The 143,450-nt window shown below is 48.7% G+C and overlaps 3 protein-coding genes across 7 annotated transcripts; 2 read left to right on the forward strand and 1 right to left on the reverse strand.

The window, feature by feature from the left end:
* Positions 1 to 1,592: 1,592 nt before the first annotated feature.
* Positions 1,593 to 52,558, forward strand: ncaph2 (non-SMC condensin II complex, subunit H2). 2 transcript variants are annotated; one of them, XM_086010509.1, is made up of 21 exons: positions 1,593 to 2,011; positions 8,684 to 8,839; positions 9,817 to 9,918; positions 10,616 to 10,671; positions 12,295 to 12,376; positions 12,918 to 12,989; positions 13,963 to 14,042; positions 21,565 to 21,719; positions 24,332 to 24,421; positions 26,168 to 26,268; positions 26,389 to 26,460; positions 29,927 to 29,993; positions 33,458 to 33,562; positions 33,831 to 33,884; positions 35,891 to 35,961; positions 37,669 to 37,786; positions 43,441 to 43,509; positions 43,677 to 43,732; positions 44,493 to 44,594; positions 49,695 to 49,844; positions 50,895 to 52,558. In XM_086010509.1, the coding sequence occupies exons 2-21, from the start codon at positions 8,732 to 8,734 to the stop codon at positions 51,033 to 51,035; spliced, it is 1,851 nt and encodes a 616-aa protein (XP_085866635.1). In that variant the 5' UTR covers positions 1,593 to 2,011; positions 8,684 to 8,731; the 3' UTR covers positions 51,036 to 52,558. The 2 variants fall into 2 exon arrangements, with proteins under 2 accessions (XP_085866635.1, XP_085866634.1); XM_086010508.1 differs by lacking the exon at positions 1,593 to 2,011 and adding an exon at positions 2,302 to 2,559.
* Positions 52,559 to 57,385: 4,827 nt separating this feature from the next.
* sco2 (synthesis of cytochrome C oxidase 2) lies at positions 57,386 to 60,579 on the reverse strand. Of its 4 annotated transcripts, none has more exons than XM_086010514.1 (2): positions 60,334 to 60,579; positions 57,386 to 60,054 (listed from the first exon to the last, which is right to left on the reverse strand). In XM_086010514.1, exon 2 carries the CDS (start codon positions 60,042 to 60,044, stop codon positions 58,812 to 58,814), a length of 1,233 nt encoding a protein of 410 aa, XP_085866640.1. In that variant the 5' UTR covers positions 60,045 to 60,054; positions 60,334 to 60,579; the 3' UTR covers positions 57,386 to 58,811. The 4 variants fall into 4 exon arrangements, with proteins under 4 accessions (XP_085866640.1, XP_085866637.1, XP_085866641.1 ...); XM_086010511.1 differs by having other exon boundaries at positions 60,420 to 60,504; XM_086010515.1 differs by having other exon boundaries at positions 60,345 to 60,451.
* A 3,463-nt stretch (positions 60,580 to 64,042) lies between these two features.
* On the forward strand, positions 64,043 to 117,139 carry LOC147105771 (uncharacterized). Its single transcript, XM_086010516.1, has 16 exons — positions 64,043 to 64,171; positions 65,723 to 65,821; positions 75,597 to 75,701; positions 77,912 to 78,010; positions 79,342 to 79,440; positions 80,195 to 80,293; positions 83,235 to 83,354; positions 85,791 to 85,871; positions 88,141 to 88,260; positions 88,556 to 88,649; positions 92,744 to 92,907; positions 94,207 to 94,324; positions 95,426 to 95,580; positions 112,396 to 112,467; positions 112,797 to 112,910; positions 113,811 to 117,139. The coding sequence occupies exons 1-16, from the start codon at positions 64,073 to 64,075 to the stop codon at positions 115,020 to 115,022; spliced, it is 2,850 nt and encodes a 949-aa protein (XP_085866642.1). The 5' UTR covers positions 64,043 to 64,072; the 3' UTR covers positions 115,023 to 117,139.
* Positions 117,140 to 143,450: the final 26,311 nt, after the last annotated feature.

Here is a 143,450-nt window from a genome sequence, read left to right on the forward strand (position 1 = left end):
CTATCCCGCGTTCACACCAGTCCCGTGCACTATCCCGCGTTCACACCAGTCCCGTGCACTATCCCGCGTTCACACCAGTCCCGTGCACTATCCCGCGTTCACACCAGTCCCGTGCCCCATGCCGCGTTCACACCAGTCCCGTGCTCTATCCCGCGTTCACACCAGTCCCGTGCACTATCCCGCTTTCACACCAGTCCCGTGCACTATCCCGCTTTCACACCAGTCCCGTGCACTATCCCGCTTTCACACCAGTCCCGTGCTCTATCCCGCGTTCACACCAGTCCCGTGCACTATCCCGCTTTCACACCAGTCCCGTGCTCTATCCCGCGTTCACACCAGTCCCGTGCACTATCCCGCGTTCACACCAGTCCCGTGCACTATCCCGCGTTCACACCAGTCCCGTGCACTATCCCGCGTTCACACCAGTCCCGTGCACTATCCCGCGTTCACACCAGTCCCGTGCACTATCCCGCGTTCACACCAGTCCCGTGCACTATCCCGCGTTCACACCAGTCCCGTGCACTATCCCGCGTTCACACCAGTCCCGTGCCCCATGCCGCGTTCACACCAGTCCCGTGCTCTATCCCGCGTTCACACCAGTCCCGTGCACTATCCCGCTTTCACACCAGTCCCGTGCACTATCCCGCTTTCACACCAGTCCCGTGCACTATCCCGCTTTCACACCAGTCCCGTGCTCTATCCCGCGTTCACACCAGTCCCGTGCACTATCCCGCTTTCACACCAGTCCCGTGCTCTATCCCGCGTTCACACCAGTCCCGTGCACTATCCCGCGTTCACACCAGTCCCGTGCACTATCCCGCGTTCACACCAGTCCCGTGCACTATCCCGCGTTCACACCAGTCCCGTGCACTATCCCGCGTTCACACCTGTCCCGTGCCCCATGCCGCGTTCACACCAGTCCCGTGCACTATCCCGCGTTCACACCAGTCCCGTGCACTATCCCGCGTTCACACCAGTCCCGTGCACTATCCCGCGTTCACACCAGTCCCGTGCACTATCCCGCGTTCACACCTGTCCCGTGCCCCATGCCGCGTTCACACCAGTCCCGTGCTCTATCCCGCGTTCACACCAGTCCCGTGCACTATCCCGCGTTCACACCAGTCCCGTGCTCTATCCCGCGTTCACACCAGTCCCGTGCTCTATCCCGCGTTCACACCAGTCCCGTGCACTATCCCGCTTTCACACCAGTCCCGTGCACTATCCCGCTTTCACACCAGTCCCGTGCTCTATCCCGCGTTCACACCAGTCCCGTGCACTATCCCGCGTTCACACCAGTCCCGTGCACTATCCCGCGTTCACACCAGTCCCGTGCACTATCCCGCGTTCACACCAGTCCCGTGCATTATCCCGCGTTCACACCAGTCCCGTGCCCCATGCCGCGTTCACACCAGTCCCGTGCCCCATGCCGCGTTCACACCAGTCCCGTGCCCCATGCCGCGTTCACACCAGTCCCGTGCCCCATGCCGCGTTCACACCAGTCCCGTGCCCCATGCCGCGTTCACACCAGTCCCGTGCCCCATGCCGCGTTCACACCAGTCCCGTGCACCATCCCGCGTTCACACCAGTCCCGTGCACCATCCCGCGTTCACACCAGTCCCGTGCACCATCCCGCGTTCACACCAGTCCCCTGCACTATCCCACATTCACACCAGTTCATTGCACTACCCCACATATTCTCTGCACCCTATCCCGATCTGAGCCTTCAGCCCCACAGACTACCAGGTCGCTGCTGTTACCTGGGATCTGAACATAAAGCGAGGTGAATGCACACAGGTAGATGGCGGCGATGCCCCAGAGGAAGGCGCAGCGCGACAGCCTGATTTCCCCCATGCTAGAGCTGCAAGGTATCCGGCGGCAGGCCCCGGTGACACTGTATCCAGTGGCAGGCCCCGGTGACACTGTATCCAGTGGACCAAGCCTCGACTCAACCACGACCGCTCGGCGGGGGGAGTTAATGGGAGGAATCCAAACCACTTCAATATAGTCGACTGTGAGTTACTAATTAATACTGCCATTAGTATTGATGATATATGAAACAAATAACCATCTTAACAATGGACTTCAACTTTTTTGTCTTTTTAGAAAGGTTTCTGAAGTTTTTGCCCCCTATTCTCGAAATGAACTGCTCTAGAACCCTACGTCTCCCCTTTACTTGAAGCCTGTACCATAAGGGCGAGAGGGGAGCTTTTCTCTAGGCATTTTTCATTAACTTACTGAAGCAATTCAGTTGTTTGAGCAAACGATTTATTCGATAACAAAGATTCTAACTTAGATATTTCATCTTGTGAGAAATTCTCTCTAAATGTGTTTTGTCTCAGTTGGGAGCCCTGTCCTCCCCCATTATCGGGTGGTTGAGTCTGGGCCGCCCACATGCGCAGTCTGAGGTGGGTCCTGCGCGGGAAAAACAAAAAATGGCGCCGGCCTCAAAACAGGAAAAGTAACAGAACTGGAGGCAAAACCCGGACAGTTAGGCAGCTGGACTCCGGACACTCGGACTCCGGGAGAGGGGAGCGCGGGTCGATCAGGGTCCTCCGTGGGGTGAGTGTTGTCCCGACAACTGAGCCGAGCGGTCAGTGTCTTCCCCGACCGCCCCCTGCACCTACCTCTCTGCCCGTCAATTTCTCTCTGTCTTTGGGTTTGTCTGTTGTTAAATATGTTTCCTCTTCTCCCTACCTTTCTGATGAAATGTCATCGATAGATGCTGCCTGACCTGCTGAGTATTTCCAGCATTTTCTGTTTTTATTCCCTATTTTTCTGGTTGTATTAATATGTTCGGCAGCCTCTTGCGTTCTAGTTCTGAAGGAGGGTCCACCCCAAACATTAACTTCTCTGTATATAATAGCAAAATACTGCAGATGCTGGAAATCTGAAATAACAACAGAAAATGCTGGAAATACTCAGCAGACCAGGCAGCATCCGTGGAGAGAGAAACAGGGTTAACGTTTCAGGTCTGGGACCCTTCATCAGGACTGGAAAAAGCTGGAAATGTAACAGATATTAAGCAGGTGCAGAGACAGGGAGGGGTTTAGGAGGGGAGGAAGGAATTGAAAGAATATGCTGTGAAAATGTTGCAAATGGGAATGGCAAAATCATACTGCATGAAAAATGGGGGCAGGGATTATTATCTGAAATTGTTGAGTCCGGCAGGCTGTAAAGTGCCCAATCGAAAGATGAGGTGCTGTTCCTCAAGCTTACATTGAGCTTCATTAGAACAATGTATTAGGCCGAGATCAGAGTGGGAGTGAAGTGGAGAATTAAAGTGACAGGCGACCGGAAGCTCAAGATCACCCGTATGGACTGAACAGAGGTGTTCCGCAAAGCCCAATTTGCGTTTGGTCTCCCTAATGTAGAGGAGACTGCATCGTGAGCAGCGAATACAGTATATTAAATTGCAAGAAGTACAAGTAAATCGCTGTTTCACCTGGAAGGGGTGTTTGGGGCCCCGGACAGTGGGAAGGAGGAGGTAAAAGGGCATGTGTTGCATCTCTTGCGCTTGCATGGGGAGATGCCAGGTGAAGGAGAAGGGCTGTTGGGGGTGATTGAGGAGTGGACCAGGGTGTCGCAGAGGGAGCGGTCCCTTCGGAATGCTGAAAGGGGAGGTGAGGGGAAGATGTGTTTGGTGGTGGGATCACGTTGGAAATGGCGGAGGATGATCCGTTGAATGTGGAGGCTGGTGGGGTGAAAGGTGAGGGCAAGGGGAACCCTATCATGGTTCTGGGAGGGAGGGGAAGGGGTGAGAGCAGAAGTGCGGGAAATAGAACGGATACTGTCAAGGGCCGTGTCAACCACAGTAGAGGGGAATCCTCGGTTGAGGAAAAAGGAAGACATGTCGGAAGCACTGGTATGGAAGGTGGCATCGTCAGAACAGACGCGACGGAGAAACTGGGAGAATGGAGTAGAGTCCTTACAGGAAGCGGGGTGGGAGGAAGTGTAGTCCAGGGTAGCTGTGGGAGTCGGTGGGCTTGTAGTGGATGTTAGTCGAAAGCCGATCGCCAGAAATGGAGACGGAGAAGTCAAGGAAGAGAAGGGAAGAGTCGGAGATGGACCATGTGAAGGTGAGGGAAGGGTGGAAATTGGAAGTAAAGTGAATGAACTTATCTAGTTCAGGGCGAGAGCAGGAAACGGCACCAATATAGTCATCGATGTACTGGAAAAAGAGGTGGGGAGGGGACCTGAGTAGAACTGGAACAAAGAATGTTCCACATATCCCATGAACAGGCAGGCATAGCTAGGCCCATGCAGGTCCCCATAGCAACACCTTTAATTTGGAGGAAGTGAGTGGAGTCAAAGAAGTTGTTCAATGTGAGAACAAGTTCAGCCAGGCGGAGGAGGGTGGTGGTGGATGGGGACTGGTTGGGCCTCTGTTCAAGGAAGAAACGGAGTGCCCGAAGGCCGTCCTGGTGGGGGATGGAGGTGTAGAATGATTGGACATCCATAGTGAAAAGGAGACGGTTGGGGCAGGAAACTGTTTAAGGTGACGGAGGCGTCGGAAGAGTCGCGAATGTAGGTGGAAGAGACTGGACAAGGGGAGAAAAAATGGAGTCGAGATAGAAGAGATAAGTCCCGTGGGGCAAGAACAGGCTGAAACGATGGGTCTACCAGGGCAGTCCTGTTTGTGGATCTTGGGAAGGAGATAGAAGCGGGGGTTGGGGGACTATGAGGTTGGCGGCCATGGGGGGAAGATCTCCAGAGGAGATGAGGTCAGTGACACACTTGGAAACAATGGCTTGATGTTTGCTAGTGGGGTCACGGTCCAGGCGGAGGTAGGAGGAGGTGTTGGAGAGTTGGCGTTCAGCTTCCGCAAGGTAGAGGTCGGTTCGCCAAACAACAACAGCACCACCCTTATCAGCAGGTTTAATGATAATGTTAGGGTTGGATCGGAGAGAACGGAGTGCTGCAAGTTCAGAGGGAGTTAGGTTGGAGTGAGAGAGGGGAGCAGAGAAATGGAGACGTCGGCAGTTAGCAATGTAAAGATCTAGAGAGGGTAAGAGGCCAGAGGGAGGGGTCCAAGTAGAATGAGAATTTAGAAAGCGGGGGAAGACTCCTGGCCAGAGAAGTGGGCACGGAGACGAAGGCGACGGAAGAAGAGCTCGGCATCGTGCCGAGCTCGAAATTCATTCAGATGGGGACGTAAGGGGATGAAGCTCAGGCCTTTGGCTGGGGATGAAGCTCAGGCCTTTGCTGAGGACTGATCGTTTGGGGTCAGAGGGATAGTGAAAACACGGCAGGGGGTGAGATTGGAAGAAGGGATGGGATCAGAGGAAAGGAAACGGGGAAGAAGGTTCTGGAGGGATGTTAGTGTCCAAGAGTTGATGAAGCTTGTGATCCTTGACATCAGAAAGGAAGAAAAACATTTTTTTTGTTGTAAGCGTCGGATGAGTCGAAGGATGAAATGGAACTGTGGACCCGGACAGCTTTGAAATAGAGTGCGTCGGTGCTGCTGAAGAGAGAGGTCGAGGTTGTTCATGTGGCGGTGCATGCGTTGAGCGTGGATCTCGATGCGGCGAGAGCAGTAGTTTGAGGAACGATTATTATCGAAGAGATATTTGTAATCCTGGGTGGATCCGAAACATGAAGGGTGAAGTTCAGTTGGAACGAAACATTAACTTCTCTGTTCCCTGCAGAGACTGACTGACCCGCTTGTGTTTCCTGCAGTTCTGGTTTTCTTTCAGCTTCCAGCATCTGCAGTATTATGCTTTTTTCCCCCTTGTTTAGTTTTGTAGTGAATGTTGGTTATGGTGGATACATGGGATTAGGATATTGCTTGTGTGAAGGATAAACACTAACGCGGACTGGTTGGGTAGAACGGCCTGTTTGTGTTGTAATTCTATTGTATGCTATAGTCTTTAGGGATTACAAGTATTTTCCAGTCCTGTACTTTGCTATGTTCCTGTAGGAAAGATCAATCAATATCAATACAATAAATTTACAACAACTTGTATTTATATAGCGCCTTTAACGTAGTAAAACATCCCATAGTGCTTCACATTGCAGCAAGGAAGATCTTGAAGAGCGTTGGTGCGATGACACAGCCTTGTTTGACCCTGGTTCGTACGTGAATTGGGTCTGTGGTGGAACCGTTGGTCAGGATCACGGCTTGCATGTCGTCGCGAAGCAGGTGGAGGATGGTGACAAACTTTTGAGGGCAGCCGAATTTGAGGAGGACACTCCATGATCCCTCACAGTTGACAGTGTTGAAGGCCTTTGTGAGATCAAAGAAGGCCATGTACAGCGGTTGGTGCTGTTCCCTGCATTTCTCTTGTAATTGACGTGCGGTGAAGATCATGTCCATTGTGCCCCTTAGTGGGCGGGATCCGCATTGCGACTTGAGTGGAGTTAATTTACTGTTCAACCTCCGTCGCCTCCAGTCCAGATCCAAGGTCGTCCCATCCTCTGTTGTCGAATTACAGTATGCAGACGACGCTTGCATCTGCGCTCACTCGGTGGTCGAAGTCCAAACCATCGTCAACACCTTCACCGAAGTGTACGAGAGCATGGGCCTTACACTAAACATCCGTAAGACAAAGGTCCTCTACCAACCTGCCCCTGCCACACAGTACTGCCCCCCCCCCCACCGATTATCAAAATCCACGACAAGGCCTTGGACAACGTGGACCATTTTCCATACCTCGGGAGCCTACTGTCAACAAGGGCAGACGTCGACAACAAAGTCCAACACCGCCTTCAGTGTGCCAGTGCAGCCTTCGGTCGCCGCCTGAGGAAGAGAGTGTTTGAAGACCAGGACCTCAAACCCGGCACTAAACTCATGGTCTACAGAGCAGCAGTGATACCCGCCCTGTTGTATGCCTCAGAGACATGGACCATGTACAGCAGGCACCTCAAAGCACTGGAGAGGTACCACCAATGCTGCCTCTGCAAGATCCTGCAAATCCATTGGCAGGATAGGTGCACCAATGTCCGTGTTCTTGCTCAGGCCAACATCCCCAGCATCTGAGTGTGGTCAAAGCTTCATCAGCTCCGATGGACGGGTCACATTGTCCACATGCACGATACGAGACTCCCAAAACAAGTGTTCTACTTGGAGCTCCGGCACGGCAAGAGAACCCCAGGTGGGCAGAGGAAACGCTTCAAGGACACCCTCAAAGCCTCCTTGAAAAAGTGTAACATCCCCACTGACACCTGGGAATCCCTGACCCAAGACCCCACAAAGTGGAGGAGAAGCATCTGGGAAGGCGCCAAACACCTCTAGTCGCTTCGCCGGGAGCAAGCGGAAGCCAAGCGCAAGGAGCGCACGCCAACCCAAGCACCCCACCCACCCGCCCCTTCAACCACCGTCTGCCCCACCTGTGACAGAGACTGTCGGTCCCGCATTGGACTCATCAGTCACCTGCAAACTCATTTTTAATGTGGAAGCAAGTCATCCTCGGTTCCGAGAGACTGCCCAAGAAGAAGAAGAGTGCTAAACAGTATATTATAATAAGACACAAAATTTGACACCAAGTCACATAAGGAGAAATTAGGGTTGATGACCAAAAGCTTGGTCAACGAGGTAGGTTTTAAGGAGTGTCTTAAAGGAGGAAAGAGAGTTAGAGAGGCGGAAAGGTTTAGGCAGGGAATTCCAGAACTTAGGGCCCAGGTAACAGAAGGCACGGCCCCCAATGGTTGAGTGATTATAATCAGGGATGCTCAAGAGGGCAGATTTAGAGGAGCGCAGATATCTGGGAGGTGGGGTGGTTGTTGGGCTAGAGGAGATTAGAGATGGGGGGTGGTTTTGGGGCTGGAGGAGATTACAGAGTTGGAGGGGGGTTGTGGTGCTGGAGTAGATTAGAGATAGGGAGGGGCGAGGCCATGGAGGGATTTGTAAACAAGGATGAGAATTTTGAAATCGAGGCATTGCTTAACCAGGAGCCAATGTAGGTCAGCGAGCACAGGGGTAATGGGAGAACGGGACTTGGTGTGAGTTAGGACACGGGCAGCCGAGTTTTGGATGAGCTGAAGTTTACGTAGGGTAGAACGTAGGAGGCCAGCCAGGAGTGCGGTCTTAGTTATGCCACGGATATGTGGTCGGAAGCTCATTTCAGTGTCAAATATGACACCAAGGTTGCGAACAGTGTGGTTCAGCCTCAAAGATAAATGTTAGGGAGAGGGATGGAGTCATGTCCGGAACAGAGTTTGTGGTGGGGACCAAAAACAATGGCTTCGGTCTTCCCAATATTTAATTGGAGAAAATTTCTGCTCATCCAGAATTGGATGTCAAGCAGTCTGACAATTTAGAGACCGTGGAGTGGGGTCAAGAGAAGTGGTGGTGAGGTAGAGCTGGGTGTCGTCCGCGTACATGTGGCAACTGATGCTGTGTTTTCGGATGAGGTCGCCAAGGGGCAGCATATAGATGAGAAATAGGAGGGGGCCAAGGATAATGAGATGTGACTGTTGTGTGTTCCTCTTAGTTGATTTCCTCCTAAACTGAAGTAATATTTGTTTCATTTCATGTCAGGAGAGGGACCGACCAAAATTGAATGTGTGTGTGTTTATGTAGATGGGGCCTTCAGTAAATCTCAATGGGTTATATTCTAATAACACCGCCCCCTCTTTCCCCCCCCCCCCCCCCGTTCCCTGTGCCACAGTTACAGATGTCCCCTTGTCTCCAGTTTTCTGATGAAAGGTCATCGACCTGAAACGTTAACTCTGTTTCTCCCTCCAGATGCTGCATTTTAATTCCTCGTCTCCAGGGTTCTGTGCTGAGTAGAAGATGGAGGATGTTGAGTCACGATTCACACATCTCCTTCAGCCCATCAGAGAGCTGACGAAGAACTGGGAGATTGACGTGGCAGCTCAGCTGGGGGAGTATCTGGAAGAGGTGAGGTTTGGGTGTTGCTGAAGATTACTTGTTTTCCTATGGCATGATTCACTGCCCTTTGTTTATCTCCCTCTCCCCAATTCTTTCTGTCTTTCTGTTGCTGTGAAATGTAGATTTTTATGCCTTTATTTTGTTGCAAACTTTATTTTGAACCGTGGCAATTTCAGTTAGTGATCAACTCCCCTTGCTGTTGGCCAAACCCCTCACTTTTGTGTCATCTTTGAAATTGTGCTGCCTCTACCCAAATCCTAATCGTCTATATCGCTGCCCCCTGGAGCGGGCCCGTGGGATATGTCAGTTCCAATCTCTGCCCCGTGGAGCGGGCCCTTGGGGTACCGCAGTTCCAATCTCTGCCCTGTGGAGCGGGCCCCTAGGTTACCCCAGTTCCAATCTCTGTCCCGTGGAGCGGGCCCCTGGGGTACCCCAGTTCCAATCTCTGCCCCGTGGAGCGGGTCCTTGGGGTACCCCAGTTCCAATCTCTGCCCCGTGGAGCGGGTCCTTTGGGCACCCCAGTTCCAATCTCTGTCCCGTGGAGCGGGCCCCTGGGGTACCCCAGTTCCAATCTTTGCCCTGTGAAGCAGGCCCCTGGGGTATGTCAGTGCCAACCCTTATCCAATCTGAGAAAGGATCATTTAACCCACGTACGATAGCAAAATACTGCAGATGCTGGAAATCCGAAATAACAACAGAAAATGCTGGAAAAACTCAGCAGGCTAGGCAACATCTGTGGAGAGAAAATAGAGTCGACGTTTCGGGTCTAACCCTTTTTCCAGTTTTGAAAAAGGGTTAGACCTGAAACGTCGATACTCTTTTCTCTCCACGGATGTTGCCTGGCCTGCTGAGTTTTTCCAGCATTTTCTGTTGTTTTTTCATTTAACCCACCTCTGCTTCCTGTCTGCCAGCCAGCTTTCTGACCCTGTGGCTACAGCTGCGGTATGTAATCCTCAGGGCAATCTCTCTCTCTCTCTCTCTCCCAGTTGGACCAGATCTGCATTTCCTTCGATGATGGGAAAACGACAATGAACTTTGCAGAAGCTGCTCTGCTGATCCAGGGCTCGGCGTGTATTTACAGCAGGAAGGTCAGTTCATCCTGTCTTACTGCGGTGGAGGGGGCGGGGTGGGATTTGGGATGTGCAGGGCGGGCTGGGTGGAGGGAGCGGTGTGCGAGTCGGGGGAGGGGCTGGGCTGGTGGGGGAGGGGCATGCGGGTGCTGGGAGAGACTGGCCAGGAATGGGGAGGGGCATTGGAGTTGGTACAGACCCCGGTTTTGGGGGGGGGGGGGGTGTGTGGGTGGGTGGGTTGGAGGAGGGTTGATGGGCTGGGGGGCGGGGGGTGGGTTGGAGGAGGGTTGATGGGCTGGGGAGGGGCATGCAGGTACTGGGACAGACTGGCCAGGAGAAGGGAGGGGCACGGGGGTTGGTACAGGCCGGGAGGGGGGTGTAGGTTGGAGTTGGGGTGGCGGGCTGGGGAGGGACTGGCCAGGTTTTGCTGGGGTGGGGGGTGTAGACAGGCTAGGTGGGGTGATAGGGATTGGTTTGGGGAGCTGATTGCCCACTCATTTTTGGTATAGGAATATTTACTAAGGCAGAGAAATATGCTTAGCAAAGCTCAAAGATGGTTAAAAACTTTCAATATGAAGGCATTTAATGCAAGGTTTGGAAAGCTACCCGGTCTAGTGACGCTGTAGGTGTCGGTCTGATGGCAGCTTAGGAATTCTGTGTTGCTGCAGACTGGCCTGTTGGGATTGATGTGAAGATGATTTTCCTTTCTCCACAGGTGGAATACCTGTATTCTCTCGTGCACCAGGCGCTGGACTTCATCTCCAATAAAAAGTAAAGAATCCTTGTAATAATTAACCAGTACTGGCCATAAATTAATGTCTGCAGGAAGGTTATGCCAAGTGCCCTATACACACAATGGTACTATACTCCGTAATGCATAGTGTATATGCAGGGTTATATTAATGCAAGAGTATTACACTCAGTAGAACAGTGTTCAGTAATATTTCTGAGTGTTATATATATACACACACATACTATACCCAGGAGTACAGTGTTATGTACAGGAAACTTTGTTATATCCGGGACCGAGCTGTTGCCGATCTATCAAAACTGCTGGACATACAAAGTTAATGTTGAAGCATACGGAGGTTTTCATCTCCGTATCTGACAACAAACACTGTTGCTTAGCAACAGCTTGTAAACAGTCGGCCCGTACCTTGGAAGCGTCTCTGTAGCTTAGCAACAGCTTCAGAGAGACTTTCCAGAGCCCGACTGTTGAAAACAAAGCCACGAGAAGAAAAACAACCTAACAAAACGGCTCCTGATTTCTGCCGGTAGATCGAGGTTTCCGGATATACAACCTCCGGATAAACCAAAGTTTCCTGTAGCAGTATTATACAACTAAACATTAAGTTACTACAGGAGCATCACACCCAGTAGCATGCTATTATTACAGAAACATTACACTCCAGTAATGGAACTACAGGAGAGTTACACTCAGTAAGAGGCTGTGTTATTATAGGAGCATTACATGCGGTAACATGCTGTTACAGGAGCATTACATGTGGTAACATGCTGTTACAGGAGCATTACATGTGGTAACAGGCTCTGTGTTGTTATGGGATTGTTACACCCAGTAACAGGCTGTGTTGTTATAGGATTGTTACACCCAGTAACAGGCTGTGTTGTTATAGGATTGTTACACCCAGTAACAGGTTGTGTGTTACAGGATTGTTACACCCTGTAACCGGCTGTGTTGTTATGGGATTGTTACACCCAGTAACAGGTTGTGTGTTATAGGATTGTTACACCCAGTAACAGGCTGTGTGTTATAGGATTGTTACACCCAGTAACAGGTTGTGTGTTATAGGATTGTTACACCCAGTAACAGGTTGTGTGTTATAGGATTGTTACACCCAGTAACAGGTTGTGTGTTATAGGATTGTTACACCCAGTAACAGGCTGTGTGTTATTATGGGACTGTTACACTCAGTACAGGAAACTTTGTGATATCCGGCACCGACGGGACCGAGCTGTTGCCGTCCCATCAAAACTGCCGGACAAACCAGCGCTAATGTTAAAACATACGGAAGCTTTTGAGCTCCGTATCTAGCAACAAACCCTGTTGCTAACCGCTTCTAAACAGTCGGCTGTAGCTAAGCAACAGCTTTAGCTAGACCTTGCAGAGCCTGACTGGTGGGGAAAAAAAAGCAACGAAAAGAAAAAAACTTACTGAACCGACTCCTGAATTTTGCCGGTGGCTCGAGCATTCCGGACAGTTAACCTCCGGATAAACCAAAGTTTCCTGTAATGTGCTGCGTTAACATTAGATGTAGAAGGTTGTTAAATAGGAGAGGATCGCTGTCCATATTTTCTGTAAATGTAAATATTTTTACGGTGATGTTCTGGCTGTAGAAGCTGCTTGAAATGTCATTTTTATGTTTGCTATTTCAGGCGGAATCAAAAGGCTACATCTATTGGGGATGATGGTACAGATAATGACGTGTCCTTGGCTAATCAGAAGGCTGATCAGGAAGTAAGGAGCTTTGAGTCAGGATTTACTGTTCATTAACTCTGTGAAATTAATTAGATGTAAATGACTGAAGCAAAATAATAAAAAAAACAACTTGCATATCTCCAGCAATTTGGAATATCTAAGTGCTGTGACTGTTATGTTGACAATCTGTTCCATGCAATGGAAGCAGTGATTCAGATAGTGAACACTGGTGTGGGGGCACTCGAGTTACATAAGGAGACGTGTAAACTGAACCTGAAACAGTGGGATTAATTACTTTGTGGGGTTGAAATGAACGAATAATATTCTCCTGAAGTAAAAATGGGATTGTAAGTTTAACTGCTCGGGGGCTGCGTTGGACTCTGCTCTGCTCAGCATACAGTTCGGGCTTGGCGCCCCTTCAGGTTCGGGCTTGGCGCCCCTTCAGGTTCCAGCACCGGAGCAGTCACTGCTCTGGTGTGCGATACTGCTCCTATAATCTGATGCAAAAGTAACTGGGCAGTTGTGATCTTGTGTCTTTCTACGTCTGATGTCACTAACTGCTGAAATCCTTGCTTTCCAGTTTCTGTCCCTTGATGATATTGAGTGTTCAGCAAAAACCAGCATTGATTTGCAGAAGGAGCACAATTCGCCCGTACGTAATCCTTATTTGTGATTCCCCAGACTCTCAATGATGCAAAGTGGTACCCAGTTAGCATAATGGGTCTTCTTTTTTCCCCCCCCACCACCCCAAAACCCCCAGCTTCCCCACCTAGCACAGCTCACAGCAACCTTCATGACACGGAGTGAGGGCTGGAGCTCGACACTAGGCTTCACCACAGGGAGACTATAGGCTGTTTGGGAGGGGGGGGGGGGGGGGGGGGGGGTTGCACCATAAGAGAGTGGGAATAAAAAAAATGACTGCAAGCAAAGCCAGGGAAGGGAGTGGGACCTGGAGCTATAGCAGGATGGACAATTTGCCTGTGATGAAGAGTGGAGCTTGGAAGAGGCCAAAGCTCTGGGACAAGGCCGGCAGCGAAGTGTAGCTGTGGGACTGGGAGAATCTGCAAAAGACAGCAGGCGTCTGCAAGAGGCGATCGAGGAATGGTCTGGGAAGAATAGTGGCGATTGGGAGCAGGAGCTGGAGGTCATGAGAGATGGAGCGAAGTGGATGATGGTCGGGCATTTGAAGAGCAGAGCAATATTGAAGTATGAATAACACTTGGAGGGGAGGGTGGCGGGGAGGGGTGGTCATGTTGGACTGGGGCATCACCTGAGGGGCTGCGGAAGGAGAGAGCCTGAGGTATGCGGGGGGGGGAGGGGGTGGTGTCTGAGGTAAGGGAGTGGGGGGCGATGGGTGCCCGAGTTAAAGAGGGGGCAGGCGGAGAGCCTAAGCTAAGGTGTGGGGGGGGGGGAGAGGGAGGGAGAGAGAGAAAGAGTGGGGCAGGTGGGGAGCCTGAGGTAAGACTTGTGATGTGGCAGAGGAAGAAAGTGGCGGTCGACCTGGGGACTTGAGCCACCAGTGGTGGGAGGCCTGCAACTGCATCGTGACAGGCAACTGTTTACATAGAAATTCCCATTATAAATGTTTACATTGTGACTGCCCTGTACTTCTCTCGATGCTGCAGGCTGTGAACATTATTCCACTAACGCCAATGGCACTGGTACCACCGGAGGAAATCGAGAAAAAGAACAACCCACTGCTCAGGTATGGAATGTGCTGTCACACACACGGATAGCAGATCAAGGCAGGCACCCAGTCAGTGCGTCCCAGACAGACGGTGTGAAAGTCTCTTTCTCTGCCAGCTGTAAGGGTTCTTTGAATTTCGAGCAGCTTTATTCCAGTTGCTGGTGGAGGTTAGTTCACCATACTAGGCTGTGTAATGTGCTGCTACTTGATACTCAGTTGGCTGGCTGGAGAAATGGAGATGTCACATTGCTACAGTGCAGATATGCTTCTGAGTCTGGGGTTAGTGATTTGGGACAATTTACAGGGAACTTTACCCTGTATCTAACCTGTGCTGTACATAACATAAGAACATAAGAAATAGGAGCAGGAGTAGGCCATTCGGCCTCTCAAGCCTGCTCCACCATTCAATAAGATCATGGCTGATCTGATCTTGGCCTCAACTCTACGTTTCTGCCTGTTCCCCATAACCCTCGATTCCCCTGTAGTTCAAAAATCTGTCCCTCTCAGCCTTGAATATATTCGCTGACTCAGCCTCCACAGCTCTCGGGGTAGAGAATTCCAAAGATTCACGACCCTCTGAGAGAAGAAATTCCTCCTCATCTCCGTCTTAAATGGGCAACCCCTTATTCTGAAACTATGCCCCCGAGTTCTAGATTCCCCCACGAGGAGAAACATCCTCTCAGCATCTACCCTGTCAAGCCTCCTCAAAATCTCTTCTGTTTCAATAAGATCACCTTTCATTCTTCTAAACTCCAATGAGTATAGGCCCAAGCTGCTCAACCTTTCCTCATAAGACAACCCCTTCATCCCAGGAATCAACCTAGTGAACCTTCTCTGAACTGCCTCCAATGCAAGTACATCTCTCCTTAAATAAGGAGACCAAAACTATACGCAGTACTCTAGGATATAATTGCAAAATACTGCGGATGCTGGAAATCTGAAATAACAACAGAAAATGCTGGAAATACTCAGCAGGCCAGGCAGCATCCGTGGAGAGAGAAACAGAGTTAACGTTTCAGGTCTGGGACCACTTCATCAACGCCAGGTGTGGCCTCCCACCAAAGTCCTGTTGTAGCAAGACTTCCCTACTCTTATACTCCATCCCCCTTGCAATAAAGGTCGACATTCTACTTGCCCGCCTTAATTACGTGCTGTACCTGCATCCTATCTTTTTATTTTTGTTTCATGTACGAGGACACCCAGATCCCTCTGTACTGCAGCATTCTGTAGAATCTTTCCATTAAAAGAATATTTTGCTTTTCTACTTACCCAAGTGGATAACCTCACATTTTCCCTCATTATACTCCATCTGTTAAATTTTGGCCCATTCACTTTATCTATCTATCCCTTTGCAGACTCTGTGTCCTCCTCAACTTGCTTTTACACCTATCTTTGTATCGTCAGCAAATTTGGCTACACTACACTTGGTCCCTTCGTCCAAGTAATGCAGAGGTTGGGGATGGCATTAAAAGGGAAATTAGAGAAGCGTGCAATAAGGCACAGCAGTCATCATGGGTGACTTTAATCTACATATAAATTGGCTAACCAAATTAGGAACAATATTGTGGAGGAGGAATTCCAGGAGTGTTTACAGGATGGTTTCCTGGACCAATATGTCCAAGGAACCAACCAGAGATCAGGCATCTTAGACTGGGTATTATGTAACGAGAAAGGATTAATTAACAATCTTGTTGTACGAGGCCCCTAGGGTCGGAGCGATCATATGATAGAATTCTTCATTAAGATGGAGAATGAAGTTGTTGGCTCAGAGACTAGGGTCCTGATTTAAACAAAGGAAACTACGATGGTCTGAGGCGCAAGTTGGGTAGGATTGATTTGGGGAATGTCACTCAAAGGGTTGTCGGTGGATAGCAATGGCAAACATTCAAAGACCGCATGGATGAACTACAGAATTTGTTCATCCCAGTTTGGCATAAAATAAAACAAAAAAGGTGACTCAACCGTGGCTAACAAGGGAAATTAGGGATAGCATAAGATCCAAGGAGAGGACATGTTGGATTGCAAAAATAGGCCTGTGAATCAAAGCCTGAATCCTCTAGTCTTTAAATATATTAACCAAAGCTGTAGGGAGGGCTGTAGTACTAGAAACCATTTAAAGGATGTTTAGCTCACGTATTAGGAAATATATATAAAATGAACATGTATCATTTAGGTGGCTGCGAAGCATGATGGGATACTTGACCATCATATTAACCAAGTACTGTAGGAATAACATACAGGAAACTTTGGTTTACCCGGAGGTTAACTGTCTGGAATGCTCGATCCACCGGCAAAATTCAGGAGTCGGTTCAGTAAGTTTTTTTTCTTTTCGTTGCTTTTTTTTCCCACCAGTCAGGCTCTGCTAGATCTAGCTAAAGCTGTTGCTTAGCTACAGAGACGCTTGCAAGCTACGGCCGACTGTTTCGAAGCAACAGGGTTTGTTGCTAGATACGGAGCTCAAAAGCTCCGTATGTTTTAACATTAGCGCTGGTTTGTCCGGCAGTTTTGATGGGACGGCAACAGCTCGGTCCCGTCGGTGCCGGATATCACAAAGTTTCCTGTATTTACTAGACTCTTAGTCTCTGTCTTTGTTGTTATCCGTGTTACAGAAGCAGTGTTTAATGCAGCTGGCCTTCTGAGAGATAAGGGGAACTGAACTTCATAGGGAGTCGGCCATTTTTATCTCTGCCTCAAACACCTTATCTTCCTTTGTAATGTCTGCTCGCAACCAAAAGCGGACATTGTTTATCATCTCAAGAATTAAGCGACCTTGCTCACAGAGACTAGAAAATGTTATGTTAAATGTCCACGAACACCTCAGGGCGGTTCCCAACATTGAGTGACTAACCATGCTAACCAATGAGGTGGGAATGATAATGACGCTGTCTGTACAGGCCCACCCACCTTTGTGGCTCAGGGGGCGGTGCCTATCAAAGTATATCTATGTTTGTATGCTGTATTTTCTTTGAGAGGAAAGGTTCGATTCTGGGGAGGTCAGCCTCTCTCCCTTGTGCACAAGCTTTTTAGCTATTTACTAATAAAACTTTTACTTTATTCTCAAATCCGTCTCAGTCTAGAGTTTCTCTGAATTCGAGTCTAACAGACATATAAATTGGCCAGAAAAAGCAGTAAACCTGAGGATTGGGAGCAGCAACAAAGGAGGACAAAGGGATTAATTAAGAAGGGGAAAATAGAATATGAGAGTAAGCTTGCAGGGAACATAAAAACTGACTGTAAAAGCTTTTATAGATATGTGAAGAGAAAAAGATTGGTGAAGTCAAGCGTAGGTCCCTTGCAGTCAGAATCAGGGGAATTTATAATGGGGAACAAAGAAATGGCAGACCAATTAAATACATATTTTGGTTCTGTCTTCACAAAGGAGGACACAAATAACCTCCCAGAGATGTCGGGGAACATAGGGTCTGATGAAAGGGAGGAACTGAAAGAAATCAGTATTTGTAGGGAAATGGTGTTAAGGAAATTGATGGGATTGAAGGCCGATAAATCCGCAGGGCCTGATAATCTACATCCTAGGGTACTTAAGGAAGTGGCCCTAGAAATAGTAGATGCATTGCTGATCATCTTCCAACGGTACCAATGGATTGGAGGGTAGCTAATGTTACCCCACTATTCAAAAAAGGTGGTAGAGAGAAAACGGGGAATTACAGACCGGTAAGCCTGACATCGGTAGTGGGGAAAATGCTAGAGTCCATTATAAAAGATGTAATAGCAGAGTACTTGGAAAACAGTGATAGGATCGGACAAAGTCAACATGGATTTACAAAAGGTAAATCATGCTTGACTAATCTACTGGAATTTTTTAAGGATGTAACTGGTAAAATAGATAAGGGAGAACCAGTGGATGTGGTGTATTTAGACTTTCAGAAGGCTTTCGATAAGGTCCCGCATAAGAGATTAGCGTGTAAAGTTAAGGCACATGGGATTGGGGGCAAGGTACTGACTTGGATAGAGAACTGGTTGGCAGACAGAAAGCAAAGAGTTGGAATAAACGGGTCTTTTTCCGAGTGGCAGGCAGTGACTAGTGGGGTACCGCAGGGATCGGTCCTTGGACCCCAACTATTCACAATATATATTAATGATCTGGACAAGGGAACTAGATGTAATATCTCCAAATTTGCAGACGACACAAAGCTGGGTGGGTGTGTGTGCTGTGAGGAGGATGCCGAGAAACTCCAGGATGATTTGGACAGGTTGGGTGATTGGGCAGAAGCATGGCAGATGCAATATAACGTGGATAAATGTGAGGTTATCCACTATGGTAGCAAAAACAGGAAGGTAGATTATTATCTGAATAGCAATAGATTGGGAGAAGGGGAAGTGCAACGAGACCTGGGTGTCCTTGTGCACCAGTCGCTGAAGGTAAGCATGCAGGTGCAGCAGGCGGTTAAGAAGGCAAATGGTATGTTGGCCTTCGTTGCGAGAGGGTTTGAGTACAGGAACAAGGATGTCTTGCTGCAGTTGTACAGGGCCTTGGTGAGACCACACCTTGAGTATTGTGTGCAGTTTTGGTCGCCTTAGCTGAGGAAGGATGTTCTTGCCATGGAAGGAGTTCAGCGAAGATTCACCAGGCTGATACCTGGGATGGCAGGAATGACGTATGAGGAGAGATTGGGTCGATTGGGCTTGCACTCGCTGGAGTTTAGAAGAATGAGAGGGGATCTCATTGAAACTTAAAATTCTGACAGGACTGGACAGACTAGATGCAGGAAGAATGTTCCCGATGGTCGGGGAGTCCAGAACCAGGGGTCACAGTCTAAGGATAAGGGGTAGGCCATTTAGGACAGAAATGAGGAATTTCTTCACCCAGAGAGTGGTGAACCTGTGGAATTCTCTACCACAGAAGGCAGTAGAGGCCAATTCATTAAATATATTCAAGAAGGAGTTGGATATATTTCTCACGGCTAAAGGAATCAAGGGGTATGGGGAGAAAGCAAGTACTGAATTTGGATGATCAGCCATGATCGCATTGAATGGCGGAGCAGGCTCAAGGGGGCCGAATGGCCTACTCCTGCTCCTATCTTCTATGTTTCTAAGTCATTAATAGAGATTGTAAATAGTTGAGGCCCCAGCACTGATCCCTGTGGCACCCCAGTAGTTACAGTTTGCCAACCTGAAAATGACCCATTTATCCCGACTCTGTTTTCTGTTAGTTAGCAAATCCTCTATTCATGCTAATATATTACCCCCAACACCATGAGCTCTTATCTTATGCAGTAACCTTTTATGTGGCACCTTCTCGAATGCCATTTGGAAATGCAAATACACTACATCTACTGGTTCCCCTTTATCCACCCTGCTTGTTACATCCTCAAAGAACTCTTAATAAATTTGTCAAACACGATTTCCCTTTCATACAATCAAGCAGAGTCAACATGGTTTTATTATGATTTTCTAAATGTCCTGCTACTACTTCCTTAATAATGGATTCCAGCATTTTCCCAATGACAGATGCTAGGCTAACTGATCTGTAGTTTCCTGCTTTCTGTCTTCCTTCTTTCTTGAATAGGGGCGTAACATTTGCAGTTTTCCAATCTGCTGGGACCTTTCCAGAATTGAGGGAATTTGGGAAGATCACAACCAATGCATCCACTATCTCTGCAGCCACTTCTTTTAAGACCCTAGGATGCAGACCATTAGGTCCAGGGGACTTGCCAGCCTTTAGTCCCATTAGTTTACCTAGTATGTTTTCACTAGTGATAGTGATTGTTTTAAGTTCCTCCCTCCCTTTTGCCCCCTTGATTTTCCACAACTATTCGGATGCTTTTTGTGTCGTCTACCATGAAGACAGATACAAAATATTTGTTCAATGTCTCTGCTATTTCCTTGTTTCCCATTATTAATTCCCCAATCTCATCTTCTAAGGGACCAACATTTACTTTAGCTACTCTCTTCCTTTTTATATACTTGTAGCAGCTCTTACTGTCTGTTTTTATATTTCTTGCTAGTTTACTCTCTCAATCTGTTTTTTCCCTCTTATTTTTTTCGTCATTCTTTGCAAGTTTCTAAAAATTTCCCAATTTTCTGGTCTACCACTAATCTTCGCAACATTGTATGCCTTTTCTTTCAATTTGATACCCTCCTTAACTTCCTTAGTAAGCCACGGATGGTTCATCTGTCTCGTAGAGTCTTCCTTTCTCACTGGAATATATCTTTGTTGAGAGTTATGAAATATCTCCTTAAAAGTTTGCCACTGCTTTACCGTCTTACCTTTTAATCTATTTTCACCAGTCCACTTTAGCCAACTCTCTTCATACCCTTGTAATTGCCTTTATTTAAGTTTAAGACACTAGTTTCAGACCCAAGTTTCTCACCCTCAAACTGAATGTGAAATTCTATCATGTTATGATCACTCTTTCCCAGAGGATCCTTTACTATGAGATCATTAATTAGTCCTGTCTCATTGCACATTACCAGATCTAAAATAGCCTGTCCCCCTGGTTGGTTCCACAATGTATTGCTTTAAGAAACTGTCCTGAATACACTCTATGAACTCATCCTCAAGGCTACCTTTGTCCAATCTATATGAAGATTAAAATCACCCACGATTATTGCAGTACCTTTCTTACAAGCCCCCATTATTTCTTGATTACCTGCCCTGGGATTGTTTGATGGGACAGTGGAGAGGGAGCTTTACCCTGTATCTAACCTGTGCTGTACATGCCCTGGGAGTGTTTGATGGGACAGTGTAGAGGGAGGTTTTTTCTGTATCTAAGCTGTGCTGTACCTGGCATGGGAGTGTTTGATGGGACAGTGTAGAGGGAGGTTTTTTCTGTATCTAAGCTGTGCTGTACCTGGCATGGGAGTGTTTGATGGGACAGTGTAGAGGGAGGTTTTTTCTGTATCTAAGCTGTGCTGTACATGCCCTGGGAGTGTTTGATGGGACAGTGTAGAGGGAGGTTTTTTCTGTATCTAAGCTGTGCTGTACCTGGCGTGGGAATGTTTGATGCTGATATTGGGTCCATGGTTGACGTTTACTTCGTTTACTAGCACTGACATCCTACACCTTGCTGAGAACAGTAAATTTCCCAGATTCTGGATATATTCACGTTGAATGTTCAGTATCCAGGTGAGGTGTAGTTGTCAGGGAGCTCTAAGGCTGAATTCCAGGAGTTAGAGGCAGGTGACCACCTGCTGACTGGTGTGATACTGAGTCACATGGAGCAGAAAGGTCCCAGGTTACTTTCTGTGCTGATCTGAGCCTGGCATGTCTCCAGGTTAATGAGAAGGAGCAAGTACCTGGTCACCTGTTGTGCAAGGTATTTGTGCGGATGTTGGGTGAGGCCAGGATTGGGATCTGGCTCGGAATCTGCTGTCATCCTTCCACGTTTGGTTATGGTGCTGACACAGTCTTGCCTCGCTCACTATGCTGGAAGGACAGTTGAGACTCATGGAGCCGGACCCCAGGAGGGAGGGTGGAAAAGGTGGTGGGGAGGAGAGGGGATAGCGGCAGGGAGGAATTGAAGAAAACACGAGTGTCCAATCCTCAGTTACCAACTTAACAGGTTTTCTTCTTCACTAGCCGGAGAGGAGAGATCCTGGGCAGCCGCAAGGATTTCCGAATGAACACTTGCACCCCTCACGCCACAGGTGCCTTCATGTTGGAGCTGGCCAATGTGTCACCGATGAACTATCTGAACAGGCAACAGCAGGAAAATGCAGAGCACAATAGGAATGGTAATTAACTGTGTGCCAGCGAGCTGATGACGCATTGTAGTGTCGCAGGCTCTCGCTGAGTGTGTCACCGATCCCCAGTACTGTTCGGATCTCTGTAGCTTGATTATTGTCTGATTGGACAACTCCCATTCCCTGAGAGTGTGGTTTGCTGCTGTGACTCGGGTGTCTGATGTTAGTTATTGTGCTTAGACACAATAATCCCATCCTTTTTTTAACTTATCACCTGGGATTTGAACCCTGCACAATGCTGAACACTGTCAAATCCTTTAATTTCAACATAGAGGGTTGTGGGAGCATGGAATGATTTGCCACAGGGTGTGGATGAAACGGAGACCATTGCATCTTTTTAAAGGAAAAATGGATATATACTTGGAATAGAGGATGATACAGTGCTATGGGGAGAGCACAGGGCAGTGGAATTAGTTTGGGATTGATGCAGGGCTATGGGGAGAGCGCAGGGCAGTGGGATTCGTTTGGGATTGATCTAGCAAAGATCCAGAACAGACATGATGGGCCGATTGGCCTTCTGTACTGTAAACGGTTCTCTGATCATTTAAAAAATGTTGTTAGATCATGTCAAGTCTCCTCTGCTGCAATGGAAGCCAGCCCAACTTGCTCAGAACTGAAATTCCTGACATCTGGGATCATCTTTGTTTCTCCTGACCCTCGACAGGGCCATCATTTCCTTCCTGTGGGTAGGTGCCCTGAACTGTACACTGTGCTTGAGATGGAGTCTGACTAGCAGCAGTAATTAAATACTCACTTCCCTCTGTCAGAGAATGATGGTATAATCAAAGTGTGGGATCGGCTGCATATTGCCATACCAACAAATCTGGAATATATGTGAAACTTTAGGTTAGTTAAACATGGACTGCCTTTCCTGAAAGGGCATCACTACCCCCTCTAGGTGTTGTTATACATTTTCAGAACTGTTGTGCCATGATTTTCAGATTGTCTGAGTGTGTTTTAAGTAAAAACCTATCTGAAGGTTAGGCCCCAGTTGTGTCCAATTCTGGGCACCACCACTCTTCCCATTCCTGCACCGTTGCCTCTGGAGTCTCCCAATGATTTATACTTGGCCCCCTTCTATTTCTTATCTACATGCTGCCCCTGGCGACATCATCCGAAAACACAATGTCAGGTTCCACATGTACGCTGACGACACTCTGCTCTATCTCGCCGCCACCACCTCTCTCGACCTGTCCACTGTGATTTGTTACTCTGCTTGTCCGACATCCAGTATTGGATGAGCAGAAATTTCCTCCAACTAAATGTTGGGAAGACTGAAGCCATTGTTTTTGGTCCCTGCCACAAAGTCTGTTCCCTGGCTACCATTTTCATCCCCCTCCCTGGCATTTTTCTGAAGCTGAGCCAGACCATTTGCAACCTTGGTGTTGTGTTTGACCCCGAGATGAGCTTCCAACTACATATCCAGTCCATCACTCAGATTGCCTACATCCACCTCTGTAACATCACCCGACTCTGACATTGCCTCCTCTCCTCTGCTGCTGAAACCCTCACCCATGCCTTTGTTACCTCTAGACTTCACTATTCCATTGATCTCTTGGCCAGCCTCCTAGCTTCCACCCTACATAAACTTGAGCTCATCCAAAACTTTGCTGCCCGTATCTTAACTCTCACCAAGTCCTGTTCACCCATCACCCCTATGCTCGCTGACCTACATTGGCTCCTGGTCCGGCAACACCTCCATTTTAAAATTCTTATCCTTGTTTTCAAATCCTTCTGTATCCTCACCCTTCCCTATCTCTCTAACCTCCTCCAGCCCTACAAGTCTTCGCGATCTCTGTGTTCCTCCAATTCTGGCATCTGGCATCTTGCACATCTCTGATTTTAATCACTCCACCATTTGACCTGTCTTGATATCTCCTTCTGTGGCTTGGTGCAAAATTTTGAATGATAACGCTCTTGTGAAGTGCCTTGGGACGTTTTGCTATGTTAATAAAGACACTATAAATGCAAGTTTTTTTTTCCGGAAGGATGTGAATGGAGTGGGTGCAGAGGAGATTTACTAGAATGTTACCAGGGATGAGGGACTTCAGTAATGTGGTGAGACTGGAAACGCTGAGTTTGTTCTTAGAGCAGGGAGGTTGAGGGGAGATTTAATAGAGGTGTTCAAAATTATAAAGGGTTTGGATAGAGTAGCTGAGGAGAAAGTGTTTCCAGTAGCAGTTGGATTGGTAACCAGAGGACACAGATTTAATGTAATTGGTAAAAGAACCACAGGAGAGATGAGAAGAATATTCTGATCTGGAATGCGCTGCTTGAAAGGGCGGTGGAAGCAGATTCAATAATAACTTTCAGAAGGGAATTGGATAAATACTTGGAAGAGGACAAATTTACAGGGCTATGGGGGAAAGAGCAGGGGAGTGGGACTAATTGTATGGCTCTACCCAAGAGCCAGCACAGGTACGATAGGCTGAATGGCCTCCAGTGCTGTATCATTTTATGAAGTTGGTGATTATAAGGAGGGCAGATGTCTCCTAAGATTGGTGCTGGTGCTTGCTGAGAACACAGACGGCGGTGTGGAGTGGGCACAGGTGGGTTACACAGCAGGATTCTGGTCGTTACACCGTGCCTTGCATTGTTTACAGGCCTGCAGGATGTTCCACAGGACGTGGGGATGGAGAGCAGCGACTGCCAGGCTCCAGTTCCAGTATTGCGCTTTTCAGATGAAGGGGGTGGTAAGTATTCTGCTCTGGAGAATCTGGTGCAGCTTCTTTTAAGTTTAAACAGAAGGGATTTAGGGGATGAGGAAAGCAGCAATTCCCTTGCGAGGGTTGTTGCTGCTTTGCCTGTTCTGTTGAGTATATTTCATCGCCACATGATATTGACAGACCAATCTGGTGTTTCACACTAATTCATGCAGAAAAAAAACAAGTGGTGCATTTCACCAGGTGCATGGTACTGAAATCTCAGTGGTTATTTTCACACTAATTTAGTTTGTCAATTGTGTGGCCCGGAAGGTGCTGCCTCTTGCTGTTCTGTAGGCGCAAGCCACCCGCTGGTCCCTCGCACAAGGGGCCAACATTCATGTCTGAACTGGGACAGTGGGTATCAGACTCTTGGCTTGCTGGGGGGAGAAGTGTGAGGGCCACAGCCAAGCCTCGTGTCCTTGCCCCACTTTCCAGGGGTCAGTGGACAGTGATCAGGAGCAGGAGCCTTGAATGATTCTACCTCTGCCCAACCTCCCCAGCTCGGGGATACAGAGCCCTGTTATAACATGCAGGATGGGCACAGTAACCAGATACCTGATTTCTCATTCGTACGCTCAGCGGGATAAGATTGATACTCTTCACTATTAATCATAGCTAACCCACTGAAACACCTGGTGCCGAAGGCCCTTCAATCAGAGCAGCTTCTCGCAGGTAACCAGCAGCTGCTCAGTTCCCCGATCTACAGCTCGCCAGCTGCGAGTCTGGTAAACGGGCCCGAATTACTGACCCGACTCCAATCGACTTGCACAATGCTCTGAGAATCAGATGGTTTGTCATCACCAGATGCCGCCTACAAGCAGTCTCCATTGTAGCCCATGATGGGATATGGATTTTCTCCCTACTACAGAGAGACAGGCAGACTAACTCTCCCAGTGTGCAGCTGCAGACGTCATTTTAAAGTTGCTGTAGCACAACCAAGTTACCCATTCCTATTCAATAAGTATACAGTAGACACTCTTGTCTGAAACCAGATGGACCCTTGGGTCCATGACATGCCTGTGTTCTTTTTATATCCAATTCCTCCCCCTCCTTTCCTGACGGTCTTACTGGGATTTGTTTTTTGGGAGCTGGCAAAACCTCAGCACCTCCTCCAAGTAACGGTTCTCTGAGTGTTGGAGGCCGTTTGCCTCCGCATCACGAGTGAGCCTCGTACTGGCATTGACACCCAGGCGCTGCAGCAGGAGGCACTGGATGGTGAGGGAGCAGGATCCCAGACTTAATTTCCCCTTTCTAGCTCGATGCCACTGAAGCCAGTTGTCGCGGCCTGACTGCAGCCAGCTCACTCCGCACAGGCCGGGAATCCCGCCTGGGACCTTGTCCTCTGTCTGTCTAAGTACCACACTGAGCTTTATTCTGCCATCGGGAGCTCTTGGGGAGGGTACTTCCAATACCAAGCTCTCCCCAGTTATTGATTCTTACCGTTCCATGGAGACCGTTTGCTGAGAGCTGCCGGTCGATACCAGCATTGAGGACTATTGGAGGGCGAATCCGGGGTTTGATCGGGGCGGGTCCAGGAGCAGCCCCAGGTTGTGTGTAGTCCTGGAGACTGTTGTTGATGCTTGGAATAACTAGACGGGGATGGATTATAGTGAAAATCCCCCCCCCCCCCCCCCCCCCCAAACCCCATTCTCTTTGCCCTTTAGTTGTTACCGTGTGCAGGTCCCTGTGAGAATATTCTGGACTGAACACCCTTCCCATGTGCTCTTGTCTCAGGTCCCACAGGAAGTGATGACGATGGCGGCGATGTAGATGGCGGTTTTCTTCCACCGTTAGCGGAGGACGAGGTGGATCCAGAGCACGTTGAACAACAGCAGGTAGGAGCTTTGTTGGGGATGTCATCTGTGAGGAATGGTGAAGCATGTAGAGTAGGCTGTGACACTGGGGTGTGTCAGCTCTTGGTGTAAGTATAATATTCCCATTTCATGTCCCTGCAGGCTGTGCGTGAAGTTCGGGGTTACATGCTGCGTGAGAGGGGGCTGACAGCACCCGACATGGTGCACACCAAGGTAACGTTAGCAAATCCTGGAAAGTGTCCTGTGTTTCAATTTAAAAAAAATAATGGAATAATCAAGTCCAGAGGTAACAAAGGCATGGATGAGGGTATCAGCAGCAGATGAGCTGAGGCGGGGACGAAGTCGGGCGATGTTCGGGAGGTTGAATTAGGCAGTCTTGGTGATCGCGCGGATATGTGGTCGGAAGCTCATCTCGGGGTCACATATGACGCCAAGGTTGCGAACAGTTTGGTTCAGCCTCAGACATTTGCCACGGAGAGGGTTGGAGCCGATGGCTAGGAAACACAGTTTGTGGTGGGGACCAAATACAATGGCTTCGGTTTTCCCAATATTTAGTTGAAGGAAATTTCTGCTCCTCCAGTACTGGATGCCGGACAAGCAGTGTGTCAATTTAGATACAGTAGAAGGCTTCACCGATGCTGAGTTTGGGTTCCGCCAGGACCATTCGGCTTCAGACCTCATTACAGCCTTGATCCAAACATGGACAAAAGAGCGGAGTTCCAGAGGTGAGGGAAGAGTGACTGACCTTGACATCAAGGCAGCATTTGACAGAGTGGCACCAAGGAGCCCGAGTAAAATGGAACTCAGTGGGAAGTGGGGGTGGAAGGAGAAAGCTCGCCACTGGCTGGAGTCATACCTAGCACAAAGGAAAATGGTTGTGGTTATTGGAGGCCAATCAACTCAGCCCCAGGACATCGCTGCAGGAGTTCCTCAGGGCAGTGTCTTCGGCCCAACATTCTTCAGTTGTTACATCAATGATATTCCCTCCATCATAAGGTCAGAAGTGGGGATGTTCGCTGATGATTGCAGTGTTCAGTTCCATTCGTAATACCTCAGATAATGAAGCAGTCCATGCTCGCATGCAGCAAGACCTGGACAACATCTAGGCTTTGGCTGATAAGTGGCAAGTAACATTCGTGCCACACCAGTGCCAAACAATGACATAAGAACATAAGAAGTAGGAGCAGGTGTAGGCCATACGGCCCCTCGGGCCTGCTCCGCCATTCAATAGGATCATGGCTGATCCGAATCTAGACTCGCGTTCACTTCCCTGCCCGCTCCCTGTAACCCCTAATTCCCTTATCTGCTAGGAAACTGTCTATCTCCATTTTAAATTTATTTAATGTTGCAGCTTCCGCAGCTCTCTGGGGTAGCAAATTCCATAGATTTACAAGAGAGAGTCTAACCACCGCCCCATGACATTCAATGGCATTACCACAGTCGAATCCTCCACCATCAACAGCCTGGGCTCACCGTTGACCAGAAACTCAACTGGACCAGCAACATAAATACTGTGGCTACGAGCAGGTCAGAGGCTGGGTATTCTGTGGCGAGTGACTCCCCTCCTAACCAACGTTCCCCCTAAGCCGCGCAGCAATCGGGAGGTCCCGCGCAGGCTGCTTACAAACTGGAACAGATACCACAAGTGCGTGGCCGTGCAGCAAATTTAAAGGGGCCGCACACGAAAAAAGAAAATTAGAGGGAACGTCGTTGTTTCTGACTCTCCAAAGCTTTTCCACCACCTACAAGGCACAAGTCAGGAGTGTGACGGAATACTCTCCACTTGCCTGGATGAGTGCAGCTCCAACAACACTGCAGAAGCTCGACACCATCCAGGGCAAAGCAGCCCGCTTGATTGGCACCCCATCCATCACCTTAAACATTAACTCCCTCCACCACCGGCGTACCGTGGCTGCAGTGTGTACCATCTACAGGATGCGCTGCAGCAACTTCTCCCAAACCCGTGACCTCTTCCACCTAGAAGGACAAGGGCAACAGGCGCATGGGAACGCCACCACCTCCAAGTTCCCCATCCTGACTTGGAAATATATCGTCGTTCCTTCTGTGGGAGTACCTTCACCACACGACTGCAGCGGTTCAAGAAGGCCCACAACCACCGGCTCAAGGGCAACTATGGCCGGGCATAAATACCGGCCTTGCCTGTGAATGAACAAATAACAACAAATAAATCCGACCAGAGAGTGGGGCCTCTCAGTGTAACTCAGGCTGCAGGGGCCCCTTTTTATAAGCACATGCTCAAGCACACCTAGAGCAGAAGAGGTTCCCTGTCTAGCCCTGCTATCGTGCCTGGAATGCTGGGGCTGAGTTTAGGCACCACCCTCCTGATGGTCAGCTTCATGGGTCTATCATGGTAACATTATGCTCCCGTGGGGGGGGTGTGTGTGTGAGGTCGTTGGGTGTTGACATTAATCGCTCGGTGTGTGGGAGTCAGGTGCACCTCGGTAACGTTAATCATGGTATCAGAGAATGATGCAGCACAGAAAGAGACCATTCGGTCCATCGAGTCTGCGCCGGCTCTTTCGAAGAGCAATCCAGTTAGTCCCACTCCCCCGCTCTTTCCCCATATTCCTTCAAGTATTTATCCAATTCCCTTTTGAAAGCTACTATTCAATCTGTTTCCACCTCCCTATCAGGCAGTGCAATTTCAAATCCTAACCACTTGTTTCCTCGTGTCCCCTCTGATTCTTTTGCCAATCACCTTAAGTCTGTGCCCTCTGGTTATCGACCCTTCAGCCATTGTAAACAGTTTCTCTTTAAAATCATGAAGGGTTTAGGCAAGAGTAAATAAACAGCTCTATCAAATCTCCTCTTGGTCTTCTCTGCTTTAAGGAGAACAATCGCAGTTTCTCCAGTCTATCCACATAACTGTAATCCTCCTCCCTGGAACCATTCTCGTGAATCTCTTCTGCACCCTCTCCAAAGCCTTAATGTCCTTCCTAAAGTGTGGCGCCCAGAATTGGACACAATACTCCAGCTGGGGCTGAACCAGTGTTTTATAAAGGTTTAGCATAACTTCCTGGCTTTTGTACTCTGTGCCTCTGTTTATAAAGCCCAGGATCCCATAAACTGTATTAACTGCTTTGTTAACCTGTCCTGCCACCTTCAAAGATTTGTGCACAAACGCCCCCAGGTCTCTCTGTCATTGCCCTTTTAAGTCGCCCGCTGTGTGGGGTGGGGTGGGGAGTTGGGTGTTGATGTTAAATCGCCTGTCCTTTGACATGAGGCTCCCTGTCAGGAGCTCGATTTCAGAAAGTACAACCAATATGGACAGTGTTTGAGAATTCACTTCTGCTTTCTCTTTGGGAGAGGAAGGCAGTTGCAGAAGTTAACCTGAGTAGGATGCTGGGTGAGATGGTCGGAGAGTGGAGAATGTGGCATTTGGTGGTCTCGAGCCTCACTCCAGAGACTTGAGCACATAATCCACACTGACACTCCAGTGCAGTGCTGCACTGTCTGAAATACTGTCTTTATCCCGCAACCAACACCAAAAACCGATAATCTGGTCGTGTTTATACTGTTTATGGGATCCTGCTGTATGCAATTTAGCTGCTTTGCTAATATTACCACAATGTCTACACCTGAGGCTGTGAAAGGTGCTATATAAATGCATGTTCTCTCTCTCCCTCTCTTTTATGGATGGTTGTCTGTTGTGCTGCAGCAAGTACTCGACCCCTGGAGGTGCCTGGACCCTTTTGAAGCCACTCAAGACAAGCCGTTCAAGAAAGGTACCATATTGAATATGTCCCCCCCCCCCCCCGGGTCTCTGCTGTGCCACAGCTCTGCTGGGAGGGAGGGAGCCTGGGCATGGAGACTTGAACTCAAGGAGAACAGAAACATTTCTTAGCTTCAACAGGGAACGTTGGTGTCATCATCAAGGAGCTGGAGGGGTGGGAGCTGGAATGACAGTGGTCTGATTATCAAGGGTCTGAAAATCATGAGCTCCCCTCCGTACCTTCCCCACCCAACTACCTGTTGATCCATACTTCAAGGAACACCATGATGGTAAATTTCAACAGTGCTGTTGATATCCCTGCACCTCGATTCTCCTTTTCAGTAAATAGCAACAACTACCCACATTGGCAGGACGGTGTACTGGCAGCAGAGCGAGAGTCTCAGTTTGCAGTATAACTGGTGTGTAAGTGCAGCCGCATGGTACCCGAGATGTGGCTGAGGTGTTGGAGCTTAGAGTGCAGGAGGCTGAGAAAGATCAGATTGGGAGAGGGACAGTCTCTCCTGACTCTTCCTGCATTGGGATGCAGTTCCACCATCACTGGATGCTGTCTGCTGCCTCGCCTGGGAGACCAGCCTTCACGTGTGAACATAGGCTGAGAGTGATGGTCGTCCGTTGAACCAGGGAGGACACTACAGCTGAGTCTGATCCTGGCCTCACCGCAGGCACCTTCCCATGAAACGGTGATCGGGAGCTGGCCGCAGTATCAAAATTAGAGCCGGGCCGTTAAAGGGTGACGCCAGGAAGCACTAGTGGAAATCTGGAACTCTCTCAACAAAAGGCTGTGGATGCTGGGGAACAATTGTAGCTTCAAGACCGAGATTTATAGATATTAGCAAAGGATATTGAGGGATATGGAGCAAAGGCAGGTAAATGGAGTTGAGGTACAGATCAGCCATCAGTGTTTTTATGCCTTTCCTCTGCCTCTAGCCCATTGTATCAGGCCAATAGTAATTGCAACTGCTGCCTTGGCTGGGCTCAACTATCTCGGTGCAGGCTGGGGTTCTGACCTGGAACCCTGGTCTGTACAGCCCAGTGACTCACTGACCCTACCAACCCTGTACAGCCCAGTGACTCACTGACCCTACCAACCCTGTACAGCCCAGTGACTCACTGACCCTACCAACCCTGTACAGCCCAGTGACACACTGACCCTACCAACCCTGTACAGCCCAGTGACTCACTGACCCTACCAACCCTGTACAGCCCAGTGACTCACTGACCCTACCAACCCTGTACAGCCCAGTGACACACTGACCCTACCAACCCTGTACAGCCCAGTGACACACTGACCCTACCAACCCTGTACAGCCCAGTGACTCACTGACCCTACCAACCCTGTACAGCCCAGTGACTCACTGACCCTACCAACCCTGTACAGCCCAGTGACTCACTGACCCTACCAACCCTGTACAGCCCAGTGACACACTGACCCTACCAACCCTGTACAGCCCAGTGACTCACTGACCCCACCAACCTTGTACAGCCCAGTGACTCACTGACCCTACCAACCCTGTACAGCCCAGTGACTCACTGACCACCCTACCAACCCTGTACAGCCCAGTGACTCACTGACCCTACCAACCCTGTACAGCCCAGTGATACACTGACCACCCTACCAACCCTGTACAGCCCAGTGACTCACTGACCCTACCAACCCTGTACAGCCCAGTGACTCACTGACCCTACCAACCCTGTACAGCCCAGTGATACACTGACCACCCTACCAACCCTGTACAGCCCAGTGACTCACTGACCCTACCAACCCTGTACAGCCCAGTGACTCATTGACCCTACCAACCCTGTACAGCCCAGTGACTCACTGACCCTACCAACCCTGTACAGCCCAGTGACTCACTGACCCTACCAACCCTGTACAGCCCAGTGACTCACCGACCCTACCAACCCTGTACAGCCCAGTGACTCACCGACCCTACCAACCCTGTACAGCCCAGTGACTCACTAACCACCCTACCGACCCCATACAGTCCAGTGACTCACTGACCCTACCAACCCTGTACAGCCCAGTGACGCACTGACCCTACCAACCCTGTACAGCCCAGTGACTCACTGACCCTACCAACCCTGTACAGCCCAGTGATACACTGACCACCCTACCAACCCTGTACAGCCCAGTGACTCACTGACCCTACCAACCCTGTACAGCCCAGTGACGCACTGACCCTACCAACCCTGTACAGCCCAGTGATACACTGACCACCCTACCAACCCTGTACAGCCCAGTGACTCACTGACCCTACCAACCCTGTACAGCCCAGTGACGCACTGACCCTACCAACCCTGTACAGCCCAGTGACGCACTGACCCTACCAACCCTGTACAGCCCAGTGACTCACTAACCACTCCACCAACCCTGTACAGCCCAGTGACTCACTGACCCTACCAACCCTGTACAGCCCAGTGACTCACTGACCCTACCAACCCTGTACAGCCCAGTGACTCACTGACCACCCTACCGACCCCGTACAGTCCAGTGACGCACTGACCCTACCAACCCTGTACAGCCCAGTGACTCACTGACCCTACCAACCCTGTACAGCCCAGTGACTCACTGACCCTACCAACCCTGTACAGTCCAGTGACTCACTGACCCTACCAACCCTGTACAGCCCAGTGACTCACCGACCCTACCAACCCTGTACAGCCCAGTGACTCACTAACCACTCCACCAACCCTGTACAGCCTGTGGGAGCGAATGTTCACACTGCAGGACTACAGTCCTTTCTGGGCTGCTTGTTTGACCAGCACATGATGAGTTAAAACAGCTTTCAGCTGAGCATGGGATGAATTGTGCAAGGAGGCCTAATGCAATATCTCCACAGAAAAGGAGGATGGTGGAATGTGCAAGAGTCTCTCGACCATGTCTATGATGGTTTGGAATATTTTAGCTTGGTTAGTTGTGTTTATTGTAATAAAATGATCGGAAGAGTTTAAGGTAGTGCAATATAACATGGTAATAAAATAATTAGAAGAGATTGAGAAGAGTTAAGTGCATGTTTGTCAGGTTTGTTATTCTGTTGTCGTTTGTACGTGTCTATGATGTACTGGTGTACTATGATTTATTGGTGATATGCATGGAATGTAGGGATCAAAGGTAAAGTTGGTATAAGTGATGTGAGTGAACCACTGTATTACAGCTCATACTGGTTGTGGATAGTATGATGAAGCTCCCATACTGGATTTGTGATGTTTCAATAAAGACCTGATCCTGCATTGCTACAACTGAATATGTGTGGAATCTGGTGTTTAAAGTAACGAGACGAAAAGGAATATGAAAGCAGTCCAACATAGCCCAGTGCCACACTGACCATCCGACAGTCCATTGAGTCATCAAGGGGGCAACTGTCTGGTTGTGATGGGGAGTTGTTTGGGGTGATTGATTCCTCTCATTACTCTGTTCTGTTTTTAGACCTGGCGCTGTGACTTTGTGTTTTGCAGGAATACACTTTGTCATCCCGTCGTGTGTCGATGTCACAGGAAGCAAGCGGAAACGGAAAACCTTCATGAAGCTGAAAGAGTTTGGGAAGTGGTTCTCTGGGACGTGTGAGTAGCTACTGACTGGATCCTCCCCGTGTTCACTGAATCCATGGAATCTATGCTGTGCCCGCATGTGTCTGCGCTGAGTGTGGGTGACGCTATTGCTCTTGCACTCGTGTGTCACTCATTGTAGGTGCATTCTTGTACTGTGTGGCTCGCTGTTGGTGTACTCTATACAGTGACGTTCACTGCTGCTATAATTGTGTACCGTGTTCTCACCTACGTCGTGTGTCTCTCTCTGGATGCGCTCTTCCAATCTCTTTCTCTCCCTCAGATTACGGTGGATGGAATGAAGTGAAGAGCAGGAGAAGGGGCCCAACATTTGCAGGTGAGAGGCAGCGCTGCACTTCTGAGGCTGGTTGGGTTCCTGTGTTGATGGGAGGTTTTCTGTGACTTTAATGAATGGAAGAAGTGGAGCGAGTCGGCTGTAATGCGAATATCGTCCACATCCTTGACGGACTTCTGCTCCTTCACTGAGGAAACTATTGCTTCCTCGGGTTACCCATTTTCCCTTGCCTCACCCCTCACCTGGACTGTCTCCTTCCATGGGACACAACAGTCTGGTTCAGCCTGAGACAGTGACCAGGGGTGGGGTGGAATTGATGATTACGGTTAGAGTTTGTGGCGGGGACCAAAAGCAATGGCTTCAGTCTTCCCAGTATTAAGTTACAGGAAATTTCTGCCTATCCAATATTGGATGTTGAACAAGCAGTGTGACAGATCAGAGACAGTGGAAGGGTCGAGAGGTGGTGGTGAGGTAGAGCTGAGTGTTGTCAGCGTACACGTGAAAATTGACGTCGTGTTTTCAGATGATGTTGCCAAGGGGCACCATTTAGATGAGAAATAGGAGGGGGGCCATGGATAGATCCTTGAGGGACTCCAGAGGTAACGATTCGGGAGCGGGAAGAGAAGCCGTTGCATGAGATTCTCTGGCTACGATTGGATAGATGAGAATGGAACCAGGCAAGTGCAGTCCCACCCAGCTGGATGACGGTGGAGAGGCGTTGGAGGAGGATGACATGGTCAGCTATATCAAAGGCTGCAGAAGGATGAGAAGGGATAATTTAATACCGTCAGTCACATAGGATGTTATTTGTGACTGATAAAGGCCGTTTCGGTGCTGTGGCAGGGGCAGACTCCAGATTGCAGGGGTTCAAACATAGAATTGTGGGAAAGATGGGCATGGATTTGGGATGCGACAACATGTTCAAGGATTTTGGACAGGAAAGGGAGGTTGGAGATGGGGTGGTAGGGGTCAAGGGTGAGTATTTTGAGGAGAGGTGATGACAGCAGATTTGAAAGCGAGGGGGACACTACCTGAGGAGAGGGGGCCATCAACAATATAAAATATCAACTAACATGGGGGCCAGGAAGTGAAGTTGGGTGGTCAGGTGTTTGGTGGGAATAGGGTTGCAGGAGCAGGATGTGGGTCTCGTGGACAAGATGAGCTCGGAGAAGGCAGGATGGGAGGTAGGAGAGAAACTAGAGAAAGATGCGAGTTCAGGGCTAGGACAGGGGGGAACCTTTAGGGGAAGTTTGGTCTGGTGGGCTAGGGGGAGGGAGGGAAGCGGCAGAGGGATCTGAACGGATGTACTCAAACTGTGACAAAGAAATCCATGAGCTCCTTGTACTTGTAGTTGAAGGTGAGGGTGAATGGGCAGGGAGAGGGGTTTAAGGAGACGCTCTTCCAATCCCCTCCCCCATTATCATCTCTCCCGTGAGGGGGTCTCTAAATGGGCGGCTCATGGCGAGGGGCTCTCTAAACCGCGGGGGGGGGTGCTTGTGGTGAGGGGGCTCTCTAAACTGGTAGCTCATGGCGGGGCGGGGGGGCTCATGGCGAGGGGCTCTCTAAACTGGGAGCTTGTGGTCAGGGGGCTCTCTGTACATGGGGGGGCTTGTGGTCAGGGGGCTCTCTGTAAACGGGGAGGCTTGTGGTCAGGGGGCTCTCTATTGGGGGGGCTTGTGGTCAGGGGGCTCTCTGTACATGGGGAGGCTTGTGGTGAGGGGTTCTCTAAACGGCGGGGGGGTGGTCCTCTGTAAGGGGGGAGCTTGTGGTGAGGAGGGTCTCTGTAAACGCGGGGGCTTGTGGTGTGGGGGGGTCTCTGTAACCGGGGGGGCTTGTGAGCGGGCTCTCTGTAAACAGGGGGGCTTGTGGTCAGGGGGCTCTCTAAACGGGGAGGCTTGTGGTGAGGGGGGTCTCTGTAAGGGGGGTGCTTGTGGTGAAGTTGGGTCTCTCCATGTAACTAATTGATTTTATTGTAGGTGAAGTCTGGTGAGTTTGGTTTGTGTTGTGTGCTACTAACTGATTTTTAAAATGGTCTCTTTCCTTTGCAGATATGGAGATTCTGTTCTGGCACCACATGAAGGAGAGAGTCAGGGCACAAAGGAAACATCAGAAAAGGATGGTGAGTGTTTGGTGAGATCCGCAAGTTAGTGTCAGGAGAGAGAGGCCAGTGGATTATGGAAAACTCCGCGGGCAGTGTGGAGATCAACTCTCATCAAAAACAGTGCGTGTTGAAATCCAGGATCTGCAAGGATTCCCCCACTGGGTCAGGGTGGGAGCGAGTCGTATAGCCAGAATTCTTTGGTTAATTCCTGGTCTGGCACAGATTGAGGATTATCACTGGTCAGTGAATCAGTAATTAGGGGTACAGATTGAGGATTATCACTGGTCAGTGAATCAGTAACTAGGGGCACAGATTGAGGATTATCACTGGTCAGTGAATCAGTAATTAGGGGCACAGATTGAGGATTATCATGGGGAGAAAGAAGGGGGAGGTTAGGTTTTCACACAGTAGTTTAATACACAATGATTTACCACAAGGTTTTTGAGGGAGGGACTAGAACATTTGTGACTGGAAGGCTGTTTCCAGTGGGGATCTGCAGGGCTCAGTACTTGGCCCCTGGCTTTTTGTGGTACATATCAATGATTTAGTCTTCAATGTAGAGGGCATGATTAAGAAGTTTGCAGGTGATACAAAAATTGGCCGTGTGGTTGTTGGTGAGGAAGAAAGCTGTAGACTGCAGGAAGATATCAATGGACTGGTCAGGTGGTCAGAAAAGTGGCAAATGGAATTCAATCCAGAGAAGTGTGAGGTAATGCATTTGGGGAGGGCTAACAAGGCAAGGGAATATACATTAAATGGTAGGACACTTAAGAAATGTAGAGGAACAGCGGGACCTTGGAGTGCATGTCCACAGATTCCCGAAGGTAGTAGGACAGTTAGATAAGGTGGTTAAGAAGGCATGCGGGATACTTTCCTTTATTAGCCGAGGCACAGAATATAAGAGCTGGGAGGTTATGTCTGAACTGTATAAAACACTAGTTAGGCCACAGCTAGAGTACTGCATGCAGTTCTGGTCACCACATTACAGGAAAGATGTGATTGCACTAGGGAGGGTCCAGAGGAGATTTACGAGGATGTTGCCAGGACTGGAGAATTTTAGCTGTGGAAAGATTGGATGGGCTGGGGTTGTTTTCTTTGCAACAGAGGAGGCTGAGGGGAGACTTAATTGAGGCGTATGAAATGATGACCAGCGCAGCGCAGGCACGATGGGCAGAATGGCCTCCTATGCTGTAGATTCTGAATCTATTCTAAGTGGAGCATGAGGAATAGTGAATTTTGACTGTATCGTGGAAGAGGTGACTGTCCAAATCTGTGTGCGTGCAAGAGAGATGGGGAGGTGAAGCTTGCCCTCGACCCACGGATCTGAGAATGAGCTGTCTGTGGGGAGCTGTGGGATGGGATAAAGTAGTGAACGGGGAACAATGTGCCCTTTAATTTTTTTGGGGCTACGTGGCCCATTCAAAATTTGGCGCAAGCGTGGTTTTTCTTATTTGAAAGCTGGTGAGCTGGCTGTGCAAGAGTTGCAGAGCGCTGAATGGCCGTGCAACTTAAATGGAACATTGGCGGGCAACAGTGTGATTTGTGGGATATAAATGGCCAGTCGAAGTGGTTTGTACACGGAGAGTCTGAAGGGGAGTTGGTGAATATGGAGTCTGATTCAGGTGCTGCGGTGCGCTGTGACTTATGTTCGCTGATGTATTCTGGTTTGTCAGTGCTCCTGCTGTTTGTGTATATGATTATGTTAATGAAGTCTTTCCTCCGCAGATTGCTCTGCGTGGGCGGGTAATAGAGGAGTTAGAGACTGAAGCAGGAAATGTGGAAGAAGAATTAAACGACTTGCAGGAGCGAGCTGAAGACCATCTGGATTACGATGGAGTGGAAGGTAATGAAAGAGAAGGGATTTCACACATTTATAAACTTGCCACACTGACGGCCCCCAGAGATGGTTCCCCTCCTGCAACAAATGTAGGAACTCCTGGGAACTGACAATGGGTGGCAGTCTCCCACCCCTTGGAGTTGGGTCACTCCTGGACTCGGGCACTACTCTCCCTTTCTCACAGTCTCAGTATCTCTGGTACTCCGCTGCTGGGTATCTGTTCACTTGGAATGGAGTTCTAGTGTGGAACTCGGAGTGGAAGCTGTGCTCGGGGCAGGTGCCAGACTCCCATTCTGATGGTTTGAATGATGGGCAGCACGGTGGCATAGTGGTTAGCACTGTTGCCTCACAGCGCCAGGGACCCGGGTTCGAATCCGGCCTTGGGTGACTGTCTGTGTGGAGTTTGCACATTCTCCCCGTGTTTGCGTGGGTTTCCTCCGGGTGCTCCGGTTTCCTCCCACAGTCCAAAGATGTGCGGGTTAGGTTGATTGGCTATGATAAATTGACCCTTAGTGTTAGGGGGATTAAATACGTGGGGTTACGGGGATAGGGTGGGATATTTGTCGGTGCAGGCTCGATGGGCCGAAATGGCCTCTATCTGCACTGTGGGGTTTCTGTGATTTCTGTGATGGCATTGATTGCTGTTTAAGCACAACCAGCCTGTACAGGTGGGTTTTAGTCGTTTTACGGAATGAATGGTAATGGGGTGTGTGTTGGGTGTGTACCCTAATCCACTGGCACAGGTGCACCATTTATCACCTCCTGTACCTCGGTGAGGCCCTGTCACACTTGTCTCTCTTCCGGGCTGAGAAGGCTGTGTTTCTGATCTTTCCATAACTCAGACCTCCGCTCCCAGGGATCAGTCGATGGTCCCACTCCTTGGCTTGACTATCTTCCTTGTGCCTTGGTGACCAGAACAAGATGTGGTACGTGAGCCAAGAGTCAGACAAGCCCTGGGCAGTTGAAGCAAGACGTCCTCCAACTTGTAGTCTACTGTTTTGGCCAGATAGAATCTCGCAATGCTCCAGCACAGAAACGTGCCATTCAGCCTTGTGCATGAGAGGTTCATTCTATCCCCGTGCTCCCTCTACCTTTTTTAATATTCTACTTTTTCAAGCAACTATCTAATTCCTTTTAAACAGAATTATGGACTGGCAAACAATTCCACATGTGAACTGCCTGTAAAGAATTTTTTCCTTTTAATTTTTTTTTGTAATTATCTTCAATTTGTGCTCTCTCTTTACTATCTCGCGCAGCACTGCACAACTCTTCATAATCTCGATGAACCTTCTCAACTCTAGTGGGGGAGAAAGCCCTAACTTAAGTGTGTCAAGTAGCCCCTCATCTGTGGAAATATCCCAGTGAATCTATTACAAAGTATTTACAGCACAGAAACCGGCCATTCGGCCAACAGGTCCACGCCGGTGTCTACACTCCACACAAGCCTCCTCCCACCCTCCTTCATCTAACCCCATCAATATATCCCTCTATTTCTTTCTCCCTCGTGTGCTTATCTAGCTTCCACTTGAATGCATCTATGCTGTTCACCTCAACTACTCCCTGTGGTAGCAAGTTCCACATTCTAACCACTCACTGCACCTTTCCCATTGCTTGTATATCCTTCCTAGAACGGGGTGACCAAAACTGCCCAATACTCCAACTGTGGCCTCACCAAGGTCTGGTACCTTAAGTTTAACATCACCTCCCTGCCTCATGCCTGGGTCTGTTGTAGATTAATTGATACAGATTGATTGCCATGATTTGTCAACAACCCTAATATCGTCGTATCATGTGACTACCAGGATGGTTGTAGGTGAACTAGATGGACCTTTCTCCATCCAGAAATTCCACCTCCAGGCACAAAACCAAGGATTCGATTTCCCTTTTGAATGGCCCGCTCTCACTTCGCTGACCCCTTTAATGACCTATGTATCTGCACACCAAGGCCGCGCTCTGCTCTGCTCCATTCGAAATCTCACCATTTAAGGTGTATTTCTTGTTGTTTCCAAAATGTAATTCACATTTTCGACATTAAACTGTATCTGCCCCCTGCCCGTCCACCTCCTCGTCTCCAGGGCGGGGAGAACAGGATGTGTACACCGGAACATCGGAATTTTTAGACGGAAAAAGGTCCATCTAGTTCATCTTCTACCATCCTGGTAGTCACATGATACAATGCTAATGAAGTTGTTGACTAACCACAGCAATCAATCTCTATCAATTAGTCTATAACAGGCCCAGACATGAGACGAGGAAAACCATAGATCCAAAGTCACCTGTTCCTCCCTAGTGCCATGTCTCAAATTACTCATCTACTGTACCTCACAATGTTATTTTCTGAAAGAAATCTATCTAATTTGCATTTGAATTAATCAATACTAACTGCTTCCACCATCTCCCGAGGGAGCCTGTTCCATAGATTGACTACTCAGTCACTGAAATGTTGTTTCTGCAGATTAGTTTTGAATTTGCCCCCCCGTTCAAGCGCAGGCCGTCCTCTGGTTCTATTGTTCTGGACAAGGTGAAACAGCTTGTCATGGTCGACATTATCTAGTCCCTTTTTAGAATCCTGAAAACAGCAATCGTATCACCTCACAACCTTCTCACATCACAACCTTCTCTTTTCTAGTGAGGACATGCCCAATTTACATAATTGCTCCTCATTTAAAAAAGAAGTATTTGTTTTTATGGGATGTGGGCGTTGCTGGCAAGGCCAGCATTTATTGCCCATCCCTAATTGCCTTGAGAAGGTGGTGGTGAGCCGCCGCCTTGAACCGCTGCTGTCCGTGTGGTGAAGGTACTCCCACAGTGCTGTTAGGGAGGGAGTTCCAGGATTTTGACCCAGCGATGATGATCAGCGATATACTTCTAAGTCAGGATGATGTGTGACTTGGAGGGGAACTTGGAGGTGGTGGTGTTCCCATGCGTCTGCTGCCCTTGTCCTTCTAGGTGGAAGAGGTCGTGGGTTTGGGAGGTGCTGCTGAAGAAGCCTTGGTGAGTTGCTGCAGTGCATCTTATAGATGGTACACACTGCAGCCACGGAGGGAGTGAATGTTTAAGGTGGTGGATGGGGTGCCAATCAAGCGGGCTGCTTTTTCCTGGATGGTGTCAAGCTTCTTGAGTGTTGTTGAAGCTGCACTCATCCAGGCAAGTGGAGAGTATTCCATCACACTCCTGACTTGTGCCTTGTAGATGGTGGAAAGGCTTTGGGGAGTCAGGAGGTGAGACACTTGCTGCAGAATACCTAGCCTCTGACCCGCTCTTGTTGCCACAGTATTTATGTGGCTGGTCCAGTTAAGTTTCTGGTCAATGGTGACCCCCCAGGAAGTTGTTGGTGGGGGATTCGGCGATGGTAATGCCGTTGAATGTCAAGGGGTGGTGTTTAGACTCTCGCTTGTTGGCGATAGTCATTGCCCGGCACTTCTGTGGCGCGAATGTTACCTGCCACTTATCAGCTTAAGCCTGAACGTCGTCCAGATCTTGCTGCATATGGGCATGGACTGCTTCATTATCTGAGGAGTTGTGAATGGCACTGAACACTGTGCAGTCATCAGCGAACATCCCCACTTCTGATATTATGATGGAGGGAAGGTTATTGATGAAACAGCTGAATATGGTTGGGCCTAGGACACTGCCCTGAGGAACTCCTGCAGCGATGTCTTGGGGCTGTGATGATTGACCTTCAATCACCACAACCATCTTCCTTTGTGCTAGGTATGACTCCAGCCAGTGGAGAGTTTCCCCCCCCCGATTCCCATTGACTTCAGTTTTACTAGGGCTCCTTCATGCCACACCCAGTCAAATGCTGCCTTGAGGTCGAGGGCAGTCACTCTCGCCTCACCTCTGGAATTCAGCTCTTTTGTCCATTGTTTGGACCAAGGCTGTAATGAGGTCGGCAGCCGAGTGGTTCTGGCGGAACCCAAACTGAGCATCAGTGAGCAGGTTATTGGTGAGTAAGTGCCGCTCGATAGCACTGTCGACGACACCTTCCATCACTCTGCTGATAATTGAGAGTAGACTGATGGGGCGGTAATTGGCCAGATTGGTTTGGTCCTGCTTTTTGTGGACAGGACATACCATGTAAAGGGTTAATATACACCTGTATTGAACACGGGGAGAGTGTTATCCAGAGTAAAGGGGTAATATACCTTGGTCTCCGTGTTATTGAGTGTGAAGAGGTCGTACACTCTGCTTGTACTGGTGTGTGGGGGAGGAGGTGTCGGAAATGTGCTGTATCTGTTGCCTTTCACAGCAGGTCTCTGCTACAAACATAAATATTCAGAGAGTGCTGTCACTAACAAAGCATTTCAACAATGAATGAATGTTCTGCGTTTAATAAGAACATTAAAAATAGGAGCAGGAGTAAGCCATACGGCCCCTCAAGCGCAGATCCGTGTGTGTGTGGCTGTTTGTGTGTGTGGCTGTTTGTGTGCGGGTGTGGCTGTGTGTGTGTGGCTGTGTGTGTGTGTGGCTGTGTGGGTGGCTGTGTGTGTGTGTGGGTGGCTGTGTGTGTGTGTTTGGGTGTGTGTGTTTGGGTGTGTGTGTGTGTGTGTGTGTGTGTGAGAGACTGGGATCAGATCAGCGAATGTGTAAAGGCGGAGCCCAGAACAATACCTGCTGCTTCTGTTCGACCTGATATCCTGCAGATAATCCTCCAACTGCATCATTACTTGTTAATATTCTGCAGAGTGACACACAGCCCACTCATGGGGTTTTAGAGCAATCATTTCATATTCTGATGTTCACCATTTGTATCATTTACATAATTTATTTGTGTAGGAGGTGGGATTAATTTCCTCCCCTACTCTGCCTCAGATAGGCAGCAGAAACAGGTCTTCAATAATCTGCCAGGAGTCTGGTGCAAATCTGTGACTCGCTGGAATTGCAAATGCTAATTAATTGCAGCGTGGGAAGAAAGTAAAAATCAGAAACACTCTCCAGTTACCGTTGGTTAGTGGTGGTTACTGCTGGTTAGAGGTAGGTTGTGCCCTGAACTGGAACTGATCGGATTCTTTAACTATCTTGAGTACAAAAAAACCTGGGGAGTTAGAAATTTTAAACTCTATCTCTGAGGCTGCAGCTTCTACCGCAGCACCTCTGACACTGGGAACCCGGGACAGACAAGACACTTCCCTTAAAGGGATAGAGACGGCTATTCTGATTGGTCAAGTCTAGTCCATCACCAGGATACCCCTCCCAGTCCCGAAAATCTAGGAGCGAATCCAGGTGTAGCACAGAGATGCTCAGACCATATAAAAACCGCTGTGCGCCGATCCCTGTGAGAGTTGGTGCTTGCATTAGACGAGGTGATCACTGGGGGGGAAGTGGGTGTGTTCAATTACTAAAGCAAGGCTGAGATGTGAATGATGAGTACTAAAAGTTCCAATTCAAATAATTCTGGCTGCGCTCTTGTGCTAGAGAGCAGTGGATGGGAGATGTGGAACTTATCCCAGTGGCAATGTTTTTGTGTCCAAGTCAGGTTCATTGATCTCCCCTCATGTGACTGAGATCCAGAGGAGAGCTTGGGTCATGAACTGATTATGTGTGAGTGAGGATCAGGTTCACCTGCTCTCTGACAGCTGAAACTAGCGATGCTGAGTAAAACATTGTGAACAGCTGAAAAACCTTGGCATTTCTAACCTGTGTTTCTTTTATTTTAGATGATTATGACATCGCTTTGGATCAAGAGGCTGTTGCAGCTCAGGACAACCACATCCCCCCAAATCTAGGTAACTTCCCCCCACCACCCCTGAATCTGGGTAACCTTCACCCCCCCCCCCCCCCCCCAACTATGGGTAGCTCCTACTCCCTGTAACTGTGGGTAAGTCTCCCTCCCGTAAATCCAGACCCCTCCTGTTTTTCTGTCCATAATTCGATTTTCCATCTGTAATTGCAGACCCTCTCGGAGAAGCTGGCTGCGCGAGTTATGAGGAGCTCGTCAGACGGAATGTGGTGTGTAAAGCTGCTGTTAATGAAATATGTCTTGTTTTAGCATCCTTTTATTCAGTCGCTGTACAGAAAAGGTTTAATATCCAGCTGTATTTAAAATCTATGTCCCAGCCTAAATCAGTACAAATGTTTTGAGGATGGTCCAGTCTGGGTTCTGTTGTGTGATCACATGTCAATGTAGCCAAGAGTTCTAATCTAGGAAGCCCTGACTAGTGATTCTGAGGGACTTGAGCTGCATGGAGAGTGCTGGAATCTTCAGAAAGCAATGGGTTCCAGCAGTGATGCACAGGATAGATCCAGTAGCTAAGCATTTTAAAATGTATTCTTGGGATGAGGGCATTGCTGGCAAGGCCAGCATTTATTGTCCATCCCCAGTTGCCCTGCGAAGGTGGTGGTGGACCTTCCCCCCCCCACCCACCCACCCTGAACTGAAATTCATTGTAGCAGTTTGGTACAAGTGAGTGGCTGGCTAAGCCATTTTAGAAGGCAGTTAAGAGTCTCCTTACTCTGTGTACTATACAGGGGGAACAGTGTCATTGGGAGTAAAGGGGTAATATACTCCTTACTGTAATGTACAAGGACAGTGTTATCGGGAGTACAGGGCTGCTTTTGCTGTTGCAATTTGCTTGCGTGCTCTATAAGGCGAGCCTTGCGTTGTACACGAGGCCTGTGCTCGCTCCGATCCTGGATACATGGCAGTTCCACCTGGAGCGCTGGTTGTTGGATTAAGCTGTTCCAACATTGACCCATTCTTGTATTCCAGGAGCTGTTTATCGCTAACTCCCAGCAGTACGCCAAGGAGACAGCGCTCTCCCTCCGTGTGAGAGACTGGGAGGAGAAGATTGGCCCGAGACTGGAGGTACAGGTAAGAGTGATTCGATTGGGCCTAATGCAGTGAGCAACATTCTGGGAGTTGTGGCGATGATGGGAGATTGCTTAGTATTTCTGATGGGTCAGACTGGAAATATGAGCCCACCTTCAGTGTGCTGCTGCGTATTTGCGGTATTTTCAGCTTTTATTTCAGATTTCCACTTGGTGGAGGTTTTCCGCTCTTAAACCTTGTTCTCTTTTTCCATTGTGGCAGTTCTTCGAAGTGCTGGCTTGGTGGGGGGGGGGTCTGTAACTAATAAGATGGATCTACAAGAAATGTAACATGCCCAAATATGAACGAAACAGGAGTGCATAGGACAGATATTAAACTAAGGGAGGACATAAATGGGTAGGGAATAAAGAGTGATAGAACAGGAGTGTAAAAAGATTGTTAAAAATAAAGTGAGAGAAATTGCTGTTAAAAATGAGTTAAATTGTACAGCAATGCATAATAAACCGGGAACTGGAGGCAATACACTAATATGGTGCGAGGAACATAAGAATGTAAAAAATAGGAGCAGGGGTAGGCCATTCGGCCCCTCAAGCCTGCTCCGCCATTCAATAAGATCATGGCTGATCTGATCTTGGCCTCAACTCTACGTTTCTGCCTGTTCCCCATAACCCTTGACTCCCCTGTAGCTGAAATATCTGTCTATCTCAGCCTTGAATATATTCAATGTCTCCGCCTCCACAGCTCTCTGGGGTAGAGAATTCCAAAGATTCATGACCCTCTGAGAAAAGAAATTCCTCCTCATCTCCGTTTTAAATGGGCGACCCCTTATCCTGAAACTGTGCCCCCTAGTTCTAGAATCCCCCACGAGGGGAAACATCCTCCCTGCATCTACCCTGTCAAGCCCCCAGTAATCTTATGTTTCAATAGGATCACCTCTCATTCTTCTAAACTCCAATGAGTATAGGCCCAACCTATCTTCATAAGACAACCCCTTCATCTCAGGAATTAATCTAGTGAACCTTCTCTGAACTGCCTCCAATGCAAGTATATCCCTCCTTAAAAAAGGAGACCAAAACTGCACGCAGTACTCCAGGTGTGGTCTCAGCAGCAGCAAGACTTACCTACTTTTATACTCCATCCCCCATGCAATAAAGGCCAACTTTCCATGTGTCTTCCTAATTACTTGCTGTACCTGCATGCTAGCTTTTTGTGTTTCATGTACGAGGACTCCCAGCTCCCTCTGTACTGCAGCATTCTGTAGTCTCTTGCCATTTAAATAATAATTTGCTTTTTTATTTTTCCGACCAAACTGGATATTCTCTCATTTTCCCACATTATACTCCATCTGCCAAATTTTTGTCCACTCACTTAACCTATCTGTATCCCTTTGCAGACTCATTCTGTCCTCCTCACAACTTGCTTTCCCACCTATCTTTGTATCATCAGAAAATTTGGCTACAGTATACTCGGTCCCTTCATCCAAGTCATTAATATAGATTGTAAATAGTTGAGGCCCCAGCACTGATCCCTGTGGCACCCCACTAGTTACAGTTTGCCAATGACAAATGACCCATTTATCCCGATTCTTTGTTTCCTGTTAGTTAGCCGATCTTTTATCCATCCATGCTAATATATTACCCCCAACCCCATGAGCTCTTATCTTGTGCAGTAACCTTTTATGTGGCACCTTAACGAATGCCTTCTGGAAATGCAAATACATGACATCTACTGGTTCCCCTTTATCCACCCTGCTCATTACATCCTCAAAGAACTCTAGTAAATTTGTCAAACATGATTTCCCGTTCATAAAACCATGTTGACTCTGCTTGACTGTATTATGATTTTCTAAATGTCCTGCTACTACTTCCTTAATAATGGATTCCAGCATTTTCCCAATGACAGATGTTAGGCTAACTGGTCTATAGTTTCCTGCTTTGCCTCCCTCCTTTCTTGAATAGGGGCGTTACATTTGAGGTTTTCCAATCCGCTGGGACACCTCCAGAATCCAGGGAATTTTAGTAGATTACAGCCAATGCATCCACTATCTCTGTAGCCACTTCTTTTTAAGACCCTAGTATGTAGGCCATCAGGTCCAGGGGACTTGTCCACATTTAGTCCCATTAGTTTGCTTAGTACTTTTTCTCTAGTGATGGTCATTGTTTTAAGTTCCTCCCTCCCTATAGCCCCTTGATTATCAATTATTATTGGGATGCTTTTAGTGACTTCTACCGTGAAGACCGATACAAAATATTTGTTCAAAGTCTCTGCCATTTCCCTGTTTCCCATTATTAATTCCCCAGTCTCATCCTCTGAGGGAACCAATGTTTACTTTAGCTACTCTCTTCCCTTTTATATACCTGTAGAAGCTCTTACTGTCTTTTAAAATTTTTTGCTAGTTTACTTTCGTAATCTATCTATCTTCCTTTAAAAATTTTTTTTTTAAGTTGTCCTTTGCTGGTTTCTAAAAATTTCCCAATCCTCTGGCCTACCACTAATCTTCGACGAATCAGATATAGTAGGGATTACTGAGACATGGCTACAGAAAAATCAGGACTGGGAATTAAATATTGCTGGGTATAACATATTTAGAAAAATAAAGAGAGGGAGAAAGGGCAGGTGGAGTAGCTGTACTTATTAGAGATAGCATAATGACAGTAGAAAGAAGTGACGCAGCCATCAGTAAGACAGAAATAGAATCGATGTGGATACAGATAAAAGACAATAAAGGATCGATCACACTAATAGGCGTAGTCTACAGACCACCTAATAGTGGAAGGGAGGTGGAGGAAGAAATATGCAAACAAATTAGGGAAATGAGTAAAAAACAGATTAATAATCATGGAGGATTTCAGCTACCCTGAAATGAATTAGCCAGAAGAGTTAAGTAAAGCAGTTAAGGGAATGGAGTTCCTACATAGAGTGCAGGACTCCTTTCTAACCCAGTATGTAAGAAGCCCAACAAGGGAGGATTCGCTACTGGATCTAGTAATGGGGAATGAACCAGAGCAGATAAGAGAAATAAAAGTTGGGGAACATCTAGAAACAGTGAAGCTAATATAATACAGTTTAAGATAATAATTGAGAAGTGATCACTTTGGGCTCTCTAGGCTGCCTGAGTGGCTGTGGGCTTCCGACTGACCCTGAGAGTGCCCCGACCACCAAGAGAGCAACACAGCTCGGTTTCCCAGGCGTGAAGCGACCCGCTCCAGGCTGTCTACGTGGCTCCTAACCACCCCGAGAACACTCTTCCTTGGGGGAGGAAACGGGTTCTTCTCTTGTACTATAATACAACCTTGGCCTGTGCCTATGTAATGCGTAGTTGCATGTTTAGCTGTGGCCACACCTTAGCCTTTTCAGCCTTCGCCTTTGTTCTACAAGCTTTGTTTTTTTAATACTGTAAAGTGCATAGGCCAAATCCTTATCTTTTATTATGGCATGTGGTGTCTTGGCAACTAGTCTCAAAGCAGAGTATGAGTCTTTTCTTAATCTGTGTGTTTATCATTCTCTGCCGTTGCATTTCCAAACTGTCTGTTGTCATACATAGAGACACGATTAAGATTTACCCTTTCCTCTGCTATTGCTATAACACTAAAAACCTGAGCGAAAGGATGCTGGGATAGATTGACCATTTAAATCATCTTAAAGCATTCTAACAGACACCAAATTTGGTGGTGGGTGGTAGCGGTGATGGTCAATACTGAGGAAGTCCACAACAAATTACAAGACAGCACCTCCCAAACCCGCGCCTCTACCACCTAGAAGGACAAGGGCAGCAGGCGCATGGGAACACCACCACCTCCAAGTCACATACCACGTTGACTTGGAAATATATCGCCATTCCTTCATCGTCGCTGGGTTAAAATCCTGGAACTTCCTACCTAACCGCACTGTGGGAGTACCTTCACTTCATGGACTGCAGCGGTTCAAGAAGACAGCTCACCACCACCTTCTCGAAGGCAATTAGGGGTGGGCAATAAATGCTGGCCTAGCCAACGGCGCCCATATCCCATGAAGAAAAAAACTTGTAGAATGGGCATATAATTGGCAAATAGATAAGTGACGGGTATTACATTTTGGACAGAAAAATAAGGAGGTCACATATTACTTGGAAAATAAGAATCTAAATAGGGTAGAGGTGCAAAGGGATCTGGGCGTACAAATACACAAATCACTAAAATTTGTGGTGCAAGACAATAAAGCCATAATAAAAGCAAGCCAAGTACTAGTGTTTATTTGTAGAGCAATAGAATTGAAAAGTAGAGAAGTTATGCGAAACTTGTATCGAACCTTGGTTAGACCACACTTGGAGTACTGTGTACAGTTCTGGTCGCCATATTATAAAAAGGATAGAGGCACTGGATAGGGTGCAAAAAATATTTACAAGGATGATGCCGGAACTGCGAGGTTATACCCATCAGGAAAGGATGAATAGGCTGGGTCTCTTTTTCTCTTGAAAAGAGAAGGATGAGGTGTGTCCTAATAGAGGTCTTTAAAATTATGAAAGGTTTATAGAGTAGACAGAGTTTCCACTTGTGGGGAAGAGCAAAACTAGAGGACATCAATATAAGATAGCCACCAAGAAAATCAAATGGAGAATTCAGAGGAAACTTCTTTAGCCAGAGAGTGGTGATAATGTGGAACTCGCTACCACGGAGTGGTTGAGGCGAATAGTATCGGTGCATTTAAGGGGAGGCTAGATAAGCATATGAGGGAGAAGGGAATAGAGGGTTATGCTGATAGTTAGATGAGGAAGGATGGGAGAAGGCTCAAGTGGAGCATAAATGCTGGCATGGACTGGTTGGGAAGAATGGCCTGTTTCTGTTCTGTATATTCTGTGTAATTCTATTTAAGCAGAAAACACAGATTTAACTGTCAAAAAAGCCAGGGAGCAGATGAGATTTGTTTTTACGCAGCAAATTGTTACAATCTTGAATGCACTACCTGAAAAGGTCAGTTGTCACTTTCTAGAGCGAATTGGATAAATACTTGAAAGGGACCAATTGGAGAGCTCTTTCAAAGAGCTGGCACAGGCACGCTGGGCTGAATGGCCTCCTTTGCTGTATGATTCTATTCTGTGACTGCCTTTCCTTTCCACATTCCGACCAACTACAACGTGCCCATAATGTTTCTGATTTCCTGCAGGAGGAACGAGCTGCCTTCGACATCCACGATTACGGGGATAGAATTGTGGATGTGTTTGACTGCATCAGACAGAGGCGTTCGTTTGCGAGCATCGTGGCTGGGAAGGAGCCGTTTGAGGTGTGTCGATACATGCTGGCCGCACTACAGCTGGTGAGTGTGCTCTCCAAGGGGGTAATGGGATCAGATAAGAGTCCAGGGACTTCAAATACCCAGCAGCACAGCAACATCTTCAAGTGTTAATGTAATGATTGAAAGGAAACTCGGTGCAGGGGAGGTGGGGAACAGAGAATATCTCCTAAACCAGGCAGATGTGAGGTACAGACCCAGCTGTAGTAAATGGTTTAGGTAACTCTGTGAACAAAGACAGAAACATGTAGTGAATTGGCAATGGTTAGAAGTGGAGAGAATCTCCCATGAGTGACATTTCGGGTGAATTGTGGCACTGAATGGCTGGCTGGATTAGTCATAGCTCCGTACAAGTATTTTATTGGTTCCCTTGAGAGACAGTCTCCGTGCCAGCTTGGCTCAATGGTAACACTCCTGTCTCTGAGTCAGACGTTTGTGGGTTCGAGCCCCACACCAGGGACTTGAGCACGTAATGTCGGCTGACACTTCAGTGCAATACTGCGGGAGCATTGCACTGCCAGGGGGGCTGCAGTCCTGGAGGTGCAGTACTGAAGGAATACTGCACGGCCTGAGGGGCAGTACTGAGGGTAAGTTTCGAGCTTGAGATGGTTCAGGTGGATCTTACTCCACTCTGAAGATGATCAGAGTTTGCCTGTCAATCATCTCATTGCTGCTGTGGGATCTGATGGGATGGATCTGGCCCCTCAGTACGCCCTGTTACTGGGATGGGTTATTTTTTGCTTCAGGATCATCTTGGTTTGCCTGTTTTCTCCCCTCTGCTGAAACAATCTACATGCTGGGCTCTTGTGGAGGGTTGAGATCACCTGTGGTAACTCCTGCTTGTGAGCATCTCCGGAGTGCACCTGTACAGAGAGTGGACAGTGTATTCGGTGCTGCCCCCACAGTCCAAGCAGTCTCTCTCCAATTGCTGCCACATTGGACCGGAGCTACTTCAGCACCGACTCTGAATGGCTGTCCCGCACTGTGTCTAGTGGTGGGGTTTAGCTGCCGGGCTGGGATTATTTGCTGTTTTCTCACCTGCTGACAGTGAAATCTGTTCCTTTTCTTCCACAGGCCAATGACTACACTGTGGAGATATGGCAGAAAGATGGGCTGTATGAATCAGTTGACACGATGGAACTCACCCTGTTGAGCACAGTAAGAGCTCATGATCGGTTCCAGACGTACATGGCTCCATCCATCGCCAATAAATGAGAACACACTCGGACCTTCACTCGGCTTTCACAGCTCTGGAATTGCAAATTCGACCTCCCCCTCCATCACCCATGGCCATACTTGGAGAGGGCTGTGCCTATATCTCCTTGTTGTACAGCAGCAAGTGTCCAAGGCACTGACCAGTAAAGTGTATATTGCCGAGATTTTCACGTTTTGGTGGAACCCCCTCTCCTCTTCACCGCCCCCCCCCCCCCCCAAAAAAAATAGAATTCCTGGATTATGATTTGAATTACCCTGGATTCTTTCTATTTATGGTTATATATTCTGCTGTGTTCTGTGCAGCTCCTGTCCCAGACTGTCTTTGTATAATGTATGTGTTTCGGCACAGGGTGGGGTACAATTCAATTGGCTGCTCCCTGTACAGTGTTTATATACAAACTGGTTCCATTCACTCTCTCTCCACTTGCTCTTAACTTTTTCCTGAGAGCAGATTTTTAGCTTTTTGATAAAATTACCTTCCATCCAGTGGCTGAAGTGGTGTGTTTGGATTTGTCTCCTCCGTGCTACCCTGGAGTGTCAGCCTGGATCACGTGCTCACGTTATGGAGCGGGGCTTCAACCCACGATCTTCTGATTGAGGCAAAAATGTTCCCAAGTGAGCCAAGCTGACACTTATTCTGCTCGTTTAAGAGGTTTACCAGATTTGGGAAATCTCAAATTCCACATCTAACCTGGTGACTGGTGTAACTTTATAAAGCGAGGGGCTTGTCTGTTCCATTTGTTTCTGGGACCAGAGTTGTGGAATATTTCCCTCACTCCAGCCCAACTGCTTTAAGAAAAAAATCTTCAATTTTGTGTATAGAAAAAATGATTTGTAATTTTCTTTCAAGACCTGACTGGAAGGGTGGGGAGCCAGGAATGTACTGTGTTTTGGGGATCAGTGGGATGGCCTGACTGGTGCTGTGTGTTGGGATCACTAGGGTGGACTGTGTTGAGGTTCACTAGGATGGTCTGCATGGTGGTGTGTGTTGTGATCAATAGAATGGTCTGAATGGTGGTGTGTTGGGATCACCAGGATGGTCTGTATGGTGGTGTGTATTGTGATCACCAGGATGGTCTGACTGGTGCTGTGTGTTGGGGTTTACCAGGATGGTCTGACTGGTGCTGTGTTGGGATCACTACGATGGTCTGAATGGTGGTGTGTGTTGGGATCACCAGGATGGTTTGAATGGTGCTGTGTGTTGGGATCACCAGGATGGTCTGAATGGTGGTGTGTGTTGGGGTTTACCAGGATGGTCTGTATGGTGGTGTGTGTTGGGATCACCTGGATGGTTTGAATGGTGCTGTGTGTTGGGGTTCACTAGGATGGTCTGTATGGTGGTGTGTGTTGGGATCACCAGGATGGTCTGTATGGTGGTGTGTGTGTGATCCTACTAGGATGGCCAGGAATGGTGGTGTGTGCCATCAGGTACACACTTGTATTTGTATAAAGTGCAGGATTTTTAAAATGTACAAACATATATTTCTGTATAAGGACTGCAGTAAACTTGGAACTCACTCACACTGTCTGTGTTTGAAACTTTTTTATAGTCAATTTGGGATTGGAAGATCTGGGAAAATGGGCCATTTTCCAGGGAATTCCTACTGTGTACAGGATTCTGCTGACACTAATCAGTCACACACACTGAATGGGCCTCTGAGGGAGGATCCATTGGGTTCCTGGCCCAGAAAATAACAGCTGGGAGTTGGGGGGGCTGGAAATGTTAAAATAAATGAAGACACAGATCAAAATAAAAGGAGCTGGTTTTCCCCACTGGTGCAGTGCCAGTGAACCTTTCACCCTCTGGTCCAGTGTCCGGCTGGTAAAACTTTCTCCCTCTGGTGCAGTGCCAGTGAACCTTTTGCCCTCTGGTGCAGTGCCAGTGAACCTTTTGCCCTCTGGTGCAGTGCCCGTGAACCTTTCACCCTCTGGTCCAGTGTCCGGCTCGTAAAACTTTCTCCCTCTGGTGAAGTGCCAGTGAACCTTTTGCCCTCTGGTGCAGTGCCAGTGAACCTTTCACCCTCTGGTCCAGTGTCCGGCTCGTAAAACTTTCTCCCTCTGGTGCAGTGCCAGTGAACCTTTTGCCCTCTGGTGCAGTGCCAGTCACCTACACTTTCCAGGGGAGCAAACAAGGCAGCATCTTCCTTTCACACTGTAGCGGAGCTGTACACTGCTCAAATAAAATTTATTGAAATGAAGAGGTGTTGCTGATTTATCCATCACTGAAGAACTATTCACTGCAGTAGAGGTCATGGGATGACATAGTGAGAGGGTAAGTGATTGATGCAGTTCACTGAAGAGCATGGTGAGGAAACACATCATGGGGCAAAAACGAACTCCTAATAGTGGAGAGACGGAGCGATCGACTGAGTGTGGATACAGATCGTTAACGATGAGTGTGCGGATACAGATAGGTAAGTGAGTTTTTAAAATTCATTCTTGGGATGTGTGTGTCGTTGCCATCTTTACTCTTGTACTCGAATACTCTTGTAATAAAGGCCAATAATAAAGGGTCCAACCCGAAACGTCAACTCAAATTTCTCTCCACGGATGTTGCCTGACCTGCTGAGTTTTTCCAGCATTTTCTGTTGTTATTTCCAATATACCATTTGCTTTCTTAACTGCTTGCTGTACCTGCATGATTTGTGTACAACGACACCCAAGTCCCTCTGAACACCAACATTTCCCAATCTCCATTTAAAAAATACTCTGCTTTTCTATTTTTCCTACCACCGTGGATAACTTCACATTTCTCCACATTATATTCCATTTGCCATGCTCTTGCCCACTCACCTTAGCCTGTCTATATCTCCTTGAAGCCTCTTTGCATCCTCCTCACAACTTACATTCCCACCTAGCTTTGTATCATCAGCAAACTTGGATATATTACAGTTGGTCCCCTCATCCAAATCATTGATATAGATTGTGAATAGCTGAGGACCAAGCACTGATCCTTGCGGTATCCCACTAGTTACAGCCTGCCAACCAGAAATGAGCCGTTTATTCCTACTCTCTGTTTTCTGTCCGTTAACCAATCCTCAATCCATGCTAGTCTATTACCCCCAATCCCTTGAGCCCTAATTTTGTTTAATAACCTCTTGTGTGGCACCTTATCGAATGCCTTCTGAAAATCCAAATACACCACATCCACTGGTTTCCCCTTATCCTGTTACAACCTCAAAAAAATTCCCAACAGATTTGTCAAACGTGATTTCCCTTTCATAAATCTGTGTTGACTCTGCCCAATCCTATTATTATTTTCTAAGTGCCCTGTTACCATGTCCTTTAATAGATTCTAGCATTTTTTCTAATAATGTCAGGCTAACTGGTCTGTAGCTCCCTGCTTTCTCTCTCCCCTCCTTTCTTAAATAGTGGGGTTACATTTGCTACCTTCCAATCTGAGGGAACCATTCTAGAATCTATGGAATTTTGGAAGATGACAACCAATGCATCTGCTATCTTTATAGCCACCTCTTTCAAAACCCTCTGCAGTCCTGCCACATCCAGTCGTGACTGGTGGTGGCCAATTAAATAACTAACAGGAGGAGGATCCATGAATATGATGGCAGTGCCTAGCATGCGAGTGCAAAAGACAAAACACAAGTGTTTGCAACTACCTTCAGCCAGAAATGCCGAGTGGATGATTCATTGTGCCTCCTCCTGAGGTTCCCCACCATCACAGAAGCTAGTCTTTATGCAATTTGGCTGAGCGCACTGGATATGGCAAAAGCTATAGGCCCCCAACAACATCCCGGCTGTCGCGCTGAAGACTTGTGCTCCAGTAATAGCTGCATCTGTAGCCAAGCTGTTCCAGTACAGCTACAACACTACAAAGTGAAAAATTGCCCAGGTATGTATGTCCTGTACACACAATCCAATCTGGCCAATAACTGCCCCATCCGCCTACTCTCAATCATCAACAGAGTGATGGAAGGTGTCGTCGACAGTGCTATCAAGTGGCACCTGCTCACCGATGCTCAGTTTGGGTTCTGCCAGGATCACTCAGCTCCAGACCTCATTACAGCTTTGGTCCGAACAAGGACAAAAGAGCTGAATTCCAGAGGTGAGGTGAGATTGACTGCCCTTGACATCTAGGCAGCATTTGACAGTATGGCATCAAGGAACCCTAGTAAAATTGAAGTCAATGGGGATCGGGGGGAAACTCTTCACCAGCTGGAGTGATATCTAGCACAAAGGAAGATGGTTGTGGTTGGAGGCCAATCATCTCAGCCCCAGAATACTGCTGCAGGAATTCTTCAGGTCAGTGTCCTAGGCCCAGCTGCTTCATCAATGACCTTCCCTCTAGCAGGTGGTCAGAAGTGGGGATGTTCATTGATGATTGCAGTGTTTAGTTCCATTTGCAATTTCTCAGATAATGAAGCAGTCCGTGCCCACATGCAGCAAGACCTGGACAATATCCAAGCCTGGACTAGTAAGTGGCAAGTAATATTCGTGCTGCACAGGTGCCAGACAATGACCATCGCCAACAAGAGAGTGTCTAACCACTACCCCTTGATGTTCAATGGCATTACCATTGTTGAATCCCCCACAATCAACATTGGGGGTGGGGGGTCACCATTGACCAGAAACTTAACTGGACCAGCCACATAAATATTGTGGCAACAATAGCAGGTCAGCCACTGGATATTCTGCAGTGACTGACTCCCCTGACTTCCCAAAACCTTTCCACCACCTACAAGGCACAAGTCAGGAATGTGATAGAATACTCCATTTGCCTGGACGAGAGACTCCAATAACATTCAAGACACACCACCATCCAGGACAAAGCAGCCTGCTTCATTGGCACCCCATCCACCAGCTTAAACATTCGCTACCTCCACCGCCAGTGCAACATGGCTGCTGTGTGTACCATCTACAAGATGCGCTGCAGCAATTTGCCACGGCTTCCTCGACAGCACTTACTAACCCCGCGACCTCTACCACCTAGGACAAAGGCAGCACCATCTCCGAGTTCCCTTCCAAGTCACCAGCCTGACTTGGAAATATACAGCCGTTCCTTCATCATCGCTGGGTCAAAATCCTGGAATTCCATACCTAACAGCACTCTGGGAGTACTGTCACCACACGGACTGCAGCGGTTCAAGAAGGCGGCTCGCCACCACCTTCTCGAGGGCAATTCAGAATGGGCAATAAATGCTGGCCTTGCCAGCAATGCTCACATCCTGTGAATGAATAAAAAAAAGTTATTGAATTTGGACATGGGTTCTGTACCCCATTATAGAAACGGTATTCCAGCCAGGGAACAGGGACTGAAGATTTAGTAGAATGATATCATGTGAGAAAATTGTTATTTCTTTCACTGCATCATAAAGGTTTATGGGGAAAGGGATCTAATAAGAGGCTTTCAGAACTGGAAGCGTTTTAAGACTATTTCCACTGGTTTGTGAATCAGTAACAAGATTCATTGACAATCGTAGAATGATACAGCACAGAATGAGGTCATTTGGCCTCTTGCGCCTGTGCCTGCTCTTTTAAAGAGCTATCCAATTAGTCCCACTCCCCTGCTCTTTCCCCATAGCCCTGCAAATGTTTCCTTTTCAAGTATTTATCCAATTCCCTTTTGAATGTTACTATTGAATCTGCTTCCACCACCCAGTGCATGCCAGATCATAATCTGTAAAAAAATTCTGATGTCACCTCTTGTTCTTTTGCCTTTAACCTTAAATCTGTGTCATCTGGTTACCAACCTTTCTGGCATCGGATACAGTTTCATTCATGATTTTGAACACCTGTATCAAATCTCTTAACTTTCTCTACTCTAAGAACAACCCCAGCTTCTCCATTCTCTCCACAGAACTGAAGTCCCTCATCCCTGGTACCGTTCCAGTAAATTTCTTCCGCACCCACTCCAAGGCCTTGACATCCTTCCTAAAGTGTGGTGCCCAGAATTGAACACACAACTCCAGCTGGATAAGTATTTGAAAAACTATAAAAGAATGTGTGGAAAGAGCAGGAGAGCGGGATTGGAGTTGATGGCTCTGGTTGAAGTGAGAGGCTGGATGGTGCGCTCCTCTGCTGTCACTTTTGATTTTATGAAATTTCTTTGCTAACTTGGTTTAATTTAGAAATTTCAGCAGTGAGATGCAGCCCTACAGGCGGGTCAGAGTACAGAAATCCAGCAGCATTAGAACACAGGACCTATGTTTGCTTTAAACAGTACACCCAATTCCAACGAGGATTAATTCCTCTGACAGGAGATGTCTTGGATTTGTTCCCCGACCCCTCTGGGTGAGGATCAGGTGGTGGGAACTCTGCCACACTCCTGGCAATAGCAACTTTATCTGTTGCCTCAACTCCTGAGCTTTTACATAATTCACCATTTTACTTCATGTTATTTCATATCTGTGCTCAGTTTATTCTGTGTACAGAGTTTGGATGAAAACAACCATTATATAAATGTGTCACACACTGTTCTGGTCAAGTTCACATTGCTAATGTTGAATTCGGGGTTCTATTGAGATTTATTAAAATGACAAAAGATGTAGAGAGTGTTGGAACACTTGGACATCCCATCCCTTAGGGAACATACTCAAACCTGCATAAACCGTGCATCACACTACCTCGCGCGGAATTGTTCCATTTCGAATCCAGGGCTCTAACGCAGTGAGAGAGAGCTGGGTGGCAAACTACAGCCTTGGATTGTAATTCTGTGCCTCCTTGTGCTGGGTTTCACAGGCCTGCTCCACTCCCAGTTCTTCACATTCACCAACCAGTGATTTCATGTTAAAACACTGGGAAAATTACTTCTTTCGCCGTCATTCAGGCATTAGCTGATTTGGTCGAGACCTCCCATCTTGTTGCTGTTCCCATCGATCTTGTACTAAATAGCTATACGCAGGTAGTAATTGTGATTGGTTCCCATCTGCACTCAAGATTTGATTCAATAAGTTGAAAGCATTGCCAATTCTTATCTGACCAATAAGCTGCCTGTTTGTAAAAGTCCACTCTGTACAGGAGCTGTGATCTATTTATCGCTTCAAATCTCAGGTCCAGTTGAGTGCACTGTATCCCGATTGAGTGCACTGTATCCCGATTGGGTAGATATAAGGAGTGTGCTGTGAAATAATGACCCGTTCACATAATTAATAAACTAGCACTGACAACAGGAGTCACAGAGCAGGGCTGAATTCTCCGCAGTGCCAGACAAGCCCATCTACACTAGCATCGATTTAAATTAATAAATAATCATTCTGACACTGTTGGATACACTCGCCCAGCGAATGTGTTAACTACTTGCTGTCTACTTGTTCTTGGAGGTTAAAATAGATTGAGATATTAATATACTGCTTTCGTACAGGTCCATTCCAAGTGATTACAGTGGAATTTATTAGGGGGGTACTCACCCCCACTCACTTGTGTAACAATGTGGGAGCAGTAGTGACTGATGTTCACACTTCGGTTACTGAACCGATTCTGCATTGAACTGCAAGTCAATATCCAGATTTACTACAAGCATTAATTGAAGGATCATTAATCACCCTGCACAGAACGATATTCCATCCCACCAGCTAAAGCAAATCTGCTAACTAGTGGTTACCACTAAACCCTCCCATTTGATGCAGTTCGGGTTGGGGTTGGACTCAGGATTGGGGTGTGGTTTGGCCGAGCGTTAGAGCACAAGGTTGTGAGTGGGGATAGGATCAAAGGTCCAGAAGCAAGTTTGGGTTGGGTTGGGATGGGGCGGGGGAAGCACCCTTTAACAAATTCCATTCCAGTGACTGACACAAACATTCTCCAATAACCTCTCATTTTTCATCAACTATAGAGTTGAACGTAGGTTTTCATGTGGCTGCGGATACTCTCAGCGATTTCCTGGTCACTTTTGCTCCTGTTGTAGTAATCGGTGAAAAGCCCATCTGGGTTGAGAAGATAGATGATGATGGTGTGGTCCACAATGTAGTCATTGTCTTCGTCCTTGGGACCGGCACTGTAATACACCCGGAACGCCTTCCCTAGCTCCTTGATCTGTTCTGGAGTCCCAGTCAGCCCCATCATGCGAGAGTGGAAATCCTTGATGTACCTTGCCATCTCCTCCACCCCGTCTCTTTCTGGATCCACCGTGATGAAGATGGGTTGGACTGGAGGTAGCGCTCTGTCCTTGTCCAAGATTTGCACTGCGCTGGATATCTTGTCCAGCTCGTCGGGGCAGATGTCGGGGCAGTGGGTGAACCCGAAGTAGAGCAGCACCCACTGACCAAAGAAGTCCCTCTTGGCTCTGGGTCTTCCAGTGTGATCCAGCAAGTTGAAGTCGCCTTGACCCAGTGCCAACTTCTTCAGTTGCTCCTGTCGTCGCACCTTCTCCCGCTGCTCCTTTTCCAAATTGATGTAAAACCACAATCCCATTATTGCAGCCCCGAAGAGGCATGTCACCATGAACTTGGTCCGCAGTCTAATTTGTGGGCTCACAGCAGGTCTCCCGGAACTTCTGTCTGAGGAGGATTGCGAGAACAGTCTGTGGGTTAGGAGGGTTAAACTGCCTGGAGTAACACAAACAACTCTGGGAGCTGGATGGCAGATGCTGAGCAAACTGTGGGTTCTCAATAGCCTTCCCTCGGCTTGGAACTGCAACAATTTTCTCGTGTGCTGACTTGTTGCTTCGGATACTGTTAACAGCGGAACAAATTGCACACTTTCCAATGGACAGTTCACATGAGCTCCAGTGATCTGAGCAGGCAGGATAGCTGAGCTCTCAGTGGGTAGTCCCTCGCCATTGGTACAGGAACAGTATAATCGGGTAGTGTCCATGTGGTCCAACACCATTTGGTTGCAGTCAGTCACTACAGACCAAGACTGTAAATGCCATCCCTTTCCTGCGTTGATCCTGTGAGCTTTCGTTCCTAGGTGCCCGTTACTCAGGCAGCTGGCATGTCTCAGGGCCGCTCCGCCACCTCTGCTCACACCCTCACTCCAACAGGCTGCTGGCTTCAGGAAGCTACCACAGACCAGTAGCTGCCCACATGAACCATGGACCCTCAACCTCACAAACATTCTGGCACACCTACAGAGAAAAAAAATTAAAGCTCATGTCACACTCGGGAACACACTGGAGAAATACCCACCGACACACTCGGGAACACACTGGAGAAATACCCACCGACACACTGGAGAAATACCCACCGACACACTCAGTAACATATTGGAGAAGCACCCACTGACACACTCGGTAACACACTGGAGAAATACCCACTGACACACTCGGTAACACACTGGAGAAATACCCACTGACACACTCGGTAACACACTGGGGAAATACCCACTGACACACTCGGTAACACACTGGAGAAATACCCGCTCTCGGGCCTTGATCCCCGGACTCTGTCGCGGGTCCTGGGCCTCCCTCTGTCCCGCTCCGCGATCCCGGACCTGAATTGTTGCTCTACCCGCTCCTCGGGCCTCGATCACCGGATCCAGCTCTCCCTCTCTCTCGCCGCCGCCGCGGGCCGCGATTTCCCGCTGATTTTTACCCGACAGCACCAGCGAACTACAGGTCCCAGGATGCTTCACGGCCGCGCATGCGCGGAGTCGGAGGTGAACAGACCAGGATATAAGAGGTAAAGAGCGGGAGAGAGAGACCACCGAACCATCTTGAACCCCCTCACCTCAACCCCCACCCTGAACCCCCTCTCCCCAAACCCAATCCTGAACCCCCTCTCCCCAAACCCAATCCTGAACCCCCCTCACCCCAAACCCAATCTTGAACCCCCCTCTCCCCAAACCCAATCCTGAACCCCCCTCTCCCCAAACCCAATCCTGAACCCCCCTCTCCCCAAACCCAATCCTGAACCCCGCTCACTCCGACCATCCTCAACCCCCTCTCCCCAAACCCAATCCTGAACCCCCCTCACCCCGACCATCCTCAACCCCCTCTCCCCAAACCCAATCCTGAACCCCCTCTCCCCGACCCAATCCTGAACCCCCTCACCCCGACCATCCTGAACCCCCGAACCCCGACCATCCTGAACCCCCGAACCCTGACCACACTGAATCCCCCCACCCCGACCATCCTGAACCCCCTCACCCCGACCATCCTGAATCCCCCTCACCCCGACTATCCTGAACCCCCCCTCACCCCGACCATCCTGAACCCCCTCACCCCGAACAACCTGAACCCCCTCACCCCGAACAACCTGAACCCCCCTCACCCCGAACACCCCTCACCCCAACCATCCTTCACCCCCGGACACCCTGAACCCCCGAACCCCGACCATCCTGAACCCCCTCACCCCGAACATCCTGAACCCCCCTCACCCCGACCATCCTGAACCCCCTCACCCCGACCATCCTGAACCCCCTCACCCCGACCGCCCTGAACCCCCTCACCCCGACCACCCTGAACCCCCTCACCCCGACCCCCCTCACCCCGACCATCCTGAACTTTGTTTGTGCTACAAGCACAAACAAAATATAAACCCATATAGCAACATGGCTACAAACCAACTGCATATGTAGAATTTTGCACAGTTATAGGCTATTAACAAGTTTGACACATTCTTTAGTTAAACTTCACTCTAAGTTTCAGCATTTTGTGTGGACTACTTACCTAGCAGTGATAGCTAAAATCTGCAGAAGCCCAGCACCGGCCAGTTTTAATGCCACATTTAGCTGGGAATGGCCAGGCACTGGAGCCGTCAGCCAACGCTGGTTTCCTAGAAGCAGAAGTTTGTCAGCTTTGAAAGGGCTTCTAGAAGACTGCTGTTAATGACCAATGATAGTTCAGTAGGCTGGTATCTGATGTTTAAGGCAAATATGGTAGCCAACTGGTCGCTATGTGCAATGTCATTGTAAATGCCATGATAAAGATTTCCTCTGGCGGGCATTTCAGCAAAATTGCAAATGCAAAAGAAATTTGTGATTTCACTAATAATATCAATCGGCATTTTTTTTTCTGCGAATGTGCAAATTGGTGTATTCACGAGATTTAGGCGTTCCATCGCAAGAGACACGATTTCAGAGTGAAATAACGCACAAACACCGCCAGCATGGACTGGATGGACCAAATGGCCTGTTTCCAGTATTGCCAACTCTTGCAAATCCATTGCAACATTGCGAGTGATGCTTTATTTCACTCTGAAGTCGCGAGTTGGCAAACCTGGAAACTGGCCATTTGGCTCAACCAGTGCATGCTGGTGTTCATGTTCCAATCGAGGCTACTCCCATCCTTCATAACCCCCCATTCCCTTCTCCCTCATATGCTTATCTCGCTTCCCCTTAAATGCATCGATACTATTCACCTCAACCCCTTCCTGTGGTAGCGAGTTCCACATTCTCACCACTCTCTGGGTAAAGAAGTTTCTCCTGATTCCCGATTTGATTTCTTGGTGACTATCTTATATTGATGGCCTCTAGTTTTTCCCTTCCCCACAAGTGGAAACACTCTCTCTGTGTCTACTCTATCAAAATCTTTCATAATTTTAGGTCACATGCCCCTCTCGCACACGCCCTTTTTCAAGAAAAAAGAGAGCCCAGCCTGTTCATCCTTCCCTGATAGGTAGAAGCTCGCAGTTCTGGTATCATATGGTACCTAAACGTCCCAAGACCTTTACAGGAGCGATTATCAAACAAACTGTGACACCGAGCCACATAAGGAGCTATTAGGACAGGTGAGCAAAAGCTTGGTCAAAGAGGGAGGTTTAGGGAGGGAATTCCAGAGCTTGGGGCCTAGGCAGCTGAAGGCACGGCCACCAATGGTGGAGCGATTAAAATCAGGGAGGCACAAGAGGCCAGAATTGGAGGAGCGCAGTGATCTCGGAGGGTTGTAGGGACGGAGGAGGTTACAGAGATAGGGAGGGGCGAAACCATGGAGGGATTTGGAAACAAGGATGAGAATTTTAAAATCGAGGCATTGCTGACCGGGAGCCAATATAGGTCAGCGAGCACAGGGGTGATGGGTGAACGGGGCTTGGTGCGGGTTAGGATACGGGGCAGTGAGCACAGGGGTGATGGGTGAACGGGGCTTGGTGCGGGTTAGGATACGGGGCAGTGAGCACAGGGGTGATGGGTGAACGGGGCTTGGTGCGGGTTAGGATACGGGGCAGTGAGCACAGGGGTGATGGGTGAACGGGGCTTGGTGCGGGTTAGGAGACGGGCAGCAGAGTTTTGGATGAGCTCAAGTTTATGGAGGGTGGAAAATGGGAGACCAGCCAGGAGAGCATTGGAATAGTCGAGTCTAGAGGTCACAAAGGCAAGGATGAGGGTTTTGGCAGCAGATGAGCGCACACCCTCCTCGCACACTCCATACACCCACCCACCCACTCTCCCTCGCACCCTCCATACACCCACCCACCCACTCTCCCTCGCTTTCGCACCCTCCTCGCACACTCCATACACCCACCCACCCACCCACTCTCCCTCGCACCCTCCTCGCACCCTCCATACACCCACCCACCCACTCTCCCTCGCTTTCGCACCCTCCTCACACACTCCATACACCCACCCACCCACTCTCCCTCGCTCTCACACCCTCCTCGCACCCTCCATACACCCACCCACCCACTCTCCCTCGCTTTCGCACCCTCCTCACACACTCCATACACCCACCCACCCACTCTCCCTCGCTCTCACACCCTCCTCGCACACTCCATACACCCACCCACTCTCCCTCGCTCTCACACCCTCCTCGCACACTCCATACACCCACCCACACACTCTCCCACCCACTCTCCCTCGCTCTCGCACCCTCCTCGCACACTCCATACACCCACCCACCCACTCTCCCACCCACTCTCCCACACACTCTCCACACACCCACCCACCCTCGCTCTCGCACCCTCCTCGCACACTCCATACACCCACCCACACACTCTCCCACCCACTCTCCCACACACTCTCCACACACCCACCCACCCACTCACTCTCCCACCCACTCTCCCACACACTCTCCACACACCCACCCACCCACCCACTCACTCTCCCTGTCTCTCGCTCCCTCCGTAGCTCTGGATCAGTTTGTTTGTGTCTGACTCTGACCTCTCTCTCTGCGCAGGTACTGTTGCCCGGCTGCCCCCCAGGTGCTGGAGATGGAAGCTGAGTTTCTCCAGGCGGTTAAGCAGGGTCAGGTTTCTCGGGTCGGTGATGTTCTTGGGCTGGGGAGTGTGGATGTGAATCACTGTGATGCGGTAGGTTGGATTTGGGTGGAACTTGACCTGGAGTAACGGGGTGTTCACACTACATCTTCAGCAGCATCAGCCTGCAGTGGGTGGGCTCACATTGTATGGGGCCGGTAGTGATACGGACGGGTGGGAGTGGGGGTCGGGACGGGCGGGCGTTTCGAGGGATTGGGGGGCGGCACAGGCGGGCGAGTAGCGGCAGGGGGAGTGGGGGGCGGGAGTGCGGAGTAGGCAGTGGGGAGTGGCGGCAGGATGGATGGGTGGGGGAGGGGTTTACCAGATGATTAGTACTCCCAGATCCCACTGCTCCTCCACCCCATTTAGACATTTATTTTCCAAAGTTTATGAGGCCTTATTCTTCCTACCAAAATGTACCACCTCACACTTGGCTATATTGAAGTTCATTTGCCAATTGTACGCCCATTCTGCAAGTTTATTAATGTCCTCCAATATTTTGTTGCAGTCCTCCTATGTATTAATTACACCCCTCAATTTGGTGTCATCTGCAAATTTTGAAATTGTACTTCTGATTCCCTGAGTCCAAATCGTTTATATAAATGGTGAACAACAGTGGTCCCAGCACCGATCCTTGTGGAACCACTTCCCACCTTTTGCCAGTCTGAGTAACTACCTTTAACCCCTACTCTCTGTTTTCTATTTTGTAGCCAGCTTGCTCTCCATTCTGCCTCTTGTCCTCTGACGCCACATGTTCTGACCCGAGTAATGAGTCTACTAGGCAGTAACTTGTCAAAGGCTTTTTGAGAATCCAAACATATTACATTTACTGCATTACCCGTATCTACCCTTTCTGTGACTTCAAAGAATTCAATAAGGTTGGTCAAGCATGATCTTCCCTTTTGGAATCTGTGCTGACTATTCTTTATTATATTTTCGGTTCCTAGAGGTTTTTCTATTACAACTTTGAGTAAAGATTCCATTATCTTTCCTGCCACCGAAATTAAGCTAACTGGTCTATAGTTGCCTGCACTTGTTCTATCTCCCTGTTTAAATATATCTGGAGACATAGAAAGAGGTCAAGGGTTACCTCTTCCAACACATTGCCAAGCAGACCCACCACAGTGCTGGTCAGTGTGAGCTCTGGTGTAAGTGATTGCTGGCATCACTGAATGGGCTGGGAGTGAAGGAAGGACCAAACCCTGAGCTGGGCCCATTCATAAGAACATAAGAAATCGGAGCAAGAGTAGGCAGTAAGGCCCCTCGAGCCTGCTCCGCCATTCAATAAGACCATGGCTGAGCTTCTACCTCAACTCCACTCTCCCACCCTATCCGCCTCCTTCCTCATCCACAGCCCTGCCCTTTGTCAGATGGAGCGGCTCCTCCATAGGGGAGAGAAGATGGTATGTAGTGGCACTGCTCTCACCCGTCACTGTTTGTCATGGCAACACTTGCACCTGTTAATATTCACGGTGTGTAGTAACACTGCTCATACCTGTTAATACTCACTGAGTATGAGACTCGCTGTTAGCGTGTAGCTGCAGATCGATGTGTGTGTGGGCCGAGGGTGTGAGTCATTCCATTGAAATGGTTTCTGTCTTTCAGCACTTGAACTCAGCTCTGCATTACGCTGCGAAGTCTGGGCACCTGGAGTTGGTGCAAGTGCTGGTTGGAGCAGGGGCTGATGTACTGAGGGAAAATAAAGTAAGTTACCTTTTGGATTAAATACAACGGAGTGGCTTTTACATCCAAAAGAGGGGGAATCCCCTTTACTGTCCAATAGGAAGGGAGTCACTTTTACTGTCCGATAGGAAGGGACTCACCTTTACTGTTCAATAGGAAGGTAGTCACCCTTGCTGTCCAATAGGAAATGGATCACCCTTACTGTTCAATAGGAAGGTAGTCACCCTTGCTGTCCAATAGGAAATGGATCACCCTTACTGTTCAATAGGAAGGGAGCGGCTCTTACTGTCCAATAGGAAGGGAGTGGCCCTTACTGTCCAATAGGAAGGGAGTCACCATTACAGTCCAATAGGAAGGGAGACACCATTACTGTCCAATAGGAGAGAAGTTACTGTTGGTTCCCAATATTTAAATACTGCTGTCAGCTTGCGTGATGACTGTCCCGAGGAAGGGAACATGTTAGTATTTTCAGCCCTGTGATCACCTTCAGTTGCTGGCAGGGTGAGGGGGATACACTGTTTACCTTGAACAGCAGCAAACCTGCATCTCAGGCTGTGTCAACACCTCACAGCATCCAAGGAAATGAGCCAGACCCAGACCCAGACTCTTAAGGCAGTTCCTCAGGAGATTCAATGGGCAGGTGGAGTCCATGATAGGGGAGAGTGTACATGGGTTGTGGGAGGAGATTAATGGGTGGATGTGTGCTTAAATTAACAGATTCACCTGGAGAGACTGCAGGATTGAGCATGTTTGGGTTGAGGGCTCGGTGCGGTTTGGCTCGGTGCGGTTTGGCTCTGGTTTAGCTCGGTGCGGTTTGGCTCTGGTTTGGCTCGGTGCAGTTTGGCTCTGGTTTGGCTCAGTGCGGTTTGGCTCTGGTTTGGCTCAGTGCGGTTTGGCTCGGTGCGGTTTGGCTCTGGTTTGGCTCGGTGCGGATTGGCTCTGGTTTGGTTCAGTGTGGATTGGCTCTGGTTTGGCTCGGTGCGGTTTGGCTCTGGTTTGGCTCAGTGCGGTTTGCCTGATTTGACTTGGTGCGGATTGGTTCTGGTTTGACTTGGTACGGTTTGGCTCGGTGCGGTTTGGCTCTGGTTTGACTTGGTGCGGTTTGGCCCTGGTTTGGCTCGGTGCGATTTGGCTCTGGTTTGACTCTGTGCGGTTTGGCTGATTTGACTTGGTCAGGATTGGCTCTGGTTTGGCTTGGTGCGGTTTGGCTCGGTGCGGTTTGGCTCTGGTTTGACTTGGTGCGGTTTGGCTCTGGTTTGGCTTGGTGCGATTTGGCTCTGGTTTGACTCGGTGCGGTTTGGCTCTGGTTTGGCTCGGTGCAGTTTGGCTCTGGTTTTGCTCTGTGCAGTTTGGCTGTGGCTCTGTGCGGTTTGGCTGTGGCTCGGTGCGGATTGGCTCTGGTTTGGCTTGGTGCGATTTGCCTCTGGTTTGGCTCGGTGCGGCTTGGCTCTGGTTTGACTCGGTGAGGATTGGCTCTGGTTTGATTCTGTGCGGATTGGCTTTGGTTTGGTGCGGATTGGCTCTGGTTTGACTCGGTGCGGATTGGCTCTGGTTTGGCTTGGTGTGGATTGGCTCGGTGCGGTTTGGTTCTGGTTTGGCTCGGTGTGGTTTGACTTTGGTTTGGCTCGGTGCGATTTGGCTCTGGCTTGGTGCAGTTTGGCTTGGTTTACATAAATAGAAGCAGGATTAGGCCATTTGGCCCTTCGAGCCTGCTCCGCCATTCAATAAGATCATGGCTGATCTTTTACCTCAACTTCACTTTCCTGCACTATCCCCATATCCCTTGATTCCCTTAATATCCAAAAATCTACCACTCTCTCTTGAATCAACACTGAGCCTCCACAGTCCTCTGGGGCAGAGAATTCCAAAGATTCACCACCCTCTGAGTGAAGAAATTTAGAAACATAGAAACATAGAAGATAGGAGCAGGAGTAGGCCATTCAGCCCCTCGAGCCTGCTCCGCCATTCAATGCGATCATGGCTGATCATCCAAATTCAGTACCCGGTCCCTGCTTTCTCCCCATACCCCTTGATCCCTTTAGCCTTAAGAAATATATTTAATGAATTGGCCTCTACTGCGTTCTGTGGTAGAGAATTCCACAGGTTCACCACTCTCTGGGTGAAGAAATTCCTCCTCATTTCTGTCCTAAATGGCTTACCCCTTATCCTTAGACTGTGACCCCTGGTCCTGGACTCCCCGACCATCGGGAACATCCTTCCTGCATCTAGTCTGTCCAGTCCTGTCAGAATTTTATGAGTTTCAATGAGAACCCCTCTCATTCTTCTAAACTCCAGCAAGTATAAGCCCAATCGACCCAATCTCTCCTCATACGTCATTCCTGCCATCCCAGGTATCAGCCTGGTGAATCTTCGCTGAACTCCTTCCATGGCAAGAACATCCTTCCTCAGATAAGGCGACCAAAACTGCACACAATACTCAAGATGTGGTCTCACCAAGGCCCTGTACAACTGCAGCAAGACATCCTTGTTCCTGTACTCAAACCCTCTTGCTAAGAAGGCCAACATACCATTTGCCTTCTTAACCGCCTGCTGCACCTGCATGCTTACCTTCAGCGACTGGTGCACAAGGACACCCAGGTCTCATTGCACTTCCCCTTCTCCTAATCTATTGCCATTCAGATAATAATCTGCCTTCCTGTTTTTGCCACCAAAGTGGATAACCTCACATTTATCCACGTTATATTGAATCTGCAATGCTTCTGCCCAATCACCCAACTTGTCCAAATCATCCTGGAGTTTCTCGGCATCCTCCTCACAGCACACACGCCCACCCAGCTTTGTGTTGCCTGCAAATTTGGAGATATTACATCTAGTTCCCTTGTCTAGATCATTAATATATATTGTGAATAGCTGGGGTCCAAGGACCGATCCCTGCGGTACCCCACTAGTCACTGCCTGCCACTCGGAAAAAGACCCGTTTATTCCAACTCTTTGCTTTCTGTCTGCCAACCAGTTCTCTATCCAAGTAAATACCTTGCCCCCAATCCCATGTGCCTTAACTTTACACGCTAATCTCTTATGCGGGACCTTATCGAAAGCCTTCTGAAAGTCCAAATACACCACATCCACTGGTTCTCCCTTATCTTTTTTACATAGAAACATAGACGATAGGAGCAGGAGTAGGCCATTCGGCCCTTCGAGCCTGCTCTGCCATTCAATGCGATCATGGCTGATCATCCAATTTCAGTACCCGGTCCCTGCTTTATCCCCATACCCCTGGATCCCTTTAGCCTTAAGAAATATATCCAACTCCTTCTTGAATATATTTAATGAATTAGCTTCTACTGCCTTCCGTGGTAGAGAATTCCACAGGTTCACCACTCTCTGGGTGAAGAAATTCCTCCTCATTTCTGCCCTAAATGGCCTACCCCTTATCCTTAGACTGTGACCCCTGGTTCTGGACTCCCCGACCATCGGTAACATCCTTCCTGCATCTAGTCTGTCCAGTCCTGTCAGAATTTTATAAGTTTCAATGAGATCCCCTCTCATTCTTCTAAACTCCAGCGAGTACAAGCCCAATCGTCCCAATCTCTCCTCATACATCATTCCTGCCATCCGAGGTATCAGCCTGGTGAATCTTTGCTGAACTCCTTCCATGGCAAGAACATCCTTCCTCAGCTAAGGCGACCAAAACTGCACACAATACTCAAGATGTGGTCTCACCAAGGCCCTGTACAACTGCAGCAAGACATCCTTGTTCCTGTACTCAAACCCTCTTGCTACGAAGGCCAACATACCATTTGCCTTCTTAACCGCCTGCTGCACCTGCATGCTTACCTTCAGCGACTGGTGCACAAGGACACCCAGGTCTCGTTGCACTTCTCCTTCTCCCAATCTATTGCCATTCAGATAATAATCTGCCTTCCTGTTTTTGCCACCAAAGTGGATAACCTCACACCTACCCATGTTATATTGCATCTGCCATGCTTTTGCCCAATCACCCAACCTGTCCAAATCATCCTGGAGTTTCTCGGCATCCTCCTCACAGCACACACGCCTACCCAGCTTTGTGTCGTATGCAAATTTGGAAATACTACATCTAGTTCCCTTGTCTAGATCATTAATATATATTGTGAATAGCTGGAGTCCAAGGACCGATCCCTGCGGTACCCCACTAGTCACTGCCTGCCACTCGGAAAAAGACCCGTTTATTCCAATGCTTTGCTTTCTGTCTGCCAACCAGTTCTCTATCCAAGTAAATACCTTGCCCCCAATCCCATGTGCCTTAACTTTACATGCTAATCTCTTATGCGGGACCTTATCGAAAGCCTTCTGAAAGTCCAAATACACCACATCCACTGGTTCTCCCTTATCTATTTTACCAGTTACATCCTCAAAAAATTCCAGTAGATTAGTCAAGCACGATTTACCTTTTGTAAATCCATGTTGACTTTATCCGATTCTGTCACTGTTTTCCAAGTGCGCTGCTATTACATCTTTTATAATGGACTCTAGCATTTTCCCCACTACCGATGTCAGGCTTACTGGTCTGTAATTCCCCGTTTTCTCTCTACCACCTTTTTTGAATAGTGGGGTAACATTAGCTACCCTCCAATCCATGGGTACTGTTCCAGATTCCATCGAATGTTGGAAGATGATCAGCAATGCATCTACTATTTCTAGGGCCACTTCCTTAAGTACCCTAGGATGTAGATTATCAGGCCCTGGGGATTTATCAGCCTTCAATCCCATCAATTTCCCTAACACCATTTCCCTACAAATACTGATTTCTTTCAGTTCCTCCCTTTCATCAGACCCTATGTTCCCCGACGTCTCTGGGAGGTTATTTGTGTCCTCCTTTGTGAAGACAGAACCAAAATATGTATTTAATTGGTCTGCCATTTCTTTGTTCCCCATTATAAATTCCCCTGATTCTGACTGCAAGGGACCTACGCTTGACTACACCAATCTTTTTCTCTTCACATATCTATAAAAGCTTTTACAGTCAGTTTTCATGTTCCCTGCAAGCTTACTCTCATATTCCATTTTCCCCTTCTTAATTAATCCCTTTGTCCTCCTTTGTTGAATCCTAAACTGCTCCCAATCCTCAGGTTTACTGCTTTTTCTGGCCAATTTATATGTCCTCTCCTTGGATCTTATGTTATCCCTAATTTCCCTTGTTAGCCACAGTTGAGTCACCTTTTTTGTTTTATTTTTATGCCAAACTGGGATGAACAAATTCTGTAGTTCATCCATGCGGTCTTTGAATGTTTGCCATTGCCTATCCACCATCAACCCTTTGAGTGACATTCCCCAATCAATCCTACCCAACTTGCGCCTCAGACCATCGTAGTTTCCTTTATTTAAATTCAGGACCCTAATCTCTGAGTCAACTACTTCATTCTCCACCTTAATGAAGAATTCTATCATATGATCGCTCCGACCCAAGGGGCCTCGTACAACAAGATTGCTAATGAATCCTTTCTCATTACATAATACCCAGTCTAAGATGGCCTGATCTCTGGTTGGTTCCTCGACATATTGGTCCAGGAAACCATCCTGTAAACACTGCAGGAATTCCTCCTCCAGAGTATTGTTACTAATTTGGTTAGCCCAATCTATATGTAGATTAAAGTCACCCATGATGACTGCTGTGCCCTTATTGCACGCTTCTCTAATTTCCCTTTTAATGCCATCCTCAACCTCCGCATTACTGTTTGGAGGTCTATATACCACTCCCACTAACGTTTTCTGCCCGTTGGTATTTCTCAGTTCTACCCATACAGATTCCACATCATCAGAGCTAATATCCTTCCTTACAATTAACCCCTTCTTTAACCAGCAATGCTACCCCACCTCCCTTTCCTTTTTGCCTATCTTTCCTGAATATTGAATACCCCTGGATGTTGAGTTCCCAACCTTGGCCACCCTGGAGCCATGTTTCCGTAATCCCAATCAAATCATATTCGTTTACCTCTATTTGCGCAGCTAATTCATCCACCTTATTACGAATGCTCCTCGCATTAAGACACAAAGCCTTCAGGCTTTTTTTAACTCTCTTAGACCTATTAGAGTTATTATTTACTGTGGCCATGTTTGATTTAAACCGTTGATTTCTCTGACTGCCACTTTTGTTTTTCTCCTTCCTATCTTTTGCTTTTATCCTTGTTTCCCTTTCCTCTGCCTCCCTGCTCAGGTTCCCAACCCCCTGCCATTTTAGTTTAAACCCTCCCCCAGAGCACTAGCAAACACTCCCCCTAGGACATCGGTCCCGGCCCTGCCCAGGTGCAAACCGTCCAGTTTGAACTGGTCCCACCTCCCCCAGAACCGGCTCCAATGTCCCACGAATTTGAATCCCTCCCCCTTGCACCATTCCTCTAGCCACGTATTCATCTGAAATATCCTTCTATTTCTACTCTGACTAGCACGTGGCACTGGTAGCAATCCTGAGATTACTACCTTTGAGGTCCTATTTTTTAATTTACCTCCTAACTCCCTATATTCAGTTTTTAGGACCTCATCCCGTTTTTTACCTATATCGTTGGTACCTATATGCACCACGACAACTGGCTGTTCACCCTCCCCTTCCAAAATGTTCTGCAGCCACTCTGAGACATCCTTGACCCTTGCACCAGCGAGGCAACACACCATCCTGGAGTCTCGTTTGCGGCCGCAGAAATGCCTATCTATTCCCCTTACAATAGAATCCCCTATTACTATAGCTCTACCCCTCTTTTTCCTCCTGTCCTGTGCAGCAGAGCCACCCCTGGTGCCAGGAAGTTGGCTGCTGCTGCCTTCCTCTGATAAGCCATCCCCCCCAACTGTATTCAAAGTGGTATATCTGTTTGAGAGGGGGATGTCCACAGGGGAGCCCTGCACTACATGCCTGCGCCTACTACTCTGTCTGTTGGTCACCCCTTCCCTTTTTGCCTGTCCAACCTTTGCCTGCGGTGTGACCAACTGCTTAAACGTGATATCCACGACGTCCTCAGCATTGTGATTGGTCCAGTATGTATCCAATCGCAGCTCCAGCGCTGCGATGCGGTCTGCCAGTAGCTGCAGCTGGACACACTTCCTGCACACATAGTTGTCAGGGACTGAGTTCCCACATAGCGCAGGAGGAGCATACCACGGGGCCAGGCTGTCCTGCCATGACTTACCCCTTAATTAATTCAAATTAAATTAAATCAAATCAATCCCACCAATTACACTACAGTTAAATGGTATATTTAAGGGCCCTGGTTTACCAACAGTCCCTGCTACACCACAGAGACCTTAAAAACTATAAACCACAGAGTTAAAGTTTAAAAAGAGAGAAATACTCACTAATCAATCACTTACCTGCTTTCTGGTGATGTCACACTTTGATTACTTTTTACTTCTCTCCCTCCCTCTGAGCTCGGAGATTGGAGATTAGTAAGCCTACCTGAGCCTCGCCGCCGCTTTATAGCCTCGCCACCGCTCAGCCGCCTCGTCTCCCACAGGTCCGTTGCCGCGCTCTGAGTCATCTCAGTCCTAAATGGCCGACCCCTTATTCTGAGACTGTGACCCCTGGTTCTAGACATCCCAGCCAGGGGAAACATCCTCCCTGCATCTACCCTGTCAAGCCCTGTAAGAATTTTGTATGTTTCAATGAGATCACCTTTCATTCTTCTAAACTCTAGAGAATATAGGCCTAGTCTACTCAATCCCCCCATTCCAGGAACCAGTCTGGTGAACCTTTGTTGCACTCCCTCTATGGCAAGTATACCCTTCCTTGGGTAAGGAGACCAAGATTGTACACAATATTCCAGGTGTGATCTCACCAGGGCCCTATATAATTGCAGTAAGACATCTTTACCCTTATACTCAAATCCTCTTGTAATAAAGGCCAACATACCATTTGCTTTCTTATTTGCTTGCTGTACCTGTATGTTAACTTGCAGTGATTCGTGTACAAGGACACCCAGGTCCCTCTGAACACTAACATTTCCCAATCTCTCACCATTTAAAAAATACTCCGCTTTTCTATTTTTCCTACCAAAATGGATAACTTCATTTTCTCCACATTATATTCCATTTGCCATGTTCTTGCCCACTCGCTTAGCCTGTCTACATCTCCTTGCACCATCCTCACAACTTGCGTTCCCACCCAGCTTTGTATCATCACCAAACTTGGATATATTACATTTGGTCCCCTCATCCAAATCATTGATGTAGATTGTGAATAGCTGAGGCCCAAGCACTGATCCTTGAGGTACCCCACTAGTTACAGCCTGCCAACCTGAAAATGACCCGTTTATTCCTACTCTCTGTTTTCTGTCCGTCAACCAATCCTGAATCCAAAATATTACCCCCAATCCCATGAGCCCTAATTTTGTTTAATAACCTCTTGTGTGGCACCTTATCGAATGCCTTCTGAAAATTCAAATACAGTACATCCACTGGCTCCCCCTTATTTATTCTGCTAGTTACAACCTCAAAAAACTCTAACAGATTTGTCAAACACGATTTCCCTTTCATAAATTTGTGTTGACTCTAAGTGCCCTGTTACCACATCCTTAATAATAGATTCTAGCATTTTCCCTACTACTGATGTCAGGCTAAGTAACCTATATTTCCCCGTTTTCTCTCTCCCTCCTTTCTTAAATAGTGGGGTTATATTTGCTACCTTCCAATCCGCAGGAACTTTTCTAGGATCTATGGAATTCAAAACCCTAAGATGTAAGCCATCAGGTCCAGGGGATTTATCGGCTTTCAGTCCCATTAATTTCTCCAGTACTATATTTTTACTAATACTCATTTCTTTCAGTTCCTCATTCTCGCTAGACCCTTGGTTCTCCACTATTTCCGAGAAGTTTTTTGCGTCTTCTTCCGTGAAGGCAGACACAAAGTATTTGTTTAATTTCTCGGCCATTTCCTTATTCCCCATTATAATTTCTCCTGTCTCAGCCTGTAAGGGACCCACATTTACTTTCGCTAATCTTTTCCTTTTTACATACCTATAGAAACTTTTACAGTCTGTTTTTATGTCTCTTGCTAGTTTACCCTCATTCTATTTTCCCTTTCTTTATCAATTTCTTGGTCCTCCTTTGCTGAATTCTAAAATCCTCCCAATCCTTTGGCTCTGGTTTGGCTCGGTTTGGCTATGGCTCAGTGCGGTTTGACTCTGGTTTGGCTCGGTTTGGTTTGGCTCTGGCTCGGTGTGGTTTGACTCTGGTTTGGCTCTGGTTCATTGCGGTTTGGTTTGGCTTGGTTTGGCTCTGGCTCGGTGCGGTTTGACTCTGGTTTGGCTCGGTGCGGTTTGACTCTGGCTTGGCTTGGTGCGGTTTGGCTTGGTGCAGTTTGACTCTGGCTTGGCTTGGTGCGGTTTGGCTCGGTGCGGTTTGACTCTGGCTTGGCTTGGTGTGGTTTGGCTTGGTGCGGTTTAACTCTGGTTTGACTCCGTGCGGTTTGGCTTGGTGCGGTTTGACTCTGGTTTGGCTCGATGTGGTTTGGCTCAATGTGATTTGACTTTGGTTTGGCTTGGTGAGGTTTGGTTTGGCTCGGTGTGGTTTGGCTTGGTGCGGTTTGACTGTGGTTTGGCTCGGTGTGGTTTGACTCTTGTTTGGCTCTGGTTCGTTGCGGTTTGGCTCTGGCTTGGCTTGGTGCGATTTGGCTCGGTGCAGTGTGCAACCAGTCCTTACCTGATTAGGTACAGGACAAAATGAATTTTTACCTCGGTGATAGTGGATTCCATAAACACTCAACCCCCGTCCGTTCACAGTCGTCCATCATATCAAAGTGCCTGTACAAGTAACCTCCACTTGTTAATAAACTTCCTGTATTATTAACCTTTCCACTTTTCCTCCAACAGAGCTGCCTAACGCCTCTTCATTTTGCTGCTTACGGTGGCAGCAGGAGTGTCTTGCAGTATCTGATTGATGAGGCGCCTGCGGCCATTAATCTGCAGAGTGATAAGGTAAGAGAAGCACTGACGTAATAAAACTCACTACGCACTCGGTTTGAGTATAAAGCAAGGCTTTAATCAACTTGTTTCAGAACATGGAGGTTGAGTTGTACTTCACTAGTTCCTGTCTTACAAAATGTCCCTGGAAAGCTGGGCCCGCGCCCGAGTATTTATACTCCTTGGATGGCGCCACCAGCTGGCCGTCCAGCGTTATTTCATGAGCAGTTTCTTGATGATGATGAGATTTATAACAAGCACCGTTGCAGGGAGCTGTGGGGCCTGATTCATGGGAGTATTTGGTTGCCAGGAGTTATATTCCAGGCAGGTGTCGCTCAGATAGCTCAGGAACAAAGTCGATGACTTAAGACGGCAACTGATGAAAAGGGTGCCCTTCCCATCCCGAGAGTTACACAGAGGGGCTCGCTAGAATCAACTGCGATGGTGCAGGACTGGAGTCACATATAGGCCCAGACTGGGTAAGGACGGCAGGTTTCCTTCCCTAAAAGATATTAGTGAACTAGTGGGGTTTTACGATAATCCGACAGCTTCATGGTCAGTTTTACTGCTGCCTGCTTTTAATTTCCAGATTAAAAAAAAACTGAATTACATTAGTCCAGGTCCCTGGATAACGAGTTCAGTAACAGAGCAGGACCATTATACTAATGTCCCGTGTCCCCTGCACCCCCGTGCCCGTGTCCCCTGCACCCCCGTGCCCGTATCCCCTGCACCCCCGTGCCCGTATCCCCTGCACCCCCGTGCCCATGTCCCCTACACCACCGTGCCCGTGTCCCCTGCACCCCCGTACCCGTATCCCCTGCACCACCGTGCCCATACCCCCTGCACCCCGTGCCCATATCCCCTACACCCCCGTGCCCGTATCCCCTGCACCCCCGTGCCCGTACCCCCTGCACCCCCGTGCCCGTATCCCCTGCACCCCCGTGCCCATGTCCCCTGCACCCCCGTGCCCGTACCCCCTGCACCCCCGTGCCCGTATCCCCTACACCCCGTACCCATTTTGTCCATGTCTTGGTCAAGGCTTTGACGGGGTCTGGAACTGAGTTGATGAGTCAGTGCTGATTGGCACTATTGATGATGTTGAGTGATGGTTTTGATTGATTGATTGGTTGTTTTGATTGGCGCTATTGATGACTCCTTCATCACGTTGCTGATGTGTCCACTGACCAGCTGATGACCACGTGAGGGTCGGAGGTGTCGAGGTGCAGCCGCCTGTAATGATCAGACTGGCCGCATTGCTCTGCATGTCTGTTTCCACGCCCATTAGTGACACCTAGTGACAGAGCACTAATACTGTGACAGACTTCTCTCCACACTGGATTGTTGACATAAGAACATAAGAAATAGGAGCAGGAGTAGGCCATTCAGTCCTTCGAACCTACTCCTCCATTCAATGAGATCATGGCTGATCTTCTGCCTCAACTCCATTCACCGGCCCTATCGCCATATCCCTTGATGCCATTACTAGTCAGAAATCTCTCAACTTGTGTTTTGAATATACCCAATGACGGAGCCTCCACATCCCTCTGGGGTACAGAATTCCAAAGATTCACCACCCTCTGTGTGAAGAAATTTCTTCTCATCTCAGTCCTGAATAGCCTACCCTTTATCCTGAGGCTGTGGCCCCTGGTTCTAGACTCCCCAGCCTCGGGAAACATTCTCCCAGCATCCACCCTATCAAGCCCTGTAATAATTTTGTATGCTTCAATGAGATCCCCTCTCATTCTTCTGAATTCAGGAGAATACAGGCCTAGTTTACTCAATCTCTTCTCGTATGACGGTCCCGCCATCCCAGGAATCAATTTCGTGAACCTTCGTTGCACTCCCTCTATGGAAAGTATATCCTTCCTTAGGTAAGGAGACCAAAATTGTACACAGTACTCCAGCTGTGGTCTCACCAAGGCCCTATATAATTGGAGTAAGACTTCTTTAGTCCTGTACTCAAATCCTCTTGTAATGAAGGCCAGCATACCATTTGCCTTCCTAATGGCTTGCTGCACCTGCACATTCACTTTCAGTGACTCATGTACAAGGACACCCAGGTCCCTTTGAGCATCTGCATTCCCATATCTTTCACCATTTAGGAAATACTCTGCCTTTCTGTTTTTTCTACCAAAGTGGATAAAGGGTAAAGTGACATTGACTAGGTTGTTGGTTTGAAGTGCTGAATGACACCAATTTTGATTGGAATCTGTTCTAACCCGCAGTGCGGCTCATCTCTATTGCACGAAGCAGTGAGCGGGAAGAACTTCGGTGCAGTGCAGATCCTGTTGAGTAAGAATGCTGACCCCAATCTGCTGGATCAGGTCAGTGTCATTGTGAGTTCCTGCAACTGGGAAACGTCACTCATTAACATTTAAAGCAGGCTAGGTTCAAAAGAAAGTCACACTTGGGTAGTAAAGGTGTCTGCTGTGGTACTGAAGCACACACACCAGGAAGGTCCTAGTTCAATGCCTGATCCGTGGCAAGTTAGCTGATCGCAGCCAGGGCTAGAGTAATGTACCCCAGCACTTCTAGCCTAGGAGCCATAAGCAGTTGATTTCAGTGATTATGTATATATAGAGGATCCCAGAGAGAGAGCTGAATTCCTGCCCAGGCTGTCGGGTGTCCACCGCCTCCTGGTTTGGGGATTTTGGGGTGGCAGACCCCCTGGTTATGGGATGTTGGGGTGAGTCCCCTGGTTATGGGATGTTGGGGTGAGTCCTCCTGGTTATGGGATGTTGGGGTGAGTCCCCTGGTTATGGGATGTTGGGGTGAGTCCCCTGGTTATGGGATGTTGGGGTGAGTCCCCTGGTTATGGGATGTTGGGGTGAGTCCCCTGGTTATGGGATGTTGGGGTGAGTCCCCCTGGTTATGGGATGTTGGGGTGAGTCCCCCTGGTTATGGGATGTTGGGGTGAGTCCCGCTGGTTATGGGACGTTGGGGTGAGTCCCCTGGTTATGGGATGTTGGGGTGAGCCCCCTGGTTATGGGATGTTGGGGTGAGTCCCCTGGTTATGGGATGTTGGGGTGAGTCCCCCTGGTTATGGGATGTTGGGGTGAGTCCCACTGGTTATGGGATGTTGGGGTGAGTCCCGCTGGTTATGGGATGTTGGGGTGAGTCCCCCTGGTTATGGGATGTCGGGGTGAGCCCCCTGGTTATGGGATGTTGGGGTGAGTCCCCTGGTTATGGGATGTTGGGGTGAGTCCCCTGGTTATGGGATGTTGGGGTGAGTCCCCCTGGTTATGGGATGTTGGGGTGAGTCCCCTGGTTATGGGATGTTGGGGTGAGCCCCCTGGTTATGGGATGTTGGGGTGAGTCCCCTGGTTATGGGATGTTGGGGTGAGTCCCCCTGGTTATGGGATGTTGGGGTGAGTCCCACTGGTTATGGGATGTTGGGGTGAGTCCCGCTGGTTATGGGATGTTGGGGTGAGTCCCCCTGGTTATGGGATGTCGGGGTGTTGGGGTGAGTCCCTCAATTCCCCCCCCAGTTTATGGGTAGCTGCCTCCCACTGGTTACTCAAAGTTATGTTCAAACCTGCGTGCATGTTACATTTATTGTTCGCAAGCCGTGGCACCTGAGACTGGGGATTTGTGTTGTTCATGTCAACCTTTAACCACCAGGACACTGAGGGTCATTCCTTTGTTTCTTTAACAGGCTGGTTGTTCTCCTCTGCACATTGCTGCCTTTGAGGGGCCAGAGTTCATCTCCCGCCTTCTGCTCGATAACGGGGCCCGTGTGGAATTAAAAAATGAGGTACAGTGTCGCTCGGTGTACTCGTCCTGGGAGTGAATGACAATCAGGGTGGCAGGTCAGACTAAATTAGATTGGGGACCTTTACTGGGTGTCCAGTGTATGGTGAACCTGATACTGAGGGCATTCCTTGTTTCTCTGCAGTGAGGGTTCGAGTTCAAGGTCAGATTGCTTGATGAGTGATCTTCAATTAAGGATTAAATTATGATATCGGAACAGGAGTAGGAAGGAACATAGGAACAGGTGGAGGCCATTCAGCCCCTCGACTCTGCTCCGCCAATCAATTAGATAATGGGTGATCTGTACCTCAACTCTCTTTATCTACCTTAATGCCATACCCCTTGATACCCTTAAAATGGCTGTGACATTCTGGGGATTAAACCCGTGTTGATCCCTGGGAATTAATATTTAGGGATTCATTTGTGGTTTGGTGATGGGATTCTGAAGGGATTGGGAGTAGATATCAGCAAGTACTTTTCAAACAGGGTGGGGGTGGATACTCCTGTCCTAACTTCTGAAAGACTGTTTCAGTTACCCAAAGGAGCATCTTTCTATCATCATCGCAGAAAGCAGTTTTAATTGGTAACCAGGAACAGAAATATACAGCAACAAATACAGGGAAACATGGAGATCTGCAGGACAAATAGAAACATGATGTTGTTGGGGACCCCTTGGAATGCCCGTAGGTTTCAGGGACCCCAGTTTGAAACCCTCAGCTAAAAGCCATGTTCTGATTCTATTCTCTGTCTTTCCACAGCATGGAAACTCCCCCCTGCACCTCTCAGCACTCCAGGGCGCTCTCAACATCTCCCAGCTTCTCATCCAGTATGGCGCTTTGCTCAATGCCAAAAACAAGGTATGGAAACAGTACAGGCATTAACTGTATCAGCTTAGACCCAGTCCTGCCTCACCCTTACGGCCCTTGACCCAAAACTGTCCTCAGTCCGATAGGAACAGGAGGAGCCCATTCAGCTCCTTGAGCCTCTTCCACCATTCAATTAGATCATGGCTGATCTGTATCTCAACTGCATTTACCCACCGTTGTTCCATATCCCGTGATACCCTTACCTAACGTGTCAGCTGTGACTCAGTGGGTAGCACTCTTGCCTCTGAGTCAGTGAGGAAGTCTTCCCTCTTCTCTCTTAGGCAGTCCCTCGGAACCGAGGATGACTTGCTTCCACATTAAAAATGAGTTCGCAGGTGACTGATGAGTCCAATGCGGGACCTACAGTCTCGGTCACAGGTGGGGCAGACGGTGGTTGAAGGGGCGGGTGGGTGGGGTGCTTGGGTTGACGTGCACTCCTTGCGCTGCCTGCGCTTGGCTTCCGCTTGCTCCCGGCAAAGAGACTCGAGGTGTTTGGCGCCTTCCCGGATGCTTCTCTTCCACTTTGTGCGGTCTTGGGCCAGGGATTCCCAGGTGTCGGTGGGGATGTTACACTTTTTCAAGGAGGCTTTGAGGGTGTCCTTAAAGCGTTTCCTCTGCCCACCTGGGGCTCTCTTGCCATGCCGGAGCTCTGAGTAGAGTGCTTGTTTTGGGAGTCTCGTATCGGGCATGCGGACAATGTGACCCGTCCATTGGAGCTGATCGAGCGTGGTCAAAGTGCTGCACTGTCGGAGGGGCAGTACTGAGGGAGCTCTGCACTGTCGGAGGGGTAGTACTGAGGGAGCTCTGTACTGTCGGAGGGGCAGTACTGAGGGAGCTCTGCACTGTCGGGGGGGCGGTACTGAGGGAGCTCTGCACTGTCGGAGGGGCAGTACTGAGGGAGTGCTGCACTGTCGGAGGGGCAGTACTGAGGGAGCTCTGCACTGTCGGAGGGGCAGTACTGAGGGAGCTCTGCACTGTCTGAGGGGCAGTACTGAGGGAGTGCTGCACTGTCGGGGGGGCAGTACTGAGGGAGCTCTGCACTGTCTGAGGGGCAGTACTGAGGGAGTGCTGCACTGTCGGGGGGGCAGTACTGAGGGAGCTCTGCACTGTCGGAGGGGCAGTACTGAGGGAGTGCTGCACTGTCGGAGGGGCAGTACTGAGGGAGCTCTGCACTGTTGGAGGGGCAGTACTGAGGGAAGCTCTGCACTGTCGGAGGGGCAGTATTGAGGGAGCTCTGCACTGTCGGAGGGGCAGTACTGAGGGAGCGCTGCACTGTCGGAGGGGCAGTACTGAGGGAAGCTCTGCACTGTCGGAGGGGCAGTACTAAGGGAGCTCTGCTCTGTCGGAGGGGCAGTACTGAGGGAGCTCTGCACTGTTGGAGGGGCAGTACTGAGGGAAGCTCTGCACTGTCGGAGGGGCAGTATTGAGGGAGCTCTGCACTGTCGGAGGGGCAGTACTGAGGGAGCTCTGCACTGTCCGAGGGGCAGTACTGAGGGAGTGCTGCACTGTCGGAGGGGCAGTATTGAGGGAGCTCTGCACTGTCGGAGGGGCAGTACTGAGGGAGCGCTGCATTGTCGGAGGGGCAGTACTGAGGGAAGCTCTGCACTGTCGGAGGGGCAGTATTGAGGGAGCTCTGCACTGTCGGAGAGGCAGTTTTGAGGGAGCGCTGCATTGTCGGAGGGGCAGTACTGAGGGAAGCTCTGCACTGTCGGAGGGGCAGTACTAAGGGAAGCTCTGCACTGTCGGAGGGGCAGTATTGAGGGAGCTCTGCACTGTCGGAGGGGCAGTACTGAGGGAGTGCTGCATTGTCGGAGGGGCAGTACTGAGGGAAGCTCTGCACTGTCGGAGGGGCAGTATTGAGGGAGCTCTGCACTGTCGGAGAGGCAGTTTTGAGGGAGCTCTGCATTGTCGGAGAGGCAGTTTTGAGGGAGCGCTGCACTGTCAGAGGGGGACTACTGAGGGGGTGCTGCCTTTTGGATGAGGCGTTAAACTGAGGACCCATCTGTTCTCCCAGGTGGATGTAAAAATGATCCCATGGCACTAGTTTGAAGAGAAGGGGAGGTCTCCCGGTGTCCTGGGTCAATATTCCTCAACCAACATCACTAAAACGTATAATCTAGTCATTTATCTCATTGCTGTTGATGAGATCAGCCTGTGTGCAAATTGGCTGCCGTGTTTCCTACATTACTACAGTGACTACATTTCAAAAGTACTTCATTGGCTGTAAAGTGCTTTGGGATATCCTGAGGTTGTGGAAGGGGCTATAGAAATGCAAGTCATTTTTTCTTTTACGAACAATCTTGAAAGCTCCATTGACCTCCAGCATTCGCAGCTTTTTGGGGAAGAGAGTTCCAAATTTCTGCTACCCTTTGTGTGAAGAAATGCTTCCTGACATCACCCCTGAAGGGCCGAGCTCCAATTTTAAGGTTATACCCTCTTGTTCTGGACTCCCTCACCAGAGGAAATAGTTTCTATCCGCCTTCTCAAATTCTAACGATTTCTATAAAATCCTTTTACCATCTTAAACCCCTAGTTTAGATCACACCTTAATCTTCTATACTCAGGGGAATACAAGCCTAGTCAATGCAACCTGTCCTCGTAATGTAACCCTTTAAGTCCTGGTATTGTTCTGGTGAATCTAGACTGCACCCCCACCTTCCTCCCCCACCAATATTTTCTCATTCGTTCAGTATTTTATTCACCTCTATCGGTCTGTTTTCAAGGATAAAAAGCCCTAAGTTCTCCAGTTATTCTTGAATTGTGACCTTCCTGAGTTACGTAACACTTATTTTCCTTAAATCCCCAACGCTCCCATTTAATGATGTAGGTTAGAAGGTTCCAGCAGATTTCCAGCTGACTGGTTCTCTCGGGTCTTTCTTCGCTTCTCTCTCTGTGATTGTCTGATTTTATTTTTGTTTACACGCTATAACAGGATGAGGAGACAGTGCTATTCTGCGCAGTGCGAGGGATCGCTGCTGGAAGCAGGCAGGATCACAGCGAGCTGATGGAGTGTCTGTTGCAGCAGCCTGTGGATCTCTTGCACCGCAACAAGGTGAGAATTCCCGAGTCTAGAGTCTGGGAGCGTGGTTATTAACAGCCTAAATCCCTATGCCTGCTTCTGAAATGTTGAAGATTGGAATGTAATGAGCTCTGCTCCCCTCTAATCTTCCTATCAGCCAGGGCAAATCCCATCCGGTCCACTCATTCCCTTCATTCAAATTTGAAATCCCAAATGATCTGTGTTGTCTATGACAAAACTGGGCATAGTTACAAAACCGGGCATAGTTACAAAACCATAGAGACAGTAATGAATGTGCAAATAGACTCATGAGACAGATAGATGTGAAGGAGGGGGAGACAGGTGTGAAGGAGGGAACCATGTAGGCATAGAGGTATGAAGGAGTGAGGCATGTCAGCAGAGAGAGGTGTGAAGGACTGAAACATGTAGGCAGAGAGGTATGAAGGAGTGAGGCATGTCAGCAGAGAGAGGTGTGAAGGAGGGAAACGTGTAGGCAGGGAGAGGTGTGAAGGGGTGAGGTAGGTGTGAAGGAGTGAGACATGTAGGCAGGGAGAGGTGAAGGGGTGAGGTAGGTGTGAAGGAGTGAGACATGTAGGCAGGGAGAGGTGTGAAGGAGTGAGACAGATGTGTAGGCTGGGAGACAGCTGTGAAGGAGTGGTGGACAACTTACAATTACTTTACAGGATCCTGACACACACCCAATACTTGTTCCTCATGGCTCTCCCACTGTGAATGGCCCAGTACCAACTCAGGCACTGGGTTTACCCGGCCCTGGTTGGGTGTTACAGTCGATCTGGTTGACGGCAGAATCCCATCGATGGACATTTCCACTGAATTCTTCTAATCAGTTGGTACTGTCTGTTACCATTAGCAAAGCACCTCCCTGTGTGAGTTCAGTGTTGGGGTTTGTACCCCTTGTTGTGAGCCCTTGAGCCTGGGTTAGGCTTCGGACCCCCTGTTGTGTGCCCTTGAGCCTGGGTTAGGGTTTGGAACCCCTGTTGTGAGCCCTTGAGCCTGGGTTAGGCTTCGGACCCCCTGTTGTGTGCCCTTGAGCCTGGGTTAGGGTTCGGACCCCCTGTTGTGAGCCCTTGAGCCTGGGTTAGGGTTTGGAACCCCTGTTGTGAGCCCTTGAGCCTGGGTTAGGCTTCGGACCCCCTGTTGTGAGCCCTTGACCCTGGGTTAGGGTTTGGACCCCCTGTTGTGAGCCCTTGACCCTGGGTTAGGCTTCGGACCCCCTGTTGTGTGCCCTTGACCCTGGGTTAGGGTTTGGACCCCCTGTTGTGAGCCCTTGACCCTGGGTAAGGGTTTGGACCCCCTGTTGTGAGCCCTTGACCCTGGGCTAGGGTTTGGACCCCCTGTTGTGAGCCCTTGACCCTGGGTTAGGGTTTGGACCCCCTGTTGTGAGCCCTTGACCCTGGGTTAGGGTTTGGACCCCCTGTTGTGAGCCCTTGACCCTGGGTTAGGGTTTGGACCCCCTGTTGTGAGCCCTTGAGCCTGGGTTAGGGTTTGGACCCCCTGTTGTGAGCCCTTGACCCTGGGTTAGGGTTTGGACCCCCTGTTGTGAGCCCTTGACCCTGGGTGAGGGTTTGGACCCCCTGTTGTGAGCCCTTAAGCCTGGGTTAGGGTTTGGACCCCCTGTTGTGAGCCCTTGAGCCTGGGTTAGGGTTCGGACCCCCTGTTGTGTGCCCTTGACCCTGGGTTAGGGTTCGGACCCCCTGTTGTGTGCCCTTGACCCTGGGTTAGGGTTCGGACCCCCTGTTGTGTGCCCTTGACCCTGGGTTAGGGTTCGGACCCCCTGTTGTGTGCCCTTGACCCTGGGTTAGGTTTCGGACCCCCTGTTGTGTGCCCTTGACCCTGGGTTAGGGCTCGGACCCCCTGTTGTGAGCCCTTGAGCCTGGGTTAGGGTTCGGAACCCCTTTTGTGTGCCCTTGACCCTGGGTTAGGGTTCGGACCCCCTGTTGTGTGCCCTTGACCCTGGGTTAAGGTTTGGACCCCCTGTTGTGAGCTCTTGAGCCTGGGTTAGGGTCCAAACCCCCTGTTGTGAGCCCTTGAGCCTGGGTTAGGGTTCAGACCCCCTGTTGTGAGCCCTTGAGCCTGGGTTAGGGTCCAGACCCCCTGTTGTGTGCCCTTGACCCTGGGTTAGGGTCCAGACTCCCTGTTGCGTGCCCTTGACCCTGGGTTAGGGTTGGGACCTCCTGTTGTGAGCCCTTGAGCCTGGGTTAGGGTCCAGACCCCCTGTTGTGTGCCCTTGACCCTGGGTTAGGGTCCAGACCCCCTGTTGCGTGCCCTTGACCCTGGGTTAGGGTTGGGACCATCTGTCTGTAACTCTTTCTGTGTTGGCGATCGCCCTGAGCTGATATATATTCGATGTTGGGTTCTAGAGGACATGTGGGCCAGAATGGAGATGTCTGTGTTGTCGCTGGTCTGAGCTCCGGGTCACAGTCTTTGACACGATGTTTCATTTTGCAGGATGGGTTGACGGTTCAGGATGTCGCTCAGCAGCTCAGAGTCCCTCTGCAAATCAGGACAAGGATTCAGGTGAAAACTCAGGTAAGAAGAGGTGGGCAAGAAATCCTTTACAACTTACACGGTAGCTCACAGACGGACCATTGGGCTCTGCCACTTGGGCCCAACGAATACTGCTACACTTCACAGATTCTGGAACATTCCAGCCCTGACTTCAGTCCGAGTACAGCCACATGGTCTCTGATTACAGGTGGTCATTTTGTCCAGTAATATTCAGCAAGGAAGCTTGATCCACGGTTTTAAAATCCAACAGTGCAAGGATTGGAAATGGGGGCACTTTAGGATCAGTGCCTGTGGAACTGTACCCCAGTGAGAGTACGTGTCTGTGGAACTGTACCCCAGTGAGAGTCAGTGCCTGTGGAACTGTACCCCAGTGAGAGTCAGTGCCTGTGGAACTGTACCCCAGTGAGAGTCAGTGCCTGTGGAACTGTACCCCAGTGAGAGTCAGTGCCTGTGGAACTGTACCCCAGTGAAGGCCAGTGTCTGTGGGACTGTACCCCAGTGAGAGTCAGTGCCTGTAGAACTGTACCCCAGTGAAGGCCAGTGTCTGTGAAACTGTACCCCAGTGAGAGTCAGTGTCTGTGGAACTGTACCCCAGTGAGAGTCAGTGTCTGTATAACTGTACCCCAGTGAGAGTCAGTGCCTGTGGATCTGTACCTCAGTGAAGGCCAGTGTCTGTGAAACTGTACCCCAGTGAGAGTCATTGTCTGTGGAACTGTACCCCAGTGAGAGTCAGTGTCTGTGGAACTGTACCCCAGTGAGAGTCAGTGTCTGTGGAACTGCACCCCAGTGAGAGTCAGTGTCTGTGGAACTGTACCCCAGTGTGAGTCAGTGTCTGTGAAACTGCACCCCAGTGAGAGTCAGTGCCTGTGGAACTGTACCCCAGTGAGAGTCAGTGTCTGTGGAACTGTACCCCAGTGAGAGTCAGTGTCTGTGGAACTGTACCCCAGTGAGAATCAGTGTCTGTGGAACTGTACCCCAGTGAGAATCAGTGTCTGTGGAACTGTACCCCAGTGAGAGTCAGTGTCTGTGGAACTGTACCCCAGTGAGAGTCAGTGTCTGTGGAACTGTACCCCAGTGAGAGTCAGTGTCTGTGGAACTGTACCCCAGTGAGAGTCAGTGTCTGTGGAACTGTACCCCAGTGAGAGTCAGTGCCTGTGGAACTGTACCCCAGTGAGAATCAGTGTCTGTCGAACTGTACCCCAGTGAGAATCAGTGTCTGTGGAACTGTACCCCAGTGAGAGTCAGTGTCTGTGGAACTGTACCCCAGTGAGAATCAGTGTCTGTCGAACTGTACCCCAGTGAGAATCAGTGTCTGTGGAACTGTACCCCAGTGAGAGTCAGTGCCTGTGGAACTGTACCCCAGTGAGAGTCAGTGTCTGTGGAACTGTACCCCAGTGAGAGTCAGTGTCTGTGGAACTGTACCCCAGTGAGAGTCAGTGTCTGTGGAACTGTACCCCAGTGAGAGTCAGTGTCTGTGGAACTGTACCCCAGTGAGAGTCAGTGTCTGTGGAACTGTACCCCAGTGAGAGTCAGTGTCTGTGGAACTGTACCCCAGTGAGAGTCAGTGTCTGTGGAACTGTACCCCAGTGAGAGTCAGTGTCTGTGGAACTGTACCCCAGTGAGAGTCAGTGTCTGTGGAACTGTACCCCAGTGAGAGTCAGTGTCTGTGGAACTGTACCCCAGTGAGAGTCAGTGTCTGTGGAACTGTACCCCAGTGAGAGTCAGTGTCTGTGGAACTGTACCCCAGTGAGAGTCAGTGTCTGTGGAACTGTACCCCAGTGAGAGTCAGTGTCTGTGGAACTGTACCCCAGTGAGAGTCAGTGTCTGTGGAACTGTACCCCAGTGAGAGTCAGTGTCTGTGGAACTGTACCCCAGTGAGAGTCAGTGTCTGTGGAACTGTACCCCATTGGAAACTTCTGTCCTTGTTGCAGGAGTAGAGTCATGAGAGAGCAGAACCATGATGATAGGCTGCAGTGGAAAGACTTGGAGAAGGGCAGAATGGTCAATGGTGTCAAAGCCAACTGAGAGATTGAGGAGGGACAACAGTCACAATATTTCTGAATTGATCTCTGTGCTGTAGGCAGGGTGGAAGTTAGAGGTTCTTGGATCGGGAGTAGTGGGAAAGGTGCCAATGTATCTGTGAGTCACAGTGTGTTTCAGGACTTTGGAAACATGTATTCCAGGATGTCCACTGACGCACAGCCTTTCCTCTCAGCACTGCTGCAGTGACGCCTGGTTTAATGGTGCTTCTTGTTGAGATTGTCCTAAACTCCTTTTGTTTCTTCTTTAGGAAATGCAGAAACACAGATTGCTGCAGACTTGTGGAGAGCTCAGCAGCGGGAAGGTGAAGCTGTTCATCTGTGGCCACTGTGGAGTCGGGAAAACCAGTTTGTGTAAAAGTCTGCAGATGGTGGGTATTGATGCACTGCATCTCTCAGTAACGCATCTTCTGACAGGAGCATCAGTGCAGTCTCAGTGCTGTAATACATGTGGGCCTCTCTATGCATTCATGTGTCTCCATCTCTATCTATATGTCACCCCCACACACGCTGATACAGTGCCTGTACTAAACCTAACAAAGAAATATCCAGTGCAAAAAAATATATGGGCAACTTGCAAAGATCACAAGAGAAATGTTCTGCATGTTCTGGTGGTCCATGGTTTGGTTCTCCATGCTTTGATTCTCATGCTTCCTTCTCTTACAGACTAGTTGGCTGACTACATTTCAGTCCTTAGTCCTAAAATCGCCAGCACCAGCTTCCACTAAAGGCGTTGATATAAGTCAGACGGACCTTGCAGGTGAGTAGAAATGAAGTCAGGAAGTAAGAGAAAGAATTTTGATCCACCAGGGACAGTTTCCAACAGGCCAGGTACACGGGTTCAACCCTCCCAACAGGCCAAGTACACGGGTCTAACTCTCCCAACAGGCCAGGTACACGGGTTCAAACCTCCCAACAGGCCAAGTACACGGGTCTAACCCTCCCAACAGGCCAGGTACACGGGTCTAACCCTCCCAACAGGCCAAGTACATGGGTCCAACCCTCCCAACAGGCCAGGTACACGGGTCTAACCCTCCCAACAGGCCAGGTACACGGGTTCAACCCTCCCAACAGGCCAAGTACACGGGTCTAACCCTCCCAACAGGCCAGGTACATGGGTCTAACTCTCCCAACAGGCCAAGTACATGGGTCCAACCCTCCCAACAGGCCAAGTACATGGGTCCAACCCTCCCAACAGGCCAGGTACACGGGTCTAACTCTCCCAACAGGCCAAGTACATGGGTCCAACCCTCCCAACAGGCCAGTACACGGGTCTAACTCTCCCAACAGGCCAGGTACACGGGTCTAACTCTCCCAACAGGCCAAGTACATGGGTCCAACCCTCCCAACAGGCCAAGTACATGGGTCCAACCCTCCCAACAGGGCAGGTACACGGGTCTAACCCTCCCAACAGGCCAAGTACACGGGTCCAACCATCCCAACAGGCCAGGTACACGGGTCCAACCCTCCCAACAGGCCAGGTACATGGGTCTAACCCTCCCAACAGGCCAAGTACATGGGTCCAACCCTCCCAACAGGCCAGGTACACGGGTTCAACCCTCCCAACAGGCCAGGTACATGGGTCTAACTCTCCCAACAGGCCAAGTACACGGATTCAACCCTCCCAACAGGCCAGGTACACGGGTCTAACCCTCCCAACAGGCCAGGTTCATGGGTCCAACCCTCCCAACAGGCCAGGTACATGGGTCCAACCCTCCCAACAGGCCAGGTACACAGGTCTAACCCTCCCAACAGGCCAAGTACACGGGTCTAACCCTCCCAACAGGCCAAGTACATGGGTCCAACCCTCCCAACAGGCCAGGTACACGGGTTCAACCCTCCCAACAGGCCAGGTACATGGGTCTAACTCTCCCAACAGGCCAAGTACATGGGTCCAACCCTCCCAACAGGCCAGGTACACGGGTCTAACCCTCCGAACAGGCCAGGTACACGGGTCTTACCCTCCCAACAGGCCAAGTACACGGGTCCAACCCTCCCAACAGGCCAGGTACATGGGTCTAACTCTCCCAACAGGCCAAGTACATGGGTCCAACCCTCCCAACAGGCCAGGTACACGGGTCTAACCCTCCGAACAGGCCAGGTACACGGGTCTAACCCTCCCAACAGGCCAAGTACACGGGTCCAACCCTCCCAACAGGCCAGGTACACGGGTTCAACCCTCCCAACAGGCCAAGTACATGGGTCCAACCATCCCAACAGGCCAGGTACACGGGTCTAACTCTCCCAACAGGCCAAGTACACGGGTCCAACCCTCCCAACAGGCCAGGTACATGGGTCCAACCCTCCCAGCAGGCCAGGTACATTGGACCAATCATCCCAGCAGGCCAGGTACACTGGACCAATCATCCCAGCAGGCCAGGTACACGGGTCCAGCCCTCCCAACAGGCCAGGTGCACGGGTCCAGCCCTCCCAACAGGCCAGGTACACGGGTCTAACCCTCCCAACAGGCCAGGTACACGGGTCTAACCCTTCCAATAGGCCAGGTACATAGAAAGATAGAAGATAGGAGCAGGAGTAGGCCATTCGGCCCCTCGAGCCTGCTCCGCCATTCAGTGAGATCATGGCTGATCATCCAAATTCAGTACCCTGTCCCTGCCTTCTCCCCATACCCCTTGATCCCTTTAGCCTTAAGAAATATATCTAACTCCTTCTTGAATATATTTAATGAATTGGCCTCAACTGCCTTCTGTGGTAGAGAATTCCACAGGTTCACCACTCTCTGGGTGAAGAAATTCCTCCTCATCTCTGTCCTAAATGGCTTACCCCTTATCCTTAGACTGTGACCCCTGGTTCTGGACTCCCCGGCCATCGGGAACATCCTTCCTGCATTTAGTCTGTCTAGTCCTGTTAGAATTTTATAAGTTTCAATGAGATCCCCTCTCATTCTTCTAAACTCCAGCGAGTATAAGCCCAATCGACCCAATCTCTCCTCATACATCATTCCTGCCATCCCAGGTATCAGTCTGGTGAATCTTTGCTGCACTCCCTCCATGGCAAGAACATCCTTCCTCAGATAAGGCGACCAAAACTGCACACAATACTCAAGATGTGGTCTCATCAAGGTCCTGTACAACTGCAGCAAGACATCCTTGTTCCTGTACTCGAACCCTCTCGCTACGAAGGCCAACATACCATTTGCCATCTTAACCACCTGCCTAATCTGCATGCTTACCTTCAGCGACTGGCGCACAAGGCCACCCAGGTCTCATTGCACTTCCCCTTCTCCCAATCTATTGCCATTCAGATAATAATCTGCCTTCCTGTTTTTGCCACCAAAGTGGACAACCTCGCATTTATCCACATTATACTGCATCTGCCATGCATCTGCCCAATCACCCAACCTGTCCAAATCATACTGGAGTTTCTTGGCATCCTTCTCACAGCACACACGCCCCCCTAGCTTTGTGTCATCTGCAAACTTGGAGATGTTACATCTAGTTCCCTCGTCTAGATCATTAATATATATTGTGAATAGCTGGGGTCCTAGGACCGATCCCTGCGGTACCCCACTAGTCACTGCCTGCCACTCGGAAAAAGACCCGTTTATTCCAACTCTTTGCTTCCTGTCTGCCAACCAGTTCTCTATTCAAGTCAGTACCTTGCCCCCAAACCCATGTGCCTTAACTTTACACGCTAATCTCTTATGCGGGACTTTATCGAAAGCCTTCTGAAAGTCCAAATACACCACATCCACTGGTTCTCCCTTATCTATTTTACCAGTTACATCCTCAAAAAATTCCAGTAGATTAGTCAAGCACAATTTACCTTTTGTAAATCCATGTTGACTTTGTCCGATCCTGTCAGTGTTTTCCATGGGTCTAACCCTCCCAACAGGCCAGGTACATGGGTCTAACCCTCCCAACAGGCCAGGTGCATGGGTTTAACCCTCCCAACAGGCCAGGTACACTGGTCTAACCCTCCCAACAGGCCAGGTACATGGGTTTAACCCTCCCAACAGGCCAGGTACATGGGTTTAACCCTCCCAACAGGCCAGGTACATGGGTCTAACCCTCCCAACAGGCCAGGTACATGGGTTTAACCCTCCCAACAGGCCAGGTACATGGGTCTAACCCTCCCAACAGGCCAGTTACATGGGTCTAACCCTCCCAACAGGCCAGGTACACTGGTCCAACCCTCCCAACAGGCCAGGTACACTGGCCCAACAATCCCAACAGGCCAGGTACACTGGACCAATCATCCCAACAGGCTAGGTACACTGGTCCAACAATCCCAACAGGCCAGGTACACGGGTCCAACCCACCCAGTGGAAGGTGCTGATCTGGGACTGTACCTGGTTGTAGGTGGGAAGGTGCTGATGTGGGATTGTTCCTGATTACAGGTGGGAAGGTGCTGATGTGGGATTGTTCCTGATTACAGGTGGGAAGGTGCTGATGTGGGATTGTTCCTGATTACAGGTGGGAAGGTGCTGATGTGGGATTGTTCCTGATTACAGGTGGGAAGGTGCTGATCTGGGATTGTTCCTGATTACAGGTGGGAAGGTGCTGATCTGGGATTGTTCCTGATTACAGGTGGGAAGGTGCTGATGTGGGATTGTTCCTGATTACAGGTGGGAAGGTGCTGATGTGGGATTGTTCCTGATTACAGTTGGGAAGGTGCTGATGTGGGATTGTTCCTGATTACAGGTGGGAAGGTGCTGATGTGGGATTGTTCCTGATTACAGGTGGGAAGGTGCTGATGTGGGATTGTTCCTAATTGCAGGTGGGAAGGTGCTGATGTGGGATTGTTCCTGATTACAGGTGGGAAGGTGCTGATGTGGGATTGTTCCTGATTACAGGTGGGAAGGTGCTGATCTGGGATTGCTTCTGATTACAGGTGGAAAGGTGGTGATCTGGGATTTTGCTGGCCAGATGGAATATTATTTCACTCACTCGCTGCTTCTGGCTGCAGCCAATCAGAATGTCCTTTACTGTATTGTATTCAGCTTGGAGCAGGTCGGCAGTGACCAGGAGCACGGCCAGTCTCGGACCCTCGGACAGGTATGGCGACCAGCAGGCGCCCAGGTGTGGAGATACCTTCCTCTCTTTTTAGAATTCCACTCATTTAAAAAAAAACTAAGTTTCAGGCCTTCAGCCCATCGTGTCTGTGCTGGCTCTTTGCTAGAGCAATCCCAAACTAGCCCCACTGCCCCACTCTCTCCCCATAGCCCTGTATCAATCCCAAACTAGCCCCACTGCCCCGCTCTCTCCCCATAGCCCTGTATCAATCCCAAACTAGCCCCACTGCCCCGCTCTCTCCCCATAGCCCTGTATCAATCCCAAACTAGCCCCACTGCCCCGCTCTCTCCCCATAGCCCTGTATCAATCCCAAACTAGCCCCACTGCCCCGCTCTCTCCCCATAGCCCTGTATCAATCCCAAACTAATGCAACTGCCCCGCTCTCTCCCCATAGCCCTGTATCAATCGCAAACTAATCCCACTGCCCTGCACTCTCCCCATATCCCTGTATTAATCCCCAAACTAATCCCACTGCCCCGCTTTCTCCCCATAGCTCTGTATCAATCCCAAACTTATCCCACTCCCCACAGTCTCTTCCCCCATAGCCCTGTATCTTTCTCTGCTTCAAATATTTATTTATCAAATTTTCCCTAAAAAGATGCAATGGTCTCTGGCGGAACCACGCCATGTGATAAATCATTCTATGCTCCAACAACCCTCCGTGTTCTGAAATGTTGCCTATCCCCTCTCCTCACTCTTTGTGACAATTTTAAATCGATGATCCCTCATTACTGACTCCCCAGCCGGAGGAAATAGTCTTTCTCTAGTCACTCTATCAAAACTCTTAATAATTTTTAAAACCTCTTTTAGATCTCCTATGAGCCTTTTCTGTTCAGTGGCAACAGTATCTCATGTCTCTTCTCATAAGTTCCCCATCCCTGGCATCATCCTGAGGAATCTCTGCAGTACGCTCTGTGGCTTTAATGTCCTTTCTATAATGGGAGCCAGAACTGCCACATTCTCTAACTGTGGGCTAACCAAGGGTTTGTACAACCATATTCCCTCTTTACTGAGTCTGGGGCTTGTACAATGTTCTTTCACTTTAGGGACATGGTTTAAATGCAGGGCTTGAAACCCAGGGAAGTGTTGCCTGCTGAGCTGTTGAACAACGTCTAGGGACCGGTTCCCACCTGCTGCCGGCCCAGTGCCTGTCTGAGGGCTTGTAACGGGTCAGGTGATAGCAGTGATGTGACTTGTGGCTTTAGGCAGGTTGAGGGCGTTTCATTCCTGTTGTGTGTCTGTGATCTTCGAGCAAGATCATTCCTTGTTTTGAACTCTCAGGTTCTGTATTGGCTGAGATTCCTGAACATCACCAGATGCAGCACGGCACAAAGACCCAAAGTGTTTCTGATCGGCAGTCACTTTGACACCATGGACCTGCAGAACAGAGACGAGATCGGTAAGGGATAGCAGCAAGGCTGGGAGAACTAGCAAGACACAGGTCAGGAGGCAGGGAGGAGAGCGAGACACAGGTCAGGGGAGAGGGAGAAGAGGGAGTGAGGCACAAGTCGGGGCAGGGAGTGAGGCACAGGTCAGGGGTCAAGGAGGGGATTGGGGCACAGGTTGGGGGCAGGGAGGGGAGTGGTCTGAGGCACAAGGCGGGGTAGGGAGTGAGGCACAAGTGGGGGACAGGTGCCTCACTCCCTCCTCCCCCTCGTGGGGGAATCTAGAACGAGGGGGCATAGTCTCAGAATAAGGAGTCGCCCATTTAAGACGGAGATGAGGAGGAATTTCTTCTCTCAGAGGGTCATGAATCTTTGGGATTCTTTACCCCAGAGAGCTGTGGAAGCGGAGTCAGTGAATATATTCAAGGCTGAGATAGACAGATTTTTGAGCAACAGGGGAGTCAAGTGTTATGGGGAGCGGGCAGGAAAGTGGAGTTGAGGCCAAAATCGGATCAGACATGATCTTATTGAATGGCGGAGCAGGCTCGAGGGGCCGAATGGCCGACTCCTGCTCCTGTTTCTTATGTTCTTATGTCGGGAGTAAAGGAAAGGAGGGAGTGAGGCACAAGTCAGGGGGCAGAGAGAGCAAGTGAGCACAGGTCAGGGGGCAGGGAGAGCAAGTGAGCACAGGTCAGGGATCAGGGAGAGCAAGTGAGCACAGGTCAGGGATCAGGGAGAGCAAGTGAGCACAGGTCAGGGATCAGGGAGAGCAAGTGAGCACAGGTCAGGGATCAGGGAGAGCAAGTGAGATACGGGTTAGGTCAGTGAGAGGCACAGGTCACGGGGGAGGGAGTGAGGTGCAGATGGTGGGTGTGAATTGGAGGAGGAGGCGGCGGCGAAGCAGAGATCAGGACTACGGCTGGGTGGAGTGAGTGAGGAGCAGGTCAGGGGGAGGGAGTGAGGCACGGGTCGAGGGAGAGGGTGTGAGGTTTGTGATGAGATGGGAACTCTACTTGTCTCCCAGCGACACACTGGAAATGAGATTAATCTGCAGAAGAAAAACATGGAAATAATTAATGAGTTTTCAGACAAATGTTTAAAAAAATGTTTTGCAGCAAAGTGTTTTTTTGACATTTTAAACAATCAAGCGAAGGATTTTTACAGACACCTGGACATCGATCGGACTGCGTTTTACATTAACTGCGCGTCTGTGAGAGATGTGGAACCTTTGAGACACCGACTCGAGGAATGTGCAGCTCACTTATTGCAGGTTTGTACTGTCCCACCACAAAAACCATGGTTTACATTGATTCTTGGGATGTGGGTGTCGCTGGCAAGGACGGCATTTATTGCCAATCCCTAGTTGCCCTTCTTGAACCACTGAGTGTCTTGCTAGGCCAATTCAGAGGACAGTTATGAGTGAACCCCGTTGGTGTGGGACTGGAGTCACATATAGGCCAGACTGGGTAAGGACGGCAGGTTTCCTTCCCTAAAGGACATTAGTAAACCAGTTGGGTTTCATGGCCACTTTTACTGACACCAGATTTTTATTTCAAAGCCCATCCCTCCAGTCCCCCAACTCTCCCATCGAAGCTCATCCCTTCAATCCCCTAACTCTCCCATCGAAGCTCATCCCTTCAGTCCCCTAACTCTCCCATCGAAGCTCATCCCTTCAGTCCCCTAACTCTCCCATCGAAGCTCATCCCTTCAGTCCCCTAACTCTCCCATCGAAGCTCATCCCTTCAGTCCCCTAACTCTCCCATCGAAGCTCATCCCTTCAGTCCCCTAACTCTCCCATCGAAGCTCATCCCCCTAGTCCCCTAACTCTCCCATCGAAGCGCATCCCTCCAGTCCCCTAACCCTCCCATCAGAGTGCATCCCTCTAGTCTCCTAATTCTCCCATCGAAGCCCATCTCTCTAGTCCCCTAATTCTCCCATCGAAGCGCATCCCTCTAGTCTCCTAACTCTCCCATCGAAGCCCATCCCTCTAGTCTCCTAACTCTCCCATCGAAGCCCATCCCTCTAGTCTCCTAACTCTCCCATCGAAGCCCATCCTTCTAGTCCCCTAACTCTCCCAATGAATTATTTATTTTCATCTGATCAAATCACCACACATATACACCACACATTTCACCTACTGTAAGAGGATAAGTATTCAACCAGCAGATTTAATTCTAAATGCAAAACTTCCAGAATTCATTCATACCTGAGACAGACCACTTATCGATTTAATTCATAGCCAGTGCTTCAGGCAGAACATATTTATTTTTACATCTGGTTAAATAGTTAGGAACTTGGGTAATTTCCAAAAATATTTTGTACTTTCAAAAGCTCTTTCTCCCTCCTAACTTGGTCATCGCAGTTGAGCGTGTGTTTATTGAAAAAGAAAGGTGAAGCTGAGCTGGGAGACAGAGTTTGCAGGGCCAGACTCCCAGTAACTGACAGTAAAATAAATAGGACATTTCATCCTGTTCAAATGTGACACACAAAACATGGCAGAAATAGCAGGAAATCAGGACACAACCCTGGTGGTAACAGAAGAGTTCTCGGGCAGAGTTAGCTGATGTAATGTGTTCCGAGTCCATCTCCTGTGGTGTTGGGCACGGGGAGTCTAGACCAAGTGTAGTCTCTGGGGAAGTGGAGTTCGAGGGTGGAGGCTAACTGGACCAGGGGACACAGACGTAATTTAATTCTCATTTTAAATTCATGCATTTAAAAAAATATTTCCATCATTAAATTCCTATGTCTACGTTTGTAGTGAAACTGCCTGTGTAAACTTGTCACTCTGTTCTGATTGGAGTTAATTCAGGAGGCATGACACCAATTTGAAATGTTACTTTCCCCTCAAGTCTCTGTGAAACACCTTGGGACATTTTTCTACATTACAAGTGTTCTTTAAATGCAAATACTTCAGATTTGTCCCGTGGTCAGGGACAGTAGTGTGTGACTGCGAGAGAGGCAGGTATGGGGATCCAGGAGGTGGAGGAGCCTCAACCCTTGCACTTGTCCAACAGGTACTTGCTCCCTCTGTGGACGAGAGCAGGGACTGCAGGGAGGATGAGCAAACTGACCACGGCACCATGGTACAGGGGGCCATTCAAGTTGGGGGAGTAAAAAGAAATGTTGTAGTGGTAGGGGACAGTATAGTTAGGGGGATAGATACTGTTCTCTGCAGTCGAGAGCATGAGTCCCGAAGGCTGTGTTGCCTGCCAGGGTTAAGGACATCTCTGGGCTGGAGAAGAACTTGGAGTGGGAGGGGAAAGATCCAGTTGTCATGGTCCACGCAGGTACCAACGACATAGGTAGGTCAAAGAAAGAGGTTCTGCTGAGGGAGTATGAGCAGCTAGGGACTAAATTAAAAAGCAGAATCACAAAGGTAATAATCTCTGGATTACTACCTGAGCCACGAGCAAATTGGCATAGGGTAAATAAGATCAGAGAGATGAATGCGTGGCTCAAAGATTGGTGTGGGAGAAATGAGTTTTGATTCATGGGGCACTGGCATCAGTACTGGGGAAATAGGGAGTTGTTCCGTTGGGACGGGCTTCACTTGAGCCATGCTGGGACCAGTGTCCTAGCGAATCGAATAACTAGGGCTGTAGATAGGGCTTTAAACTAAATAGTGGGGGGGGAGGGTTCAGGTGAGGGCAAATTTAAAAAGTCAAAGTGGAAGGAGAAGGCAATAGTGCAGGGTAGCGATAGGGATAACCAGAGTGTGACAGGAAGGGACAGAATGTATAAACATAAGAGTGCATCAGAAAGTAGAGTCAGAGTAAGGAAAAATGGTCAAAAGACAAAATTAAATGCTTTATCTGAATGCACGCAGCATTCGTAACAAGATAGATGAGTTGACGGCACAAATAGAAATAAATGGGCATGATCTGATAGCCATAACAGAGATGTGGTTGCAAGGTGACCAAGGCTGAGAACTGAATATTCAGGGGTATTTGACATTTCGGAAGGATAGGCAGGCAGGAAAAGGACGTGAGGTAGCTCAGTTAATAAAGATCAGTACAGTGGTGAGAAATGATATTGGCTCAGAAGATGAAGATGTAGAATCAGTTTGGGTGGAGATAAGAAACAATAAGGGAAAGAAACCACTGGTGGGAGTAGTCTATAGGCTCCCTAACAGTAGCTACACTGTAGGACAGAGTATAAATCAATAAATAATAGGGGCTTGTAAGAAAGGTACTGCAATAATCATGGGCGATTTTAATCTTCATATAAATTGGACAAATCAAATTGGCAAAGATAGCTTTGAGGAAGAGTTCATAGCATGTTAGAATTTCAAATTCAGTTTGAGGGTGAGAAACTTGGGCCTCAAACATAGAAACATAGAAGATAGGAGCAGGAGTAGGCCATTCGGCCCCTCGAGCCTGTTCCGCCATTCAATGTGATCATGGCTGATCATCCAAATTCATTACCCTGTCCCTGCTTTCTCCCCATATCCCTTGATCCCTTTAGCCTTAAGAAATATATCTAACTCCTTCTTGAATATATTTAATAAGTTGGCCTCAACTGCCTTCTGTGGTAGAGAATTCCACAGGTTCACCACTCTCTGGGTGAAGAAATTCCTCCTCATCTCAGTCCTAAATGGCTTACCCCTTATTGGTGACTGTGACCCCTGGTTCTGGACTCCCCCGCCATCGGGAACATCCTTCCTGCATCTAGTCTGTCTAGTCCTGTTAGAATTTTATAAGTTTCAATGAGATCCCCTCTCATTCTTCTAAACTCTAGCAAATATAAGCCTAATTGACCCAATCTCTCTTCATACGTCATTCCTGCCATCCCAGGCATCAGTCTGGTGAATCTTCGCTGCACTCCCTCCATGGCAAGAACATCCTTCCTCAGATAAGGCGACCAAAACTGCACACAATACTCAAGGTGTCGTCTCACCAAGGTCCTGTACAACTGCAGCAAGACATCCTTGCTCCTGTACCCGAATCCTCTCGCTACGAAGGCCAACATACCATTTGCCTTCTTAACCGCCTGCTGCACCTGCATGCTTACCTTCAGCGACTGGTGCACAAGGACACCCAGGTCTCGTTGCACTTTCCCTTTTCCCAATCTATTGCCGTTCAGATAATCTGTCTTCCTGTTTTTGCCACCAAAGTGGACAACCTCGCATTTATCCACATTATACTGCATCTGCCATGCATCTGCCCAATCACCCAACCTGTCCAAATCATACTGGAGTTTCTCTGCATCCTCCTCACAGCACACACGCTCACCCAGCTTTGTGTCGTCTGCAAACTTGGAGATATTACATCTAGTTCCCTCGTCTAGACCATTAATATATATTGTGAAATAGCTGGGGTCCTAGCACCGATCCTTGCGGTACCCCACTAGTCACTGCACTCGGGAAAAGACCCGTTTATTCCAACTCTTTGCTTCCTGTCTGCCAATCAGTTCTCTATCCAAGTCAGTACCTTACCCCAATCCCATGTGCTTTAACTTTGCACGCCAATCTCTTATGTGGGACCTTATCGAAAGCCTTCTGAAAGTCCAATTACACCACATCCACTGGTTCTCCCTTATCTATTCTACCAGTTACATCCTCAAAAAATTCCAGTAGATTAGTCAAGCATGATTTACCTTTTGTAAATCCATGTTGACTTTGTCCGATCCTGTCACTGTTTTCCAAGTGCTCTGCTATTACATCTTTTATAATGGACTCTAGCATTTTCCCCACTACCGATGTCAGGCTTACCAGTCTATAATTCCCCGTTTTCTCTCTACCACCTTTTTTAAATAGTGGGGTTACATTAGCTACCCTCCAATCCATGGGAACTATTCCAGAGTCTATAGAATTTTGGAAGATGACCAGCAATGCATCTACTATTTCGAGGGCCACTTCCTTAAGTACCCTAGGATGTAGATTATCAGGCCCTGGTGATTTATCGGCCTTCAATGCCGTCAATTTCCCTAACACCATTTCCCTACAAATACTGATTTCATTCAATTCCTCCCTCTCATTAGACCCTATGTTCCCCGACATCTCTGGGAGGTTATTTGTGTCTTCCTTTGTGAAGACAGAACCAAAGTATGTATTTAATTGGTCTCGCACAACAAGATTGCTAATTAATCCTTTCTCATTACATAATACCCAGTCGAAGATGGCCTGATCTCTAGTTGGTTCCTCGACATATTGGTCCAGGAAACCATCCCGTATACACTCTAGGAATTCCTCCTCCACAGTATTGTTACTAATTTGGTTAGCCCAATCTTTATGTAAATTAAAGTCACCCACGATAACTGCTGTGCCCTTATTGCATGCTTCTCTAATTTCCCGTTTAATGCCATCCCCAACCTCAGCATTACTGTTTGGGGGTCTGTATACAACTCCCACTAACGTTTTCTGCCCCTTGGTATTTCTCAGCTCTACCCATACAGATTCCACATCATCAGAGCTAATATCCTTCCTTACTGTTGTTAATCTCCTCTTTAACCAGCAATGCTACCCCACCTATTTTCCTTTTTTCCTGTCCTTCCTGAATATTGAACACCCCTGGATGTTGAATTCCCAGCCTTGGTCACCCTGGAGCCATGTCTCCGTAATTCCAATTACATCATATCCGTTTACGTCTATTTGCGCAGCTAATTCATCCACCTTATTACGAATGCTCCTCGCATTAAGATACAAAGCCTTCAGGCTTGTTTTTTTAACACTCTTAGTCCTTTTAGAATTATTATTTACTGTAGCCCTGTTTGATTTACACCCTTGATTTCTCTGCCTTCCACTTTTGCTTTTCTCCTTCCTGTCTTTTGTTTCTATCCTTGCTCCCTTTCCTCTGTCTCGCTGCACAGGTTCCCAACCCCCTGCCATTTTAGTTTAAACCCTCCCCAACAGCACTAGCAAACACTCCCCCTAGGACATCGGTCCTGGTCCTGCCCAGGTGCAAACCATCCAGTTTGTACCGGTCTCACCTCCCCCAGAACCGGTTCCAATGTCCCAGGAATTTGAATCCCTCCCCCTTGCACCATTCCTCTAGCCACGTATTCATCTGAAATATCCTTCTATTTCTACTCTGACTAGCACGTGGCACTGGCAGCAATCCTGAGATTATTACCTTTGAGGACCTATTTTTCAATTTACCTCCTAACTGCCTATATTCAGCTTTTAGGACCTCATCCCATTTTTTACTTATATCGTTGGTACCTATATGCATCACGACAACTGGTTGTTCACACTCCCCCTCCGGAATGCCCTGCAGCCGCCCCGAGACATCCTTGACCCATGCACCAGGGGGGCAACATACCATCTTGGAGTCTAGTTTGCGGCCGCAGAAATGCCTATCTATTCCCCTTACAATATAATCCCCTATCACTATAGCTCTCCCACTCTTTTTCCTCCCGTCCTGTACAGCAGAACCACCCATGGTGCCAGGAAGTTGGCTGCTGCTGCCATCTCCCTCAACAATATCCAAAGTGGTATATCTGTTTGAGAGGGGGAATGGCCACAGGGGATCCCTGCACTACCTACCTGCGCCAGTACTCTGCCTGGTGGTCACCCATTCCCTTCCTGCCTGTGCAGCCTTTACCTGAGGTGTGACCAACTCCCTAAACGTGCTATCCACGATGTCCTCAGCATTGCGAATGCTCCAGTATGTATCCATTCGCAGCTCCAGTGCCGCAATGCGGTCTGTCAGTAGCTGTAGCTGAATACACTTCCCGAAGTGTCCCTGATTTCCCACATAGCGCAGGAGGAGCATGCCACGGAGCCAAGCTGTCCTGCCATGACTTACCCTGTAATTAATTCAAATTAAATTAAATCAAATCAATACCACTAATTACACTACAATTAAATGATATACTCAAGGGCCCTTGGTTACTAGCACTCCCCGATACACAACAGAGACCTTAGAAACTATAACCCCAAAAATTAAGACGTTCTAAATTTTATAAACAATTAATCTTAACTGTCAAACTATAGAGTAGTATAAATACTCACCTGGCTGTACTCACCCAATCAGCTGCTTCCTCTTGCCCGCGTCACTTTTTGAATCGTGACGTGGCTCCGGAATGCCGCCGCCGGCCTGTGAGATTGGTAAGCCTCTGAAAGAAAGCCCACGAAAGTGAGTTTAAGTACTCACTGTACCGCCGCTCTCTGCTCCTCCCGACACTGGCCTCTGAAAGAAAGCCCGCGAAAGTGAGTTTAAGTACTCACTGTACCACCGCTCTCTGCTCCTCCCAACACTGGCCTCTGAAAGAAAGCCCGCGAAAGTGAGTTTAAGTACTCACTGTACCATCGCTCTCTGCTCCTCCCGACACTGGCCTCTGTTTAAAAAAAAAAAGCCTGCGAAAGTGAGTTTAAGTACTCACTGTACCGCCGCTCTCTGCTCCTCCCGACAATGGCCTCAAATAGTGTCCTGGACTTAAATAAAGACAATTCCAAAGGTATGCAGACAGAGTTGGCTAAAGTGGACTGGGAAAATAGATTAAAGGGTAAGACGGTAGATAAGCAGTGGCAGACATTTAAGGAGATATTTCATAACTCTCAGCAAAGATATATTTCAGTGAGAAAGAAAGACTCTAAGAGAAGAATGAACCATCCGTGACTAAGGAAGTTAAGGATGGTATCAAATTGTAAACAAAGGCATACAATGATGCAAAGATTAGTGGTAGGCCAGAGGATTGGGAAATTTTTAGAAACCAGCAAAGGACGACTAAAAAAAATAATAAAGAGAGAGAAGATCGATTATGAGAGTAAACTACCAAGAAATATAAAAACAGACAGTAAGAGCTTCTACAGGTATATAAAAAGGAAGAGATTAACTAAAGTAAACGTTGGTCCCTTAGAGGATGAGACTGGGGAATTAATAATGGGAAACGGAAATAGCAGAGACTTTGAACAAATATTTTGTATCGGTCTTCACGGTAGAAGACACTAAAAGCATCCCAGTAATAATTGATAATCAAGGGGCTATAGAGAGGGGGGGAACTTAAAACAATCACCATCACTCGAGAAAAAGTACTAGACAAACTTATGGGACTAAAGGTGGACAAGTCCCCTGGACCTGATGGCCTGCACCCTAGGGTCTTAAAAGAAGTGGCTGCAGAGATAGTGGATGCATTGGTTGTAATCTACCAAAATTCCCTGGATTCTGGAGAGGCCCCAGCGGATTGGAAAACTGCAAATATAACACCCCTATTCAAGAAAGGAGGGAGACAGAAAGCAGGAAACTATAGATCAGTTAGCCTAACATCTGTCATTGGGAAAATGCTGGAATCCATTATTAAGGGAGTAGTAGCAGGACATTTAGAAAATCATAATACAGTCAAACAGAGTCAACATGGTTTTATGAAAGGGAAATCATGTTTGACAAATTTGCTAGAGTTCTTTGAGGATGTAACGAGCAGGGTGGATAAAGGGGATCCAGTAGATGTAGTGTATTTGGATTTCCAGAAGGCATTCGATAAGGTACCACATAAAAGGTTACTGCACAAGATAAGAGCTCATGGGGTATGGGGTAATATATTAGCATGGATAGAGGATTGGCTAACTAACAGGAAACAGAGAGTTGGGATAAATGGGTCATTGTCAGGTTGGCAACCAGTAACTAGTGGAGTGCCACAGGGATCAGTGCTGGGGCCTCAACTGTTTACAATCTATATTAATGACTTGGATGAAGCGACCAAGTATACTGTAGCCAAATTTTCTGACGATACAAAGATAGGTGGGAAAGCAAGTTGTGAAGAGGACACAAAGAATCTGCAAAGGGATATAGATAGGTTAAGTGAGTGGGCAAACATTTGGCAGATGGAGTATAATGTGGGAAAATGTGAGGTTATCCATTTTGGTAGGAAAAATAAAAAAGCAAATTATTATTTAAATGGAGGGAGACTACAAAATGCTGCGGTACAGAGGGATCTGGGGGTCCTCGTACATGAAACACAAAAAGTTAGTGTCATAAATCGCAACTTCTACAAGGAAGTACTACAACGGCCAGCTGAGGGCGCCGCCCGAGGAGTATAAATACTAGGGCGTGGGCCCAGCTTGGCCAGAGACAGTCTGGAAACAGGAAGCTAGTGGCTACTAACTAGACCTCCATGTTTTGTTACAAGTCGATTAAAGCCTTGCTTTATGTACAACCAAGTGCGTAGTGAGTCTTTATTACGTCCATTTAATCGACTTGTTGTCGTCTCCACGCCTTGGGTGATTCGGAACAACCAGCTGCAACTCGAACCGCAGAAAGGGACATGGGAAAGAAACTGATCCATCATGGAAAAACTCCTTAGACCCGCTAGTCTCGACCTGGACCCGAATGCACCTGCGGCAGCGAAGGTATGGAAGCATTGGTTTCGTACCTTTAGCAACTTTCTTGAAGAATGTGGGGTGGGTGCCTCTAATAAGTTACGAATGCTTATTAACTACGTATCCCCTCATGTGTATGATTATATTGAGGACTGTATAGACTACAACGCTGCTATCGAAATTTTACAGCAGCTATTTGTCAAGTCCCCGAATGAAATCTTTGCTCGACACCTACTGGCCACAACTCGGCAGCAGCCTGGGGAATCACTCGATGAATTCCTCCAGAAACTTCGCAGGCTCAGCAAAGATTGTAACCTTAAAGCAGAGGAACTAATCCGCGATTCCTTTATCAATGGGATTGCGTCCCCTTTTATACGTCAGCACCTGCTGGAAAATAAAACCCTCAATTTACGGGCTGCTTATGACCAGGCGTGTTCCTGGACTTGGCCAAGAAGAATGCAGACACTTATCTCCCACCACGTGCACGGGCGGCGGCTATCACCCTTAGTAAGTCTTTCGATAGGTCTTGGGTGGATGCCCCCGCTGATGATGACTCTACTCTAACGGACGACGACCCTACCCTAGAGGCCTTTGCTGATGACGACCCCGCCCTAGCAGCATCCTGGCAATCAGGAAGAAAGTGTTTCTTTTGTGGAGGTATGTTCCATTACAGAAAATTTTGCCCGGCTCGTAATGCGACCTGCAATCATTGCAGCAAGAAAGGACACTTTTCCAAGGTATGCCAGTCACGGGCCTCTGCTAACAAGAAAGGCCGCTGCTCTAAAGTATACCGGTCGAGAGCTCCTGTTAGCTTCACAGCTGCTATCTATGGAGCTGCTCCTCCCCCAAGAACCACTGCTAAGGCTACAGCTGCCGAAGGAAAAATTACCCCTCCTCCCATCACAGCTGTTTTTCCCCAAGGTTTGTCCCATGCAGCTACGAAGGTTTCAGTAAATGGGCACACTCTAAGCGCGCTAATCGACTCCTGCAGCTCTGACAGCTTCATTAGTAAGCGGGCTGTCAGCAGGTTAAAACTGCGCATTTATCCCTCGGACAGGGAGATTGCAATGGCTCTGACGACTCTGACCACCAATTCTTCTGGCTTCTGTCTTGTCAACCTCATCCTCAATGGTCGCACGTATCCCTCCACCCGGCTCGGAGTACTCGAAAACTTATGTAGCGATGTGCTTCTGGGACAGGACTTCCAGAAGCAGCACAAAAGACTCACTTTTGAGTTTGGAGGGTCGAAGCCGGAACTTTCCATTTCTAAGGTGCCGTTTTGTGCGCTCTCGGCGGCCTTACTCGGTGAGCCCTCCCTGTTTGCCAATCTCTCCCCCCCCCGCTGTAAACCCATAGCTACCAAATCGCGACGCTTTAGCCAAGACGACCGAGCATTTATCGAGGCAGAAATCTCTCGCCTTTTAGCTGACGATATTATCGAGCTGTGTTCATCCCCCTGGCGGGCTCAAGTCGTCATTGTGAAAAACCCTTTAAAACAACATAAGAAACGTCTGTGTATTGATTATTCGCAGACTATTAATATACCGATCTGGATGCCTACCCGCTACCACGCATAGATGACATGGTCAACAACCTTGCCAAATACAAGGTATTTTCAACCTTCGATTTAAAGAGCGCGTACCATCAGGTACCGCTGAAAGACTCTGACAAAAAGTATACGGCCTTTGAGACCAATGGTCGGCTTTATCAGTTTTGTCGCCTTCCATTTGGGGTCACCAATGGGGTGGCCATCTTCCAACGGGCAATGGATGGCCTAGTCCGGCAAGAGAACTTGACAGATACCTTTCCGTATTTAGACAATATCAGTATTGCCGGCCATGATCAAAAGGAGCATGACGCCAATCTTCAGAGATATTTTGACGTTCTCCGTTGTCGCCACTTAACGTTAAACGAATCCAAATCGGTGAAATCGATGCCATCAGTGAACATTCTTGGCTACTGGGTGGGCAACGGTGTTATTAAACCGGACCCAGCGCGACTTTGTCCACTTCAGGAGCTCCCTCCCCCTACAAATCTCGGCTCTCTTCGTCGGGCACTTGGCATGTTTGCTTATTACGCAAAGTGGATACCTCACTTCTCTGATAAAATACAGCCCCTGCTTCATGCAAAGTCTTTTCCATTAGAAGCAATGGCTATTTCTGCCTTCAACCTCCTCAAACGACAGCTGGAGAAAGCCACGCTTCGCTCCATTGACGAAAACCTTCCTTTTGTGGTCGAATGCGATGCATCGGAGGTGGCGATCTCGGCTACCTTGAATCAAGGTGGTTGGCCCGTGGCATTCCTATCCAGAACCTTACAAGGTAGCGAGCTCCATTACCCCCCCCCGCCCCCCGGTCGAGAAGGAGGCTACAGCCATCATCGAGGCTGTACGCCAATGGAGTCATTTTCTTGCTCGCCGTCATTTCACGCTCATAACTGACCAGCGCTCCGTGGCCTTCATGTTGGATAACCGGAAGCGCACGAAAATCAAAAATAATAAAATTCAACTCTGGAGGATGGAGCTGGCCGCCTTTTGGATATACTATCTGTTACCGACCCGGCAAACAGAATGTGGCCCCAGATACCTTCACACGGGCATTTTGCTCTTCAATGTCAACATCGACTCTGGCGGATCTGCATATGGACTTATGCCATCCTGGCGTTACCCGTATGTTGCACTTTGTGCGCTCCAAAAATCTACCATTCTCAACGGAGGACGTAAAGAAAACATGCTCCTCCTGTAGGATTTGTGCAGAATTGAAACCACAATTCTTCCGCCCATCAGATGACTTACTCATACATGCAATGCAGCCTATGCAGAGGCTCAGCATAGACTTTAAAGGGCCATTGCCTTCGTCGACGCGGAACACCTACCTACTTACGATGGTAGACGAATATTCACGCTTTCCCTTTGCCTTCCCCTGTCCTAATATGCTTAGCTCTATGGTAATTAAATGCCTCGATCAGGTCTTTTCCCTTTGCGGGACGGCCAATTTTATCCACACGGATCGGGGTCCCTCCTTTATGTCGAGTGAACTTAAAAGTTATCTCTCCCAACGGGGAATCGCCTCGAGTAAGACGACACCATATCACCCAATCAGCAATGGACAGGTTGAACGATACAATGCCATCATCTGGAATGCTGTCCGTCTGGCACTGAGGTCACGCAACCTACCAGACCAGCAGTGGGAAACTGTGCTCCCCGACGTGTTACACTCTATCAGGTCTCTTCTCTCCACATCCACTAATGTCACACCTCATGAGCGATTCTTCAAGTTCCGGTGTCGCTCTACACATGGGACATCTCTACCGTCATGGTTGGTGGCTCCAGGCCCTGTGCTACTCCGGAGGTTCGTCCGGTCGGCCAAGAACGACCCTCTCGTTGACGAGGTGGAGTTAACGGAGGTAAACCCCACGTATGCGCACGTGCGGTACCCCGATGGCCGGGAGTCCACCATCTCGCTCAGAGATCTGGCTCCCTGCCCAACCGGTCACACGGGCCCGAATGATGTAGGATCCCACGACGATGATGTCAACACTCCGCACCCCTATGAAGATGACGCCCAACCTGGGACATCGAGGGATCTGCCGGCAGTGCTACCGGATCTGGATTTGCTCAGACCAAATGTGCGAAGAAATGTTGAGGATATACAATTCCAGCACATCAATGAGAAGCCGACAAGGAGCTTCAATGTAGGACAACCAGTCTTGGCCCGTGACTACCGAACAGAGAAATTTGAACCCGGAACGATATGCACACGGCAGGTGCCATTAATGTGCACAGTGGATGTCGGGGAGAACATTGTGAGACGCCACGTCGACCAGATCTTAGCGTCACAGGAACGAGTCAACCCCATGTCTCGCGTACCTGGGGATGAACCCGACATACCGGTAGTATCTACCTCAGAAACAGTAGCAGTGGAAACCGATGAAAGGGGGCCAGAATCGCCTCCGCACCAAGAACAAGAACCTCAGGAAAGGCGCTATCCAGAAAGGATCAGGAAGCCGCCCCAAAGACTGAATCTATAAATGGACTATTTCTGTTTAATGTGCATGTTAAAGTGTTAATTGTTATTTGCATATTATGGGTACTGCTAATCTAAAAGGGGAGGAATTGTAGTGTATGTACCTTTAAGAGAGAACTACTTTTACAGCTCCTGTATACTGTAGTACCGGCAGTGACCACACCTGTATTATAAGGCTTGAGCATGCCTCTGTACTCCCAGTCTTGAGACTACACTACTCCAGTAAACACCTGTTGATTGTTAAGTTACAGCCTCCGTGTAGTTATTGGGAAACATCCTACTTTAAGAATCACAGATCTAACAAGTTAGCATGCAGGTACAGCAAGTAATTAGGAAGGCAAATGGAATGTTGACCTTTATTGCAAGGGGGAATGGAGTATAAAGTAGGGAAGTCTTGCTACAACTGTATAGGGCGCTGGTGAGACCACACATGGAGTACTGCATACAGTTTTGGTCTCCTTATTTAAGGAGGGATATACTTGCATTGTAGTTCAGAGAAGGTTCACGAGGTTATTTCCTGAAATGAAGGGGTTGTCTTATGAAGAAAGGTTGAGCAGGTTGGGCCTATACTCATTGGAGTTTAGAAGAATGAGAGGTGATCTTATTGAAATGTATAAGATTCTGAGGGGGCTTGACAGGGTAGATGCAGAGAGGATGTTTCCCCTCGTGGGGGAATCTAGAACTGGAGGGCATAGTTTCAGAATAAGGGGTCGCCCATTTAAGACAGAGATGAGGAGGAATTTCTTCTCTGAGGGTCGTGAATCTTTGGAATTCTCTACCCCAGAGAGCTGTGGAGGCAGAGTCATTGAACATATTTAAGGTGGAGACAGATAGATTTTTGAACGATAAGGGAGTCAAGGGTTATGGGGAGTGGGCAGGGAAGTGGAGTTGAGGCCAAGACCAGATCAGCCATGATCTTATTGAATGGTGGAGCAGGCTCGAGGGGCCAAATGGCCTACTCCTGCTCCTATTTCTTATGTTCTTAAATTGCTGCAGTGGTTAAAAAAAAAAAAAGACTCGCATTTCTATAGCGCCTTTCACGACCTCCGGATGTCCCAAAGCGCTTTATAGCCAATTTGCACACAGCAGGCTTCCACAAATTGCAATATGATAATGACCAGATAATCTGTTTTAGTGATGTTGGTTGAGGGATAAATATTAGCCAAGGACAATGGGGTGAACTCTGCTCTTCTTCGATATAGTGCCATGGGATCTTTTACATCCACCTGAGAGAGCAGACGGGGTCTCGGTTTAACGTCTCATCGGAAAGACTGCACCTCCAACAATGCACTGGAGTGTCAGCCTGGATTATAGGCTCAAGTCTCTGGACTGGAGCTTGTACCCACGATCTTCCGACTCCAAGGCGAGAGAGCTACCCACTGAGCAATGTCTCCCACAGAGACAAATTTGTTTGACTACTTTATAATCTATGTTGAGATATTTGTCCTTTGAAGGCCGTGTTTGGTGTTTCTCTGTCTGACCGATGGCCATGTGTTTGGTGTTTCTCTGACCGATGGCCGTGTGTTTGGTGTTTCTCTGACCGATGGCCGCGTGTTTGGTGTTTCTCTGACCGATGGCCGTGTGTTTGGTGTTTCTCTGACTGACTGATGGCCGTGTGTTTGGTGTTTCTCTGACTGATGGCCGTATGTTTGGTGTTTCTCTGACCGATGGCCGTGTGTTTGGTGTTTCTCTGACCGATGGCCGTGTGTTTGGTGTTTCTCTGACTGACCGATGGCCGTGTGTTTGGTGTTTCTCTGACTGATGGCCGTATGTTTGGTGTTTCTCTGACCAATGGCCGTGTGTTTGGTGTTTCTCTGACCGATGGCTGTGTGTTTGGTGTTTCTCTGACCGATGGCCGTGTGTTTGGTGTTTCTCTGACCGATGGCCGTGTGTTTGGTGTTTCTCTGACTGACCGATGGCCGTGTGTTTGGTGTTTCTCTGACTGATGGCCGTATGTTTGGTGTTTCTCTGACCGATGGCCGTGTGTTTGGTGTTTCTCTGACCGATGGCCATGTGTTTGGTGTTTCTCTGACCGATGGCCGTGTGTTTGGTGTTTCTCTGACCGATGGCCGTGTGTTTGGTGTTTCTCTGTCTGACCGATGGCCGTGTGTTTGGTGTTTCTCTGTCTGACCGATGGCCGTGTGTTTGGTGTTTCTCTGTCTGACCGATGGCCGTGTGTTTGGTGTTTCTCTTTCTGACCGATGGCCGTGTGTTTGGTGTTTCTCTTTCTGACCGATGGCCGTGTGTTTGGTGTTTCTCTTTCTGACCGATGGCCGTGTGTTTGGTGTTTCTCTGTGTGACCGATGGCCGTGTGTTTGGTGTTTCTCTGTCTGACCGATGGCCGTGTGTTTGGTGTTTCTCTGTCTGACCGATGGCCGTGTGTTTGGTGTTTCTCTGTCTGACCGATGGCCGTGTGTTTGGTGTTTCTCTGTCTGACCGATGGCCGTGTGTTTGGTGTTTCTCTGTCTGACCGATGGCCGTGTGTTTGGTGTTTCTCTGACTGACCGATGGCCGTGTGTTTGGTGTTTCTCTGACCGATGGCCGTGTGTTTGGTGTTTCTCTGACCGATGGCCGTGTGTTTGGTGTTTCTCTGACCGATGGCCGTGTGTTTGGTGTTTCTCTGACCGATGGCCTTGTGTTTGGTGTTTCTCTGACCGATGGCCGTGTGTTTGGTGTTTCTCTGACCGATGGCCGTGTGTTTGGTGTTTCTCTGACCGATGGCCGTGTGTTTGGTGTTTCTCTGACCGATGGCCGTGTGTTTGGTGTTTCTCTGACCGATGGCCGTGTGTTTGGTGTTTCTCTGACCGATGGCCGTGTGTTTGGTGTTTCTCTGACCGATGGCCATGTGTTTGGTGTTTCTCTGACCGATGGCCGTGTGTTTGGTGTTTCTCTGACCGATGGCCGTGTGTTTGGTGTTTCTCTGACCGATGGCCGTGTGTTTGGTGTTTCTCTGACCGATGGCCGTGTGTTTGGTGTTTCTCTGACCGATGGCCGTGTGTTTGGTGTTTCTCTGACCGATGGCCGTGTGTTTGGTGTTTCTCTGTCTGACCGATGGCCGTGTGTTTGGTGTTTCTCTGACCGATGGTCGTGTATTTGGTGTTTCTCTGTCTGGCCGATGGACGTGTGTTTGGTGTTTCTCTGTCTGACCGATGGCCGTGTGTTTGGTGTTTCTCTGTCTGACCGATGGCCGTGTGTTTGGTGTTTCTCTGTCTGACCGATGGCCGTGTGTTTGGTGTTTCCCTGTCTGACCGATGGCCGTGTTTTTGGTGTTTCTCTGTCTGACCGATGGCCGTGTGTTTGGTGTTTCTCTGACCGATGGCCGTGTGTTTGGTGTTTCTCTGTCTGACCGATGGCCGTGTGTTTGGTGTTTCTCTGTCTGACCGATGGCCGTGTGTTTGGTGTTTCCCTGTCTGACCGATGGCCGTGTGTTTGGCGTTTCTCTGTCTGACCGATGGCCGTGTGTTTGGTGTTTCTCTGTCTGACCGATGGCCGTGTGTTTGGTGTTTCTCTGTGTGACCGGTGGCCAAGTGTTTGGTGTTTCTCTGTCTGACCGATGGCCGTGTGTTTGGTGTTTCTCTGTCTGACCGATGGCCGTGTGTTTGGCGTTTCTCTGTCTGGCCGATGGCCATGTGTTTGGTGTTTCTCTGACCGATGGCCGTGTGTTTGGTGTTTCTCTGACCGATGGCCATGTGTGTGGTGTTTCTCTCACCGATGGCCGTGTGTTTGGGGTTTCTCTGACCGATGGCCGTGTGTTTGGTGTTTCTCTGTCTGACCAATAGTAACGAGTCTGAATCGCCTCCCTTAGGACACGGCCAGCCACATTCCAGCACTTTGCAGCAGAATTCTGAGGGAAGTGAATTTCATCAGGAGTAAGGAGGTAAGAAGCAAATATTTCTCAGATCTTTCACAGTCAAACAAACACCAACTGCTGCTGGTCAATACTGGGGGACGGTGGGGCAGGGGTCAGACACTGACCTTTCACCCTCTGGGACCTGGGGTCAAATCAGCCCCAGACAGAGGGGATGATGGGCGCTCTTTCCGATTCGGGACTGGTTCTTGGGTTGGTAACAGATGTTCCCCGAGAAGGAAGCTGTGTGATGGCGGGCCCTTCTCCTTTTGACTGTACTCTGCTGGGCGAGCAGAGACGCTGGTTCTTTCTATCTGTGGATGTGGAGTGACATCTGTTGCTGCGTTCTATTCTCCCAGATCCGGTTCCTGCCCTGGACTGAGCTCTATGCAGCTGTGCGAGAAAACCTTTGTGAAGATATTGAGGATGAAGTGTTGAAGATATCCATTGAGTATCTGCACAGTGTCTGCGAGGTATGGAGACTCAAGTTAGCACTCACCCAAGTCCCAGCTGTGCCCTGAGGCTGGTCACAAAACTACCGCAGAGAGTGGGAATCGAGTGATTTGGAGGGTCTGGGATCGGGTCAGTTATCAGGGTGAGGGTCCGGGTCAGTGTAACGGTGGGGGGGTGGGTGTCCGGGATCGGGTCAGTGTATCGGACTGGGGGTCTGGGATTGGGTCAGTGTATTTGGCTGGGGGTCTGGGATCGGGTCAGTGTATTGGGGGCGGGATCAGGTCAGTGTATCCAGGGAGGTGGTCTGGGATCGGGTCAGTGTATTGGGCTTGGGGTCTGGGATCGGGTCAGTGTATCGGGGCGGGGGGGGGGATCTGGGGTCTGGTCCGTATATCGGGGGGGGTCTGGGATTGTGTCCGTGTATCGGGGGTGGGGGTCCCGGGTCAATGTATCGGAGGGTCTGGGTCAGTGTATCGAGGGGTCTGTAATTGGGTCAGTGTATCTGAGGTCGGGTCAGTGTATCGAAGGGGCAGTCTGGGATTGAGTCAGTGTATTGGGGAGGAGCGGTCATTGTAACAGGGGAGGGGGGTGGTCTGTGTATCGGATGGAGGGGCCCCGGATCGGGTCAGTGTAATGGGTTAGGGGCTGGTCAGCAACGTTCCCGCTAAGCTACGCGGCCGCGCAGCTGTCTGGAGATCCCGCGCAGGCCGCCTACCGGCTTTTGAATGGACCGCCCACCCCCCAAAAAATTAGGGGGAACATTGGAGGGAGGGGCCTGTGACTGGTCAAGGTAACGGGGGAGGGGCTCGGGTTCGGGTCAGTGTAACGGGGGGAGGGGCAGTGAATGAGAAGCAGTCGAATCACAGCTCTAACCAGGCTCAGGTTAAAGTGTAACTTGGTCCCTTTCCTCTGTCCAACAGTTGTTGTATTTCCCACATGTTGGGGCCGGAACCTCCGTGTGGGATAAAGGGCTGGTTGTCCTGGATTTGCCGTGGCTTTGTCAGGACATCTTTGGACAGTTCGGGAGTTACACTTGCTCGCCTGTGCGCAACAGTAAAGAAAAATGGAGCCGGGAAGAACTGGAGTCAGAGCTGCACCTGAAGCAGGACAAGTGCCCCCATCTGATTGTGGACCTCCTCGTGAAGCTGGAGCTGGTTTTTAATGCTGGCCCTGGTCAGTTTATTGTCCCAGCCTGGCTTAGGAAAGAGAAATGCAGCGAGGCATGGGTGAGGGAGGATTGTTTCAACCTGTACCGAGGGGTGGTGTACAGGTGGCACAGTCAGCTCGGCCTTTTCTCCCAGGCCTTCTTCCTGAGACTTCAACTGCACTTGATGAGGCATTTTACAAGAGAGGCCTGGACTGTGAGTGAGAGCGGAGCAGCTCACAGGCAGCAGCATGAGCGGTTTGTCATTTGGAAGGGTGGGATTAAATGCACTGACGGGGCTGAGGCCCTAGTGCAAGTATCCAGTGATGGCCACTCTCTCAGTGTTACTGTCCGAGGGCACAGGCCTCCCAACCTCAACAGCCCAGCTTTGGACACTCGGTCAAAGTGCTTCGAGATGCTCGAAGGAATCTCCGACCACATAGAGAAGCTGCTTCGAGAGACCAATGTTGACTGTAAGTGGGGCAGATTCTACTCCAGCCCCAGGCATTTATGTAACAAGATTGACGGTTCCAATTCAGACCTAACGGTCTACACGCTAGACCAGATCCTGCAAGCAGAACAGGGTGGCCTAACGCTTTGCTCCAAACTCCTGGCCATTGAGGAGCACCCCTGGGATGTGCTAATGGCAGGTTATGATGCCACAATTCTCATGTGTCTGCAGTGGAAGGCCAGTGTGCGATGGTTGATGCACGGGACCTTGGAAGATCTTTGCAGCCATTTGGACCCATCACATCCTCTCGGTCTGCACTGGAAAGGGTTAATGGAGCAGCTGACAGACTGCACCAGTCATGACATTGAAGCCTTGTCAGCTGTGGCTGAGAACACTCACAGGTCTCCCACTTTACTAGTGTTGGAGAACCACCCAGTGACGATTGAGACATTATATCAGGGTCTCAAACAATTGTGTCGTGAGGATTGCACCAGATTGATTGATACGATGTTCAGAGACATAGAGCAGAGCAACTAAATGTGTCGCCAACTTCACTGACACGTACGTTTTTCTTAAACATGTAGAAAGGGTAGCCCAGGCGGTAGGTTGGTGCACTGTGCCACACAGAGATAGGACTCGAGTTACATGGGGAGGAATAATTTACTCAATGGCTTGAGACGTTAAACTGGGCTGAGCTGTTAACAGGCAAACAATGGGAGGTATTCAAAGATGTATTTAGTGCAATACAAGATAAATACACACCCCTAAAGCGCAAAAGTTCCACTTGTAGTCAAGCAGCCATGGTCAACTTGTGAGGTAAGATGCAGTATAAAGCTAAAGGAAGTGACTGATAGAATTGCCAAGAGAAGGGGTCATCCAGCAGACTGGGAAAGATACAGAAAGCAACAAAGGGCACGAAGAAAATATTAAAAGCTAAAAGGGAAGATGAAAAATACTTGCAAGTAATATAAAGGCTAACAGTAAAAGTTTTAAGAAATATGTTAATTGTAAGAGAGTGGCTAACAGGTGTAGGCCCATTAAAGACAGATGCAGGAGATACTGTAATAGACAGCAAGGTAATGGCAGATTATTAAACTTTATATCCATTTTCATAGTAGAGGCAGAAGATAAAATACCAGCGATAGAAGAGAAATTAAAAACAAATCAATGGGACAGACTTACTGGATTCAATATTCGTTAAAGAAAATGGTAATGGAGAAAATAATGGGACTTGTGAAAGATAAATCTCCAGGAGCTGATGGTTTCCACCGCAGGGCATTAGAAACCGGTGAGGAAGTTGCAGAAACATTCGTCACAATCTTTCAAAGCTCGATTTGGAATATTGGCTTTTATCTCAAGAGGGCTGGAATACAAAGGGGTGGAAGTTATTTTACAGCTGGACAGAGCCTTGGTCAGACCTCATCTGGGGCACTGCATTCAGTTCTCCGCACCGCACCTTGGAGGGGGTGCAGCGCAGAATGATACTGGGGTTAAAAGGGTTAAATTATGAGGCCAGGCTCCATAAACTTGGCTTGTATTTCCTTGAGTATAGAAGATTAAGGGTGATCTAATTTAGGTGTTTAAGATGGTTAAATGAATCGAGAGGGTAGATAGAAACTATTTCCTCTGGTGCGAGAGTCCAGAACAACCGGACATAATTTTAAAATTAGAGCCAGGCCATTCAGGAGTGATCAGGAAGCACTTATTCACACAAAGGGTAATGGGAATCTGGAACTCTCCCAAAAAGCTGTTGAGGCTGGCGGCAATTGAAAATTTTAAAACTGAGATGGATAGATTTTTGTTAGGCATGTGTACTAAGGGCTACGGAACCAAGGTGGGTAGATGGAGTTAATATGCAGATCAGCCATGATTTAATTGAATTGCGGGACAGGCTCGAGGGCTGAATGGCCTCCTCCTGTTCCTAAGTCACTGATCACAGGCCAGCAGTCCGACCCATTCCTGGTGGTCAGTGTTTTCTGTCAGTTTATTGGGATTCAATCACTGGCTGAATGGCTGATTTAATGGGAATAGATTGAACTATTTGCTATTTTTTTATAGGCTTGGTATTGTAGTATCCTCAAGGAGTTAAATTGTGTAATGTATGTCTGGGTATTCTTTTTTTTAAAACTGTAATTGCGTCAGTATTTATAAGCTTCAGCTCTCAGTAACCATGGAAACAATATGTTCAGTGGTATTGATGCAATGCTCAATTGGAGCTTGGAATCTGCAACCATGAGAAAGTAGACACAAAGTTTGTCTCTGCAAGCAGCAATAGCATTGAGTTTTAAAGCACGAAATGAGGCCATTTGGCCCATCGCGTCTGCAACATGTATATGTACCTATACATATCTACTGTCTATCTATAGTATATACATCCATACATATCTACTATCTATAGCATATGCATCCATATATAATTGTATTTTAAGTTTTTCATATAGTGTGCACTTCCTGTCACACTTTACATCCTGTGATTCACTCTTGAGCAATGCCATGGGCGATCTGCTAGTAATACACCAATGGCTAGAAATTCGTTATAGCCAAGGTATGGGCGGTGTCAGTAGAAAAGTTTGAAAATTAGTTCCAGGCGCAAATGCTTTAGACTGCACACAAAATTTGCCCTCACTGCTCAATAAAATGATTGGAGTCCTAAATCATGCCTTTGGCGTTACACTTAAAGGGTGGACCAATATTGGGTGCAATCTAATCGCAACTCATCATTGCCACAGGCTTTCCTCACTACTTAAAGGGGAGGTTCATTGATGCTGCAGCACCTCATTCTCAGCATTGCTGGCTGTGCAGCTGCCTCAGCAAGCAGAAACAGAACAAGGAGAAGGAGCTGGAAGACTGAACCAGGTGTGCTCATGGTAGGTCCACGCCCCAGAGAGAGAGCCTGTAGATTCTCCGACAAAGCATTGGAGGCATTGGTTTTCGCTGTGGAGAGACAGAGGGCAGTGCTCTAGCCGGCAAGTGGCAGGAGGCCCTCACCACAAATCTTCCATACCATGTGGCGGGAGGTAGCACAGCACGTCTCGGGCAGTACTGTGGTCCCCAGGACCCACACATAGTGCAGGAAGAAATTTAACAACCTCACTCGGAGAACACTGTGATACGCCATGAGACAGGGATTGTATGATGGGGATGTGATGAGCTACGCGAATCTGGTGTTTAATTCATGTGAATCGGAGCCTGATGTACCGGTCACGGACAGCCCATCCAGAAGGCCAATTGTCTCGCTGCCTCCTCCCTCCCTCCTGTTCCTCCTCATCCTCATCCTCCTCCTCATCCTCTTCTGCCTCGTTCTCCTGAGGTGGTCCTGCAATCCCTGCTGGCAAGGGCTGTGCCCTCATGATGGCCAAATTGTGGAGCATGCAGCAGACCACCACGAAATGGGACACGTGCTCTGGCGAGTACTGGAGGGCTGCTCCCGAGCAGTCAAGGCAGCAGAACTGTTGCTTCAATAAGCTGATGGTCTGCTCAATGATGTTCCTGGTGGCAGCATGTCTCTCATTATATGAGTGCTGGGCAGGAGTGCTGGGGTTGCGGAGGGGAGTCATGAACCAAGTGGAGAGTGGATAGCCGTTGTCTCCGAGCAGTCGCCCTCGAGCATAGCGTGGTGGCTGGAAGAGTGCTGGCACACCGGTCTGGTGCAGGATGAAGGCATCGTGGCTGCTGCCAGGATAGCAGGCATTGACATTAAGGATTTGCTGTGTGGTCACACACCAACTGCACATTAAGTGAGTGGTAGCCTTTGCAGTTATGGTAGATCTCAGGATTGTTATGTGGTGCCTGCAAAGCCACGTGGGCGCCCTGCACCATGGGGAATCCTGCTATCCTGGCAAAGCCACATGCACACTCGTCTTGCTTCTCTCTGGTGATCGGGAAGCCAATGTAGTCCCTTCTGCTGCAGAGAGTCTCTGTGACCTCCCGGATGCAGCGATGGATAGCGAACTGAGATGTTAGCTATGTCTCCTGTTGCAGACTGGAAGGATCCGTTGGCGAAGAAATTGAGGGCCACGGTGACCTTGACTGCCACTGGGAGATCCGTGGTTGCCCTGGTCTGAGGCTGGAGGTCTGGTTGCAGGAGGTGCAGAGTTCTGTGACCACCTCCTTGGTGAAGCGAAGCCTTCTAATACACTGCTCCTCGCTTAATTGAAGGTAGGAGAAGTGCCCTTGGAATACCCTCAGAGGGTAAGGCCTCCTGGTGAGAGTCCTGATGGCCCTCCTCCCTCTGCACACATGTTCCCGTATTTCTCGCCGCCTCCGCTCCCTCCACCGTAGATCCTGGAGGGTGAGATGGCATGTCGGTACAGCCCCCATTAATGTTACCAAGTGTAGCAGTTTGAATCTTTGAAGAATAAATGTAGCTACTTTTTAGTTGTCAACAGGCTCCTGATACAAAAGAACCTTGAAATTACTGAATGAAACTGTTGCAGTGGGTGAAACTAACAAAAAACCACTGAAACTGCACTAACCTGACCGCTGCGAGTGATTACTTATGATCCCTTTAAATAACGTTCCTGGTGCTGCACGCCAGCTCTCCCTGTCGTTGTTTACTCTCGGCGGTGAGGTAAATGGCGAGAATCAATTTTGCAAATAGGGCGGTCAGTGAGCGTTCCACACTCACTGATGTCACTACCTAGCTGGCGTTGACGTGCCTGGCGATACCACTTACCGGTGGTGGGGGGGGCTTGATTTGGCGTGCGGTGCTGGATTAGTCTCGCCCCGGTGATACTGGTCTGGTGCTAAGGGGACGAATTTTCCACCCCCACCCCCCCCAAGGGTTTTTTCATATAGTATGTGGACTTCCTATGTTTACGGGAAGGCCGTCCTAATCCCGTCACCCCTCTGTATTAGGTTTAAGGTGTGAGTTTTAAGTTTGCCATACTTGCAACATACTTACTATTCAGTCCTCGCAACTTCTGAATTGCATCTCCAATGTAGACTCCATTGTACAGTGTCAACCCTTCACATTTCTTTATGTCCCATGTGTGCTCACCTCCTGCTGTCCAGTGCCGGACTGTGGCCCTCATCCTTGCCCTGACCGGCATGTCCAGTGCCAGTCTGTGGTCCTCTAAACCAGCATATTACCATCTCCAACAAGAGATAGTCTTGCCACCTGCCCTTGACATTCAGTGGCATTACCATTGCAGAATCCCCCACCAGCAACATCCTGGGAGGGTCACCATTAACCAGAAACTTAATTGGACCAGCCACATAAACACTCTGGCTATAAAAACAGGTCAAAGGCTGGTTATTCTGTGGTGAGTGTCTCACCTGACTCCCTAAAGCCTTTCTACCATCTACAAGGCACAAGTAAGGAGTGTGATGGAATATTCTCCTGGATGAGTGCAGCTCCAACAACACTCAAGAAACTCGACACCATCCAGGACAAAGCAGTCCGCTTGATTGGCACCCCATCCACCACCTTAAACATGTACTCCCTCCACCACCGGTGCACCGTGGCTGCAGTGTGCACCATCTACAAGATGCACTGCAGCAACTTGCCAAGGCTTCTTCAACAGCACCTCCCAAACCCATGACCACAACCTCGAAGGACAAGGGCAGCAGGCGCATGGGAACACCACTACCTGAAAGTTCCCCTCCAAGTCACACACCATCCTGACTTGGAAAAATATCACCACCAACTTCTCAGGAGCAATTAGGGATGGGGAATAAACGCTGGCCTTGGCAGTGATGCCCACATCCGATGAATGAATATAAAAAAGAAAATGTCCAGTGCCAGTCTGGTCCTCATCCCTCCCTGACTGGCATGCCACTGGTAAATGTATATCCCTCACGCTCAGCCTAACAAATAAGGAAGCAGTGAAAGCCTCACTCATGTATCAGCAGCACTCTTGCTGGGAATTGCTCACTCCCAGCAACCGCTCCGACTCACACCTGTGGTACATTCCTTCTTGGGGCAAGCACAGTGCATTAGCTCTGTACCTTCCTTTGGGAGATGTGGGACCAGAACATGGGGGATGCAACACTGCCCATCCAACTCTTCCTGCACAGTCATCCAGGATCCAAAACACTCCTGGCCTAGAAATTCAGTCGCGTTTGCGCCCACTTATTGGCTATAAAGTGGTTTGCGCCTGAAGTTTTTTATCGCCCGAAATTCAGATGGACCCTAACATCGGCATTAGCCGGTAGCGCTGCGCTGGCACCGATGACGTCATCGGTGTGCGCAGCGCCCCGGTTGCAATGCTGTTCCGGCCCGATGGCCAAATTCAGTTGCGGCCGCCTCGCCCGTGGCAGCCGCAAACAGCGTTTGTAAAACGGTGCCTTGCAGCTCCGAATGGCCGGCGCATAAAGGTGGAGGGGTGGCCGGCCGCTTTCCCGGCGGCCGCCTGGCCGCACCTCCCTCCCCGGACTCCTGCACCACCCCCCCGCGGCATTGATGTGTGACTCCTGCGAGCCCGGCACTTCTCCGGGGTGCCGGGCTCATTTGCCGGGGGAATCCCGCGCCGAACTCACGGCTGCAGGCAGCTCCTCCTTAAGAGAAGGAGGAGGCCTGCAGTACCCCAGCCTGCCGCACCGCATCGGGTGCCGCAGCGGCAGCTGGACGCCTGAAACTTACATACATCGCCCCAAACGAGGCGGCCAAACCCTGCAATAGCGCCCGCCTCCGTCTTGGGCCGGCGCGACTGAATTTCAGGCGGGCGCTACGGGAATCCGGGCCAGCGAAAAATTTCGGGCACTAAAGACCTGGCGCGGCGAAACCGAATTTTTAGCCCTCCTATGTCAGACAGTAATTGACCTACATTACAACAGTGACTACACTTCAAAAAGTATTTCATTAGCTTTAAAGTGCTTTGGGATGCCCTGATAGAAACATAGAAAAATAGGAGCAGGAGTAGGCCATTCGGCCCTTCGAGCCTGCTCCGCCATTCAATATGATCATGGCTGATCCTCTATCTCAATACCATATTCCCGCTCTCTCTCCATACCCCTTCATGCCTTTTGTGTCTAGAAATCTATCTATCGCCTTCTTAAATATATTCAGTGACTTGGCCTCCACAGCCTTCTGTAGTAGAGAATTCCACAGGTTCACCACCCTCTGAGTGAAGAAATGTCTCCTCATCTCAGTCCTAAATGTCCTACCCCGTATCCTGAGACTGTGACCCTTCGTTCTGGACCCCCCAGCCAGGGGAAACATCCTCCCTGCATCCAGTCTGTCTAGCCCTGTCAGAATTTTATATGTTTCAATGAGATCCCCTCTCATTCTTCTAAACTCCAGTAAATACAGGCCTAGTCCACCCAATCTCTCCTCATATGACAGTCCTGCTATCCCAGGAATCAGTCTGGTGAACCTTTGCTGCACTCCCGCTAAGGCAAGTCTATCCTTTCTTAGGTAAGGAGACCAAAACTGCACACAGTACTCCAGGTGTGGTCTCATCAAGGCCCTGTAACTGTAGTAAGACATCCTTGCTCCTGTACTCAAATCCTCTTGCAATGAAGGCCAACATACCATTTGCCTTCCTAACTGCTTGCTGCACCTGCATGTTTGCTTTCACCTTTGTACATCAACATTTCCCAATCTATCACCATTTAAATAATACTCTGCCATTCTGTTTTTCCTACCGAATAGTGCATCTGCCATGTATTTGCCCACTCACTCAACTTGTCTAAATCGCCTTGAAGCCTCTTTGCATCCTCCTCATAACTCACAATCTCACCTAGTTTCGTGTCATCAGCAAACTTGGAAATATTACATTTGGTTCCCTCATCCAAATCATTGATATATGTTGTGAATAGCTGGGGTCCAAGCACTGATCCCTGCGGTACCCCACTAGTCACCACCTGCCACCCCGAAAAAGACCCATTTATTCCTACTCTCTGTTCCCTGTCTGTTAAGCAATTTTCAATCCATGCCAGTATATTACCCCCAATCCCATGTGCTTTAATTTTGCACACTAACCTCCTATGTGGGACTTTATCAAAGGCCTTCTGAAAATCCAAATACAGCACATCCACTGGTTCTCCCTTACTATTCTACCAGTTACATCTATTATAAAGGATGCGATAACAGGACACTTAGAAAATATCAACGGGATTAGACAAAGTCAACTTGGATTTCTGAAGTTGAAATCGTGTTTGACAAACCTACTGGAGTTTTTTGAGGATGTAACTGAGTTGACTAGGCCTGCATTCACTAGAGTTTAGAAGAATGAGGGGATCTCATTGAAATGTATAAAATTCTGACAGGGCTAGACAGACTGGATACAGGGAGGATGTTTCCCCTGTCTGGGGGGATCTAGAACAAAGGGCCACAGTCTCAGGATATGGGGTAGGACATTTAGGACTGAGATGAGGAGAAATTTCTTCACTCAGAGGGTGGTGAACCTGTGAAATTCTCTACTACAGAAGGCTGTGGAGGCCAAGTCACTGAATATATTTAAGAAGGAGATAGATAGATTTCTAGACACAAAAGGCATCAAGGGGTATGGGGAGAGAGCGGGAATATGGTATTGAGATAGAGGATCAGCCATGATCCTATTGAATGGCGGAGCAGGCTCGAATGGCCTACTCCTGCTCCTATTTTTCTATGTTTATCCCTTTCCCACTCTCCCTCTCCCACTCCCTCGGGTTGGGCATTCCATGTCCCAATGTTAGAAATTAGGGGTGTCCAAAATGTATATGGTTATGTGGATAAAATTGTGACGCGAATAATGCTGTATTTACATGATTGTATTAGAACTGGAGACAAAAGTCTCTTCAGACTAGTCTTAGAGTAATTAGATAGATGCTTAGAATCTGCTTGTGTTTTGGTTCCCTGCGGATGTTATAGCATTCTGCACTGTGACGGTCATACATTATCTTGTTTCCAAGCTAACTATCTGCTGTTTTCAGGTTAGGATTTCAACTTGTTTATGTATCTCTAATAATTGGACCAACGAAGACCCAATGCCTACATTTCTTCTATTATTACTAATAACCATGATATAATGCTATGGTAGGAATTGGAGTTAACTAACAAAACTGCTTGTAAGAATAATTAAAAGTTAATTAGTATAAAAGACATAGAATGAAAGGAATTTGGGGAGGTTACGGTATTCATCTTAGGATGGGGCTATTTGCTAGATGGAAGTGAGATAACGACTGGCTGAAGTGGGACAGCCCTGGCTTGGGCCTCATGATTAAAAGGGTACGAGGTCAGGCCTTGTAGTTGCTGTGCCAGTGAGGATAGGGACAAAGAGAGATAAGATACGAATTCCAAAGGAAGAACCTTCAGAAAGATTAAACAATAAGACAAATTGGTTGAGGTCATGGGACCACTTTTGGGGAGGGCTTTCATCCAAGAATCGCGACAAAGAACTCGATGCCCCATTGGGTAATGAGGTTTTAGGGGAACCTCTATAGGTTAAATGGTCTTGTCAATAATTTGGCATCAGGCCCACCCCTAAAAAGAGAATAAGTAACACCCTGAGTGCTTGCCCACATAGACGGTGGAGGGGAGGGCCAAGCAGAAGTTGGGCTGGCCAAACGCTCTTTTGAGAGTGATCCCATGCTCACCAACTCGGAGGTTCTAGACGAGAGGGAGAGAGGCCGGAAGCCAGAGAACAGTTAACACACGCCAGCCGTCTGTCCGATCAGGACCGGTACCAGCTGCTTGTCACAGTCGTATGTTTTTGCTGTATAACTAGCATGTTATATTCTGTCTTAAACACATACAATGGATCAGATCAAAGCTCTGCAGTCCTTCCACATCTAGTCATGAATGGGGTGGACCATTAAACAACTAACAGGAGGAGGAGGCTTCATGAATATCCCCATCCTCAATGATGGTGGAGCCCAGCACGTGAGTGCAAAAGACAAGGCTGAAGCGTTTGCAACCATCTATAGCCAGAAGTGCCGAGTGGATGATCCATATCGGCCTACTCCTGAGGTCCCCACCATCACAGAAGCCAGTCTTCACCAACTCGATTCGCTCCACGTGATACCAAGAAATGGCTGAGCGCACTGGATACAGCAAAGGCTATGGGCCCCGACAACAACCCGGTTATCGTGCTGAAGACTTGTGCTCTAGAGCTAGCCACACCTCTAGCCAAGCTGTTCCAGTACAGCTACAACACTGGCATCTGCCTGACAATGTGGAAAACTGCCCAGATATGTCCTGTCCACAAAAGGCAGGACAAATCCAATCCGGCCAATTACCGCTCCATCAGTCTACTCTCAATCATCAGCAAAATGATGGAAGGTGTCATCGACAGTGCTATCAAGCGGCATTTTTCACCAATAATCTGCTCACTGGTGCCCAGTTTGGGTTCTACCAAGACCACTCGGCTCCCGTCCTCATTACAGCCTTGGTCCAAACATGGACAAAAGAGCTGAATTCCAGAGGTGAGGTGCGAGTGACTGCCCTAGACATCAAGGCAGCATTTGACCAAGTGTGGCATCAAGGAGCCCTAGTAAAACTGAAGTCAATGGGAATCGGGGGGGGGAAACTCTCCACTGGCTGGAGTCATACCTAACACAAAGGAAGATGGTTGTGGTGGTTGAAGGTCAATCATCACAGCCCCAGGACATTGCTGCAGACGTTCCTCAGGGCAGTGTCCTAGGCCCAACCATCTTCAGCTGCTTCATCAATGACCTTCCCTCCAACATAAGGTCAGAAATGGGGATGTTCACTGATAACTGCACAGTGTTCAGTGCCATTCACAACTCCTCAGATAATGAAGCAATCTATGCCCGTATGCAACAAGACCTGGATGACGTTCAGGCTTGGGCTGATAAGTGGCAGGTAACATTCGCGCCACAGAAGTGCCAGGCAATGACTATCTCCAACAAGCGAGAGTCTGAACACTGCCCCTTGACATTCAATGGCATTACCATCGCTGAATCCCACACCACCAACATCCTGGGGATCACTATTGACCAGAAACTTAACTGGACCAGCCACATAAATACTGTGGCAACAAGAGCAGGTCAGAGGCTGGGTATTCTGTAGCGAGTGTCTCACCTCCTGACTCCCCAAAGCCTTTCCACCATCTACAAGGCACAAGTAAGGAGTGTGATGAAATACTCTCCACTTGCCTGGATGAGTGCAGCTCCAACAACACTCAAGAAGCTCGACACCATCCAGAACAAAGCAGCCCGCTTGATTGGCACCCCATCCACCACCTTAAACAATCACTCCCTCCAACACTGGCATACCGTAGCTGCAGTGTGTACTATCTGCAAGATGCACTGCTGCAACACTGCAGCCAAGGCTTCGGCAGTACCTCCCAAACCCGCGACCTCTTCCACCTAGAAGGACAAGGGCAGCAGGCGCATGGGAACACCACCACCTCCAAGTTCCCCTCCAAGTCACACACCATCCTGACTTAGAATTATATCGCTGATCCTTCATCGTCGCTGGGTCAAAATCCTGGAACTCCCTCCCTAACAGCACTGTGGGAGTACCTTCACCACACACACTGCAGCGGTTCAAGAAGGCGGCTCACCACCACCTTTGTTGTGTATGTACCTTTAAGGGAATAACTGGTCTCAGACTGCAGTACCGGCAGTGACCACCCCTGTATAAAAGGCCCTAGCAGGCTTCTGTAGTTTCAGTTTCCAGGTTGTCTCCATTCAGTAAAGACTTGTTATAATCAACTCCTGCAGTCCGTGTCTCAATTATACACGGACATAATACTGGCGACGAGTAAGAAACGAACTTACCTGCAACTCGGCAACACCTCAGACGACGTTATTGAAGGTCGAAGCCAGAAGAAAGAAAAATCAAATAATCCAAAGGAACTCGAGAAACGGACGTCGACCGTGGCCAACTGCCCTCCAAATCATCGAATTGAAAAGTTGTAGGAGAGACTGTGGAGAGCCAGGCTTGGTTCTCCAGTCTGTGGTTTCCCAGCTAATCGGGCTGGTGGCAGGTAGTGCACTGATCCTTCCTGGGCTGCGGCGGGCTAGAGCTCGATCGGGTGGCTCTGCAACGGGGCCGGGCAGCGAGTCGGGAAGCAAAGAGAGAGAGAGAGGGTGGAGCACACAGGGCGCGGCCGGTGCTTCGAAGCCGGGCAGCGTTCGGACCTAAGAAGAGGGAGGGAAGTGTCCCAGAGGGTCCGCTCCACGATGGGAACGGTTCTTCAATTAATGGAGCAAATATTGAAGCGCGATAGAAAAATAAAAATACCGCGGAGAGCGGCGTTGGCAGCAGCGATCGGGGAGGCGCGAAGACCATAGGGCGTCGCCATTACAGGATAGTAAAATAAATATAATCGCCAGCAACAGCGTTGGCAGCAGCGGCAGTGGCGGGAAAGCGCGGGAGGTGCCATCTTAACTCGGCGGGGAAGAAGGAAAAGCGCGGGAGGCGCCATTTTGATCCATCAGGGACGAAGGAAAAGCGCGGGAGGCGCCATCTTAGATTTTCAAGATGCCAAAGACTGGCGATATCACTGCCTTCGATAATGCAATAGAAGACTGGACCACGTATGTGGAAAGAGTTGAGGTATATTGCGAGGCAAACGAAATAGCCGATGAGAAAAAGGCATCGGTATGGCTAAATTTAATGGGCGCAAGAATGTACGGCCTATTGCGGGACCTGATTACTCCAGCCAAACCGAAGGCAAAGAGTTTTAACGAAATTGTTGCTATCCTACAGGAACACCTAAATCCTACACCGCTGCTAATAGCAGAAAGATTTAAATTCCACAGGAGAAATCAGCATTAAAATGAGAGCAATGCTGATTACCTTACGGAACTACGCAAGCTATCAAAGCACTGCCAGTTCGGAGCAGGACTGGCAGATACCTTGCGGGACAAATTTGTCTGTGGACTCCTGAGTGAAGGAACCCAGAAGAGGTTACTCTCAGAGAAAGAGCTGACGCTAGATAAGGCTTTCAGCGTGGCAGTATCGTACGAAGCAGCAGCAAGGGGAGCTGCGGAAATACAACAAAAGCCACAGGAATACGGCACCCACAAAATGACACGGGGATTTGCAAAATGTTATCGCTGCGGCAGAACAAACCATGACCAGAAGGACTGCTGGTCCAAGGACAAAATATGTAGGCAATGCGGAAAGATGGGACACATTGCACGAGTTTGCAGGTCTGGGAAGAACACCAATGACAACAAAAAGGCTACTAAGGAACCGTACAGGAAAGTACAAAAGATGACGGACAGTAGTTCTGAAGACCAGATGAGCGATAGTGAATCCGGGAACAAGAGACTAAGCTGTCTCAAACTTCACAACGTAATCGCAGAAGAGGATCACCGAACCATTTGGGTCACCCTCTCGATAGCAGGGTCCCAAGTCAAAATGGAATTGGATACAGGATCAGCTCTAAACGTCATGAATCGACGAGACTACGAGCGGCTATTCTCACACATACCCTTGAGAGAGACATCCATTGCCTTGAGGATGTATACGGGGCAAAAAGTATACCCCAGAGGAAAAATAAGGGTGCCTGTCGAATACAACGGCAAGAAAATACGGAAATTGTATCTCTACATTCTGCAAGATGGTGGACCACCATTATTGGGACGTGAATCGATCAGAAAGATAAGTTTAGACTGGCACTCCATTCAGGCACTGACGGTGGCTGGTAAAAAGGATGACGACGTCACTCCTGGACGATTGTCAACAATCTTAGCTGACGCCAAAGAGGTATTTCAACAAGAACTGGGCACTCTTAAAGGCGTAACCGCCTCGATAAAAATAGAGGAGAATGCAATTCCCAAGTTTTTCAAAGCAAGACCGGTACCATATGCAATTCGCCCAGCCGTCGAGGCAGAGCTGGAGAATCTGGAGAATGCAGGCGTGTTATCTAAGGTAGACGGGAGCGAGTGGGCGACACCCATCGTTCCTGTCATGAAGAAAACGTTAAACAATAAGTCTGAGGAGCCAAGGAAGGTTCGCATCTGTGGGGACTTCAGGGTGACAGTGAACCCAGTCCTTCACACAGTTCAATATCCTCTTCCAAGGATAGAAGATATCTTCGCCTCACTATCTGGAGGGAAGCGTTTTACAAAAATTGACCTAGCACAAGCATATTTGCAGATGGAGGTTGAAGAATCCTCTAGGAAGTATCTCACGATAAACACTCACAAAGGTCTTTACCAGTATAATCGACTGGTATTCGGAGTAGCATCAGCTCCGGCGATATGGCAAAGAGCGATGGAACAAGTCCTGCAAGGGATTCCGGGGACTCAGTGTTACTTGGACGACATCCTAGTGACAGGTGAAGATGACAGTGAACACCTTGCCAACCTAGAGCAGGTGCTCACTAGACTACGTGAACATGGGCTACGAGCCAATCGCCCCAAGTGCGAGTTTTTTAAGAAACGGATATCGTATTGTGGCCACGTGATTGATGAAGAGGGGTTGCATAAGTCCCCTGACAAAATTGAAGCGGTAGTTAAGGCTCCAGCGCCTGAAAATGTGTCGCAACTGAGGTCATTCCTCGGATTGGTGAATTACTACCATAAGTTTTTGCCGAATTTGTCCACAATTCTGCATCCACTGAACGCCCTACTACGAACGGGAGTAGCATGGAAATGGAGCGATGAATGTAAGCGGGCCTTTCAGAAGAGTAAGGACCTAATCACTTCAAGAGAAGTATTGGCTCACTACAACCCATCACTACCAATAAGACTGGCGTGTGATGCGTCTCCCTACGGCATTGGGGCGGTACTGTCACATAAATTCCTTGATGGTTCAGAGAGGCCGATAGCTTTTGCGTCACGCTCGTTAACTTCAGCCGAGCGTAACTACGCCCAGATTGACAGAGAGGCCCTCAGCTTGGTGTGGGGGGTGAAGAAGTTCAATCACTACCTGCACGGTCAGAAATTTACTCTACTAACTGATCATCAACCTCTCGTTTCCATTTTCAACCCTCAGAAGGGCGTACCGATAATGACGGCACAACAGCTACAGAGGTGGTCCCTTTTCCTAGGGGCACACCAATATGACATCGAGTACAAAGGAACTAAACAGCATGGAAATGCTGATGGATTGTCGCACCTACCGTTGCCGACGGTGGAAGAAGAACTGGCTGTGGATCCAGTGGCGTTATTCCACTCGACTATAGTCGAATGTCTCCCTGTGACGAATGCAAACATAGAAAAGGAAACACGAAATGACCCGACACTCTCCTGGGTCTATGATTTAACGGTGAAGGGATGGCCAGCACATGGCGAACCACTGCTGCCAGCATTCTCGCCGAGAAGAGAACAGCTGTCAGTGTGCAGAGGAACCTTGATGTGTGGATCCAGAGTAGTAATTCCGCCCAAATTGAAGGATAGAGTGCTCAATGAGCTTCATGAGGGTCATCTGGGAGGGGTAAAAATGAAGAACTTAGCCAGAGTGTTTGTGTGGTGGCCAGGAATCGATAGAGAAATCGAAGAGATGACCAAGAGCTGTACAGGATGCCAGAAGGTCCAAAACGCCCCACCACAAGCCCCTCTACATCCATGGGAGTGGCCCTCATCTCCATGGCAAAGGGTGCACATTGATTTTGCTGGTCCCTTTATGGACTCGATGTTTTTAATTGCGGTGGATGCACATTCAAAGTGGCCAGAGGTAATAAAAATGTCCTCAACCACCACAGAAAAAACTATCACAGTCTTACGAACCATATTCGCCAGGAATGGGCTGCCTGAACAGATTTGCTCTGACAATGGACCACAGTTTGTGTCTGAAGAGTTCCGGAGGTTCTTAAAGAACAATGGTGTTAAGCATTACACATCCGCCCCATATCATCCAGCCACTAATGGATTGGCCGAGAGGTTTGTTCAAACATTCAAGAAAGCTATCAAGGCAATGTGTAATGAAGATATACCCCTACAACACAAGGTGGATAACTTCTTGTTTGCCTAGCGGAATGCGACACATGCGGTTACCAACCAAACTCCAGCCATGATGTTCTTCAATCGAAGACTACGATGCCGCTTGGATTTGGTTAAGCCAAACGTCAGAAGAGATGTGGAGAACAGGCAGTTTCAGATATGAATGAAAGGCCGACCAGGAGTTTTAAGATAGGTCAACCAGTTTTGGCTCGGGACTACCGCACAGAGAAATGGCAGCCAGGAACGATCTGTACACGGCAAGGACCTCTAATGTATACCGTGGACGTTGGAGAGAGCATTGTAAGACGCCATGCTGACCAGATTCTAGAGTCACTGGAAAACGTCAACTCCACATCACGATCTGGTACACCTGGCGATGAAACCGAAGTACCAATTGCATCTACCGCAGAATCGGTGATATTGGAAGCAGACGAACCAAACAACGACATTGATCCCGACTCAACCTTGCCAGAAGAACCTGATATCCCAAAGAGGCGTTATCCAGACAGAATCAGGAAGCCTCCTCAAAGACTGAACTTATAATTGCTTAACTTCAACCAATGTATCTAGCAACCGTAACTGTAATTGTAATTAGTTATTATTTAGTTGTTAAATGAATGTTATGTACTGTTTATCTAAAAGGGGAGGAATTGTTGTGTATGTACCTTTTAAGGGAATAACTGGTCTCAGACTGCAGTACCGGCAGTGACCACCCCTGTATAAAAGGCCCTAGCAGGCTTCTGTAGTTTCAGTTTCCAGGTTGTCTCCATTCAGTAAAGACTTGTTATAATCAACTCCTGCAGTCCGTGTCTCAATTATACATGGACATAATAACCTTTTCAAGGGCAATTACGGATGGGCAATAAATGCTGGCCTTGCCAGCGATGCTCACATCCCATAAAAATGAAAAAAATATATATACCCACCATATTGGTTTGCAATTAATCCTGATTATTTGAAAGACTAGAGATAAGCTACTAATTGGCCTAATCTTTACACCAACATGCCTCCATTGTGGACATGGAATACTCCATGAATTGTTTCCATTTGGTGAGGATGGAGGAAGCAGTGGAGATGGTCAGAGGAGGCGAGTTGTTGGCCTGATGTTCAGGGCGATGACCCTAGGCTGTGATTTTGGATTTACCCACTGGACTTTTGTTGGATGACCTTTGGGGGTCAGGGACAAACCTTAAAGATTTATTTGTAGTAAGTCACCTCGCTCGGGATCGAAGATCTGAGAGTGCAGATTGTACAGAGTTTGTTTGCAGAAGCTGGCTTGATGGGCTGGATGATGTTTTCTCATTCTACTCTTCTACACCATGGACCCACCTCCAGCAAAGTACTTAACAGTTTACGAAGAGGATCAAAGTACAAGGGTACGGGTTATTCACTGATCCTACTGCTGTCTTACTGTGAATTTCTCTTGGTTGAATATTCTTGTTGAGCAAATGGAGTGCATGCTAGCGATGGGCAACTTACTGGGCAGAGATGATGATCTGGGCCGACTCAGTCCCTGCTGTCCCTTGCTCTCACATGGTTAGTTGTTTTGAAGGTGGGAGAGATGTTTTGATATTGACATTCTTTTTGTTGTGTGTTCATTATCTAAGGTTGAAAGAGTTGCTGATAATAGTCACCCAGACATGGTATAGATGGGCCTGTGACTGCACCCTACTGAGTAGATGGAAGCCATAGCAGTGTGATATGTGCTGTGTGTTAATTCTAGGCATAGCACTATACAGATTCCAAGAAACAGGCTGATGAGAAGCATGTATAGAATCCTAATGGACCAAATCTCTTCCCATTCACTCCCATTGTATAAATCCCAATGGACCAAATCCCTTCCCATTCAGTCCCATTGTATAGAATCCCAATGGATTTATAATAAACCCCTATCCACTCCCATTGAATAAAATCCCAAATGACCAAACCCATTCCCATTCACTCCCATTGTGCAGAATCCCAATAGACCAACCCCCTCCTCAATTCATCTTTATTTGAGTATGATCAGTATATTAAAGTTGTGTTATATACAAGGCATTGTTTAGTATTGATAAATGTGTGTGGTGATATGTGATGAGTGGTTGATTAAATCGACCTTGGAGTGTGCGTTGTTGTGTGGATGTTTCAGGCAGTCTATAAATATCCACATTCAGGAATACCAAGTCCTTGGTAACCACTTCAGCTTGTCACGATTCAGCCTAAAGGACATCACCTTGCTGTTAATTGTGGTGAGTCATGCCTGCTGTGACTAATACACACATCTTCCTACTCTATACCTCGCTGTACACTTCAGGATAATTAAGCTGCATTATCAGACTCTCTGAGACACTCACCCCATCAGTCCTGTCATTATGGAGTGTCGACTTCCCATTGGCTTTCTGCAATCATGGTTAATGTGTGTTTTAAAGGAGTCGGGTACTTCACAGGTCAGGGTGACTGATGCCGAAAGTCCATTAATGCTACAGATTTTTATTTCTGGGGAGATTTTTTTGTGCTTATCAAGATGTTTGAGCTGGGGAATGGAACACTTTCCATTACAATCAGCCACTGTTGGCATCAAACTCCCCCAACTGCTAAGTGGGAAATTGCAATGCCTGATGTAACACCGAACTATACAGACCAGGTTTGAGTTCCCTGGCTCCCGAGTTAGCTGATCTCAGTCAGAACAACAGGTGTTCCTGGGCTTGGAGCATTGAAATTCACAGGATCTTAAGGAATGAGAAAAGGCCATTTGGCCCACTAAAACTCACCCTTCTAGATTACTATGATACTAAAATAGTGAGGGTGGGTTGAGGTGGGTAAAGCAGCCAGGAACCTCCAAAAGAAACTCGGTAAAATCTACAACTGGGCAGAATAGTGGCATGAGATTAAAAACTTCCTTTCTCTCTCCGTCACTTCTGTTCTCTCCTCTCCTTCACTTCTGTTTTTCTCTTTCACTTTTATTTCTCTCCTTCCTCGCTTTCAGTTCTTTTTTCATCATGTTTGTTTCTCTCTTCCTTTGTGCTATGGGATGCCCTGAGGACATGAAAGGCACCATGTATATAGATAGATAGATGTACATAGAATATACAGCGCAGAGAGGGGCCATTCAGGCCAACTGGTCTGTGCCAGTGTTTATGCTCCACACCAGCTTCCTCCCACTCTACTTCATCTCATTCTATCAGCATATCCTTATATTCCTTTCTCTCTTGTGTACTTATCTAGCTTCCCTTTGAATGCATCTATGCTATTTGCCTCAACCCTTGGAGGTACAGTAGCATAGTGGTTGTGTTGCTGGACTAGTAATCCAGAGGCCTGGACTAATGATTCAAAGACGTGAGTTCATATCCCACCACAGCAGCTGGGGAATTTAAATTCAGGTAATTAACTAAATCTGCAATTAAAAAAGTTACTATCAGTAATGATTACCATGAAACTACCAGACTGTCGTTAAAAATACATCTCGTTCACTAATGTCCTTTAGAGAAGGAAATCTGCCATCCTTACCCAGTCTGGCCTATACGTGACTCCAGACCCATAGCAATGTGGTTGACTCTTAACTGCCCTAGCAAGCCACTCAGTTGTAGCAAACTGCTACAAAAAACAATAATAAGAGTAAAACCGGATGGACTACCTGGCATCGACCTCGGCACTGGCTTCGGACATGACAATGGCACAGCCAGCCCAGTCGACCCTGCAAAGTCCTCCTCACAAACATCTGGGGACTTGTGCCAAAATTGGGAGAGCTGTCCCACAGACTAGTCAAGCAAAAGCCTGACATAATCATACCTTTCAGCCAATGTCCCAGACTCCTCCATCACCATCTCTGAGTATGCCCTGTCCCACCAACAGCACAGACCCACCAGAGGTGGTGGCACAGTGGTATACAACAACAACAACTTATAGCACCTTTAACGCAGTAAAATGTCCCAAGGTGCTTCACAGGAGACACCGAGCCACATAAGGAGAAATTAGGGCAGGTGACCAAAAGCTTGGTTAACGAGGTAGGTTTTAAGGAGTGTCTTAAAGGAGGAAAGAGAGGCAGAGAGGTTTAGGCAGGGAATTCCAGAGCTTAGGGCTTAGGCAACAGAAGTCACGGCCACCATTGATTGAGCGATTATAATCAGGGATGCTCAAGAGGCCAGAATTAGAGGAGCGCAGATATCTCGGGGGGTTGCGGGGCTGAAGAATATTACAGAGATAGGAAGGGGTGAGGCCATGGAGAGATTTGAAAACAAGGATGAGAATTTTGAAATTGAGCCGTTGCTTAACCAGGAGCCAAAGTAGGTCAGTGAGCAAAAGGTTATGGGTGAATGTGACTTGGTGCGAGTTAGGACACGAGGTGATCCAAAACTCGGCTGCCCAAGTAGGGTAGAATGTGGGAGGCCAGCCAGGAGTGCGTTGGAATAGTGAAGTCTAGAGGTAACAAAGGCATGGATGAGGGTTTCAGCAGCGGATGAGCTGAGGCAAGGGCGGAGACGGGCGATGTTGCGGAGGTGGAAATAGGCGTTCTTAGTTATGCTGCAGATATGTGATCGGAAGTTCATTTCAAGGTCAAATATGACACCAAGGTTGCGAACAGTGTGGTTCAGCTTCAGACAGATGTTAGGGAGAGGGATGGAGTCAGGGGCTAGGGAACGGAGTTTGCGGTGGGGACCGAAAACAATGGCTTTGATCTTTCCAATATTTAATTGGAGAAAATTTCTGCTCACCCAGAACTGGATGCCAGACAAGCAGTTAGAGACCGTGGAGGGGTTGAGAGAAGTGGTAGTTAGGTAGAGCTGGGTGTCATCAGTATATATGTGGAAACTGACGCTGTGTTTTTGGGTGATGCTGCCAAGGGTCAACATGTAGATGAGAAATAGGAAGGGGCCAAGGATAGACACCAGAGATAACGATGCGGGAGCGGGAAGAGAAGCAGTTGCAGGTGATTCTGTGGCTACGATTAAATAGATAAGAATGGAATCAGGCGTGTGCAGTTCCACCCAGCTGGACGACGATGGAGAGGCGTTGGAGAAGGATGGAGTGTCAAAGGCTCCAGACAAGTCAAGAAGGATGAGGAGGGATAGTTTACCTTTGTCACAGTCACAAAGGATGTAATTTGTGACTTTGATGAGAGCCATTTCGGTACTGTGGCAAGGGCGGAAACCTGATTGGAGGGATTCAAACATGGAATTGCGGGAAAGATGGGGCACGGATTTGGGAGCCGACAACACGCTCAAGGACTTTGGCGAGAAAAGGGAGGGAGTGATCCTGGGAGTACTGAACATTGACCCTGGACCCCATGAAGTCTCATGGAAACTTCCTGCTGATTACCACCTACCGCCCCCTCTCAGCTGATGAATCAGTACTCCTCCATGTTGAACACCACTTGGAAGAAGCACTGAGGGTAGCAAGGGCACAGAATGTACTCTGGGTGGCTCGGTAGCACCAATACTGACCGAGCTGGCTGAGTCCTGAAGGACATAGCTGCTAGACTGGGCCTGCGGCAGGTGGTGAGGGAAAAACCTACTTGACCTCGTCCTCCCCAATCTACCTGTCGTAGATGCATTTGTCCATGACAGTATTGGTAGCAGTGACCATCTCACAGTTCTTGTGGAGACTAAATCCCATCTTAACACTGAGGACACCCTCCATCGTGTTGTGTGGCACTACCATTGTGCTAAATGGGATAGATTCAGAACAGATCTAGCAGCTCAAAACTGGACATCCATGAGACGCTGTGGGCCATCAGCAACAGAATTGTATTCCACCACAATCTGTAACCTCATGGTCCAGCGTATCCCTCACTCAACCATTACCATCAAGCCAGGGGACCAACCTTGGTTCAATGAGGAGTGTAGAAGAGCATGGCAGGAGCAGCACCAGGTGTACCTAAAAATGAGGTGCCAACCTGGGGAAGTTGCAACACAGGACTACATGCATCCTAAACAGCGGAAGCAGCATGCTATAAACAGAGCTTAGTGATCCCACAACCAACAGATCAGATCAAAGCTCTGCAGTCCTGCCATATCCAGTCATGAAAATTTGTGGTCAATTAAACAACTAACAGGTGGAGGAGGCTCCATGAACATCCCCATGGTGGAGCCCATTACATGGGTGCTAAAGACAAGGCTGAAGCGTTTGCAACCATCTTCAGCCAGAAGTTCCAAGTGGATGATCCATATTGGCCTCCTCCTGAGGTCCCCACCATCACAGAAGCCAGCCTTTAGCCAATTCGATTCACTCCATGTGATATCAAGAAACGGCTGAGCGCACTGGATACAGCAAAGGCTATGGGCCCTGACAACATCCCTGCTGTTCCGCAAAAGACTTGTGCTCCAGAACTAGCCGCACCTCTAGCCAAGTTGTTCCAGTACAGCTACATCACTGGCATCTGCCTGACAATGTGGAAAACTGCCCAGGTATGTCCTGTCCACAAAAAGCAGGACAAATCCAATCCAGCCAATTACCGCCCAATCAGCCTACTCTCAATGATCAGCAAAGTTATGGAAGGTGTCATCGATAGTGCTATCAAGCGGCACTTACTCACCAATAACCTGCTCACCGATGCTCAGCTTGGGTTCCACCAGGACCACTCCGCTCCAGACCTCATTACAGCCTTGGTCCAATCATGGACAAAAGAGCTGAATTCCAGAGGTGAGGTGAGAGTGACTGCCCTTGACATCAAGGCAGCATTTGACTGAGTGTGGCACCAAGGAGCCCTAGTAAAACTGAAGTCAGTGGGATCGGGGGAAAACTCTTCACTGTCTGGAACCATACCTATCACAAAGCAAGATGGTTGTGGTTGTTGGAGGCCAATCATCTCAGCCCTAGTACATCGCTGCAGGAGTTCCTCAGGGCAGTGTCCTAGGCCCAACCATCTTTAGCTGCTTCATCAATGACCTTCTCTCCATCATAAGGTGAGAAATGGGGATGTTCGCTGATGACTGCACAGTGGTCAATTCCATTCGCCACTCCTCAGATAATGAAGCAGTCCATGCCTGCATGCAGCAAGACCTGGATGGCATTCAGGCTTGGGCTGATAAATGGCAAGTAACATTCTTGCCACATAAGTGGCAGGCAATGACTATCTTAAACAAGAGAGAATCTATCCACCGCCCCTTGACATTCAACGGAATTACCATCGTTGAACCCCCCACTATCAACATCCTGGGGGTCACCATTGACCAGAAACATAATTGGACCAGCCACATAAATACTGTGGCTATTAAGCAGGTCAGAGGCTGGGTATCTGCGGTGAGCATCTCACCTCCTGACTCTCTAATGCCTTTCCACCATCTACAAGGCACAAGTCAGGAGTGTGATGGAATACTCTTTACTTGCCTGGATGAGTGGATGCCTGGGTGACATCCGCATCCCAGGAATGAATAATAAAAAAGAAAGTACTTGTGGCAGCGAGTTCCACATTCTCAGCAGCCTGAGTTCTCCCAACATTCCTCCTACAACAAACTACAGATGAACTGACCCCAGTGATACTCCCATTCAGCACTCCTAGGGCAGGTACAGCACGGGTTAGATACCGAGCAAAGCTCCCTCTACACTGTCCCATTCAGCACTCCTAGGGCAGGTACAGCACGGGTTAGATACCGAGCAAAGCTCCCTCTACACTGTCCCATCAAACACTCCCAGGGCAGGTAGAGCACGGGTTAGATACCGAGCAAAGCTCCCTCTACACTGTCCCATCAAACACTCCCAGGGCAAGTAGAGCACGGATTAGATACAGAGTAACGCTCCCTCTACACTGTCCTATCAAACACTCCCAGGGCAGGTAGAGCACGGGTTAGATACAGAGTAAAGCTCCCTCTACACTGTCCCATCAAACACTTCCAAGACAGGTACAGCACGAGTTAAATACAGAATAAACCTCCATCTACACTGTCCCATCGAACACTCCCAGGGCAGGTACAGCATAGAGGATAAAGGATAGTTTTTGACTTACTACCCAATTCCTTGAATGTTGTTCGCCGTGATGGTTCTTAAACCTCTCAATGAAACCGAGGTTTTGTGCTTAACTGTGGATTGCACTAGTTGCTTTTGTTAGCTGTGAGTGACCAGGATTGTACTGGTGACAAAAGGTATAGCTCAGCATTGGACAGAAAGTGTCTATACTTTGAGTTTTAGTAGAAAGCATGTACTTAAGATGCCACACTGTAGAAATTAAAGGGGATGGGGGTATACTGGGGCTATTGTCTCTGGCCAGTCAGAAGTATCTGAGCTGCTCCAGAGCCCCGTGCGGTTTCGAATCGCTCCCCTTTTCTGGTTCTGACCGCCGGACTCATTCAGTAGCGATGTAGACAAAACGAGACTCGTGGTTGGGTGCAAAGAAGACCAGTATTTATTGAGATAAAAAGAAATAAATTGAAAATAATCAATACAGCACACCTATGCTTAATACAGCACTTTTACTTAATACAGTACACCTTTGCTTACTACAGCACACCTTTTGCTTAGTACAGCAGACTTTTACTTAATACAGCACACTTTTACTCAATACAGCACTCTTTTGCTTACTACAGCACACCTTTGCTTAGTACAGCACTCTTTTGCTTAATACAGCAGACTTTTACTTAATGCAGCACACATTTACTTAGTGCAGCACACCTTTGCTTACTACACCACACCTTTGCTTAGTACAGCACTCTATTGCTTAATACAGCAGACTTTTACTTAATGCAGCACACTTTAACTTAATAGGGGAGGAGAAAACGGACACATTGAGGGAAAATTGACTAAAATTACAATTGAACAAAAATTCCCCTTTAATTCCCACCCCTAATACCTATCTAGGTTGCCTTGTAATGGGCCAGAAAATCTATGCTCACCAGTGAACACCTGCTCCGTGCTCCTGCGGTCTTATTCATCACCGCCCCGAAGTAGAGATACCCCAGTATTTAAAAGTAACTGCTGGTATTCCACTTCTTTGGGCGGGCTATTGAGTTGTTCTTCTTGCAGGCAGAGCATGGAGGCGAGGCGGCAGAGAGAGAGTTGGCTTCCTGAGAGGCTATTTTATACCCATTGGGAGCCATAATCTTCGCGCCCAAATCCAGATGTATCTGGGCTATACAAAAGGGGTCAAACTGTCCCTATTGACTGCAATGGGTTTGAATGTATTACCCCATTCATTTGACTGGTATTCGCTCACAGAATCACAGAAACCCCACAGTGCAGATAGAGGCCATTTCGGCCCATCGAGCCTGCACCGACACATATCCCACCCGATCCCCGTAACCCCACGTATTTAATCCCCCTAACACTAAGGGTCAATTTATCATAGCCAATCCACCTAACCCGCACATCTTTGGACTGTGGGAGGAAACCGGAGCACCCGGAGGAAACCCACGCAAACACGGGGAGAATGTGCAAACTCCACACAGACAGTCACCCGAGGCCGGATTCGAACCCGGGTCCCTGGCGCTGTGAGGCAACAGTGCTAACCACTATGCCACCGTTTAAATGTCTTACTGAATTTCAGTCACCAGCACTCAAATGGTTTGTAAACAAACCCATTGTCCTGTGGTCAGTCCAACCGCAATTGATTGACAGCTTTAAGTACTTAAGCCTTTGTGTCAACATTGTAGAGAGTTCTGTAAACAAACAACCCCTTTGTCCTGCGGTTTGAAACTTCCTAAACTGCAGTTGATTGACAGTTTCAAGTACTTCATGCATTTCGCACAGGCTGGTTTTTTTTTCAAATCCTTTGCAGATACACAAGCAGGCTGTCTTTTGTCTCCTGCCATGAGGTCTGACAGCCATTTTTTGATGCCCTGGATTTTTAAGGTATATTCCACCCAGGTTTTCTTTAATCAAAAAAAAAATCTTCGGAGCTGTAGAAATTTTCAAAATTCTTGCGAAACCTTACAACACCACACTGCGTGTCAGGGTTGTAATTACCGTCATCACAGAATCACAGAATCACAGAAACCCCACAGTGCAGATAGAGGTGGCATAGTGGTTAGCACTGTTGCCTCACAGCGCCAGGGACCCGGGTTCGAATCCGGCCTCGGGTGACTGTCTGTGTGACACATTCTCCCCGTGTTTGCGTGGGTTTCCTCCGGGTGCTCCGGTTTCCTCCCACAGTCCAAAGATGTGCAGGTTAGGTTGATTGGCTATGATAAATTGACCCTTAGTGTTAGGGGGATTAAAATGTGTGGGGTTACGGAGATAGGGTGGGATATGTGTTGGTGTAGGGGTTACGGGGATCGGGTGGGATATGTGTCGGTGCAGGCTCGATGGGCCGAAATGTCATATCTTCCTAAAGGTTGAGAGATTGTTTGCACATTAGATGGATAAAGATTCAGTGATTCCAACATCGTGCAGAACCATGTGAATACTCTGCGTTCTGTGTTCAGATCCCAGAGAGTATTAGAACAATGGATGTTTACAGCACAGAAGGAGACCATTCAGCCCCATCTCATGTCTTTTCTGGCTCTCAGCTGAATCAAACCAAAACTAATCCCACTGCCCTGCTCTTTCCCCATAGGTGAGGAATGGGGGAGAAATGTGCTTGCAAAAGTCAAAATGAGAAGCAAAAGTTGTGTAGATCTCTGATCAGGCACATGGTATCATCCGTGGGAGCTGAGCTCCGAGTGATTCATGCAGGATCTTTCAGAGCTCACCAGAATAAAGTAACTCATTGATGTGTAAGTGAGCGACCAGTGCCTATCGAAAACAAGCACGAACATCTTCCTCCACAATCCCTTCATTAACTGGGCTCTGAATGTCAGCTACACTCACTCCCACAGAGACCCCTACACTGGGACACCAGCTGAGAGCAGTAAATGAACCTATGCAGTCATCAGCACATTGCACAGTCTCACTCAGAAAATGTTCTGCTCTCTACTGCTCCCGATTCTTCTGAATTCTGAGCTTGGTTACAAAGCCCCTGCACAAGGAAGGAGACCTGAGAGTCAGACTGGCAGTTGATCAGTGGCAACCTGTGCTGGTGAGGGCAGAATCGAACTTGACTCCAAGTTGCATCTGTCAGTCTGCATTTGTTTATATGGGGAGATTTCTGATCTTGTTTTTGCTAAATTTTCAGTCTACAGTTCTCGGTCTCTTAGTCTCTCTTTCTGTCTCTCTCTTTCTTTATCTCTCTTTCTCGCTCTCTGTTTTTCTTCGTCTGTCTCTGCCCCAATTTCTCGCTCTCTCTGCCCTAATTTCTCTCTCTGTGACCCCATCCCCTTTCCTCCTGCCCCATTCCCTCTCTCTCTGTCCCATTCGCTCTCTGCACCAATCTATCTCTACCCCATCTCTCTCTCTCTGACCCATCTCTTTCTCTGTCCCCACTCTCTCTCTCCCCACATTCTCTCTCTCTGCCCCATTCTCTCTCTCTGCCCCAATCGCTCTCTCTCTCTCATTCTTTCTCTGCCCCATCTCTTTCTGTATTTTTCTCTCTCTCTCTCTCTCTTCCCACCATTCTCTTTCTCTCTATCCCCATTCTCTCTCTGCCCCAATTTCACTCTCCGTGTCCCCATTCCCTTTCTCTCTGCCCTATTCCCTCTCTCTCTGCCCCATTCCCTCTCTTGCTGCCCCATTCTCTCTTTGCCCCTATCTCTGAGTCTGAGCGAGCGGACCAGTGGGAGGAACGGAGTCGGAGACCGGGGATAAAGGCAGCGCGGAGCAGAGACCTGGGAGTCTGAGTGAGCGGACCTGTGGGAGGAACGGAGTTGGAGACCGGGGATAAAGGCAGCATGGAGCAGAGACCTGGGAGTCTGAGCGAGCGGACCTGTGGGAGGAATGGAGTCGGAGACTGGGGATAAAGGCAGCGTGGAGCAGAGACCTGGGAGTCAGAGCGAGCGGACTACCTGCGAGGGAGACAGTCAGCAAGCGACACAACAGAGTGATGTCAGAATTCAAAGGTGTCGCTGGCACAAGGGAGCTGAGAGGTGAGTATAGGGTGAGTATTTGTGGTAAGTGTTTTTTTGTTCTGTTTTGAGTATATTTCTACTAAGTAGTTCATAGCCTATCTAATAGAGGGAGGTGCTGATTGGTGGGTAGCTGTTGAGTGTTTCTTGTTAAGTTTATTTCTGCTAAATTACCTCCATAGTCTGGTAAATAGAGGCATGGCAGGGCAGCTCAGTCCCATGATTTGCACATCTTGTGCCATGTGGGATATCCTGGACATTTCTTGCGGCCTGGACGACCACGTGTGCAGGAAGTGTCGCCAACTGCAGCAACTAGAGCTCCGGGTTTCGGAGCTTGCGCGGCAGCTGGAGTCATTACAGTGCATCCACGAGGTTGAGAAATACTTGGAAAGCATGTTTCTAGAAGTGGTCACCCCGCAGCCTCAGAATGTGCAGGCAGAGAGGGAATGGATGACCGCCAGACAGAGAAGGAGGACCAGGCAGGTAGGGCAGGAATTCCCAGAGTTCCAGAACTGCTAACCGGTTCACAGTTCTGGAAACTGGTGGGGGTGATGGCTCCTCTGGGGAGAGCAGCCAGAGCCAAGGCCACGGCACAATGGGTGGCTCAGCTGCACAGGGGGGGAGAAAGAAGAGTGGAAATGCAATCGTGATAGGGGATTCATTGGTTAGGGGAACAAATAGGTGTTTCTGTGGATGCAGACGTGACTCCAGGATGGTATGTTGCCTCCCTGGTGCCAGTGTCAAGGATGTCACTGAGCGGCTGCAGGACACTCTGAGGGGGGAGGGTGAGCAGCCAGAGGTCGTTGTTCATATCGGTACCAACGACATAGGCAGAAAGAGGGATGAGGTCCTGCAGGCAGACTATAGGGAGCTAGGAAAGAGATTAAAAAGCAGGACCTCAAAGGTAGTAATCTCCGGATTACTCCCGGTGCCACGTGCTAGTGAGTACAGGAATAGGTGGATAGAACAGATGAATGCGTGGCTGGCGAGATGGTGCAGGAGGGAGGGCTTTAGATTCCTGAGGCATTGGGACCATTTTTGGGGAAGGTGGGACCTGTACAAGCCGGACGGGTTACACCATAACAGAGCTGGGACCAATATTCTCGCGGGGAGGTTTGCTAGTGCTGTTGGGGAGGGTTTAAACTAGCTTGGCAGGGGGATGGGCACCAGCATGTAGGAGTGTGGGGGGGGGGTGGGGGAGGAATGGGGTGCATGGAAGATTGAGTGTGTTGGATGGTACTGGAGGGGAAGGTATTGCTGGAGACGGAAGTAGTACCATATTAGATAGGAGCAGACTAAGACTACGAAAAATTCAAAAATGGATTTAGAATGC

This window comes from Somniosus microcephalus, chromosome 17 (genome assembly GCF_052327205.1).
Source record: "Somniosus microcephalus isolate GS21.2 chromosome 17, FLI_Smic_1.0, whole genome shotgun sequence".
Taxonomy (NCBI): domain Eukaryota; kingdom Metazoa; phylum Chordata; class Chondrichthyes; order Squaliformes; family Somniosidae; genus Somniosus; species Somniosus microcephalus.

What these genes read in the sequence shown, in the direction of transcription:
- LOC147105771 (XM_086010516.1), top strand. Translation starts at nt 64,073, where the DNA reads ATGGAAGCTGAGTTTCTCCAGGCGGTTAAGCAGGGTCAGGTTTCTCGG. An exon ending in GGATTCAGGTGAAAACTCAG is followed by an intron (nt 85,872 to 88,140) that starts GTAAGAAGAGGT and finishes TTTCTTCTTTAG; the next exon opens with GAAATGCAGAAACACAGATT. An exon ending in ATCTGCACAGTGTCTGCGAG is followed by an intron (nt 112,911 to 113,810) that starts GTATGGAGACTC and finishes TCTGTCCAACAG; the next exon opens with TTGTTGTATTTCCCACATGT.
- sco2 (XM_086010514.1), bottom strand. Translation starts at nt 60,044, where the DNA reads ATGTTTGTGAGGTTGAGGGTCCATGGTTCATGTGGGCAGCTACTGGTC.
- ncaph2 (XM_086010509.1), top strand. Translation starts at nt 8,732, where the DNA reads ATGGAGGATGTTGAGTCACGATTCACACATCTCCTTCAGCCCATCAGA. An exon ending in ATCAGAAGGCTGATCAGGAA is followed by an intron (nt 12,377 to 12,917) that starts GTAAGGAGCTTT and finishes CTTGCTTTCCAG; the next exon opens with TTTCTGTCCCTTGATGATAT. An exon ending in AGAAGGAGCACAATTCGCCC is followed by an intron (nt 12,990 to 13,962) that starts GTACGTAATCCT and finishes TCGATGCTGCAG; the next exon opens with GCTGTGAACATTATTCCACT.